Genomic DNA, 141946 nt, shown 5'->3' with positions numbered 1-141946 from the left:
CTGGGGCCTCTGCCCTTACTCTACAAAACAAACAAACAAACAAAAAACCAAAAAAACAGCCACTTTTTCGCCTGTCTCTTCACCTGGCTAACTGCTAGCTCATCCTTCATGTCATAACTTATTTTCATTTTATCTGTCTTTCCTGAGTCCAGCATTCCTTCACAGCAACTGACAAAACTATACCTCTTTTCTTAATTATTTATAATTGTGGTGTTGCAAGCTACTGTGAACCAGGAGGGGTTGAGGCCACAGTGAGTGAGGGAAAGCACTGAAGTTCAGGCTATAAATTCCACATGAATAGAGGCTACTTCGTTCCATTCACTGCCATAGCCCCAGCATAGATATAACACAGCACTGGGCACATGGTAGGCACATATTAAATAGTTTCAGATTGATTTTAATTAGACAGTATAAAAAAGCACTTAGAATACCTGGCACATGAATGATGCTCAATTTATGGAGGTTATTATAATTGCTTATTAAGTATTAATTAAATTAATTAGCGATATCTGCCAAGAGGTAAAGAAGTGATGGTCAGAGCGGTTGCAGGAGAAATCAGAAAAAGACATGGCCCAGATGCAAAGGAGGCAAAGTTTTTTTAAAAAGTTAGAAAATTAAATTAAATTACTAGACATCACGTAGTGTTTTGTTGCATGAGGTGTAAAAGCAGCTGAAAATGTTCTATGCTGTTATAAACTCTGCCTCCACTAGGGGGCAGCTCAGGGTCATAAAAGCACTGACAACATAAATCTATAATCTGAGGGGACGGAAAAAAGTCTGTTAGATAGAATTAGCTCTATGGAAAAACCTACTCCATTTTTTAAAAAATTTCACATACACCAATGAAAATTTGCCACTGATGACTACTACTCACGGGCTAGCACTTGGGAACTGATGGTCTTCTATGCAGAACTTGAAAACAGGTGGCTATAGAGTTAATTTTTCTGCTGAAAAGTAAAATGTCTTCCTGGCTCACTTAGACATCACATACAAATTGTTAATTCTTCTTTTCCTAGCATTTTAATTTACAGTATTTCAAAAGCTGGAGTTTTTCATGTAGTGATCTGGCTTTCCAGATTCTTTTAAAAAATTGTAAGATTTGACAACACTGGGCCCACATTCACACAGGACACCACACAAAGCTCCCTCTACTTGGGTTCCTCAAAATCTTCACTGAGAGTTAACTATAAGGAGGAAAGGAAAAGTGGATAGTTTTCTTGCAAGAGTCGCACAGTGTCTTGGAGTGCTTTCTCAATCCCACTTGAGCAATATTACTTCCAATATTAACCTGACCTTATATTTCCATCTTTCTTAGGCTGCCTATTTCCTAGACACAGTTTCTGTGCTTAGCAATATCTGCTAAAAAAAAGTTTAAAAGTTTCAAGAAGGAAGATAGAGTTAAGAGAATCAAGTGCAAGATAAGATTGCTGGATTTGATCACTAATGACCATTCAGAGATTAATTTCATACAGTGTCAGACAGAAGGCAGAATACAGGGGCCTGAGTTCGCGGTCTATGAAGAATTGGAGTGTGATCAGAGAGGAATTCGTGGTAAGTTTGGTAGTGAAAGCTAAGCGGGAGCTAGTGAGTACCCAGAGGGGTGTAGCAGGGTCCAGCCAAAGTTCTGCACATTTATAGGCAAAGTGGTGGCTTCAAGTGGTTATAAATACAGGCCCTGGAAACAAACTTTCTGGTTCCAATCTCAACTCTGCCATGAAACAGTTATGTTATTTGGACAATTTACTTAAACAATTTGTGCTCAGTTTCTTTCTCCATTTAATAATCACATCTTCTTTATCAGGTTACAGAAAGGATTAAGCGTGACTGTATAGATGAAGCACATAACTCAGGTCTGACTCATAATAAACCCTCAATTAATGTAAGCTACTCTTATAGTTATTTTTAAAAAAACATAGCAGCCAGTGAAGATGGGCAGAGGTGGTTATCAAATAAATAATTACTGAAAGAGAATGAAGAGATGATAAGATAGTGAACAAAAGTCGAAGAATTAACCTTACTAAACAATGACAGTTTGGTTCTAAAGCCAAAGCAAGGGAGGAAAGATAAATATTCAGGATAGAGAGAACTTTACATTAGCTGAATTTTTTGCCGGAAAGTCTGAGGTTTGATCTTCATGCCTTATGCTAACATGTATTTATCATCAATAAAGAGATAGACATAGATATTCAATAAACAGCAATTATGTTTAAATACATGAATGGGTTAATGACGTAGGGGAGCAAAATTTGCCACCCCAAAATGTGCCTCTTTGGCATGAGGATTAATTTACGCTGATTATTTTTAAGAAACTGAAGACTCAGAAAGTCTTTTTACCTCTCCCTCAGCTGCCAAGAATTTAGATAAAAGATTCTCTGACATAAATCATACCAATGTTTTCTTAGGTCAGTCTCCCAAGGCAATAGAAATAAAAACAAAAATAAACAAATGAGACCTAATCAAATTTACAAGCTTTTGCACAGCAGAGGAAACCATTATATAAAAAAAAAAAGAAAGAGCCTACAGAATGGGAGAAAATATTTGCAAATGATGCAACCAACAAGGGCTTAATCTCCAAAATATACAAACAGCTCATATGACTCAACAGCAAAAAAACAAACAACCCAATTGAAAAATGGGCAGAAGACCTTAATATACATTTCTCCAAAGAAGACATACAGATGGCCAGTGGACACATGAAAAGCTGCTCAACATCACTAATTACTGGGGGAGAGATAAACTGGGAGATTGGGATTGACACATACACACTACTATATATAAAATAGATAACTAATAAGAACCTACTGTATAGCACAGGGAACTCTACTCAATACTCTGTGATGACCTATATGGGAATAGAATCTAAAAATGAGTGGATATACGTATATGTATAACTGATTCACTTCGCTGTACAGCAGAAACTAACACGACATTGTAAATCAACTATACTCCAATAAAAATTAATTTTAAAAAATCACTAATAATCAGAGAAATGCAAATCAAAACTACAATGAGGTACCACCTCACACCGGTCAGAATGGCCATCATTAAATAGTCTACAAATAGGGACTTCCCCGATGGTCCAGTGGCTAAGACTCCAAGCTCCCAATGCAGGGGGACTGGGTTCGATCCCTGGTCAGAGAACTAGATCCTGCATGCCGCAACTAAGAGTTCGCATGCCGCAACTAAAGATCTCACATGCCGCAACAAAAAGATCCTGCATGCGGCAACGAAGATCCTGTGTGCTGCAACTAAGGCCCGGCTCAGCCAAATAAATAAATAATTTAAAAAAAAAAAAAGTCTACAAATAGCAAATGCTGGAGAGGGTGTGGAGAAAAGGGAACCCTCCTGCACTGTTGGTGGGAATGTAAGTTGGTGCAGCCACTATGGAGAACAGTATGGAGGTTCCTCAGAAAACTAAAAATAGAATTACCATATGATACAGCAATCCCACTCCTGGGCATATACCTGGACAAAACTATAATTCAAAAAGATACATGCACCCCTATGTTCATAACAGCACTGTTCACAATAGCCAAAACATGGAAACAACCTAAATGTCCATCGACAGATGTATGGATAAAGAAGGCATGATACATATATACAGTAGAATACTACTCAGCCATTAAAAAAGAACAAAATAATGCCATTTGTAGCAACATGGATGCAACTAGAGATTATCATACTAAGTGAAGTAAGTCAGAAAGAGGAAGACAAATACCATATGATATCACTTATATGTGGAATCTAAAATATGGCACAAATGAACCTGTCTACAAAACAGAAACAGACTCACAGACTGTTGGTTGAGATCAGACTGTGGTTGCCAAGGGGCAGGGGGAGGAGAGGGATGGACTGGGAATTTGGGGTTGGCAGATGCAAACTATCACATTTAGAATGAATAAACAACAAGGTCCTACTGTAGAGCACAGGGAACTATATCCAATCTCCTGGAATAAACCATAATGGAAAAGAATATTAGAAATAAGAATGTATGTATACATGTGTAAAACTGATTCACTTTGCTGTACAGCAGAGACTGGCACAACATTGTAAATCAACTCTACTTCAATTTAAAAAAAAAGCGGGGGTGAGGGGGCCCTGTTCTGGAATAGAGCTTTCAGCAGAGATCGCTGCAAAGAGTATGGGGGAAACTCAGCAGAGCCTAAAGATCAGAGTTCACTCTGTGTCCCATTGTCTCTGCAGGCCCAGCAAACATTTATTTACCAAACATTTGCTTTTCCATCTTTTGTGAATTACCTTCCTCCCCTTCAAAGTCCCAAATCACTACCACCAACACCCTCTCTGTCTTTAGCTGAAGATGGTATTTAACGTGAGGGTTTCAGCCATTTTGGTGAGTTATTCAGTTTTCCTGGGTCTCTCCCATGTATACATGTTATTAAACTTTTGTTTGATTTTCTCCTATTAATCTTCTTCATGTCCATTTAATTCATAGACCAGCCAGAAGAAGAGGAAGGGTACGTGCCTGGCTTTCAAAATAGCTGATAACTGTTTTCCAGGCCCTAAAATTTAAGAAGCGCCTCTGGGGAGCACAAGACACGTTCAGTTTGTTGATGATTAACTAAACTATTCTGTATGGGTTATTTAACATAACCGTGTTTTACACTGCTCCAAGTTAAATAGAAATCACAGCCGGAAAAATAGTTGACATTATTTGAGTACCATGGAGGAAACTGAGCTGCTTGCTCTGTAACAGAGGTCTTGAAAAGCAAAGTTTTTTCCCCACCATCCCCGCTTTCAGTGTTGCTTCCCCTGAAGTGTAGTGGATCCTCCCTAGTTGTCAGTCTAAAGAGGGAGACTTTGGAACTCTGCCTTGATAAGTTGCTTATTAACCGTCTCCATGCTGCAGCTCCCCCCATTTAAAACGTTCCCTAACAATTTCTGAGGATAATCTGTGGGTTTTTTGGGTTTTTTTTTAAAAAAAGCTTCCAGTCTTGGTGTCTTCCTAACTGATTTAATAGATTTTTTTTTAAATTTATTTATTTATTTTTAGCTGCATTGGGTCTTCGTTTCTGTGCGAGGGCTTTCTCTAGTTGCGGCGAGCGGGGGCCACTCTTCATCGCGGTGCGCGGGCCTCTCACTATCGCGGCCTCTCTTGTTGCGGAGCACAGGCTCCAGACGCGCAGGCTCAGTAGTTGTGGCTCACGGGCCCAGCTGCTCCGCGGCATGTGGGATCTTCCCAGACCAGGGCTCGAACCCGTGTCCCCTGCATTGGCAGACGGATTCTCAACCACTGCGCCACCAGGGAAGCCCAGATCTGTGGTTTTTGATGCAAAACGGTTCAGATAGTGTACAAGAGAAACGTGTACACTAATGAAATGTCTTCCCAGAAAAGGCAAGAAGACGTTTTCTTCCTCTTCAACTTAGGAAATCTTAGGGAATAATAGCGAAGGTTTTATTTTATTTGTACAATAAAGCTCAAGCCTTTCCTTCTGATGACTCATTTCTTCACATACCGTGATTTAAATTTCTTAGTAAATTCTTTCTTTCAGATAAATAAAAAAGGCACAGGAATTTTTTTTTTTTGTCGTAGGTCCACTTAACCTTTATGTAACATAAAGGACAGCCCCAGCAGTGGTTGGATTATGAGGAGTAGTAACAGTGAAGGGGAAATCAAGGAAGGGCACACATTTATCTGTTTTCTATTCCTTCTCCAACAAGGTCTTTTCAAGAATATGATGTTGTCTTCACAGCCAGGAAGTTAAAGAAGCTTCATTACCACACTTGAGACCTGAGAAGCTCTGAGGCCAGGGCAGGGCAAGAAAGCCTTTGCCTCCAATCATGAGGAGAAAGGACGGAGGAAGGGTGGGTTCCAGCTGCTTGATCTAGCCAATCGGAGGCCCTGATATCTCCCTACTACCTCAGACCACCAAAGAGGTAAATGCAGGGCTTTGAGGAAGCAGTAGTGTCACTCTCACTGCCTCCTGGGCTCCAGGACTTTCTGCCAAACAATGGCTGCCCAAGGGTGGGGATGACCATGTTAAACTGACATTATTTAGAATTACTGGAGCACCGTGATGACAAAAAGCAAATCAACCTTTAGTCAGTATTATTAGTCTCTAAATTCGGAATAGACAATAAAACTTCTTATTGCCTGTACCTAGATGAACTGCTCTCACCCATACCTTTCGTATACCACTCAGTTATTCCAACTGGCCCAACTTCCCATGCTTCAGATTCTCCATACATACACCCCTTGTCCGGAACACTCTCCCCAAGATTCCCAAGACTAGATTCGTATTCCTCAGAGTTCAGCTCGAATGTCACTACCTCATTGGAGCCTTTCAGGTTAAATCTAATTACATATGTACACCCCTCTTATATACTCTCTCTTTATCCTGTTGCTTCCTTGATTTCTCTTTTCACTACTTACAATTATTTTTTTTTTAACTTGTGTATTCATTTTACATTGGTAGCGCCAAGAGGTCAAGATCTACTCTTATTTATTTATCACTATGTACCAGGAGCTAGCATGTGCCTGGAATATAGTATGTGATGAATAAATATTGTTGATTAAATAAATGGATGACTGAATGAATGAATAAATATTTACAAATGTTTAGTGCCGGTTTCTGTTCATACATTGAAGCTATCATTTCCTTTTTAAAATGTGATTTAGTACCACATTATCACTTGTAAAATACTTAAAATATACAAGGAAAGAATCAAGAAATCAGTTGGGATAGAACCTATTTGGTGCTCTTTTTTAAATATACAATGCCAGATCTTCCCTGGTGGTGCAGTGGTTAAGAATCCGCCTGCCAATGCAGGGGACTCGGGTTCGAGCCCTGGTCTGGGAAGATCCCAACTGCTGCAGAGCAACTAAGCCCACGAGCCACAACTACTGAGCCTGCGAGCCACAACTACTGAGCCTGTGAGCCACAACTACTGAAGCCTGCACGCCTAGAGCCCATGCTCCGCAACAGGAGAGGCCACTGCAATGAGAAGCCTGCACACCACAGTAAGGAGTGGCCCCCACTCGCCGCAACTAGAGAAAGCCTGTGCACAGCAACGAAGACCCAACACAGCCAAAAATAAATAAAATAAAATAATTTTTAAAAATAAATAAATATACAATACCAAAATCTTTAAAGGGTTCAATACCCAAACTAAGTAGATAGAGATTGTGAGGGAGGCATTTTTTTCAATTGCCTTTGCCTCTTCTTTTCCCTTATCATGGAAGGACACAATGTTTCATGCTGAACCCGATCTCACCCAGCTATCCTGTTTTATATATCAAAACTGTGACCAGAAGAAGTTAAGTGATTTCCCCCAACTGCCCCGAGTTTCTGGCATAATGGGGACTAAATTCTAGGTTTCCTGGATTTCCGGTCCAATGGCCTTCCCATTCATTACATCTCTATTCCTGTTCCCCCTGAGTTCTCCTCCTCGATGGTACCAGCTCTCCCAAAAAGCCCTGCTCAGCCTAAATTGCTTTCTCTGGACACTGTATAATTCAATATGATCCCCCTCTTCTTTAAACCATATGCTCTTTTTCTGTGGTAACATCTTCCCATCTGAAAAACAGATATATTCCTAAAGCATTAATATTAAGAGTGCGTGTATGTGTGTATGTGTGTGTGTGGGTACCACTATTCATAGGTAACTTTAACATTAGACTTTCCCAAAGTTTAAAGGGATACATCATTATAATATAATTTTCTAGATATTCCTTTTAAGGCCTTGTTTCCACAGCTGACAAGGACAAGAGCCTGGAGAATGTTCTATAGATCTCCTAAGCACAAATTCTTGAGCTCTTTAAGTTCTTATACAACTTCCTTCTTTCTAATTTTTGTAATACTTTGCAGTGTGCAACACTTCTCTACAGGGTGGGAGTAAAATGTACCTCATTGGAACCTGGATTTAGTTTACCCTATTCTTCTAACAAAGGGAAAAGGACAAGAGTGTAACTTCGTGGGGAAGAGCGTTGGCAGAAGAGCAGAGTGGTTAAGACCAGCTTATTTATGGAGGGTGACATGCCTATTGAGAGAGCTTTAGGGAAAGAACTTAGCATGTTCATCAGGACATGAGCACAATTTCCCTGAATGTACACAGGTCTCTAGCCATTAAGTACTTTTTAGCTGCATAACTCTAGGCCAGTTCCTGAAACTATCTTTGCCTCAGTTTTTTCACTTGTAAAATAAGGATAATCATAGTGACTCTCTTATATGGTTGGGTGAGTATTAAATGAGTTAATACACTTAAAATGTTTAGAACACAGCCAGGCACATAATAAAGGCCTAATTAAATACTTGTTATTATTGCAAATAGTATGAACAGATATGTGTGATAAGGGTTTAAAATCAGTGGTCCCCAACCTTTTTGGCACCAGGGACCCATTTCATGGAAGACAATTTTTCCATGGACCAGGGGAGGGGGGGATGGTTTCGGGATGATTCAAGTACATTACGTTTATTGTGCACTTTATTTCTATTATTATTACATTGTAATATATAATGAAATAATCATACAACTCACCATAATGCAGAGTCAGTGGGAGCCCTGAACTTGTTTTCCTACAACTAGATAGTCCCATCTGGGAGTGATGGGAGACAGTGACCCCCGAAGTCTGTTGCTTATGTCCAGTCTGCTCCGTAAGATGCAGCTTAGTTGTCACTTGCCACTCACAGATAGGGTTTTGATATGAGTCTGAAAGCAATTGATTAATTATGGTCTCTGTGCAGTCAAACCTCTCTGCTAATGATAATCTGTATTTGCAGCCACTGCCCAGGGCTAGCATCACCGCCTCAACTCCACCTCAGATCATCAGGCATCAGATTCTCATAAGGAGCGCGCAGCCTAGATCTCTCACATGCGCAGTTCACAGTAGGGTTCGTGCTCCTATGAGAATCTAATGCGGCCGCTGATCTGACAGGAGGCGGAGCTCAGGCAGTAATGCGAGCTATGGGGAGCGGCTGTAAATACAGATGATGCCTGCCCACCGCTCACCTCCTGCTGCGCGGCCTGGTTCCTAACAGGAGTTGGGGATCCCTGGTTTAAATGAATCAGCCCTGTTTAAAAGTCTGGCCTGCATAGCCGGGGGTGATCAATCCGAGCTTAGTTCTCTCACTGAGCTCTAAGCATATCCTCTACTGCAGAGGTTAGGACCCACTCTGGGACACCCCCTCATTCTCCCCTTCTTTCTTACAAATATATTAGAAACAACCTAAATGTCCATCGATGAACACATGGATAAAGAAGATGTGGTACATATACACAATGGAATATTATTCAGCCATAGAAGGAACAAAATTTTACCATTTGCAAAAACAAAGATGGACCTTAAGGGTATTATGTTAAGTGAAGTAAGTCAGACAGAAAACGATAAATACCATATGCTCTCACTTTTATGTGGAATCTAAACAACAACAATGAAAAACAACAAACAAACAAGCACACACACACACACACACACAAAAGCACATGAATATAGAGAATAGATTGGTGGTTGCCTGAGACAGGGCAGGAGGTCGGAGGTGTGAGAAACGGGTGAAGGGGGTCAAAAGGTACAAATTTCTAGTTATAAAATGAATAAGTCATTGGGATGTAATGTACAGCATGGTGACTGTAGTTAATAATACTGCATTGCATGTTTGAAAGCAGCTAGGAATGTGGATCTTGAAAGTTACCATCAAAACAAAAATTTGTAACTATGTGTGATGACAGATGTTAATGAATTTATTGTGGTGATCATTTTGCAATATATACAAATATTGAATCATTCCTTTGTACACCTGAAACTAATATAATGTTATGTCAATTATACCTCAATAAATATATATGTATATGCTATATATATAATAGCATAACTATTAGCAATGCAAGGCTCTAGAGGGTAGCAGAATATGAACCCCAATTTACACCTCTTAGTGTAACAGGTATTTTGAACTAAAAGCAATTGAGAAGAAGCAGATACAAAGAATGTTCTCTGCCCTCCCCCTCTTTAGCTAAAAGCAGGACATAAATATGTGAAGGTGTTGCCCCTTCTTTCTCTACCAGGAAGGACAAAATTACCTTTGTCAGCCCAGAGAAGTCACCAAAGTATTTTGCAGAGTAAAATTTCTAACTAGCCCTTGTCTTCCATTAGCTCCCCTACATATTTGCCTTCCCTCAGTTTGCTGCCTTAGAAACTCAAAGTACTTTTCCTTTGTCTTGCCACTCCTCTAAAAATTTATTTTTCTTTTGTTAAGATGCTATGTGAGCCCAAGTTCTAAGTACCTCTTTGAGTTACTCAAAGTAGTATCACTTGTGGTACTGAGTTGCATGGAAACACCATTTATCCCAACACTACTTAAGACTACTGAGAAATAAAATATTGCCTGCCATATCAGTAAACAAAGGATGTCACAGTCATCAGCAACTGCAGTCACCACCAGCCACCAAAGGTGAGCCGGGGAGCCCGGAGGGAACTCAGGAAGGAAACAAAGAATACCTGCCATCTAGCAGCCATCAGACTGCAGCCACTCCAAAGGTGAGCCCTGCGGAAACTCAGGATATGAAAACACAAGATCCTGGCCCCATATAGCTGAGGTGCATATCAAAGGAGTGATTTTAGTGAGCCCAGACTCTTGCATCTTCCCATACATAGAAAAGTACTAAATTCCTTAACTTGACATATCTAGTTTTCTTTTATTAACAGTAATTTTTTCTTCCTACTACCTGCCCTTTGTTGCAAAACTCCTATCTGTCCTAGCTCACCCTCACATCCTCGGAGCAGTTTTCTCAGGGTTATTTGAGATGCTGCCTCCCGGGCTTGACGCCCTCAGTGTGTCCGCTGAATAAAACATAACTCTCAATTTTTAGGTTATGCATATATTATTTTAGTTGACACTAGCTTTGATTCAATGTTAATTATGAGCTTTGAATAATTACTTATGAGCTTCTAGGTAAGTTAGGGTCTTTTAGGGGTGTGTGTATACGTGTGTGTGTGTGTGTGATTGTCGTATTTGCTTTCAAATATCATAGTAGATTCCACATTGCTTTGTCCTCAATATATCTGAAAAGTGAAAAGTTCATTCCACTTCCGGGGATATTCTCACTGATACTAATAAGTATCAATGTCTTGCCTTGACTCAACCACTTGCCAAATCCACACCCCATCAACAAACAATTACACTGCTCACACAAAGACTTCCTTAAGTAATTATTTCCAGGACCTAGACTGTACGCTACAATCTGGCTTCTCACTGCATGGTCCAGGACCAGCAGCATATTGCGGAGATGAAATGCATTATCTTATGCCCCACCCATACCTACAGAGTAATAATCTGCATTTGAACAAGATCTTTGAGTGATCTGTATGCACATTAAAATTTGAAAAGCACTAGCCGAGAGCAGCATTTCTCTCCCAGGGGTGGTAAACTGATCATCTACATCAGAATCACTTGGGAGGCTCCCCTAAAAAGCAGGTTTCTGAACCGTACCTCAAACTGAGTGAAACAGACTCTCTGGGTTGGGGGCCCTTGAAACTGCATTTTCAACAAGTTCCACTTCCTGGTGCTTAGGCAATCTAGGGCTTAAGAAAGGCCAGAGTAGCATTTTAGAACATTACATGTGTTGACATTTTCATATATGTGAGTTCTTCACCAGCCTAAAGTCACTGGGCAAGACATATCTAGAAATATAAACTAATCAAAGAAAAGTTGACTACAGAAAGACACACACACACACGCACACACACCTGGCATTAGACATAACTGCCAACACTGAGAAACTGCCTTCAGTGTTAGAAGAAGCGCCCAAAGAGGTTCTGTTGAGCATCTGCAATGAAATGCAGACCGACCGGTTATTTGTGTCAGAGAGGAAAGGGAGCAAATCATGAATAATAACCTCATTACACCTCTTGGACTCTTGTTTAAACATGACTCTCTTGTATTCCTTTGAAACATTGTTAAAAATCTATTTGATTCTAGTAGGTTACTCTCAATACAGGAAAAAACATTTCTGTATCCATCAGCTGTGAAAAGAAAAAACTCAAAATATCAAAACTACATTCTGCTTTTATCCTTCTTCTACACAGGGATAGACTTTATTAGTAATTGCTAGAGGTGAATTTCCTTTCAAATATCAAGCGGAAAGGCATTACTCTATACCCACATTTCCATAAAAGAGCCAGGCTATCTTTAGTCTGTTTAGAAAATCCAGCTGAAGACAATTTTCACTTGTCCTCTGGATGTTTGACATCAGAAAACACAACTCCATTAACTCCCTTTTCATAAATTTCATTTTACAGATCCAAATTACCCCCTCAAACATCTGGACATCATGACATGTATACTATATGGCTCTCTACTAGCTACTATCTAGCTAAAGTTTTAGGATTGTAAAATAATTTGCCTTAAAATATTAAAATATCAAAAAGACTAGCACACTGGACTTTGTTTTGACTTAATGCTCTTACAGAAAGTTAGACAGATGAAAAGGAGACATTAATAGGGATAGGAAATTCCATTTGAAAAGCATAAGCAATTTTTAACATCTTGGGAATCCTATTTCCAGAGAAGTTACATACCTCAGAGTATAGGATTCCCATGCTGGTCCTTCACAGACTTATTTCACAGCTTCTTGAATCTTCTGGAGGTATTTCCAATTAACATCAAAATTCTTCCCAGTCGAGAGAAAGGTCCCTAGAAGCCCAGGTCGGTGGCAAGTCCTTTCTTTCCACACCTGTGAGTGTTCTTCCAGCAACCTACACAGCAACACACCTTCCAGAGAGCCCAACCCAATGAAACAAGGGCATTAGTTTACCGTGTAATGAATCACCCAAGTTGTGCATCATCTAATGTTACAACCCCGAGGAACTGGTTTCTGAGTCATACCTACTCTGCCAGTGGTGACATGTGGAAAAAAGGAAACAAAGATGAGGCGAGAAGAAAAGTTCTCACACAGGCAGAAACGACTCAGGGCTCAAAACAGGGTACTGTGTTTAGGACATTTCCTAATTGAAATCTGGTTTTCAGTGGCTATTGAGAAAGGCTAAGTGCAAACAAACTCGCTTGTTAGAACCGTATATGTCTGCATAGGACTTGACCTTCATGAAAAATAATCTTTAAAACTGATGGAGTATTGCTGTCTTTATGCACACATAAGTTTATTTATTATTCCTTGATTTTTTTATTAATATAGACTAATTAAAATAATAAAGTCAATTTATGAGCTATAGTATTTTATATACATAAATGTGCTCATAATCACATTCAAGGGCATCTTTGAGTAAAGTTTGAGCAACTCAAATTAAAAAACCTAAACTTTTTGAAATATCAGTCCCATTTACATTCTAGTGAATTCAATTATACTAAAAGGTTTAAATTACACTTATAGTATTACCATATTTGATTTTCCTTTATAAGCACTTTAATTCTGAGCGTAGTGTAATACTTTCCCAGCTAAACAATCTTGTAAATCTAATAAACTAATAAACTAAACTTACTCTAATATAATAAATATTAAGTCATCCTAAAACTGTTTCCGAATTTAGTCAATTTATAATATTCCATTTTAAAATCATAAGTCTAAAATCAATTACTCTATTATACATCAATTACTCTCTTATACATTTTAAATGGAAACACCAGGCCACTTGGTCAAACGTGCTAACATGCCAAATCTCTTAAACATCGTAGATATTTTATATACCAAATATGATACCAAATATTCACACATTTTCTCTGAACTTAACACAATCACAGCAAAGTGCTAAACTTTCCCAGAATTAATACACACACCCATGAGAGAAAGCGTTCAACCATCCCAAGCAAACTGATTTGATCAGTTAAGGTTCTTTGTGGCCAAGATTTGGCGCCAGGATCCAAGGCCTAAGCCTATATATATATATATATATATATTTTTTTTTTTTTTCAGGGAAATTCTTCCTACTCCAATGATGGACACAATGGGTTATTCTTATCATTGTTATAATGAGACTTAGACACTTTACTATGGACTTAGCTTTGGGGCCTACCTCCCAGGAGTTTTAAGAATTAGCTAATTCTTCTGTTGGAGACGGAAGCCTGCAATACCCACTAAGATTGCAGCTGACTTCCTCTTTGGCTTAGTGTCATTTCGCATTTCTTTATTTCCTAAGACATTTAAGTGTCTTTCCCACTGACTTAAATCCTTCACTCTCTTATGCAAATCTTTCGTAATCCCCTTCAGCTTTCTTTGTAACCTCTTCTAACTAATTTGTAGTTTCTGCAGACTCTTTTCACCCTAACTGAACTCAAAAGTCTTCTTTAGGGAATTCCCTGTCAGTCAGTCCAGTGGTTAGGACTCTGCACTACCACTGCAGGGGACAAGGGTTCAATCCCTGGTCAGGGAACTAAAATCCCGCCTGCCATGTGGTACGGCCAAAAAAAAAAAAAAAGAGTCTTCTCTAATTTCTTATCAGGACCACAACTCCTCTATTTGGATTCTGCATCTCTCCCTTGACTGCATCTTGAAGGTGTAAGGGTTCAGGACAAGCTTCCCCAAAATGTGCCGCTTTGGCATGAGGATTATTTTGAACTAAAGGCAATCAAGATCCCGTGGGTTCAAGGGAAACTATTGCCCCTCCCTTAACTACCTAGAAGAACTTAAGTTGGGGGTTTTTCCCAGAAAAACGTTATTACTGGAGGTAAATTTTATCTAAGTGGCCCAATTAATATGGCAGGGCAAATATTTAAATACTAAACATGTCCTCTTTTTATTATTATCCCGTGAATGAACTTCCTGTCCTTGGAAGCCCCAGGCCCCTGTCCCATTCCCTAGCTCAGGATGGCACACATACCTTATTTTACTTTTCTGTCACTGAACCTCTCATGTATGTTAGGTTCCTATATATACAAAATTAAATCTGAGTTTTTCCTGTTAATCTGTCTTTTGTCAATTTAATTATTAGACCAACCAGAAGAACCTAGATGGGTAGAGGAAAGGTTTTTTTCCTTCCTGACAAAGGGTAGCAGAATGTGTCACCCTAAAATATGTCTTTTTAGCATAAGGATTATTTTGAATTGATTATTCTTGAAAAACTGCAGATCTCTGAAAGCAGTAGAATTTACCCTTTTGTAAGGGAGATTTACATTTATAAGGGAATTCTCCATTTGTAAAAGTGTCTCCCTCACTGTACCAGGAAGAAAAGGATGACTTCTGGAAATTTATCAATGGAGAAGGCAATGACTTAAATCTGCATAACACCCTTACCCTTGTTTTCTGTGCTTTTCTTGGTCACCTCCCATAACTGCCCCTCCCCCAACATCTTCTTTTGTCTTTAGCTGAAGGAGGTATTTAAGGTGGTGGCTTGGCCATTTCCAAGAGTTTTCCTGGGTCTCTCCCATGTGTACATGAGGTATACATGTTATTAAACTTCTGTTTAATTTCCTCTTGTTAATCTGTCTTTATTACAGGTGGGTTCTCAGCCATAGAACCTAGAAGGGTAGAGGGAAAATTCTTTTTCCTGCCCTACAATCTGGTTCTAAAGACACAATACTCATTATAATTGTGAAAGATGAAATGTTTGAATGGACAGATGACACTAAAAACAAAGTAATAATAAAGCAGTTGATTCATTGCAAGTGGCGAAACACTTGCACTTGTCTCTAGGCCAGTGAACATTGACCAGGGATGATTTTTTTCCCCAGGTAAGGTTCCAAGATCTAGCAAATAAAAATACAGGGCACTCTCTGGAGACATTTTTGGTTGTCACAACCAGGTATGGGCATGATACTGGCATCTAGAAGATGGATGCCAGGGATGCTGTTAAACATCCTACAGTGTACAGGGCAGCCTCTCACAGACAAGAATTATCCTGCCCAAAGTAGTGCTAAGGTAGAAAAAACCTCTTCTAGGCCAACAGGAGAACTAAAGGTGAAGAAAGAGGACTTGGATCACTTATACTGTGAGAATGGAATATAGTCATAGAGGAGGAAAGAAAACCTTTCTCTTCCTACCCTTCTAGGTTCTTGCTGGGGCTCAACAAAAGACAGACCAACAAGAGAACAGTAAAGGGAAGTCTGTTAGCATGTATATCTTATATATACATGAGAGGAACTCAGGGGATGTGTAACTCCAAGAGGTGTTTAGAATTTAGGACTAGATACCATCTTAGGCTAAAGGAAAGGTGTTTGGGGCTTCTGGGGAAGGTTGGAAGGGGAGCGGAGGCAAGTTATGGAGAGGTGGCAGGAAATGTGAGGTAAACAAGAGTTGAATAATAAAGTTTGTCAGGCAGATTTAAGTCAGTGCCCCCTTTATTGCTACAAGTTGTTCAGTGTCTTCTACAAATGTCATTTTCCTTTATAGATAAAAATTTCCTTTACGAAAGGAAAACTTGTACCCTGTTTTTAAATCTTGTCTTGCATCTGCTGGTTCTCAATGGCCTTTAGCTCAAAAAAATAATCCATATGCCAAAGAGGCATATTTGGGGTTAGCATGTTCTCATACCCCTCATGGTGAAACACTGTCCTAATGAGGTCTGAGAAACAGATAATTTTTTTAAATTGTTTAGGGTTCACTATCTGGCAAACTGAGCCTTTACAAAAAGGCTTAATTACAAAAACAGAAGAGAAAAAGTTCTAGGAAACAACTTTCACACATGAACATCTATCAAGAAATAATATTTGAGTCAGACACTACAGGCGTAAAATTAAAGATGTCCATTTCCTATGGCTGTGTTTATAGCCAACCCCAGCTGACAAGCACCTAACTCCCTGTGAGGAAAAAGAGGCTCCTTCAAGGTGTAGCCCAAAGACTTGACCCCCAAGAGAGGTTCAGTAGGGCATACCTAGGGATCTTAACTCACCACATTGTCTAATGGCTCCCACTGGAAGCATCTGATTAAAGGAGTGTCATGATCAGAATTTCATTTATATAATAAAGCCAACACTCTGGCCATTGTGTGGAGAGTGGATTTGAGGCAGACAAGAGAGAAAACAGCAAGACCAGTTAGGAGGCTACTGCATTAGGTCAACTGAGAGATTATGGCACCAAACAAAGGCAGAAGAGCAGCAGTGGGGATGGAGAGAAAAGGAGGAACTCTGAAGGACGTAAGATGCCACGTCAGCAAACCAAAACTTACATAACTTTCGTGTCCTTGTAAATGCTCTGCTTGACCAGAAACACATTATTTCCAGCCAGTCAGTCCTCAAACACCAAGAATCTGTTCTGATATCCTTGTTCTAAATAAGGTCAGTTATGCAACCCCAGGGTAATCAATTTAAGCCAAATACATTTTCCTTATGCCCTAATTGACCTGCTAGCCTTGTGAAGAACTCTCCAGTCTCCTAACCAATCATGGCCTATTTTTATGTTGCTGCTTCTAACAAACTATACAACTCACTCCTGCCCAGACATCCTTGGAAAGAGGACTCCACTGCTTCCGAGGCACTGTACTCTTCCAACCCATTGATTGTTTCCCCTTAAATAAAGGACATCAAGCTAAACGGTTTTATTTTCGTCATTTGACAGCTACTACCTCCTGGCACCAAACACACTTGTTTCTATTTTGTTCTGTGATGCTGACACTAGCTCCCTGTGGACTATATTTCTTTTCTCCCCACTGACCTCATGTTAGGTTCTCCCAATAGGGAGCCCTCAAGGGAGACTACAAGGCTAAGGAGGGAGAAAGAGACCCGCTCATTCCATGTTTGCTGATCCTATCAGTTTAAGCCCAGCAATAGTTTTTCATCCTAGAAGCAGCCATTTGTCCAACTTTTTTTTTTTTAATATTTTGGTCCCGTCGCACGCTGCATGTGGAATCTCAGTTCCCAGATCAGGGATTGAACCCGTACCCCCTGCAGTGGAAGCGCGGAGTCTTAAACACTGGACCGCCAGGGAAGTCCCTTGGTCCAGCTTCGTTTCACACTCCCTGAACCGGCCTAATCACCCCCGCAGAGGCCCCAGCACCAGCTGTCTCCCTTCCCACTGCCAACCTGATGCAACTTCTCTGCTGAGCTCCTCCAGCATTAGCAACTGCCAGACAGTGGCCCCTCTTCAAGCCTGGGTCCCAAGAATTTTAGGGTCCTTCCCCCAAGTTCCTAAATTCTGATAACCCCAAGCTCTGCTCTCTGTTCCTCCAGTCCGAGAAGTGGTGGTTGCCCCCTGCAATCCTCTCTCCGTTACCTCAGGGTTCTCTCTTTCCCTTTTCAACCTTCCAATACCCACTTAACTGAGTCCTTATATTAAATCTTTCTGTTGAAATAACTAGTGTGGTTTTCTTTACTGCACCCTGGCTGATATAATATTCTAGAGATGTTTAGACACTAGAAATAGCAGGAATTCTTACTCTGATATGAGACACATGGGAAATAGCATATCAAGGATGACATGCATGTTTGCTCCTTGGGAAATCTGGTAGATTTTGATACCTTTCACTGAAATTCAAAACACTGGAAGAGGAGTCAGACTAGGGAAGGGCTGGGGAGAGATGATTTGTTCCAGTTTGCGTAAGTTGTGAGTAAGGGACACAAGTGTAGCACAGGTAAGGAGAGATATCCAAAAGTAAGTTTGTTATGTGGTTTCAGAACTTTGGAGTAAGAGTTGTTCTAGAGATAAAGGTTTTGAGAATTATTAGCATATCAACCAGTAGTTTTCAATGTAAGAAATGAGAGAGTTTAGATACCTTATTTTAGACTTTTTTTCTCATCTACAGCCTGTATAAATTCCTTGGTTGTATAGGGTTATTTCTTCTTTAAATAACGCAAGGACATTGGCTTTTCATTTGAGCCACCTTTTTAATGCTAAGAATTGCTATTTAATCAAATAAGTACTTTTGCTAATCAGAATGTTTGTGTTTCTGAGTTTTATGCGTTGGAGCCCTGCCATCTCATTCTGTAATTCTCTCTTGTTCTGTCAGTGCTTTTTATATCATTTGTTCACTTGAAATTAAGTCCAGGATTCAGAAGCCAAACAGCAGTAATACTTCTTGTTTTGTACTAATATAGGGTTTTTACTTCAAGACTTAAAAAATCTTGTCAGATTTGAAATCACTTTTGAATTTTCCAGTAAATACAGAAATTTATGGTAATGGAGAAGGAAATGGGGTCAGCCAACCCTTAAAATAAAAAAAATACCGGCATTGCAAGTTTAAATTTAAAATAGGTTATTTAATTGTTTAGCTCTTATGCAATGATTAATTCCACAGTGTGTTCTATTTCTGTGTCATCCTTTACCATGTGCTTACAGAATTAGTTATTATCATGTGCTTTAATGGAAACTCAAAGAGTAAATATCATGCTCGTGGTCCCATAGTCATTGGAATGCTGAGATTTTTGTTTCTTAATTTTGTTATATAATTTAACATATCTGAGACAAGAGAGTTAATTTTTATTTCTTGGTAAAAACAGAAAATAAAACTAGGAAGTAAATATATTACTGACGAATCCTGTTACACTGGATGGCTGTTTCAAGATACAGCCACCTACTTCTGCAAACTTTCCACTATTTCTTCACTGACTCAAGAATCTGCTGGATGACTTAAATTGTAAGTCTCTTTCAATTCCGCAGTAAAGCCAGTTTCACAGTATGAGACAAGGTATACACTTCAGGGTGTGAGTTTACTACTCTGACCCACGATGAAGAATGTAGCCCACTTTACCCTGTGACCTATAATTTTCTTTTATTCCTGACGTCTTTCAGGGCTTAAAAAAGAGATGATTTATGTCTACTCCCTTATGAGGTCCTAATGTTCATTGTATTAGATTCAGCTTCAAGCCTATGAAATGCAGTCTCAAGTTTTTATGGGATTTTGTTTGGTTGGCTCTAGTTTATAATAAAGTGTTTTTTGGTATACATACCCTTCCAATCTTCTTCCTATGGAAATGTACACTTTATTTATTTATTTATTTGAAAAAAATGAGATTTTTGGCATGATTGTTTTGCATCTTATGTTTTCCCTTCAACAGTACATATTGACACCCTTCCATGTTACAAAATAGTCTTTAATATCATTTTTAGTGACTACCTAGCATTGCCTTGATATCAAAGATAACAGCTCTCATTTATTTAGCACTTACCATGGGTTGAGCCCACTGCCAGCTGCTTATCATATATTGCCAAGTTCAATCCTTGTAGTAATCCCTTGAGATAATAATAAAAAATAATGGCTAGCCTTTACTGAGTGCTTACTGGGCAGATCTCAAGAACCTCATCCACCTTACCCCACTCAGTGCTCTTTTACAATAACCCTGTGAGGTTAATACTATTATCACCGTTTTTACTGATGAGGGGACTAAGACTTTGAGAGGTAGGATTACCTGCTCAAAGTCAGCAGCCGGCAAGTGGCTGAGCGTAGCCAAAAGCCTTCCCTTGAACTACTGTGCACTCCTGCTACCTCTAATAGACTGTAGTGCATTTGATCTTAACGTGCTTTAGACCTCAGAGGCAAGTAGACTTCTTGCCATTATGAGTTTTTTGGTTTCCAGATGTTTGTGAGCAAACATCTGTTCAGCTCCCGAGACACCACTAGACCACAGAAACTCCATATTGCTTGTCATGAGCTTGGATTCCCTGAACTTTTAAGAATCCAACTCGGGGACTTCCCTGGTGGCGCAGTGCTTAAGAATCCGCCTGCCAATGCAGGGGACACGGGTTCGAGCCCTGGTCCGGGAAGATCCCACATGCCACGGAGCAACTAAGCCCGTGTGCCACAACTACTGAGCCTGCGCTCTAGAGCCCGTGAGCCACAACTACTGAGCCTGCGCCCTAGAGCCCGTGCTCTGCAACAAGAGAAGCCACCGCAATGAGAAGCTTGCGCACCACAAGGATGGGCAGCCCCCGCTCGCCTCAACTAGAGAAAGCCCACGTGCAGCAATGAAGACCCAACGCAGCCAAAAATAAATAAATTAATTAAAAAAAAAAAAAAGAAGCCAACTCAACCAGCCATTGTCCTGTTGCATTTCAACACAGGCCTTATTAACTCTGACCAAATAAATGCCACAGAAGAGAAATCCACAACTCTTAGAATGTTCCCCTCTCAGAGCAGGCCCTCCTGACATGAGCTCTGAGGCTAACAGCCTCATTTGCAGGTGGTCAAACAGAAGGCTGAATGAGCTAGGAGCTAGGGTCAGGTTTCCTGTACAATTTTCCAGCCCCTCGCCTCACGGCTCCTCTTCTCCCTGTAGCTCCTTGTCACATAGGGCAGGTGAGAAATGTCTGTTGGTTCACTTCTGCCTCCTGGATGACTGAGCACATCCTGGAGCCCAACAGTTGGCAGCCCGTAACATTCAGACGAGAGAATGGGGAAATGCAGCCAACACAGCTGGATAGTCTGGTGAGCTCACACAGCAGGCACTTCTATGGGCTTCCAACCCCTAAGGACAGTGCTGGACCTTGGCTTGGGCTGTGGCATGAAATGTTAGGACACCAGATTTCCAATTCCTGCTCTGATTTTCTATGTGAATTTGAACATGCTTAGACTTCACTTTCCTCATCTGTGAAGTGAAGGGGCTAGACAAGATTATTTCTCAAGTCTTTGAGTTCAGAGTTGTTTAAGTTTATGCTGAAATGGTGTCCTAACTAAATATTTCAAAAATGAGAGACGCTGTGGCATAATTGAAATGAACACGGGCTTTGGGATCTAAGCGACAGAGGTTCTATTCCTGGCTTTGTTACTAAAAGGCTGATGACTTCAGACAACTTTTCTGACTACTGGTTTCTTCATCAGAGAATTGAAAAGGTGATCATCAAAATTAAATGAGCTAATGATTAGAAGTGTCTAAATCATAGCAAACATAGGAAATTGTAAAGACAGTCATCAATTCCTCCCATTCCTGTGCACACATATTGCTCTTCCCATCAATATGGGACAACCTTGTGATTTGTTTGACTAGCAGGATGTGACAGGAGGGATGCTATGCCAATTCTGTACCTAGGCCAGTTTATTTCTCACCTTCTCTTGGGATCCAGCCATGCTTAAAAAATGTAGGCTAGACTACCACATGAGGAGGGGTCACAGAGAGAATCCCACCCAACCTCTGGTGGCTTCAGCTGAGGCACCAGACATTTGAGTGACAGCATCTTGGATGTTCCAGCCCCAGGAGCTCCCAGCTGAATGCAACCACATGAGTGATCCCAGCAAACACAATGTGAGATAAAGGCACCTCCTAGCAGAGCTCAGCCAACTCTCAGGATCATAAGTCTTTTTGATTCACTAAGTAAATTTTGGAGTGGTTTGTTACACTGTAAGAGATAACTGAAACAATGAACACGATAATTCATAACTGATATGAATATTAGTTAATGTATTTTGATCTCTAATTCTTTGCTACTTTGTTTTCACTGGAAATTCATGTTTTTTAAGCTGACTGCTTCCACTGATTAGTTTTCCCTGTCCTCCCACTTCTCCCCTTATAATCAGACTACATAACATAGGAATATGACTACAGTGTATATAGTCAGAGTTTCTCCACAGACAGAATTTCCCCTGGAAACAAAGGGAGAATCCAAGATGACAAAATGCACTTAATATGAGCTCTCTGGACTCCAGAAGAGGATAGGCCTGGCTTGATTTAGAAGAAACCAGTTTTGGGTGGGGTAACTCATTGACCCTAAATGTTCCTTCCAGCTCCTGATTCTCTGATTCCTTACGTCAAGAGCTGGGTTAGTCATACGGTGTAGCCAGAATATTAGATGCTGGGTCAGATATGCTTGTTGGAATGACTGGTGATACATTTGCATCAAAAACATCAGGGATCAAAAGATTGAGGAAAACATTTGGACTCCTCTTTCGATTAATCTTACCTCCCTCCAACCTCCTTTCACCTCTGGGTTCAGTAGCTCTTTTTGCATCTTGCCGTTGGTAGAGCTTACAGTGACATGCAGTTAGTGTGATCACTGAATGGAGTGCATCTCTTTTCAGTAGTGAAAGTTAAGAGCACATGCTCTGGACTCAGAGATGGATCGACTTGCTCAAAAACCCTTCATATTACTTTTATTTATTTAGTCAATAAATATATATTGATTACCTACCATGTGCAAGGCTCTATTTTATTTTATTTTATTTTAATAAACTTATTTATTTTTATTTAGTTTTGGCTTCATTGGGTCTTTGTTGCTGCGCCTGGGCTTTCTCTAGTTGCAATGAGCAGGGGCTATTCTTCGTTGCGGTGCACAGGCTTCTCACTGCGGCATCCTCTCTTGTTGTAGAGCACGGGCTCTAGGCACGCGGGCTTCAGTAGTTGTGGCACGTGGGCTCAGTAGTTGTGGCGCACGGGCTTCATTGCTCCATGGCATGTAGGATCTTCGCGGACCAGGGCTCGAACCCACGGCCCCTGCATCGGCGGGCGGATTCTTAACCACTGTGCCACCAGGGAAGTCCCAAGGCACTATTTTAAATGCTCAAAACCAGTAGCAAAAAAGAGTGATAACGGGGGCTTCCCTGGTGGCGCAGTGGATGAGAATCTGCCTGCTGATGCAGGGGACGCGGGTTCGAGCCCTGGTCTGGGAGGATCCCACATGCTGCAGAGCAACTAAGCCCGTGAGCCACAACTACTGAGCCTGCGCGTCTGGAGCCTGTGCTCCGCAACAGGAGAGGCCGTGATAGTGAAGAGGCCCGCGCACCGCGATGAAGAGTGGCCCCCGCTCGCCGCAACTAGAGAAAGCCCTAGCACAGAAACGAAGACCCAACACAGCCAAAAATAAATATAAAAATAAATAAATTAATTAATTAATTAAAAAAAAAAAGAATGATAACATCTCTGGCCTCATGGAATTTATTCCTCTAGTTCTTCACCTATAAAATGGAGGTTTTAATAGTTTGTACCTCAGAGGGTTGCTCTGGGGTTAATAAAATATTATGTATATAAATAACACAGTAAAAGAACTCAACAAATATTAACTATTATGGATAATATTATTCAGCCTAGTCTACTCAGAAATAGAAGCTAAAGGAACTTGTAACTTTTACATTGCCTTGCTAGTCTTATTTTATTTGGATATATTCCATAAAGAAAAATTTTTAAGTAACCATTTCAACAGAAAAAATATTAAATACATAAAATTTAATGTTTTTCACATATTATGTTTAAAATATTAAATAGAAAAGACAGTAGCAAAAATTTTCGTATTTACCCATGGCTATTTTTTGTCTCCAAGGAGAAGATAATAATAGTGCTGTTTTCCAACTGTTATCACCCATACTTCAGTGCACGTGTCAGAGTTGAGTTCCCCATGAGCTATGAACCTGGTTTGAACCAAATATTGATCCCTAGTTTATAATTCCAACCTTAGGGGACCGTATTCAGGAATTTTGGCAGGGACTCAGAAAGAAGCCAAGAGTGGGGAAAGGAAAGAGCTATCTGACAAAGAAGGCGGTGACTTAGCTTGTGCTAAGAAATATGGGACCTTTACCTACATTCCGTCCAAAATTCTTTTAACGACTCAAAGACATTTGATGATCCAAGATGGAAGATTCTATACAGCTTCAGAGCTTGATGTCCCTCAAAGTTTAGCCCCAGTGCAGGTGGGAGTATAAATTGCTATAGCCACTCTGTAAAATTGTCTGGAAGTATTTACTAAAATTCTGCACATGACTATCCCATGACCAGGTAATGCTACTCTTAGGTATATACTTAAGCAAAATGTAAGTACCAAAGACATACAAAAATGTTCAAGCAGCATTATTTATAATAGACAAAAGTTGGACTCAACCCAAATTCCATCAACTGTAGAATGGATAAATAAAATTTGATATGGTAGTATAATGGAATACCACACAGCAATAAAAATGAACAGACTATTGTTACATGCAAAAACATGGATAAATCACACAAATATAATGTTGAACAAAGAAGTCAGACACAAAAGTGTATATACTTATAATTCCATTTTTATAAAATTCAAAAGAACAAGCTAATATATGATGTCAGGATCAGAGTAGTGTTTACCTTTGGGAAAGAGAAAGAGATAGTAATTTGGAAGGCACTTGAGAGAATTTCTGGGGTATTTGCAATGTTCTATTTCTTGATCTGGGTTATGATTTCACAGATATATTTGCTTTAGGATAATTAATTGAGCTTATGAGCTGCACATGTTTCTGTATGTATGCTACTCTAAAATTAAAAATAAAACACACATACACACACCAAGGTCAAGGCTTCTACATGATAAAGGGACTTAACAAATATGCTCTTCTAGGACCCTCTCCCCCAGTGCTGCTTCCCCACTCCTAGCAAATCGCTGTTCTCTTAGCGAATCTTCCCATCTTCAGTCTTACCTCTTTCCTTGTTATCCCAAGTGTTGGTGACTGGCTTCCACCTATGGTTCTGGCAGGCCTTGGACACCTGTAACTTGCCTCATCCTAGCCCTGAATAATCCATGGCTCCATAGGAAACCATCTTCTTTGAGATATATGAAAGGAAACACTGGAATTTGGCTATATCTCTCTTCTTCTCTTGGAAAGATTCTGGGGTACCCCGGCTTGCCTTTCTATGCACAAGTCATAAAACAAACAAAAACAAAACAAAAAATCCCCCAAATCATCCAAAACAGTTAGAAGAAAGCAGAAGTATCATTACCACTTAGAGTGCCATCTGGTGTATTTTTTGCCTCGTGGCATAAACATCACTGCCAAGAGCCATGGAATTTAAAGCCTTTCCCTGAGGGATATTATAGACCTCTTTCTTTAGATCTAACCATTGCAGAGTCCTAAGAATTCCTGCTATGTATCAATTTGAGAAATATAGAATAACTACTGATGCAGTTAACATTTGTCTGTACTTTTGCCTGTGTTCCTAAAAGCTATGTTTGGAGACTTTCCCACTGTGAAGACTGTAGAAAAACAAATATTGGATTTCCCGGACTCCTGTTCACCTCAGACATGGGCATATGACCTAGGGTCCACTGATTAGAAGCAACTGCCACCTGAGCTTAGTATTGGAAGTTTGGAAGAGAAAAAAGGCTGAGACTGCCATTTCCATTCTAGTGGTGGCCTCCAGTTTCTTAAGACAGCAATGGGAGTAATTCTAGCAGCAAGGTGCAAAAACTGATGGGTATGAGGTTTTGCCCTACTTTAAGCTAATAGGTTCACGTGCCACCGTTGGATGGATGCTAGTAGAAGACACTAAACCCTTGGGTCAAAGACAAAGGACTCTATTAATCATGGCACATCAAGCTGGATGAATATTAGCATATGCACTAGTTAGCTGCCCTTGATCCTAATTTTCATGGGAGCAATGCAAATGGGCCAGATAGATGCCTGAACACGCAGTGGTTGTATTACAGGAGACGAACCTGGATCTTTTATAATGGGCAGTGAGCATGTCTACTCTTTGCTCTGGAGGGAAATACAATATCTTCTGAGGCTTCTGCTGTGCAAACATCCTTGAAAGATAAACTGAAAAGAAGGCAACCAGTGCCTCTGCTTGCAAGACACGCAGAAATGCAAGACGCCAATGAAGAAGTGTCTCCTAACACTTCAAGAACCAGTGTTGATGGAGCTGGGGGCGTTAATTGCAGTGACTCAGCTGAACAATGGTGTCAGTTGTACCTTTACCAGACCAATTCTGCAGCATTATTTTCAGCACTGGCCCAGGCTGTACCATCTCCAAATCTGATTCTTGGACCCATCTGGAGTTAGTGAGCTCTGGCCAATATTTTCTACTTGATTTCTTTCACTCACACCTATCAATGCTGACTGATATATTAAAGAAGTGGTGAGAAAATGCCTATACAAAACCATTTCTTGTCCTTTATTTTGGTTGGTTCGTTTAGTCTCTTAGGTGTTGGGTAAATCATCTGCCTTCTCATCCCCCAAAGCAGGTATAAGCTCTCTCCTCGGTCCAGTCTTAAAGAAAAAAGGAAGTGATATCTGTATCACCTCAAGATCCTGGACCTGAGTTAAAATCCCCAGATAATACAGTTTCTGAAGGTGCTGGATCTCTAGCCTGCAAATTGCTAGAACCCTAGAGATTTTGTCTTAATCAAGAATATAGAGAAACTCAGCTTCATGAGGACCATTGATGAGTTTTTTCAATTGTTGTTCTCTTTCTCCACAGCAATGCTCCCTAGGATAGCGTTTCATGGTTCTTGCAAGATGTAATTTTTGTTTATTGATTGTTGAATAATGGTCTTAGTTTTAATATTTCTTGATTAGCATACACTACCATTGCTGAGAATCATAAAAAAAAAAACTTAGGCTTGAAGGATTACTTCTCAAACAGTTCACAATTTGATATTGACTTTTTATCTAAAAATGTTATTCAAAGTTTCACTATTGTCTTGATAGTGAAAAATACTTTTCTAACAGTTTTCCAAGATGGATTGTGTATATTGCATCATCTTCCCTCTAAGACCAGCTACCTTGATTATATTCCAACTCTACATTTCCAGTTAATTAAATATCACATAATACTCCTTCTTAATTTAAAGAATCATGGACTGATAGAGAAGGAAGGGGCCTTAGAAGTCATCTTCTGGTTTACTGCTTAATTTTAAAAGAAGGAGGGAATCCTACCTGCTATAAATTTTAATTCTATTTCTTTTAAAAACATACCATTTGTTATATTTCATTTGAAGCAATAAAGTAATACTTGCTTATTTTTTTTAGTTGGAAAATAAAGAAACCAGTTTTTTAAAAGTCACCCAGAGAAAATTCATTATCAGTGTCTACATGCATTTTTCCCAAGCTCTTTAGTTCTCCCTGTATGTATATTTTCACACACCTTAAATTACAATGTGTATTTCATTTACATCTTGGTTATTTTTCCACTAGTTGCACATCACTTTTTTCTTTTTTCTTAAAGTGCCAGTGCTTCTTAAAGATGTCCTACCTTTTTGCCCAAATGATGAGGAAAGTTAACAGTTTTACAAAACAGTTTTCAGATAGTAAGTTGCTTTCTAATTTATTTTTCATTTTATATACATAGTCTGTTGTTAAAATAATCTCTTCCCAAAAGTAATTTTGAATTGAAGGGCTTCTTTAGGTTTAAATGGTATGGTAAACAGTAGCGTGTACGTGGCTATGATAAAATGTAAAGTTAGATTTATGTGCCCTGATGTAAGTGAAGACTGTGCTGGTTCTTTCTAAACCAACATGGGCACTTATGTGTCCTGGAACTATATGACCCCAAAGAAGAGAAAAGAATGTGGGAATTCCTGCTGGGAAATGGAACAGCTGTGCAAGATCAGGATAACAGATGTCATTGAAAACTGTGGTCAGGACAAGCTAAATAACATTATTAATAATGGTAATAATGTTATTTAATATTGGCTGAGAATTTGCTATACGCTAGGAACCATACCTTAAAGGCACTGTCTTACTTAATCATCACACAAACATCAAAGTAAATATTATTATCATTACTATTTTAGAGATCTGAAAATTGAGGCATAGAGAGGTTCAGTAACTTATCTAAGGGTGAAGAGTTTGTAAGTGACAGAACCAGGACTCTTGAAGCATCTCTCTTGGTGCTAGGCATTTAGAAGTCATCCAGTAGGGCTTCCCTGGTGGCGCAGTGGTTAAGAATCTGCCTGCCAATGCAGGGGACACGGGTTCGAACCCTGGTCTGGTAAGACCCCACATGCCACGGAGCAACTAAACCTGTGTGCCGCAACTACTGAGCCTGAGCTCTAGATCCCACGAGCCACAACTACTGAGCCTGTGCTCTAGATCCCGCAAGCCACAACTACTGAAGCCCACGCGACTAGAGAGAAGCCCATGCTGCGCAACAAGATAAGCCACCGAAATGAGAAGACTGCACACCGCAATGAAGAGTAGCCCCTGCTCGCCGCAACTAGAGAAAGCCCGCACGCAGCAACGAAGACCCAACGCAGCCAAAAATAAATAAAAATAAAATAAAATAAATAAAACATTAAAAAAAAATTTTAAAAAGTCATCCAGTAATGATCTGTTGAGCTGACATAGCTGGATGTAAACATTATATTTTAGGAATATATTTAAAGATGTAGGGGGAATTCCAGTGGTTAGGACTCTGTGCTTTCACTGCCATGGGCCTGGGTTCGATCCCTGGTCGGGGAACTAAGATCCCTCAAGCCATGTGGCACTGCCAAAAAAAAAAAAATAGATGTGGGAAAATGTTCACAATATGTTAAGAAGAAAAGGTTATTTAAAATACTCTAATGTATATTCTAATACTAATTAGGTAAAATAAGTATATAGAGTGATATGTGGAGTGTATATATGCACGCGCACGTGTGTGTGTGTGTGTGTGTATAGATGAATCTGAGAACAAATACAATGATGTGTTGGTTTTTTCTGGGTAGTTAGATCACAGATGATTTTTATTTTCCTCTTTAAGATCTCTATTTTAGAAATAGTCTAGTTTTATAATAATAAGAAGCAAATAGTGTGCTGCTTGCCTCAAAATGTTGGTTGGGTAATTGGTTAAATGGTATATTAGTCAAAGGTTTCCAGAGAAATGGAATCAATTAGGTAAATATAGAGATATGTATATAGAGAGATTTATTATGGGGAGGGTTGGCTGCCACTGTTATGGAGGCTGAGAAGTCTCATGATCTGCCGTCTGTAAGCTAGAGGCCCAGGAATGCTGATGGTGTAGTTCCAGTCTAAGCCCAAAGGCCTAAGAACTGGGATCACCTACCTATGTTTGAGGGCAGGAGAAGGTGAACGTACCATTTCAAACAGAGGGAGAAATTTTGCCCTTCCACTGCCTTTTTGTTCTCTTCATGCTCTCATTGAATTGGATAATGCCCACTTACATTGGTGAAGGTGATCTTCTTTACTCAAGCTACCAATTCAAATGCCATCTCTTCCAGAAACATCCTCACAGACACATCCAGAAATAATGTTTTCCCAACTATCTGAGAATCCCTAAGCCCCATCAACTTAACACATAACATTAGCCATCACAAATTGTATCCTACCAAGCCTGGGGTAAGAGGGGAGGAACGTGTTATCAACATAAACAGGCCAGTATGCAAGCAGATGTGGCTACCAAGGGTATCTAAGCCAAGCCTCAGAGTCTCATCCTAGATTTACTCTATAAAGCACCCACTGGGGGTTCTTAGTTTAAGGCAGGGCCTCAGGGGCATAGCCTAGATACCCTCAGCAGAAGACTCATTGGAGGCCTTAGCTTTTATAAAACCTTCCGATCAACCAGGTCTGTCTCCTGAAACAAAGGCTTTATCCCAGCCTCACCTTCCACCCTCAACCCCTCTGGCAGCCTCAGATATCTCTGTCCTTCAGTGACAGATTTTCTTTTCCGTGACCAGGAAGACAAAAAAAAAAAAAAGAAAGAAAGAAAGAACACATTGGGGATAAATCCAAAGTTTCCCATCTTACTCCCAGATGCTTACCTCCGAGCCCTCTCCTCTCCAAACCATTTTTTTTTTTTCTTTTTTTTGGCCACTCCGCTTGGCTTGTGGGATCTTATTTCCCCAAGCAGGGATCGAACCCGGCCCCGTCAGTGAAAGCGCTGAGTCCTAACCACTGGACCGCCAGGGAATTCCTTCCAAACCATCTTGAACAGAGTGGGCCGATTCCCCTTTCAAACTGGTTTTTCACACTGATGTGTTTAGTGAGAGAGATGTATTTCCTTAATAACTTAAAAAAAATTTATTATTATACTTGTAATAGGTGTTCTTGGCAGAAATATTGAAAAAATAGAAAAATCATACAATTAGAAAAACTACAAAAAAAGAAGAAACTAAAAATCGCATATAAATCCATCCCCTGTCATCCAAGAGCTTCCAGAATTCAAATCATTCTCTAGGCACTAACACAATGCTAGAGTAGTTATTCCTATTGCAACGGCTTCCTTAGGCTAAGTCAATACAGATTTTAATCAAGTTAAATCAGATCTTAATGAAACATCTGCTGACAGATGCATTTGGTCTCCTTAGTCTAGCCTGCATTGCAGGTATCTCTTTTGGGCTCAGATATCAGGGTTGAAAGAGTATCCAAATGCTTACAAGTAGAGCACACCACTTTCCAGGAAAGTAAGCTTGGATAGTTGCATGCTAAATGGCCTGTAAGTAGATAGGCAGACTCTGTGCCCCCAGCCCTCAGACCCCACTCCATACACACACTATTCTGTGGCTAAAGAACTTGCAGGATGGCTCAGGCATGTCTCTCCATCTGACTCCGCCCATCTGACTGCCCCGCTAACCGGGACTCCTCTTTCACTACCAGCTGTATTGGTGACTATTTATTGAGTGCCCACAGGGTGCTGGTCACTGTGCTAAGTACTTTACTATAACAGCTCAGTGAATAGTTACAAACTCCCTTTGAAGTATATTATTATCCCTGTTTTATGGATGATGAGGAAGCTAACATTCAGAGAAGTTAATTCACCGGCTCAAAGGTCACAAAGCTGCAAAGTGGCAGCATTAAGATTCAAACCCAGGTCTGCTGACTCCAAAGCCCTTTCTCTTAATCATTGCAGTGAATGTCCTCACTTTTTGCAGGCGTGGTCCACGTTCATGGTTCTGATGACCCAAGTACGGAGGAAAATGCTGAACCAAGATTGTGTAGAGGGTCTCCCACTCAAACCTTAACTCCTTAAAGATCCCACCTGGAAATAAAATTGAACACTCAGGGGTCAGTAATTACTGCATGGCTGACGTCTTGAATTTTTATATTTGGTAAGATAGTTCCTATCTCCCTGAAGCGCCTCTACCTGATGGGATGTTAAATCAAAGAACTTTGTTTTGGGATGGATACCACATGCCTTCGACCCTATACTTTTCTTTTCATCCTTTCCTTCTGCCACTAGATGACTTGCATGTGACAAGAATACATGTTCATATATGTTCTCAATTTTCCGCTCTCTTCTTGGACTTGGAGAGGTAGCAGGAGGTGGTGAGAGGCTTCTTGCTTATAAGTTAATTCCTGGTCTCTCTTTCCTTGTAGGGAATCTGAATAACGTGAGAATGAGTCATTGGAAAGAGTCTAGGAAGCTATGTAGATTTCACAATAAAGACAAGGGGCTTGGAGTAGAAAAGGAACACAACAAAAACCTTGGAGTGGGGCTTCCCTGGTGGCGCAGTGGTTGAGAATCTGCCTGCCGATGCAGGGGACGCAGGCTCGAGCCCTGGTCTGGGAAGATCCCACATGCCGCGGAGCAACTGGGCCCATGTGTCATAATTACTGAGCCTGCGTGTCTGGAGCCTGTGCTCCGCAGCGAGAGAGGCCGCGATGGTGAGAGGCCCGCGCACCGCGATGAAGAGTGGCCCCCACTTGCCGCAACTGGAGAAAGCCCTCGCACAGAAACGAAGACCCAACACAGCCAAAAATAAATAAATAAAGTGTAAAATTTAAAAAAAAAAAAACAAAAAACCTTGGAGTAACTGCCATTTACAAGATACTAAATAATGAGGGGGAAAAAAAACCATTTAGCATCATGAAAACAAGTCCTTTGGCATCTTTGTGTCACACAGCAAAGTTTTAACTTGCTATCTAAAGTCTGGATGCTGAATGGATGTTTCTTTGAATGCAAGAGTGTGCTAAGAAAGAGTTCCAAGGCAGTAGGACATGGGAAGTTTGGTTCTCTTGTTTTGAAAACAAGTCCTCACGCCTGCATTACTGATACTATCCTTCAAGATCTTACTGTCTTCATTAACTCTTTCCATATTCCAGTCTTCTATCTTCCTTTTGCCACCAGGTCTTTCCCTCTGCTTCCCTGCCTGGAGGAAGAAGCTACTAGGCTCTGGTTACCCCCTGATTACCAATCTAGTCCTTGCCTCCCTTTGGGGTAACTGGTGCACAGCTGGCTCCCCCATTCCTTTCCCAATACCCCCCTCTTCACTTCCCTGTAACATGGTGGATGTGCCCACCCCTCTTCTGAAAATGTACTCTTCACGACCAGTGACTTATACATGGGAAAATCCAATTGCCTTCTTTCAGACTTTGTTCTCCTTGCCATCTCTGCAGCATGTGGCCCTGTTCGCCACCCCTTACTTCTTCTGTCCCTGTGGTTCAGAGTGCCAGCTCTCATCATGGCTGCATCACTCCATATTCTCACCTGGAAATAAAGAAGGTGATGATATCACCTACCTTGTTGGGTTGTGTGGATAAAGTGAGGTGATGCAAGCAAATCACTCAGCACAGGGCCTGGCTCAGAGAAGGGCCAGGAAAGGGTGGCGGTTTTGTAATTAATATTCTCCACACTCAGTTATGCCTGGCTCTCTTCTAAGATTGACCTTTTCTGGCTCTTCTTCCTTCTGCAGCCCAGTACACGTGGACATTTGTTAAGGTTCAATCCGTGGTGCCCAGGCCTTCCCCATCCATCCTTGAGGCTTTCATCCATTTTCTGGCTTTTACTTATTACCACTCAGCAAATTTCCTCCAAATCTACACCTTAAGGTTAACTTCCCAAGATTACTAGGCATTTCCACCTGACTGCTCTTCATTCATCTCCAACACATCACCGTCTCATATAGCCTATATTATTGCTTGATTTTTTTCTAGCAATAATAATGTGAAAAATAATAAAGGGAAATCTCACAAAAATGGAATTGAGGGGCCAGAAGAGTGAGCTCTCCCACACATACCACTTGCCATCAGTACAGATTCCAACAGGGACTTCCCTGGTAGTGCAGTGGTTAAGTCTCCGTGCTCCCAATGCAGGGGACCCAGGTTCGATCCCTGGTCAGGGAACTAGATCCTACATGCATGCTTCGACTAAGAGTTTGCATGCCACAACTAAGGAGCCCATGTGCTGCAACTAAGGAGCCTGCTGCCACTAAGGGCCAGTGCAAATAAATAAATATTTTTTAAAAAAATACAGATTCCAACAGAAAGAGGCGTACCTTGCACCTCTGGCGGGAAGAGACACTACTTTACTACCACCAGCAGGAGGAAGGAAAATTTTCTCCTTGCCTGGTAATAGCTCAGCTAATGAGAGACTGTCACAACTCGGCCAATGAAAAGCCACTGTATTTTGAACTCCTTCCAGTATCTTCCAATGGACTTCTTTTCTATAACAGCCCCTCCCACCTTCCCAGTCTCCTCTATAAAAGTAGAGTTTCCTCTCTTTTGCTTCATCAGACTTGCATGTGGTTTGCCATAGCTGCACGTCCTGAATTGCAATTCTTTGCTGCTCCCAAATAAACCCGTTTTGCCATAAAAATAACTGGCTATTTTATTGCTTTAGGTTAACAATAGCACCATTCTTTTTGTAGTCCAGGCTCCAAAACCTCCTTCCACCCCTTCCTGCCTTACACATAGTGCTAGATGCTTTATAGATATGATTTTATTTACTCTTCATAAGAATTCCATTGGGACTTCCCTGGCTGTCCAGTGATTAAGACTTTGTGCTTCCACTGCAGGGGGCGCGGGTTCGATCCCTGGTCTGGGAACTAAGATCCCACATGCCTTGTGGTGCAGCCAAAAAAGAAAAAAAAAAAAAATTCTATTGTATTTACTCATCAAGAAACTGAGGCTTAGAGAAATTAACCAACTTGCCTTTGATGTACAATTTGTCCAACTAAAAGTACCCATTTTTTGTGCTCAACTATCCTGCCACTTCATATCCAATTTCACAAATTCATTTATCCTTTATAATAGGTAACAGATACCCATTTGTTCCTATGTGGCATTTGAGTTCCACTTTAATTCTGACCCTTATTGTCATATGTTTTGCAGATTTGCAGTCTTCTGTCCTCCACACCTTTAGATTGTACCCCTTCCTAGAAGCACAACCCTTTACCCTTTGGCCTCACATATGGCCTTCTGGTTTCACAGGGTTAAGAGAACCAATTGACATCATGTCTGGGAAAGGCATGTACCGTCTGTAAAGGTAAAATCTAACAACACTAGCTAGTGGCGAGCTAACCACGTTTCCTGACTGTAATGGAACAGACTCAAGACTCGCCTGTGGTGCTGCAGTCTACAGTGACCTTGACAAGTCAACACCACTTTCATGATCTCAGTTTCCTCCTCTGTGAAGTAAGGAAGTTGGACTAGATGATATCTGTGATAACTTCTGATTCTCAAATTTGAAAACTCTGCTTGTTCAGGAAAATGTACCCTATTTTCCACCTCAAAGAATGGTAAAGATCTTTCTGACTAAAAAAAAAATGATTAAGTCAAAGAAAGGCAATAACAACAACCTCTTAGAATTTCTCCCTTCTCTTTTTGGAGGGCAGAGTGTGTTTTGTGTTTATTCGAGCCTCTGAAAACATAATGGATTATGACAGAGTGACCTGTGATGGCAAAGTTTGACATTTAGTCAGAGAAACTGAATAGATGAGTGCATAACAATGACAGAGTCATGATTATTTTGTGGCTTGGGGTCAAAGAATCCTGCAGTTTCTACGAGACTTGTATGATACTATGTGGCTTCATTCAAGGTCTATTTTGGACTTACTTCAAATGGCAAATAGGTTGCTAGCAACTGAATTGGGTACCCCCAGATGTGACTCAATATGACCGTACTTAAAGACAGGACTTATAGGGAGTGATTAAGGTTAAATAAGGTCATAAGGGTAGGGTCCTAATCCTACAGGACTGGTGGTCTTATAAGAAGAGGAAGAGAGAGAGAGATCTCTTTCTCCCCTCTACCCTCATATGAGGGCACAGTGAGAAGGTGGGTGTCTGCAAGCCAGGAAGAGAGCCCTCACCAGGAACCCAGTCGGCCAGAGCCTTGATATGAACTTCCCAGTTCCCAGAACCATGAGAAAAAGTTCTGTTGTTAAGCCACCCAGTCTGTGGTATTTTGTCACAGCAACCCGAGCAGACAAAGATATTAGTGTTTATCTACATTATGAGCCTAAGCTTTAAGCCCAGCAGCACATGCCTAAATGTATATTTAGAGATCTGCTATTTTTACTATTTGTCCTTGGAAAAGGTCATGTCTTTGCTTACATAGCAATAGATAAGTTTAAGAGTTGTATTTTAGGAAGGTATTATTCAGTCCAGTGAAAACTTCAGTGGGCACATTTTTCTATAAACAGAAGGTATTCTTTTTTCTGTTGACCAAAGACATTTTAAATTTAAATAACAAGTACAATGCTATCTTGTGTGTTTTGCACTGTTTCTGCTCAAACCTACTGAATAGCTGTTAAATAATAGTCAAAGCTTACCACAGAAGGATTTCTATTGCATGAAGCAGCCCCAGGGGAGATGTGACCGTCACAGTATATGTTTTGACAGTGAGGGTGAGGGTCAGATGCTTTTCTACCACCTCCTTCCCGCTCTCTCTCCACCTGTCTGCCCCTCCCCACACATCCTTTGTATCTGTAAGTCAGCCTGCAAAAAAAGTCTTTAGAAAAAATCTATTGCTCCAAACACTACTAATATTTGTTCCACATTTATCAATATCTTATGTACCTAAATCCAAGAGATTAAATAATGTCAGCTGAAGAGAGAATTCACATTTTCATCAAATGTCTGTCTGGATGTTGAAATGTTAAATAGTAGTAAGCCTTATATCTGTAAAGCACATCGTAATTTCCAAAATGCTTTCATATTTATCAGCTTCATAACTACCTTAAGAGCTTCCCAGCTACCTTTGTAACATGGCCATCATTCCCATGTTTTGATGGAAACACTAGGCTCAGAGGAATGAGGTTCCAGGAATTCTGAAACCTCACCTAGTATCCAGTATACTGGATATGAGAACATAATGGACATAGAATTCTCCAAGCCTAAATAATTAACAGGAAGAGGGCAGCAAAATAAATCTCAGGAGTGGAAAAACTCAAACGTGCCTGCAGTTTCCATTTTTGAAGCAGTTGCTTCCTGCATTTACTGACACAGGCTAGTTGCCACAGTTATAATTCCTCAACGAGGTTTGAGGAAAAACTAGGTTATTCAGAGCTTATTAGTTCCTTAATGGCACAGATTAGTGGTTTTTGCAAACTTTTCAGTCTCAGGACTCTATACAGTCTTTTTCTTTTTAATTTATTTTTTATTGAAGTATAGTTGATTTACAATGTTGTGTTAGTTTCAGGTGTGCATCTATACAGTCTTAATCTTAAAAACTATCACGGACTCTAGAGAGCTTTCATTTAAGTGAGTTATATCTATCCATTTTTTACTATACTAGAAAATAATATAGAGAAACTTAAAATATTTATCAATCTATTAAAAATAATAAACTGATTACACGTTAAACTAAACATCTCATTTTCATTACAATATAATGATAGTTTTCCCAAACACAACAAAAACTAGTGAGAAAATTGGCACTGTTTTATATTATTACAAATCTCTTTCACATCTGGCTTCATAAGAGGTGACTGGATTCTCACACTTGCATCTGCATTCTAGCTGTGGCGACATCAGCCATGTAGCTCTGGAAAACTCCACTGCAAACTCATGAGAGAATGAAAAAAAAAGTCAAAGAATGGATTTGTGTTTTCGTGAAAATAGTTTTGACCTTGCTGAGTAGACTGGATAGTTTTGACTGTCTGAAAAGATTTCAAGGGTCACTTCCATACTTTGAGAATTATTGGTATAAACAAAAGCAAACCCCAGAGTTTTAAGAACGCATGTTTTTAAGAATATAGTCATTTCTGAGGTACATGCTTTTAAGTACACAACCTATGAGATGAATTTTTCTTCTAATAGAATGAGTTGGGTATTTTAATTCATTTTTCCCCTTGATTTTAAAGATAATCCAGAGCCAGGAAATTCTATATCTGTGAAACAAAGAACAAGAACTCCAGTCCATCTGGTCTCAGCAAGGACCTCCGGTAAGGGCGGTTATTACCCCAAGGAGCACCATTTTATGTGCAAACACCAAACAATTACAGAAGGGCACAAATTAATTTCAGCTTCTCAATCAATGTAAATTCAACACTGCCCACTTTCTCCTTGTACTGTCAGTTCCAACAAATAAGATTCTCTTAGGATGTCGACTGATGGGGAGAATAAAGGCTACTCCAAACTCGTCTCCAAACTCGTGGGCTTTTGGGTGCCCCAAGGAGAGTGGCAGACCTCCATGTGATGGCCAATCAGAGGCAAGAGGTTGCCTCTTTTTCTTGAATACCAGCACCCTGTGCTCATCCAGCTTCTCTGAACAGATCTATCTCTGATGTTGTGGAACAGGAGAAAAATCTGAGTGCTGACTCCCTGTTACTTATACAGTGAGAAAGGTATTGATGTTTCACCACTTATCACATTTGGGAAATACTCCAATGCAGCATTACTTAATAAAGCAATTTAGAATGTAATGTCCTGTTTCTATATGTACCATCAACTAAACAAAAGACAGGGGAGTCCCTTAATTCATCACTCTTCTTTGTGAAATAGTGTGTCCTTCATTTTTTCCTCTCTCTCTTCTTTGTTCCTACCTTTGTCCTTTTCTCAAACATTTATTATGTACCTAGTTTGAATGAGGCACTGTGATAGATACAACCTTATATTTTTCTGGCTTCCAATATTGTTTATTTTTAGTTATTAAATATTTCTTTTCCTTAAATAAGATGAAATCATGCCCTTTATAGGAAATTTAAATTACAGTAAAGTATAAAGAAGGCAATTATAATTGCCTATAACTAATCTCTAGGGATAATTTTAATAAATTCTCCTAGATGTTTTCCCTGTGTTTTTACCTAGTTGAGATTATACGTTTATGCAGTTTTGTATCGTTCTTATTTATTTAACATTGTATCATAAGCAGCTTCATCATAAACATAACTCTAATGCCCAAAGTTGGTGATAAATATCCCAGTGGAAAAATCTGATTCCTCATTTCAGATTTCCTTAGGATACATTGCTTCCTGGAAGTGGAATTACTTTGGGCAAAGGGATGTGTGTATTTTACAGCTTCTGTTAACATACTGATAAATTCCTTCCCTGGCAGTGTATCCAAATTATACCACCAGATGAGGGGGCTCATTTCATTGCATCCTCACCAGTATTGATGGGCAATGTTTATTTATACACAATCTTTGTTAATATAATTGATAAAGGCAAAAAAATTCTATCTTTTAAAGGGATTTATATTGAAATAGAATCTTTAAAAGTGCAAGCAAACTTATAGAACACTTTAAAATTCTCTAAGATAAAAGATGTATAAATATTTCTGTGCCCACTTTTCATTAATTCAGTTAATGAAAGGGAGACAGAGCTTGGATCAACCCAACCTCACTGTGTCAGAGTTCTCATGGCAAACACTAAAACCAATTCTGGTTAACTTAAGCAGAAGAGAAATGTCTTGCAGGCCATTACATAGGATACCAAAGAGACAGAAAGGTTGGAGAATCCGGCTCATGAAACAGGCAGGGCAGCTTGGTAGCTGGAATCAGAACAGGCCCACCACCCAAGCAGCGCACTTAGGACACCACTGGTACTGCCATTGGACAGTCCCACCTCTCACCGCTGGCACTGCTGTCTATGAGCACGAAAGCTACTCCACAGATAACGGTATTATTTCTAAAATGTCCCTTTGAATCAGACTGCAGATTCAGAGACTTGGGTAGGAGACTCTGATTGGCTGAACTTAGGTCACATGATGCTAGCTGCTAAGGGGAGGAGACAGTGAGTGCTGAGCTATTTTGCCTTTTATGAGAGTTTGGGATTCCAGGCAACAAGACTACGATCAATGACCACTATAAATATTTATGTGCATTCTTTGTTTCATAATAATTTTTAGGAATCTGATTAATCTTTTTTTTCTTTTGGCTGCCTAGAGTCTTAGTTGTGGCACGCGGGATCTTCATTGTTGCACGTGGGACCTTTAGTTGCAGCACACGGGCTTCTCTCTAGTTGTGGCATGCGGGTTTTTCTCTCTCTAGTTGTGGCGCACAGGCTCCAGAGCATGTGGGCTCTGTAGTTTTGCAGCACGCTGTCTCTCTAGTTGAGGCGTGCAGGTTCAGTAGTTGTGGTGTGCAGGCTTAGTTGCCCTAGGGCATGTGGGATCTTAGTTCCCCAACCAGGGATCGAACCCGCCTCCCCTGCATTGGAAGGCGGATTCTTTACCACTGGACCACTGGGGAAGTCCCTGATTAATCTTCTTAATTATCACTGAATTTTATTTATTTATTTATTTATTTTTTAAATTTATTTATTTATTTACTTATGGCTGTGTTGGGTCTTCGTTTCTGTGCGAGGGCTTTCTCTAGTTGTGGCAAGTGGGGGCCACTCTTCATCGCGGTGCGCGGGCCTCTCACTATAGTGGCCTCTCTTGTTGCAGAGCACAGGCTCCAGACGCGCAGGCTCAGTAATTATGGCTCACGGGCCCAGTTGCTCCGCGGCATGTGGGATCTTCCCAGACCAGGGCTCGAACCCGTGTCCCCTGCATTGGCAGGCAGATTCTCAACCACTGCGCCACCAGGGAAGCCCTATCACTGAATTTTAGATTGTCTAGTAGGTCATGAGATTATCTAGTTCCAAACTACACACTCAGATGTCTACCATATCCTCAATGTCAGGGGATGGGGCATATAGGAGTGGTGGGGACTGGGGAAAACTGAAGAGCGTCTTCCCAGTCTAAAGGATACACCTACTACTTAGTTCTAGCTGATGGCTGCTAGAACCCACCATGAAGCAAAAGTTGACAGTCCTTCCAACTTTCCAGCACATGCCCAAAGTCTGAATTTTTGTTAAAATTTAGACTCAAATTCAAAATTAGAAAAAACAATGACACCACTGCTTCTTAAAAATCAAGGCTGCAGGCTGCCTGTAATAGTCAGACCTCTCCATTTCAAAAACCAGTGCAGGGAGATGAGGCCTAAGAGGGTGAAATGCCTTAGGCCAAACAGCTCACTTGGTGGCAGAGCCAGGGCTAGAAGTTTGGTCTCCTGAAGAAAAGCAGGTTAGAAGAAGTTCATGTTCCATTACCTCTCTCTGCAGTCACTTCCCTCTCTTGGAAGTAACCTCCCAACCAAACTCAGGAAAAGTAAAAAAAATGTCTGCGTTTCACCCAGAAGTAGTAGTGTTTGTATAATGTTTACACATTCAGAGCTTTACACATTAAAAGCCAATAGGAATAGCCTTTGGTGTCTGATCAGAATTTAAATCTTAACTTCTACAACTTTCTAGGTGGGTCACCTGAGACAAATTACCTTGCTTCTCTGTGCCTCAGTCATGGGAAAAGTAAGAGTACCTTTTATAAGGGCTGTGGAGAGGATGAAATAAGATTTTATGTAGAGTGCCTGGCTCAGTGCCAGGACCATACTAAAAACACCGCACATGATAATAATATAATATCCAAAAGATATCATAATAGCCTGCATTACCCCTGGACACAGAGCGGGGAGAGGGGAAGAGGACTAAACTGTTTCACGGTGGGGGTGGGTTATGGATAAATCTCAAGGTGGAATTCCTAATACGGTGTAAGTGGGGTTTTCACGAAAACCCTAGCCTTCCTCTGACTGCGATGCGAGTTCACGGTCAAATCCAGCTGTATCACCTCACGTGTACACTTGAAAGGCACCCACTCTGGTCCACCTCAGTGAAACTGATGGTGGAGCGAAATGAGAGTTCAGGTGGTTCTGGGCTGAGAAGGGGACGGGCAGGGTTTCAGAAGAGAAAGTCGCACCCGATTGTTTCACATTCGCTCTAGGCCGAACCGCGGGGACCTGCTTCCACCCGCGAGCGTTTTCTGCGGAACGCGGGAGGCCGCCGCCGAGGAAGGGGCGGAGGCAGAGGCGGAGGCGGCACCCAGGGGCCGGGGCAGAGGAGGCCGGGACCATCGCAGTGACAGTTTATTTTCCTGCGGCGGCGGCGGCATCAGGGACGGCTGCTGCAGGCTCGGGATCGCCAGGCCTGCGCGTGGGTTTTCGAGGGAGCTCTCTGCGCTGGGCGCTGGGGAGCTACGGCAGCGAAGGGGAGGAGGAGGAGAGGAACGCACGGAAGCCAAACGAGTGAAGGTAGCAAAGCTCCATCAGTCCGCAGAGAAGCGGAGGAGGGTCGGCAGAGTGAAGAGAGCGGGCGCCTGCTCGCTGGGTGCCCTATCACCCTACTGCAGTGCCTTCCAGCAAAAGCCACCGCGGCCCGGGCTGCAGCGGCCAGACGGATGCCAAGGCCACACGGCAGGCGCGGGGACAGCCGTTGCAGTCGCCATCCCACGCGGGCTCCGGACATCAGGGGCTGGTGGTGAGTAGGCGCGCTCGCGTGTGTGTGTGTGTGAGTGTGAGCGCGCACCGGCACAGGCGAGTGTGCACGCCGGGCGCGTGTGCCCGGTGGCCTGGCGCGCGCCGGCCCCTCTTCCGCTGGCGACGTTCTGTCCCGGGCTTGCTCCGCGGGAGGAAAATGCGCTTTGCGGCCGCTCACTTCCTTCCTGCCAGTCCTGCGGTCGGCTGCCTCCGCCTGCGTTGCCTCTGTCCGCCCCGCAGCGGGCTCCGAGGGGTTAGTTTCACCTTGATGGGAAAAGCAGGAAGCTGTGGCTCCTGGGGGCAGGGTGGGACGCCGGCAGTGATCTACCTCCACGCGGGTGTTTCTGGTTTAGGCTTGGGGCGCGGCCTCGGAGATGGTGTCGGCGTTCAGAGAGACCCCCGCATTGTCTTTGGGGGTGCGTGGTGTGGGGAGGGAAGGGGCGGCGGTTGGAAAAACAGGCGTCCTTGCAGGACCGTGTGTCATGCCTTTCTAGATGATGCTTACTGTTACGCCGTTTATGAGCCACTCATAAGGCATTTCCCCTCACCTGAATAATTTATAAGCCTTAACGGAGAGCCTTTAATGAAATGCACAAAGAAGTGGAATGTCACTAAAATATAATTTTCCAGAACTCTCTGAAACAACCCACACCGCTGATAGCCAAGAGCCTAAGGTGCTGTAATTACTGAAATTTAAAAATAAATAAATAAACAATAAGTAATTCGGGAAACAGAACCTGATCGAGAGGATTGAAGAAAATCTTAAGTGTCTGGGTGGCTTGGGGGTGGCTTTCTGGAAATCGGTGTTTGAATCTTTGAATCTTTCAAAGTAAGCTCCAGAGAGCCCAGTGCTTTCCAAACATCCTGCTAATCACTGAGAATAAAATGAAGTCCTAGGTTTTAAGGCATTTCTAAGTTTATAATGGATATCTCCAGGATGCTGATTTATGATCTCATGATTCAAGGCCCTGTCAAGGTCAATATGGCAGATTTGTTCCAGCAGTTCAATTACACGTGAATGTTTGATTTTCTGTTTCAAGTTTTGGGGAGTAGTTTTCTATGGTTGTTTTACACAGAGTTTAAGCCACTATCTTCTATGCTTTTCCAGACCTTGTTTCGGTTGGCAGTCTTATGTTTGTGGGATGGATGCTAAATTGAACCTCAAAAAGGTACTCTGTTTTAAAATATATATGTATAAAAAATGTACTCTGTGACTCTATTATTGTAGACATTTTATAGCTACACTGTAAATATCTATGTTTCTTTTTAATACTGAGTCAATGCCTTTGGGAAGGCACTGGGAAGTAGGTTCCTCTTGTTTACCGTTTGCTCCATTACATCTTCATTCAAAGGCGTGAAATGTTATTAGAATCTCCCTGGAAAATGAACAGGCTGCTTGTTTTCTGTTCAAGCATATATGCAGCAATTTGCTTGCCTCTTGGGAATCGGCTCTTGAATATACTACTTCACCTGTAATTTATGTATTAGCTGGTTCTTGGGAATTTTAAGAAGAAACTTGTTTTCTTACACTCTTTTGTAACATAAGCACCATTTAAATCAGCAGGCAGAGAACCCAAGTCCTTTACCCATATTGTGGTCTTCAGGGCCAGTTTCTTGCTTACTTTTGCTCTGTTTTATAAGACTCATTCCCATTGAAAGGCTTGGAGGGAGAAATGGGAGCATCGTGGTCCCAAGGGTGTCCTCAGCAGAGAGATTATTTCCTGGAGGGGAGACTGTTTTGGGGATTGGCTTCTGAGAAGGACTGATAAAAAATAAAGAATTGTTAGTAATAGTTACCTCTGTTTACTTTTGGCACAAAGGTCTTAACACAGTTCGATCACATTCCTCCTTCAAGGACTCTTCCCAAGCCTACTTACAGCTACAATCCAGAGAGCGAGGTTGCCTTTTATAGAGAAGAAAAACCTGGTAGTTCTTGCTCAGGATCTGAGGGGTAGAAGAAATAGCAGATGCTGCCCAGAAAATGCCAGGTGCCTTCAGGGAGGATACATTTACCAATTAGACACACTTATAAACCACTGGATTTGTGATTCTGTCTAATCCTAGCATTTTTTTCTCCCCCCTGTGAAAGATTTAGGAGTAACTTCAATTGAAACTATGAGAAATGACTCATGGTCATCCTTGAAAATATGAGAGTCAGTTCTCTACCCCTGAGGGCTAATGGATGTCAGCTGCCCATTAAATATTTGTTAAATGAATACCAATTCTAGAATCTTCCCAACCTTACTACATCACCTCTTCTAGTATTGATTATTTTTAGCCATAACTTTATATGAATCATCAAACGTTTCATTAAATTGGAGCCAATTGATATAGTCAACTAAGACCAACTTCCTCAACTGAAGGAACAATAACGATCCCGCTAAAACAAAACAAAACCAAACAAAGAAAAAAAACACTGTATTGGTACTTACTGACTTGCTTATTTCAGCTATCTGAACATGTGAATTGTCCAGTTGGATGTGTTGAGTGTACATTCAGAAATCCTGAGTTGACATCGTAATGTTCAACTCAGGAATGATCTAGATGTAGCTACATCTGGATATGCCTTTTGTCAGAAATTAGTTGCATTTCTAAGCAAATTAGATGAACTTCTAGTACAATCCTTCATCTCCTCATGTTGAGTAGAAAAGCCAGTTAAACATTTGGCAAATTGCTAAGTCTTCAAAGTTCATATTTGATTTTCTTTCTAAATTTTAAATTAAATCCATGTTATGTTTGTCCATTGATGTGGTTGGCTTACAGACATTAATTCAGACCACTGGCTACTTAGTAACTCATATTTATTAAAAGCAGCCCCTTGATATAAGCACCAGTAATTCATATGTTTTGATTAGCTCTAACTAGCCTTTCAAAATACTCTTGGAAATGAGTGCATTGTGTGATCTTGAATATGAAGAGTGTTATGCCTTCCTTTTTTTTTTTTTTTTTTTTTAAATAGTTCTGACTTTCCGTCCCCAGTCATTGGAGGTTTACCCTATGATTCATGATCTAATTTCACGATGAACGATTAGAAAGCTGACTGAAATTTGTCTGGATATTAACATTATGGTGCATATAATAATGCAGATTTTTCTCTGATATTCTTCCCTTTTTGTCCTCCAATCAAGCTTGTTTCATCCTGAATAAAAATCAAGTGAGATCCTTAAACATTTAAAAATGTTTTCCTGTTGGGCTGTGTCCAAAATAAATAAATAAAATTTAAAAATTGCTTATTACTGTTGTGAAGTAACACAAACACTACTGCTATTCTCTGCATAATGAAACATGGCCATTCTTATCAAGTATTCATTTGATAAGTAGGCACCTGAGCACTTGAACTAGAGTTAAAGGCATGTTCCTTCCATGTCTTATTAAGGCCCTTGAAATCAAGAGGGTGGAATTTTGATTTAGATAAAGTAGCCAATTCAAGGTAGGTTCCTTGAAAGGAGTACGTATGAAAGCATCTTTTTGGAAGAGCACTTTGGCAGTTGTGTGGGGAGTGAGTGGGTTAACAGAAGGAGAGAGTGGAGGTGAAATCTGATGTCAGATAATGACAGCCTGACATAAGATCCCAGAGACACTGAGATGAAGAAGGGAAAACTTCAGACAGCCAGACATCAGGATTCTTTGTTTTATGTGGAAGAGGAATCGTAAACCTGGGGCGTAGTGTGATCACACACGTATTCCACATCCACGGGACACCTCACCAGTTGACCACAGCATTCTTTCCTGCCGAGCCCTGGTGTAACCTCAGAATCTTGCAAACGTTTGACAAATACTTATTAATAAATATTAGTTATTAAACATGTGCTATATGCCAGGCACTGTACTCAGCCTTTACATTTGTTATCTCAAGGATGATGGAGTGGTTAGGAACGTGAATTCTTTTTGCCATTTACGAATTGTGGGTCCTTGGGTAAGTTACTAACTTCTCTGAGCTTCAGTTTCTTCATCTTTCAATTGGGATATTAGTTTCTGTCTCATAAGGTTTGGGGAAGGATTAAATGAATAAATAGGTATAAATGAAAAGTACTGAGAAGTGTCTGGCACAAGGTTAACTGCTACATGTATTAGTTGTTACTATTGTTATTAATTCATAAGACAACCTTATGGAATAGGTGCCATTTTGCAGATTAAAAAATTGAGGCACAAAAAGGCTAGGTAAATCACTCAGGGTCATAGGCTGGGATAGAGTGATAGAGCTGGGCATCAAACCCAGACAATCTTGACTCCGGTGTTTGCTTTCCTAACTTGTGTGTATCCCTGATCACATGCCAGGTGCTGGGGACGCTGACTGGGGAGAGAAAAGTGGGGGCTTGTTCTAATGAGATCCGGGCCTCCAGTCATTTCCACTGCAGAGTTTGTCATCTCCTATATAGAATTAGTACCCAATTATTGTACAAAATTTTGGCTATTTTTCCTTGATGTTTTGGTATTTTGTAAATGCGTTTCATTAAATACTTTAAGAAGGGGTCCAATTTGTGTTTTCACATATGCTTTAAAAATAGGTTATTTTTTGTTTTTGTCTAACAGTTGACATATGCAATACATATTATAATCATTTGTAATATCTTTCCTTGTACCTAGTGATCCTTCGCTGGAGGCAGCAGGATATGTCTCCCTAATATAATGTATAATATATACATTATATGTTTTATATATATTGTGTGATGTAATATTATTTAACTATATAATATATATTAGATGCATTTTATACAGTGTATGTCGTGTATACATAATATAATGTATACATTATATATAAGGTATGTATTATAAAATATATACATTATACTACATATTATATGTAATATAATACATACTGTATAACGCATTGTGTTAGGGAGACATTTACGTCAGATGTAAAGAATCACTGGAGAAGAGAGATGTTACAAATGAGTATGTGTACATTATATTATTGGAAAGGTATCAGTATTCTGAAAAACTTCTATGCCATCCACCTTTGTCCACACTCTCAGAGTCTTATATATCTCCCATTCAGAAGCCATGGTGAAGTTATGATGACATTTCATAACCATTTTTATTCAGAATATTTTATAGAGTAAAAGCAGAGTAAATTTTAGCTGTTCTTTGACTTGACATAATTACATCTAATTATAAAAGGCCAGACATTTTTATTATTGGACCTGCCATTAACATTATATTATACTTTGACTATACCTCAATTTAAAAAAAAAAAAAAAGAGAGAGGCCAGATTTTAATTATAGGTGGGAAGACTGCTGTAGCAACAAAGAATCAAAAATTCTGAATTCCTCCAGAACTTCTTTAGCAAGGAGTATGTCATCACTGATTTCAATATTTTAACATTACATTAGTCCTCATAATTCTTTATTCTCATAAATAAATTTCAGAGATTTGTAACTAGTATTGTTTTTTTCTAAGGAGGCAAAAACTTTTCTTGGTCTTGTGTAAAGTTCACGGATACTATTTAGTTGAGGAAAATTTTTTAAATCTCACTTTAAAAAATACAGTCTGCATTGTTTGATTTTTACCCTTTTGTTCAAATTACATAATTATTTAAAGTCCAGTTTCTTTTAAAGGAACTATTTAAAAATGTTGTGAGTTTAAACTTGATTAAGTTTGAGTTTTGGTGAATTTGGTGTTTTATTTTGTTTTTAAACTTTTGCTGTACTTAGGTTTCAGTGCTTTCACAGTAACTGAACCAGAGATTCAGCCCAGGCTCATACAAGAGATAGCTAGCTGTTCAGGGACTCATCACAAGTTACTCATTTTGATTGCTTGACTTGATTTGACTCTGGTTTATTGGAAACAGGAGGCCAGTGATGACTCATTTTTAACCCTTCCAGTCCCCAGTTAACACTGCCTGTTTTGCCTTTGCAGGTACTCAGGGGGAAACTCCACTGTGGGTCTTTTTTGGGAGTGTTACATTTCAAACTTGAGTGGCTAGGACAGTAATCAACTGTGCACCTTTTCATTAAAGGCATAAAGAAAACTGCAGTCAGTAATGGTGATCAAGTTTAAATTCATCTCATCTAAGGACCCTGTAATTTTATTTAATCTGTTGCTGGAGCCCTGTCTTTTAACACCGGAAGTATGCATTTCAACCACTGAGAAGAAATATGGAGAGGCCTTTATGCCTGTGGGTTCATGCTTCAGTCTTCTGATAGATTGACTTCAGTTCTTTTTCCAATCTGTTTTGTCCTTGAGAGGTTGGTTTATAAACTGTTCCACAGGATACATTTTCTTTAACAAGAGGAACAATTGGAAGTGGTAGATAGAATGAGATTAGAAAAGAGAAGCCTGGAATAAATCCTTCATACGTTCCTGTTTTTGTAAAAATGGGGCAGAGAAACTGCTTACTGAATCAATATAGTACTTTAAGGAAAAAAAAGATGAAAATCACTTAGAATCATTGGTGGGTGTGGAACTTTTTTTTGTCCAAGTATTGAAAAGTTCAAGAAATTCAAATGTGGCTCTTGAAAGAAATGTAAATGACCATCACATTCTTATGGCATCAAGGTTCTTTGTCTTTTGTCAAATGTAATATTATTGAAAGACTTAGAAAGGTAACTAGGGCAGTGCATTTCAAACTAGTCTCAAAAAACCAGAATGACTTCCATGCCACCCCCATAGGTTATTATTTAGTAAGTTTGGGCGGGGCCTGGGAGCCTTATTTTAACAACCTTTTCAGAGGATTCTGATGCAGGTGGTCAATAAACCACACTTAGAGAAAAACCTATTTAGAAGCTAAATCTAATTTTATATGCAAATTTGTGCTTCTGTTTTTAAGCTTTATGCATTTATTCCTCTGATTTTCATATACATTTTTATGGAATAACATATCCATCAAGGCTGCCTTGGAGTTTTTGTAATGGCACCCAACACTGTGTTTAGTTTTCTTATGAATACCTGTTTTCAGGTGGAAGAAATCAGAAAACCACAGAGCTGGCAGGAAAGAATGTTGCACCTCCTTCTGAATGGCAGATGTTGGGATAGGGCAGAGAGGGTTTGATCAAAAAGAAAAGTAGGGGAAGCCTTATATATTGGGAAGCAGTGGAAAGCAAAGTCTAATAATGCACAGCACTGAGGGCCAGCAAGGGTATTTAGACCTCTTCCGTAGACACTAGGTTATCAGTTGCTTTTTTGATCAGGAGACTAACCTGATGCAAACAAGCCTTACTCTTGTGCTAGGGACACATGGTACGTGGTCCAGAAGAGAGGATTAAGGAAAGGCAGAAGGGAGCAGGGTGAGCCCTTGGGGCCTTGAATTTGGCGGGACTGTCTGAAGGGTTCATGCAACAGGGTTCTCCCGTGCTGTTTTCCTGAAGGTCTATAGCCAATCAACTGCTCTCTCCAGCAGCTGCATGTTATGGTGTGTAGCACCAAGGCTGCCCAGCCATCAGGCCAGATAGCCTCTCTGGGTGTAGAAAGCCCTTGAATAACTGTTTCAACTACCACTACCTTCATAACATTGTGAGGCAAGTGTCTCACCTTAGACAAGGGAAACAGACTCAGGGAGTAATTGATCAAAATCCACACATCTGGAAACTGGCAGGGCTAGGCTTCAAATTTGGAGCTACCTACTGACAATTTCTAGGCTTTAAAAAAAGTATAATTTGTCTGATAATGAAGTGATACATACTTGTAACAAATTGTACCGAAATGAATAAGTTACATATGAAATCCTTCATGATTTCATCCTTGAGAGAACAGCTGAGAAAAATCCAGTGCATGTTGTTCAGATACCTTTCTAGCAAATGCCAATATACATTAAATACATATGTATTAGTACTACAAGGTGGGAGTCCTACGTTATATGCTATTTTACAACTTGCTTTTTTTTTCACTTAATGCTGTAACGCGGACAACTTCCTGGTTCAGCACATATAGATATAAATCTTTTCTAATGGCTTCATTTCCTGTAGAGATTCTTTATTTCAAATAACATCCTTTTGACGGCTATGTATTTTAATTTCCAAAATTGTAATATTTTTAAGCCATGCTACAGTGGGAGCAAGTGTGTGTGTGAGAGTGTGTGTGTGTGTGTGTGTGTGTGTGTATTAGTGTATTATTTGGGCAGGACAGTCTATGGGGGAAACTTAGAATTGCTTGGTCAACAGGAATGCGTATTATTTTTTTTAATTGCCAATTTTTCTTCCAGTCTTCATCAATATTAAGTATGACCAATCACGTAAATTTTATCAATCAAATAAATGGAAATACCATTTCAAATCCATAGTTTCTTAATTACTAGTGAAATTAATATTTTTCACGTGCTGCTTAGCCATTTATATTTCTCTCATGACGTGTTCATTCCATTTGCTGATTTTTATTCAACTTTGTATCTCTTTCTTACTGTTCTGCAAATATGCCCTATAGTTTAGACATAATCAATATTATATATGTTGCATATGATGCAAACTTTTTTCCTTTTGTTGTCATTTTACTTGTTGAAGGGATTGTTAAGGTACTAATTGAACATTTTAAAAATATTTAATTTTAAAATAATTTCAGAATTCCAGAAAATTGCAAAAATAGTACACAGAATTTCTGTATATCCTTTTTACCCATTTCCCCAAATATTAACAGCTAATATAATCACGGTAGTTATCAAAATCAGGATACTAACACTGTTACAATACTATATTGTCTAATCTATAGATCTTATTCACATTTCACCAGTGTCCTTCTTCTGGTCCAGGATCCCATACAGGATCACACATGGCATTTTTTGTAATGTCTCCTGAGTCCCTTTTGATCCGAAACATTCCTTCAGTCTTTCTGTCTTTCATCATCTTGACACTTTTTAAGAACACTGGCCAGTTTTTTTTTGTAGAAAATCCCTCAGTTTGGGTTTGTATGGTATTTCTTTATGAGTATATGACCAAGAGTGTGACTTCGTTTGGAAGTGGTCAAAAATATCTGCCTGAGGAAGAGATGCTTAAACTAACACTGGAAAGATATAGAGGAAGTAGAAGTGTGCAATGAGGGTGAATAGAAGGCTGGTGGGTTGGCAGCTGGATCAGACCCAGCTTTGTGGGACCTATTAAAGATGCATGATATTGACAGTGATGGAAAGCTATTAAAGGGTTTTAAGTGAAGAAATGACAATATCTGACTAGCATACCTGTTGAATGTAGACTTAAACAAAGGGGAGCATGATGGAGACAAATAGACCAATTAGAAGGCTATTCTAGCGATGCAGACAGAGTAAAGGGTGACACAGATTAGGGTACTGTAAGGAAAGTTGGTGAGAAAATGCAGATTTGAGAGATATCTTGGAGGGTGACTCAGCAACTATAAGTGGTAGAATGGATGTGGAGTTGAGGGAGGGAGGAGATTCATGGTGACTGTTTCCAAGTTTTGCCAGGTTGTGTGTAATTGGGTGTTGATGCCATTCACTGAGATACAGGAGAAGTTTTCTCTGTTGAAGTCAGAAGCATCACCATCTCCACTTCCCTTAGATGCCAACATTTACAGTATCTTTGCCTACTTACGCCCCTATATCCCGGTCTGTCCACTTAACTTCCAGGTTCTATGTTTTTTTTTCCCTCAGAATCGCTCCCAATAGCTATTTATCCTTCTACATTCTTTTTACCACTCTCAGTCCAGTCCTGGGGTATCTCAAACACAGTTGCATACTTGCCTCCTCTCTGAATTGCCGATATCTCTTCTCTGTGTAAGTTTATCCATCACTCCCAGACTTTTTTTTTTCAGCTTCATTGAGTTATAATTAACAGAGACTACTTCAGTTTAATAAATATGTACTTAGTTCCTAGTTTGGGCAGATCACCTTATTGAGCAGAGTTGAGAATTAAATAAGAAGTTAAGCAAAACTGAAGAGATTCAGGGTCATTTTGCCTAATGATAAAAAGAATCTGTATCCTTGTCATACTCCTTACATAAAAATAAATTCCATACAGATCAATGGTATTTATTCAAAAATAACTAACCATAAAATTACTAGGAGAAAAGATTGGTAGACCAATCTTTTCTCCTAGTAATTTTTTATCATCAGTCAGTTTGAAGACCTTTTAAAGAATGATGAAAAACCCAGATACCATAAAAGAAAAAAAAGATCCATTTGACAGCCTAAAATTTTAAAATTTTATACAAAACATTAAACAACCTTCACCAAAAACTCCAACTAAACTAATAAATATAGAAAGAAGGATAGAAATAGAAAATTCACCATTTTCAAACATCACAGTAATAATCACTTCAGAAAAGAATAATCTTCGGATTCTAAAATGAATGGGCAAAAGTATACTTGCATATTCGCAAAGTAATTCCCTGTAAGACACTTTGTAATTACAAAAGGAAAAATAGTATCTTTACAGGGGAGAAACATGGCAGACATAACTTAGGTGATCAAAGTAAACATCGCTGATAACAGGGCAAATCAGTGTCTCCTGATGTACTGAGAAGGACACACCACCACTTCTGAGATATTTTTGCCAAAAAATGTATGACCACCTCTGTTGTATTTCGTATTTGTAGCACTTACCGCAGTTTTAATGATATATTTGTGCAGTTAGTTGTTTAGTATCTTAGTACCTCTGTGCTCAACCTCCTGCCTCTAGCAGAATGTAAATTTCATAAGATCAGTATCGTCTGTGTCTTTGCTCACTAGTTCCTAGCAGGAAGTAAGAGCTTCATAAATAATGTTGAATAAATAAATGAAGGAATGAATTTACTTGGAGCTGATACTTGTGGGAAAGATATACAGTAGTTATTAGCCTTGGAACTATTGAGTGAGAAATCACAGTCGGATAACCTGGTGAAAGTGGATGGAGTGAAGACACAGTGCTCAGATTAAGCCTTAAATGAAGCCTTGAAAGAAATGTGTCCCATGGAATAAAAGTATGTTAAAAGACAGAAAATTAATAGGTAAGATGCAAGGTGAGGGAAGTGGGAGGAAAAAGGAAATGCCTCTACTTCATTTAGAGCAAAGCAGGAGTTTGTTCTAAAGTAGGTACTGTTCAGCTGATCAAGGCGGGTATTTACGGGGTTATTTGTAACTGTCTTAGAGCAGTTTTATCTGATGCAGTGAGTCTCAAGTTTCAATGTGCATAAAGATCTCCTAGGCTGCTTGATAAAAATAGAGCTCTGTGGGGCACCCTTGGCAGAAATTCTGACTTGATGGGGCATAGAAATGTTTCTTATTAATAACCACCCTCCTCCTCCACTGAGTAATTATGGTGCAGGTGGCCCAGGAACCACACTCACAGGAAACTTTACATCAGAGTAGAGGGGTATAAGCTGCAGGGAAGGAAGATAAGAAGGAAGTGAGTGGGGTGAGCAAAGAGAAACAGTGGAAGGCCACTTGCTAACAGCTTTGGCAGTATAGGGAGGGGGCTCTTTAAACATTTAAAAGTAACCTGCCAGGGAAAGTGATGAAGGGACACAGCCTGTTTTGATTTTGTCCACCTTGTTGAAGAGATTGTCTAGTTCAAAACCAAAAATGTGACTGCAGCTGTCTATTGAAATGTGTTGAACAGTTAGAATATTTCCTTTGGTTGAGGAACACTGGAGAAGCCGTGTATGAGAGGTATTCTGGGACAGCTTTTGCTTTTGAAAGGAGTGCTGGACTAAATTCATGTCTTTCAAGCACTGCCCTTAGGAAATTTATGAAAATTAAATAAAATTGATTAATAATGCCCAAGGACTGACCTCATCTCTGGGCTTCAGGCATCTGGCAGGCAAGAAGATGATGTTATTTAAAAAATGTATTTCTGACTCATTATGCTTCATTGGATTAGATAACTTGTGGATAGTATTTTCTTTTCTTTTTTAACATCTTTATTGGAGTATAATTGCTTTACAATGGTGTGTTAGTTTCTGCTTTATAACAAAGTGAATCAATTATACATATACATATGTTCCCATATCTCTTCCCTCTTGCATCTCCCTCCCTCCCACCCTCCCTATGCCACCCCTCTAGGTGGTCACAAAGCACCGAGCTGATCTCCCTGTGCTATGCGGCTGCTTCCCACTAGCTATCTATTTTACATTTGGTAGTGTATATATGTCCATGGCACTCTCTCACCCTGTCACATCTCACCCCTCCCCCTCCCCATATCCTCAAGTCCTTTCTCTAGTAGGTCTGTGTCTTTATTCCCGTCTTGCCACTAGGTTCTTCATGACCTTTTTTTTTTTTTTTCCCTTAGATTCCATATATATGTGTTAGCATACTGTATTTGTTTTTATCTTTCTGACTTACTTCACTCTGTATGACAGACTCTAACTCCATCCACCTCATTACAAGTACCTCCATTTCATTTCTTTTTATGGCTGAGTAATATTCCATTGTATATATGTGCCACATCTTCTTTATCAATTCATCCGATGATGGACACTTAGGTTGCTTCCATGTCCTGGCTATTGTAAATAGAGCTGCAATGAACATTGTGGTACATGACTCTTTTTGAATTATGGTTTCCTCTGGGTATATGCCCAGTAGTGGGATTGCTGGGTCATATGGTAGTTCTGTTTTTAGTCTTTTAAGAAACCTCCATACTGTTCTCCATAGTGGCTGTATCAATTTACATTCCCACCAACAGTGCAAGAGTGTTCCCTTGGATAGTATTTTCTTAAAAGCAAATTGCAATAAAAAGGGAAGTATGTTCAAGTGGATATTAGAGTTTAGTGGCTTATGGGTGGCTTATCTTTAGAATGCATAATTTCCAGGAAATTTTAGTATTTCAACAGCAAGATAACACAATTAATCTCATATGAATCTATCTTGGCAAATTAACTGAATTTCTCCCCAACACTTCAAATTCATATTCCAAATGTTTTATGAATTTTTAATTGTTTTATGAAGATATTAATTGAATCACCTCATTTAAAATGTACAACAGAATCATAAATTAGTATATTTATGAGCATATGAAATGCCTTTTGAATACCAGAATTTATTTTATTTTTTTATTGAAGTATAGTTGATTTACAATATTGTGTCAGTTTCAGGTGTACAGCAAACTGATTCAGTTATACATATATATATTTTTTTCCAATTCTTTTCCATTATAGGTTATTACAAGACATTGACTATAGTTCCCTGTGCTATACAGTAAATACATGTTGTTTAGCTATTTTATATATAGTAGCATATATCTGTTAATCCCGTACTCCTAATTTATCCCTCCCCCCCCTTCCCCCTTCAGTAACCATAACTTTGTTTTCTGTCTGTGAGTCTGTTTCTGTTTTATAAATAAGTTCATTTGTATTATTTTTTAGATTCCGCATATAAGCGATACCATATATTATTTGTCTTTGTCTGGCTTACTTCACTCAGTATGATAATCTCTAGGTCCATCCATGTTGCTACAGAGGCAATTATTTCATTTTTTTTATGACCAAGTAATTTGAGTACCACAATTTAGAATTTACATTAAAAAACAGCACATATTTTGAATTAAACTGTGTCTTGGTCGAATAATTATGCATTTGAATTTCTTAACTACATATTCCAGGTGGTCAGTCCACAGACATCGGATCACTCTGCCTAAGAAACAAGTGGAGGGAATGGATGCCCTTTTATTTCTTTGGCAGGAAGAAGACTATGAAACAGATGTAATGCTGGCCTGAAGTCTCATTTCTGCAATAAATCCTATCACTCTTGTCCAAAGCCCAAGAATTTGACCTTCCCCTGATTTCACCATCAGCTATTAAATATTAATTGCCAGTATCACTGTGTGACTACGAGTATGAACTCTGGGATCTTACACACCTAGTCTTGAGTCCTTGCTCCACCACTTACTTAAGTTGCTTGCCTAGTCTAGGCTCAAGTTTCCTCCCCTATAAAATGGAGATAATGGTCATTATCATTTGCTGAGTTCTTCCTGACACCAAGCATCGCGCTCTTGGTTTCACAAGCATTTTCTCACTTCACCTTCTCAACAGGTCTTTCCTTAGTTACTATTATCAACCCCACTTTGCAGTCTGGGTAGCTGTGATTCTGCAGTTATTGCTTGGAGTCAGAATTTGAACCCATGTGGTCTGACCCTGGAAGCTGCATGTCTAATCTCTAGACTCAACTGCTTCCTATTTGATAAGGCTGTTGTGAGGGCTGAGAATGGAGGTCAATGCATTACTTCAGATAACCAGGGAAGGAAAGCTTTTGGTTAGTATATAATTAGTAACCAATTACTATAATATAATTATGATATTATATTATCATAATAATATAATTATTATTACGATAGCTCTTTTGCTGAATTAAAGGTGATATACATAGTCCTACCTCACCTGCCCAGAACTCAACTTGCTCTTATGTAGAAGACAGTAGAGGAAAAAAAAGGTAAGAAAAATGATTTTTCAGCACCCAAATTAGAAATCATGTAGCAGTCACTGTAATCAGCATATAGTTTATTCACAGGAGATCCTTTCAGACCCATGTCCAGTTAAACTTTAATTTTACAAATAAATTTAAATTATTTTATCAGTAATCAAGATAGACTAAAAGGAGAGAAAGACTGAAGTCAGAGAAGTTTAGTAAAGAAGTTGTTTTTTAAGTGATTTTCTAGATGAAAGCAAATTAGAAATGGAGGGAAGCACTGCTGTTGGCAGGTACGTTGAAATAAAACTGTGAATCATGAAGAAAGAGTTAAATAACATATTTTAATCAAAGAAGAATATAATATTATGATAGAAATATTTCCTTCGAAAATTGTTAAATCTCACAAAATTCTTCCCCTTCTTCTTCTTCTTCTTCTTCTTCTCCTTCTTCTCCTTCTTCTTAATATTAGTATTAGTATTAGTATTAGTATTCAGAATTAGCGCTTTCACCATTGGATTCACATAGGTAAACACTTCTTTATGTTGCCAGAGGAATCCTGTATCAATTAGGCGGCAGATTACAGAATCCTAAGAGTGCCTTAAACAATGGTACTTATATCTTACACAATAACCGTTCAGAGGAGAATGGTTTCAAGATAAGCTCAGCAGCTCAACAGTGTCTGCAAGGAGCCAGGCTCCCTCCACCCTCCACCTCTGCCATCCAGCTGGGTCTTAGGCTTGACCCGTCTGGGTTGCAAGATGGCTGCTGCATTTCAAGTCTTACATGAAGACACATGTCCAGCTGATGAAAAGGCACATATTCTCCAGACTATCTCTTTGTATTAGAGATGAAAGTATCTCAGAGTCCTCCCAATAGATTTCTCCCTTCTGGTCCCATTGTCCAAGATTTGGTCACTTGCCAACTAGTCAAGTCCTGAGTGCCAGGGAGTCTGGAAAAGTGAATATCTCTAGTGAGGCTGGGCCCTGCTGGCAGGAAGAAGCGGGGGTGGGGAGAGTGGGCGGCTGTTGGATAGACAACTGACAGCGACTGTCAAAGACTAATTGCAATGAAGCAAGTAGTTAAACATTAGTCATCTCTGCTATTTATAATAGAAGCCTACATCATCTTACTTTTCTAACCATTTGATGTGAAAAGGGACTGATTTTCTTTGAGTTTTCTACTGCATGCCAGGAACTGTAATAGAATTTGTGTGTGTGTGTTTTAATGATCTTTATTTATTTAATTTGGTCACGCTGCATGGCATGCGGGATCTTAGTTCCCCAACTGGGGATGGAAGTGGACGCCCCCTGCAGTGGAAGCGTGGAGTCCTAACCACTGGACCGCCAGGAAATTCTCTTTTTTGTGGTTTTTTTTTTTAACCTCATGTAAGCTTCCACTGAGTTCTTCTGGAAGGGTGTTATTTCCCCCCATTTAATAGATGAAGATAAAGTACACAAAAGGGTTAAATAAGACACCATAGCACTCCCACCTCACAAGTGGTAGAAGCTGGTTTCTCCTACACGTATACTGCCCCAAACCCTGAGCTGCTGGGCTAAGGGTGCCCAAACATCTCATCCTGGTGTCAGAATAAAAATTGTACTGCACTATGAGAAATAATTATTTTATGGCCCAAAGTGCGACTTGATTGCCCTCAGGGTAGCCTAGACTTACCTCAAAGTAATTTGAAACATATATTGGGCATGGTGATTTATTTAATAATCTTTCCTGTAGCAACTGCATTCTTGCTGATTGATCTAATCTTAACCACACTGCTGAGGTATGTTTAACTTGGGATATCCTTCTAGGGATAAGAGACAAATACCTGATACCTAGCAGGTACTCACATGTAGTACTTACAAGTGTATAAAAAAGACAAAAAAAACTATTTCTAATATTCGGATCAAGTTTCATATTTATCTCATCAGTATTTTAGTACAAATAATGTTATCATCTGGGTCACAGCAGATGATAATTTCTGATTTACAAATATTATATAAAAATAACCTCTTGAGTATAAAAAAATAATCTTTGGTTTTAACGTCTGAATCCTTCCAAATGAACAGCAAGGATGGGCTTAGATCATTTTTTTTTTTCCTGAAGCAGGTCCTAATCTGTAAGCCTGCTGTGACTCAGGAGATGCTCCTTTCTGCCTCTGTCATTTAAGGCGTGGGAGTGACCCTTTAACCTCCTTTTATCTAAATCAGATTAGGTCACTGCAGCCCACAGTCTAGGTTATGATCATTTCCTTTATCTCCAACTAAGTAAATTGCACCATGTTCTTCCAGGAAAACCTGAACTCTGACCCAGTGGGGAGAAGAAAGGCTGCTTTTGGCCAATTAGAAATGAGACTACAGCATGTGGCATGAGGTGTCCTGGCCTCTCTCATCTGCCTCCCCTGCTTATCCAGTTCCCTGCAGCACTCAGCCTGAAAGGAGTACCAGTGAGAAAACAACACGTTTGGGCGATGGTCTCACTGGCTGTCCTGTGTGCCCAGTCTCTCAGGAGACTGTTTCCTGCCTGGTTAGTCTTTGTATTCTGGAAAATCTGGCTCTGTGTATACAAGTTAAGTCAGGATTCTGAGCTTAGCCCACCAGGCCCCCAAAAAAAGTATTTAAGAAAAAGAAAAGGAAGAGAAGGAAAATTAAGGGAATTAATAATTAAGGCTAAAAAGGTCACAAAAGAAACACTGTGTTAACGGGTTAGATATTGTCCTCTTTTGTTCTTGGCATTACTTGCTGCTGGTTTTAAAGGGCAGAATCATTGAGCTGCTTCCACATTTCCTTGGGGGCAGTTGAGACATAGAGACATCCAGTTGGGACCCAGAACCCAGAAGGATCCTGCTGTTGGGCTATAGCACCAAGAGGGCGTAGAGAGAGTGAACTGTTAAAACTCAAGAGCTGAGAAGTGCCAGTTTGGAGAGGGTCCTGCCCCATCCCAGGCCACTCTTGAATGAGACTAGATTTTTGCCTCACCCGCTCTGGGCACAGTCAGGAGCTGCTCAGATGGTTCCAGGAGCTACTTGTTAGCTACTCCGCTGGGACGGGGATTGGCTTCCGTGTGCTCGTTGTGAATATGTGGTTCTGATACCTTCCTGCGCCCGGTTTCCCCAGGCCCTTGTGTGCGAGGATGAACAGAAATTGGATACTCTCCCTACTCTTTAAAAGGTCAGTTTAAAGAGGAAAATGGTGTGTCTTTCGAATCTACAGTGAGGAAAAGGGTCTGGAGATAAAGGCAAGACGACAGGAGCTCTACAGCCAAAAGAATTCTCAAGAGGTATATTACAGGTTAAAGGTGTCACAAAGCTGTAGTTCAGATGTTATCAAGCTGCAGGAATATGGGCTCTTCTGGGGGCAGAGAGTAGGGAGTAGATTGAGATTAAATCAGGCATTCCTGTTGAATGTTTTTCTTTAGTTGTCAACCGCTCTGAATTGATGCAGTGGTGATGATCCCAGTTGTGAATGGGACGTGAGCCTGGAAGGTTCCAGTGGGGATGACCAGCAAGTAGATAATGAAGCCGGGACTCGCACCCAAGCTGAAGCCAAAGGCTGTCTTTGCACTATGTGCTCCTGGAGCCTCCACTTTGAAAAGGGATTTTATGTTTTATTCCTGCGTGATGTTGAGTCCTTCCCCTGCGCCTTTGGCCTCCTCTGGGTGTCTTGTTTCAGTATATTTCTGATCCTCCAAATTGCAATGTTTATCTTTATCTTTAGCGCTTGAAGTCGTCTTCAGCCTGTCTTCCCATGACAGTTGCTGAAGGGTGAGGATTTGGAGAAGATGGCCCTGCCAGTGTCATGCCAGCTCTCCTGTCATTAATGTTACATGGATTACATCCTTCTTTTAAGTACCATTTGCTTATAATTATGGCACTTAAGTCATTTGCCTTTCCTCCGGTTGGAAATGGAGAAAATAATGAACATCACATTTGCTGATCCACTGCAGTCTCCAGCTCTCTGTACCCCCCAAGCCGTCATCACCTCTCCCCACTGATCTCCCACTCCTCCCGTGCTTCCCAAAGTGCATTTTCAACAGCACCCCAAGGTCACTTTTTAAATTGTAGTGCCATTGATGTCGCTCATTTGCTCATTGCCCTAAATAGCTCCCCATTTCACTCCAAATAAAAGTGAAAGTCCGTATGGTGATCTTGTGTCCTTATGGAGGACTTATGTCCTCCTTACCTTCCTTGCCTCTCTGATTTCATGTCCCACCCCTGTCCTCTCCTCTCACCCTGCTCAGACACACTAATAGATGCGTTGCCACCTTAGGGCAGGGAAAGCCTGGAAATGTAGGTTTTACGTGGGTGGCTGTGTATCAACTAAAAAATTATATTTTTATATTAGAAAAAGAGAATGGGTATTGCAGATTATATAGCAGTCTGCCACATTTGCTCTTGTGGGTCTTGGGTTCTGTGAGGTAAGGTATCTCTTATTGTGCCCTCAGTTTTCTAATTATTTTAGCGAGACCTTAGTAGTACAAATGGAAGGTGATACTTGACCATTATTTTTTCATCTTTTAGATTTTTATGGCCCACTATATTTCTGGTTAGATTGAAGTAGCATGGCAAGGTTTTGTTTTGTTTGTTTGCGTAGTTGATCTAGAGCAGCGGGTTTTCCAATTTTTTGGTCATGAGACCACTTTACACTCTTAAAAATTACTAAGGGCACTAAAAAACGTTGTTTCTGTGGGTTATATCTGTTTATATTTACCATATTAAAAATTGTAGCAGACATTTACAAGAAGATGCAAGTGAGCATAGCCATTAACTTGTACCCTATGGAACTCTCCACTATACAGATGGATGGTAAAAAAAGCAAATAATGTTTCAGTAATATTACGAAAATAATATTGACCTTGCAGACCCCTTGGGGACGCTGTATCACACTTTGACAGCTACTGGTCTTGAGAACATAACCTGTTTATGCTGACACTGGTAATTGTTTATATTGCAAGGGATAAGTGGTAGGACTGCAGATTGAAAAATAAAGGAATTAAGGCAGGACCACTGCCACTGAGTAGTTAATGGTCCAAAAAAAAGCAGTTGACTGACCAATGTATAAACTTCTTTCCCATTAGATTTGAGGGGAGTTGTTGGTTTCTGTTTCTGAATTATAAATAAATTTGTGTGTGGGAGTTAATAGAGTTAAAGAAAGATTTAACTATTGGTTTCCATCTATAGGAATTTAATAAATTCTGGTGTTCAAGATATATTGAATTAAGCATTTTATACATCTAGAAGCTCATTGCGGAAAAGTTTGATTTTTGTGCACACTTACCATAGTTTTTGGCCGCCCAGCCCTGAATCTACCTTTTCTCACCTGGCACATCCCACTTTGCCTCCTATGGATGTGTGAAGTGCTAGATATTTGCATTTTTAACCACCTTTGCAGCCTGGCTGCAGGCATGTGACCTAGGTTCTGCCAGTCAGGCACCTCCATCTCATATTTGGAAACAGAAACTAGTGACATGAAAAAATATGTGGCACCTCCACAGGTGGTTTCCCGGACAGCAGCTGGTGTTGGTGATGGAAGCCGCTGGCTCCCCCGCCCATCAGTGACAGGCAGCAGACCAGTGCTGCTGTGTGATTTGGGGTCATGTTGCTGGGTATGTAGCCTCCAAGCCCAATTTCTCTGGCCTTCTTGGAAATTTGTGACCTTTCCATTATCATTCTGTGGATTCAAGAGTCGGTACCTTTGCTTGCAACTAAGAATCCTGCTTGATACATTCTCAGATGCAGTGTCTTTCAAAGCATTGTTTGGAAGTCTCATGTATCAAAATCACCTGCACCACATCCTAACAATGCCTATCGGTGGGCTTAAAACTAGTGGATCCAGAATCCTTTTGAGTTCCAGGAATCTGCATTTTAAACAAGTCTCAGGGTTATATGTTTAGAACTGCTGTGCTAATGTTTCCAACTTTTTAAATTATTTGTGCTCTGTTTAAGGATCTGAGTAACCCCTAAAAGAATTCATTCTTGGCTTTCAGGAGACCCTAATCAATGAGTAACTAGCATTTCCTTGTCCTCTTCTCTCCCCACCCAGCCTCAAATTCTCCATAAGCCTCTTTGTTCTGTCTCCTTAACTCTTTTAATGTCTTTTTTTCCTGTTTTATTCTCACCAAGAAGTGGTAATTCCCCCAAAGGGATTGCCTACATTCAGTGGTCCCAGGATTAATTTGGATTTTAAAACTGCACTGTGACTGGGGCTCTCTGTAGGTCCTTTCTTTCTTGGGCACTTCTGCAACCTGCAGGCCTACAGCTTGATGTGTACTCCAGGGATCACTGGAGAGGATGAAGGGGAAAGATCAGAACACACTAAGTGACTTTCCTTGGAAGGATTTTCCAGCCATGGGTTCAGGTCAGAAAATAGCACGGAAGGATTGAATAAGCTACTTCTGAAGTTTTCGAGAATCACAGAACGTTGTAACTTGAAAGAGTGTAGCTTAACCCCCTCATTTCATGAATGAGGAACTGAGGAGAAAATATGTGTTCAGCGTCGCATAAGTGATTAGTGGAATATAAAAGCCGACGTAAATTTAGAAGTGGGAAATGATCATGCAGAGCTCGACCTAAACTAGCATACAAAGGAAGGAGACTAACATTTATTGAGTGATTATTTGAACTTGGATACGTTCACTTAACATCCCTGAGCCTCAGTTTCCTCAACTGCAAAATCAAGATTCTAATAATAGCGGACATTGATATGATATTGACTACGTGCTGGGAACTGTTCTAAGCACTTTATGTGCTAAGTCATTTAATCCTTACCACAACGACATGACATAGGTACTATTATTTTCCCCCTTTATTCAGGTGCACAGAAAGGCTAGATATTTACCTGCAGTCACCCAGCTAGAGCATTCATTTTCTACTGCTGCATTGTAAATCACCCCAAGCTTCATGTGTTAAGACAACATACATGTATTATCTCACAGTTTTGTGGGTCAGGAGTCTAGGCACAGCATAACTAGGTCCGCTGCTTGGGGTCTCACAAGGCAGCAATGGAGGCGTCGACCAGGGTAAGGATCTGATCTGAGGCTTGGAGTCCTCTTCCAAGAGCACGTCATTCTTGGCAGAATTCATCTCCCTACTGCTGTGGAACTCAGGATGGCTGAGTCTTCCAGGTCGGCAGGAGAGGTCTCCCACTCAGGATAATCTCCCTTCTGATTAATTGAACCTCAGATGATTAGGGGCCTTAATATATCTGCAGAATCTCTTCATCTTTGCCATATGACAGAATATAATAAACATGGGAGTAATTTCCCATCACCTTTGCTATGTTCTGCTGAGATGAGAAGCCAGTTATAGGTCTTGGCCACACTCAAGGGGAGGGGCTTACATCAACCTGTGGATTCCAAGGGGCGGGAATCACAGCACCGTCTTAGAATTCTACCTACCACAGCCAGTAAGACTTAGTTTAAGCCCAGATGGGCTCCAGGGCTGACTCCATGCTCTCAATCACAATGACCTTCTTTCTCCTTTCGAAGCAAGTAAATCCATTTTATAACCTTGCATAGTGTTCTAAGTAAGATAACACCCAGCAGATTCATACTGGGTACTAGGCAATAACTAATTCTCTTCACACTTCCTTTTTTAAAAGTCTGCTTCAAGAAACCTTATAACCACCTGCAGTTTTGTATTTTCAGGAAGAGATTTCCAATAGTCTCAGATTATATAAGTTATTTCAATTTGTTCATATTTTTTCTGAGGCAGAAATAAGCCTGGCATTTGGAATTTGAGACTTGAGTTCTCAAGAAATAACCATAGCTCTGTTTTTTGTCTTTGAAACAGATGAAGTGATTGAGAAGAAACAATAAACACCATCATTTTGTAGACAGGACAACATGGATCCGCCGTTAACGGTGAATTCCCTGGTAGGTGACACCAACCGATATTTTACATGTGGTCCGAAAACCCAAAAAGAAGAACAGAAACACACTGAATGGGAAATGAGTCACAATTACTTCAAGAAGTTGAGCACTTGCCGTTTTCATCCATCTGCGTGGTCCTGTCCTTTGAGGAAGTGATTAATAAAACCACCTTTGCTAGAATTAAAAATAATGCTTTTTTTTCCATGAAAGTGTGAAATTTTAATCTATCTGGTTCGATTCCAGGAGTGTAGTCCTTTAGCATAACACCGGGGAGAAGAATTTCACAGATGACATTGTAGCAGGTACTTCAACTTCTTTGTGCCTCAGCTTCTTCCCAGATAAAAATTAGAGGCCTACCTTGTGTGGTAATGACCAAGGAAATAATTTTATATTTAACACCTAGATGCTGCTTTGGGATCTTTGTGCAAATGTGTGACTACTTGAAACTCTCATCCTTTTCATCTTTTCCCCTTACAGCCAACATAGTACACACCTTCTTGAGCTACATCTTAGAAGAAATAACGTGCTGGAGAGGAAATAACAGGGGCCTTGGGATCCCATGAGCTTATTGTGTGTCCCAGATCAGTCTCTGAATGTGAATATAGGAACGTTATATAATCTCCATGGCCCTGTTTTTGTACTTTGTGCCTTACAGCTTTTGGAAACCGTAGTTTTAATGTTGCCAGCCTGTCCTTGGGGCTTGATAAACGAAAGCTGTCATTACCCTCCCCCTCCTCCTGATGACCCTCCCAAACCCACTCACTACCCCTGTAGCCCTGGGAGCAGCGGTATACTGAATACCCTATACACACAAAGTTTAGCACCAGAACATAAAGAAATAGAGGGCCTGGGGCTTCCCTGGTGGTGCAGTGGTTAAGAATCCGCTTGCCAATGCAGGGGACACGGGTTCGAGCCCTGCTCCGGGAAGATCCCACATGCCGCGGAGCAACTAAGCCCGTGCGCCACAACTACTGAGCCTGCGCTCTAGGGCCCGCGAGCCACAACTACTGAAGCCCGGGCGCCTAGAGCCCGTGCTCTGCAACAAGAGAAGCCACCCAATGAGAAGCCCACACACCTCAACGAAAAGTAGACCCCGCTCGCGGCAACTAGAGAAGGTCCGCGCACAGCAACAAAGACCTAACGCAGCCAAAAATAAAAATAAATAAATAAATTTATTTAAAAAAAAAAAGAAGAAATAGAGGGCCTGGTTCTTGCTCTGAAATAGGTTAGTGTTCTCTCTCTGAGGAAAAAGTCCTTCACAGATGCTCAGTTGCTTTTGAGAGTATGTTTGAGGAGCAGAAAATTGGAGGAACTTTTCACTTTCTGACCCCATGTTGTCAAGGCACTGTGGGATAATAAAGGCTGACCCATTTCCACCTCTGCAGAGGAAGAAGTCATCCTTATGGAGTGCCTTGTGTGTTTTTCTAGAACATTATGTAGGAATAATTAAAATATTAGTGGACATGTCAATGTAAAAATGAACACTAAGCCTTTCTCATCTGGAAAATTTATTTACATCTAAGAAGTTCATATGCAAATGAAACACTACAGATTGATGAAGAGTTTAGTCTATTTCCCAGTTTATTTCCGAAATCAATTTTAAACTTAGGAAGGGTAGCATCATTCCCGTAAAGGGAAAATAAATCTTATTTTTTTCCTTCAGATAAAAAGATAACCTAATTATAATCATGTTGCTCCCTGTCTCTCTTCCTCCTTTATTTGATACATTTATTGGTTATCATCTGTGTTGCAGGGAATATACTACATTCCAGAGGACAGAGATGAGTGTAAAATGATTCCTTTCCCTCATGGAGTTCATAAGGAGTCAAAAATACTTGTATACAAATAATTATAATTTAGGGTAGACTGTATAGTAATAAAAAACGGACGAGTTACTTTTGTGCACACAGGAGGCTAGAAGTCTGCTTTAGAAAATGCCCTAATTTCCATAGATTTTTTTTTTCCCAATAACTTTCTGATGTCATTGAAACATTTACCTGCGGTCAAATAATATTTTTGGAACACAGTCAGGATTATTTGTTTACGTGGGGTTTATGGCTGCTTTCACACCAGCGGAGCTGAGTAGCTGCCATGGAGACTATATATCCCACTGAGCCTAAGAAACTTGCTATATGGCCTTTAACAGAAAAAGTTTGGCTCTTTCACCTTTCAGAAGCACTGACTTTTTATTGAAGAACTGAATAATTATCCTGAATGTATATGTTCCATGTTTTTTCAGATGTGTATAGATGTTGTTTTTATTAATAAAATACAAATGTATTAATATCACAGACTTTTTTTTAGTAATTATTATTATTTTCTCAGTCAGGGACTAATTAATGGTGTAGCTACTATTATGTCGAGCTCTGAGAGTGTCTTTATGTTAAAAAAGGGGTGGAGGGAATGGCCATATGCTTGAAAAGGTTTTTCCTGGAATTATTGGTGGGGTTTTATTCAGTTGGTAAAGATACAGGGAGGCCCTGAAAGCTACTTATAAAACCAGATGTGTTTTGGAATAGAATTGAATCCTGATAGTAACTTCGAATCCAAGCCATCTCTTTGGAGGCCCTTCAAGTATAATGACATGATCCCTACCCTGGTAGGAATTCATCTCTTGGCTTGCTTCTGTGAGGATATAAGGGTCAATGATATTTTACCTAAAATGACCTAAAACATTTGCATACCCAGGAACTGCCACATATTTGTAGCTGAAACCTATAAGAGGTCTTAGTCCAAAAGAGTGTATGTTTACCCTGGAGATGTGTGTCTTTTTGGTGTGTAGACCACACGTTTAAGCAAAAAGACTTATTTTTATCATATCACTAACTCTTATGAAAAACTTTCCTTAGGTATTGATGGCAGGTATTTAGTACAGAAAATACATGTATAATTTCAGTCATGTTCATTTCTTCTTATAACCAGAGATTCAAATTCGACTTTGCAGAAAAAGTTAGCTGCGATGCCGGACCACAGGGATGTTTCCCTCAGCCCGGAAGAGCGAGTCCGCGCCCTAAGCAAGCTGGGCTGTAATATCACCATCAATGAAGATATCACTCCGCGCCGCTACTTTAGATCCGGAATAGAAATGGAGAGGATGGCGTCCGTGTATTTGGAAGAAGGAAACTTGGAAAATGCCTTTGTGCTTTACAATAAATTTATAACGTAAGTGTTTTATTTTGGAGGTCTTTGAAATGAGAAAATTGGGGAAAATATTTACATGGAATTTTGGTGAGACAGCTTAGATGCCGGCATGTTTTCGTATTCAGACTGAATTTACAATCTCCCAAAGCATGAGATGTCCAGGTTTTTAAGTTACCAAGTAATGTACTCAAAGGCGGCCTTACACCATCTCTGAGGCTTAGGGATGAATGATCAGGGATGGGGCGAAGCTCAGGGATGTCAGACACCTTTCAACAGGCCAGCGCAGTAACCAGCATACCCCTTCCCCCTCTTCACAAATAAAATTTCTTGTTTTGTGTCAGTCTTCCTTCACAGGAATGCAAGCTTTATGAAAGCAGACATCATATTGTAGCTCCATCTACAACACCTGGGACGTGCCATGAACATTTTAAATATTTAATTTGATGGGTTGAGACTACGGGATAAATTGACGATCCTAGGAAGGAACTGATTCCGGGACAGAGTGTAGTAGTTGGTTTCACATTGTGGTTAGTATTTTTTTAGGGCAATTATTTAGCTGTGTAAGAATTGCATGTATAAAAGAGCTTCCAAAATATTGAGTGAAAGTGGCTCCATCAAAAAAGCCATGTAAAAATATCACACTTCACATTAGATAGATATTTGTTAGTAAGATATCCTAGTTTGAACTAAAAGAAATGGGATTTGGGTTTTCCATACCAATTTGCCAGCTTACTGATTGGGAGGATCTCCTGTTACCAAAAATTATTTCATCTGAGCTGAACCCCTTATTTTTGTTTTAATTGGAAATCACACATTGATTAATTGTATTAGTTTAGTTGGGGACTTAACCTGAGAACATTCGAGAAGCTGAAAGATCAACTGTTTTAAATACTGCATCCATGATTCTACCATGGACGAAATTAAAGGCAGTTAATATGGTGTGCAAAGTGGGCTCTGCACTTTATTCAAGTTAATTAACTTCTTGGAAATTTAGAGAATGGTTGGCAACATTCATCCTACCTGGGAAAAATCGAGTTTCTGTAAAGTTAAGCAATAACTATGAAATTGGACGTTATAAACTGTCATTGATAGCACACATTTTCCATTTTAGTTTCTGAACTATAAGTTACTAATGGATAATATTTTTTTTCACCTTCTTCTGGGTTTTATACACACACACACGTAAGTGTGGTAAAGGGCCACTACACTCTCTGAGTTACTGAGTAATCAGAATATTTGAATTCTCTCCTGTCATTAACGATATGACCATAGGTAATTTAGTTATCCTCTGTGAGTTCAGTTCCTCACCTGCATAAATGAAAGACTTATGGGTGAAAATCTCTGAGGTCTCTTCAACTCTAAATGTCTATGACTTTATGCTACTTACAAAAGCCTTAGGCAACTGACATACCTTATGTAGTTTCTTTAGGCTTTAATTTTCTTATTTGAGAGATAAGAGTTATAATACCATTCCTCTGTATTCTATAGATGAGATGATCAGTGTATGTGTGATTTGTAAACAACAGAACATCAGTAGCTATAAGGTATAACATATTCATTGATCAAAAATAGTATTTGCTTTAAGAGCTTTTCATTCATTTAACAAATATTTATTGAACATTCATTATGAGAGGGACACCATTCTACAGGCTAAGAATACATCAATAAGGAAAAAACAAAAACAAAAACAGAATTTCCTGCCCTTGTGGAAGCAATATCTTCACTTTACCTGGAAGCAATGTACCTGGTTTGCTGTACTGATTTCCCTTCATTTTTATTGTCCCTTGTTCCTCAAAAGGTGATGAAAAATAATTAACTCTTAATTAGCACCTCCTAATCCAGTAAGGATTCTGTCTGACATGTCTCTGAGTTATGAATTTTCATTTAAGAGTTTTTAATGTAGACACCATGGCACTACTGATTCATCAGTGGCCCTCTGAGTCTTTCAATGGTGAGAAGGGGTTACATCCATCTTTCCAAACTCTTACATTTTCACGTGATCCTCAGTGTTGCCAGCACTACGCATAAGTAAAATGATGCTCAAGTGGGATTTAGTGCTGAAGACCCGAGAAAAACCAAAGTGATGTGGTCTCTTCAGGGAGCATCCCGACTTTAACCCTCTTAACCTCAGTGCTTAGTTTGCTGAGCTTAACTACCCTGTAATGCCAAAATCATACTTGGGCCAACCTTTGATGGAAAGGCAAATGGAAAGAATATAGGTTAAATAATGTTATTAACAATGTCCTTTTTGGAAAGGAGGCTCATTCTCAAATCAGAAGCCATCATTGAGCTTTTTCTGTCATATAATGCTAAGGATGTGTTTTCTTTTTCTGCAGTTTGTTTGTAGAAAAGCTTCCTAACCATCGAGATTACCAGCAATGTGCAGTACCCGAAAAGCAGGATATTATGAAGGTATTGTGGGATAGACTCTCCCCCCAGGGGGTTCAAATGTTCCACAAGCATCCATTATTGATTCATCCCCTTTCTCTCCTCCTCTGTCTCATCCTCTCAAGAGTTTAAGCACAAAAGATTCATTCCATTAGCTATGATGTTTCGATCTCTTCCTAGACCTTTAATCATCATTACTGTGGGATGTCTACTTGAAATGAGAAAAAAAAAAAAGAAGAAAAAGATCAAGAATGTACTTAATCATCTTAAGACGTGAAGAAGGAATTATTTTATGATTCCTCCCAGAGATTGAAAGAATGGTTGTCTATTTCCCCATACTTATTTGAGACAGTCATTTTGACTGGTTTTGATTATTCCATACAATTCTGAACCCAAAACCTATTTGAATATCAGTGTTGATTATTAAGGCAGCCACAAAGTTGTAGTCATTTTCTTCTTATAGTACTAGCCTATGAGACAATAAAGTGTTTAGTGAGTGGCCTGAAATATTCCAAAGGAAAAGGAAGGTTGTTGAAATGTATTTATTTACCATCAACATTTGCTGCATATATAGTTTCAAATATCTTTAGCTAAGAATATATCCTTTTAGATAACATTTTTAAAATGTTTTCCATTTATTTGTCTTTAGTAGTTTGGATTGATTTTATATGACGGAAGATAAAACAATGTATACAAAGTCAATCACAGTATGAAATTTTAAATTACTCTCAAAAAATATTTCTCCACATAACAGAATAAAAACTTTCTTACCAGCTATGTCAGGCCTGGGGGTGCCTGTAAGCAGAACACAAATTTTTGTCAAATGGTCATCTACATTTTAAAATTTCTGTACACTATCTGAAGGGTCATTCATTATCAGGCCTTTGAGTAGCATTTCCCCTCAATTCTCTTGTTCATGTAAACTCAGAAAATTCTGTATGGAAACCAAGGTCTTAGGCTGCCAAGGTGACTCTTTTACTCTAATTTAGGGTTGTTCTTATTTTTACTTGTAGGGAGAGAATTCTCCAAAAGCATATACATTTTCTGTTTGTGATTGAATAAATGGATGGATGGATGGATGGATGACAAAAGATTGGCTAGAGTTAGGAGTTTTAGTCCTAATGAGGCCATTAGCTAGTTGTATGACATTGGACAAGCCTTTCAATCTCTCTAGGCCTTTGTTTCCTCATCTCTACAAAGGCGGGGCTGCTGGGTGCTTGGACTGTATCAGATTTTCCTGCATTATGAATCACTGGGAAATTGTTTGAGATCCAGATCCCAATCCCTTCTCTGAACATGTTGTCTCAGTAGGTCTTGGGTTAGGCCTGGGAATCTATATTTTTATAAAAAGTACCTCAGCTGCTTTTTACAGTCTGTTAAGCCTAGGGATCCCTACTCATGGTGTTCTCTGAGGTCCCTTCTAACTATGATGCCATAAAATTTACCTACCATGGAATGTGCAGTTACAAACCCACTACCTAAAACTGAGGTACCTACTAAACAAAATGCTTATCTAACCAGTGAAGTCAATAAAGGTCTTACAAAGGGGATAATTTTTTCTCTTCTCTACTGATAAGTTATATTTTGGAGCCCTAGAAAAGATTGATTTTTCCACGATCATCTTTGGTTACTTGTGTCTTGATTTCTAATGCACATACCAGCTGTTTTTCTTTCTCAGCTGATGATCTGAAAGCTGACTATACTGAAAATCCCACTAATCAATATGTATATATATATTTTTAAAAGAAACTGAAGGAGATTGCATTCCCAAGGACAGATGAATTGAAAAAGGACCTTTTAAAGAAATATAACGTAGAATACCAAGAATATTTGCAAAGCGAAGTAAGTTCAATGGGTACATTTATTGCATGACTGTTTTCTGTGCAAATATTTTTTGAATTTCGTTTTAATGAGTTTTTCAAATGTCATATGCATTCAAATTAAAAATTAAAAATACAGTGATATAAAACCCATAAAAAATTCATGTTGATATCCTGCTTAAGCACTTGCACCAAGGATGTGGTATTTTTATTTCCTGACAACATCTAATAAAGTGAAGCATTAGAAAATAGACTTCTTACAGTGATTTAAACAGAGCTTTTTGACCAACTCTTGCCAATGTAATCTTGAGCCAGATGGCTGCTCTTTAGCAATGAAAGGAGACAGTAAGAGAGGTAGGGAGAACAGTATATGGTTTCTGATGTGTCTAATTATGTATGCCTTGGAAATGTGAATTTGATTCTTAAATATTATAATCAGTATAACATCTAGATGGAATAATGGCTAACCATATGAGTGAAATGTAATCATATCACCAAGGGGTGATGGCTCCTGGATTCTTATTAAATAGAGAGTGAAAATGAAAATGATGTCTGAGACTGAAGGCCATTGAAGGAAGAAGCTGACCCATCAGTCTATAAGATACTCCAGTTCAACACTTGATCTCTTAATGTTTACAGCATAATGATAAAGGTTGTTTTGCTTCTTTGTTTGGCTATGTGTTTATGTGCTTTGGAAGTTGTCACTTTTACTGACTCTCAGTTCAGTCCGATCTTGTTACCTCGGAGTGTGGTCACAGGCCTTCTCTACTTCCTTCGGTATAGCTAGAAGGCAGGTTTGAGTGAGTTGTTTGCACTGAGTGACAGAAGGAATGTTGAAATGAGAAGATTTCCTCCAGTGTGGAAACTGATGATTTGATTTGAACTATAAAAGATAAAAGTGATTTTGGTGGCTTGGACAGAACTGCAGGAAGGGATTTAACTTAACAACAGCCCAGTTAAGTTCCCTTCCCTACTCAGCCATGTGCACGCTGGTCCCCTCAGGAGCTCTCTGGGAGGAGAAGCCTCAGCAGTTGTTACCTGGTCTGCCTTTGGTGACACCAATTACTTCATAGTTCACAGTAGGATCCCAAGCATATGACATGTAGAAACCTTTGGGGGATAGAAGGGCAGGCTTTACGCCTTGGAGAGATGAACAGACACTCTGATAAGCCTTTGCTACAGGCAACACTCACATCACCTGGGAGCCTGTTGGAATGCAGATTCTCAGGCCCCACCCCAGACCCACTGAAGGCCAATCTGCCCTATAACAAGACCCAGAGTGCATATCAAAGTGTAAGCTGATATGCTGTAAACTTACACCGCTGTGAGCTCTGCCCCTCACCCCACCCCTGCCTTATAGTAGCTCCCAAAGTCTAGTTTTCATCAGAATTATTTGGGAAGCTTGTTAAAGATTTATTCTCTGACCTAATAATGCCTGGATATTTTTGTTAAGACTGGGGAGCTTGGGAATCTTCATTTTTAACAAAACTCCTAGTAGTTTCTTCTGATAGAGTTGATTGGACCACATTCTGAGAACCATTTGTTAGTGATTCCCCCTTCTCCATAAAGTTCCAGCAGTATGAGTTAATAGAGTCAAATGCAAAAGGTTCTAGGGTGGCACTGTCCCATAGAACTTTGTATGATGATGGAAATGCTCTATTTGGCACTCTCTGATATGGGAGGCACTAGCCTGTGGTACTTCAAATGTGGCTAGTGAGAACTGAGGAGTTGAATTTCTAATTTCATTTCATTTTAATTAAACTTAGATAGTCACACGTAGCTAGTGGCTACTATATTGGACAATGCAGTCCAGGGTGATATAACTATTTCTGAGATATGGTCTGATCAGTCAGGCTGTGCAGACAAGCCTGACTTTGATTTACTAATATTTAAAAGCACAGGAGGGTGGAGGGAACTTGATTGTCCTGGCCTGTCTCTGGTAAAATATGAGTGGATTTAGAACTGCTCCCGTAATCAGATTAAGGGGCTTTTGCCACGATGTTATATATTTTCCTGGCAGTCTCAGGAGTGTCCCTGTGGGCATATCGCAGTATCTAGCTGTGTCTCTCCGTCTGCTAGAAGATTGAAACTGTCTAATCCCAGTTTGATGCTTTTGCCTTGGAAACTAACCTTTTCTTCTGGCAACCACATTTTTTTAGAACAAATATAAAGCTGAAATTCTCAAAAAACTGGAGCATCAGAGATTGATAGAGGCAGAAAGGAAGCGGATCGCTCAGATGCGCCAGCAGCAGCTAGAATCGGAGCAGTTCTTGTTTTTCGAAGATCAGCTCAAGAAGCAAGAATTAGCCCGGAGTCAGATGCGAAGCCAGGAACCTCCAGCACAGTCAGAGCAGATTGATGGGAGTGCTTTGTCCTGCTTTTCCACACACCAGAACAATTCCTTGCTGAATGTATTTGCAGATCAGCCTAATAAAAGCGATGCAACCAATTACGCTGGCCACTCACCTCCCGTAAACAGGGCCTTAAAGCCAGCTGCAACTCTAAGTGCTGTTCAGAGTAAGTGAGGAAATGCACCCCACAAGACATGGAATCTCCTCTAATGGAACCATATTTCTGTGACATCTGGGAGGGGTCTCCTCATTTTATTGTTAGTTGTGGTAGTTCCCCTACATGATGTGGTGTGAATAACAATATCACCTGACTTTTGCTATATGTAACCTCAGAATTCAGGAAACGTGATTGACCCCCTGGTAGAACAGAGACTCCATAATAAACAGCACTGTATATGATCGTGGTACAGAGATTTTAAAAGAGAGAAATTCCGAGCATTTTTTTTTTCCTTTCACGTATTTTGACCAAGAAGCACTGAATCCTAAAGGTAAACACACTGGAGAGGAAAGAAGATGCTGGAAAACTTGTTGGTTCAGAACCTTGTTCAGTCATTAAATTTAAATATTTAGCATTTCCCTGGCCCAGGAGGATCTGTACACATGGGTGTTAACCTCCAAAGGGGTTATGTGTTTCTGCCAAAAGTTAATGCTGCCTGGACTGCTACATCAGTGCTGGCAGCTTTCCAAAACCAAACAGGAAAATTTCCCAGCAGACACTGTTAAGTGGAGTTTATATTTCCATTTATTTTGAAAGAGTTATGGTAAGCAACCATTTTATAAATTACTCTACTGCCAATTATTTCCAAAAACATGGTGCTTTTACCTAATGATCACCAACTTTCATAAGATATAAGTAACACATGGCAAACACAAAAAAAGATTTATCCTACCACTGATAGAATATGAGACGTATTCTATGCAGCCTATGCACTTTGTGCCAAAAGAAAACACACACATACATGTAAATAGTTGATGTAAGGCACAAAGATGTAAAAGTGCTTCCACCTTCCCACTTGTATATAAATAATTTATACGCAAGGGGTAATTTTACCTTCCTTCTAGTCAATGTTCACTTTTACAAGTTTTAAAATGAAATACAGAAAGTGGAGCACCTGATTATTTCATTTTTGAAATTTATATTTACCTGCAGTCACTTGCTAAAAACAGTTTTGAAGGATGGGATGTAAGGTTTGTTCTTTTTGTTTTTTCTCCCTTTTCTGTTTCTTAGATTTAGTGGTTGAAGGACTGAGATACGTCGTTTTCTCAAGAGATCTTTGCCACAGATTTCTGCTCCTGGCAGAATCTAATACAGTGAGAGGAATCGAAACCTGTGGAATACTCTGTGGGAAACTGGTATGGTCTTTGCTTCATATCTTCCCTGCACAGGATACTTTCAGTAGAGCTGGCTTTCTTGTGATAAGCTGAGCAGAACAAAAGCATCCTAAGTTTTGTAAACATTATGAAATTAACTAAATATTGATTAATTTCATAAAACTACTGTCATTATTAATGGAATTATCCTTCTAGAAAATGGATTGTAAAATTTCAGAGATACTATAAAAGTTCATTGTAAAGAACTAATCAAACCATAAGTTAAATCTTTGTTTAGAAAAAGGGTGGCTTTCAGATTTTCAGATTTCCAGAACCATCTAGTTTTCTGAATCACATTTCCGTTGCAATTGTTAGTTTCACATATATTCCTATAATTAACTCAACCTGCTTTTGTCTGTTGTAGGTATAATCTTGCCACCCTTTTTCAGATACATGCAGAATAAAGCTAGGGTTTTGTTGTTTTTAAGGCAGTAGTTTCAACAAACTGAAATCTTACAGCACAGGTCACATTTAAGTATGGAAGATTTTATCAGAAATAAGTGATGAAAGACAATATCAAACTAGAAGGAGACAAAAGAGAGAAGATACATTTAATTTCCTACTTCAAGAAAGAGGAACAACGTTTCTTTGGAAGTGCCTTTGTACCCTCTGTGGGGTATCAGTTTATGTTTCTAAGTCCAGGCACATTTTCATCCCTAAACATTTACTTGGGAACTGTTATTTAACTGAATAAGATGTTTCATTCGACACACATTCTCCTACTGTGTTCCAGTGTTGCATCATCACGTTTCCCCCAGGGCAGAAGAAACACAGGAGACAAGCAAAGGAGAGTGACCTGCCGTCTCCTCCCCACAGCCACCTTCTTTGCCCGGCAGGGGGCAGTATGCTATGGTTGCTTCTTCCCCAAGACCACATGTTGTACTTAGTTTGAGTCACTCATTCATTGATTCCTTCTTCATTCATTCCTTCATCAGACAGGCATTCAGTCGCCTACAACAGCCTCAGTCTTTGCCACATGATGCTTATAAAGAACCAGAGAGATGATTAATTATAAATGGAGCTGGGTGCTCTCAGTGGAAGTGCAGGGTATCATGGGAAGCTGTAACTGGGAAACCCTGTCTGGGAGGGTCAAGAAGGGGTTCCTTGAAAGCCGACGTTTATACTACATACGTTTAGAATACATAACGTTCGCCATGAAAGGAGGGGCTGGGATGGAGAGAAGTATTGTAATCAAGGCCAAAGGAATAGGGCCCAGTTTGCAGAAGTGCCCTAAGACTAGAGACAAGATGGTGCTGTGCAAGGATGGACAGCTTCCCACCACACAAACTTCTTTTTTCTGAGGATCCTATCACTACTTTACAACCCTCTTCCTTTCAACTCCTATCTTTTACCTAAGGGAGGGCAATTTGTTTTTCCTTTCTCTTTATCTAATTGCCAATCCAAAACATTACCTTAGTTATGGAAAATCCCATTGAATTCCACCACCCCCCCCCAATAGTAGAAGAAAGTCGTAAATCTTCACGCGAAATTAAATAACAATTAATAAACTAAAAACAAGACCATCAAGCTTCACAAACCTTAGAAATGTCCTTCAATAAAACCACAACGTGATTTAATTAGCATCTCCCTGCCAAATAAACCTGCTGCTGTTTTGTTCTGATTTCTTCCTTTGCAGATGTAATACAAAACACCATTATTTATTAGCTAAACTTCCAGGGACCAGCCCAGGATGCTAATTCCTATTTATGATACATTTTATATTGTGAAAATGGGTTTCCGGCTCCAAACAACTGACTCTCAAATTTTTGGCAGATGATCTGTGTTCAAGTATGGGGCTTTGTTTTTGAATTGTGATGGGGTCGGGGTGGGAGGAGGATGATATAAGTGGTGGGCACTTTCTAGTCTTATTACAACATTATACTTCCTACTCAGGCTTTTTTTTTTCTGTCAGATGCTTATTATTGTCTTTGCTATTTGTTTTTCAGACGCATAATGAATTTACTATTACCCACTTAATCGTGCCAAAACAGTCTGCGGGACCAGACTATTGCGACGTGGAGAATGTAGAAGAATTATTCAGTGTTCAGGATCAACACAATCTCCTCACTCTGGGATGGATCCATGTACGTTTCACCTTTTGAGTTTCAGTTTACTTATTTATTTTTTTTGGCGGGCTGTTTTCCTTCTGGAGGAAGTTTAGCTTAAGAAATAGTTTCTTATTTTTTAAATTTTCAAGTGTAATAAATGTCATCGTTTTAAAGCATTTTCTTCAATGTTAGGCCGTGTCTACATCTGTCAAACCCAGATTTGGAGAGGGCTATAGTATGCTTTTTCCTACCGTCTCAAGTTGAAAGAGAGATAAACATTTGGAAATCAGCTGACTTGTTCTGATGATTTTATGGAGTCTAATGGAGACCTAGGCAGATTTTTAACTAATATGATTAGACAATTATTAACATTCTCTTTCCCATGGCTGTGGGTCTAAAGTAAATTATTTTAAGAAAATTTCTGAAAAGGTCTCTTTTAAAAAGGTATTTGTACATATCAAATAGGGACCTTACCCTCCACTTCACCTCCCCTACAGGCCAAGGATGTACGCGTCGCTGTATAAACAGCCACGGAGTAGGGCCAAAAACACTGGGTTCCAACATCCACCAGGCCACCATAGGAGCAGGAAAGGGCTTACAAATCAAAAGACATGAGTTTAAATATCAGCTCTGCTAAGAATTCACTATAGGAATGTTGGCAAGTTATTTAAGCAATCTGAGCATCAGCTTTATCATCTATAAAATGGGGACCATAATAATGGACTTCATGTGATAGTGAGATAATGTCAGTGAATTTCTTAGCACATTTTTTCTAGGAACTCAGAATATTGTAGCTGATGATATTTGGTGATGATACTGTACTTTTCCTATCCATGGTTTCATCTATCTGGGGACATTTTTCCGTTCAGTCTCACACATCTGGGCCTGGGGTAGGAACAAGTCATCTCACGGCATGAGATCCTAGTCAGGATTTCCAGGGCACATCCTAGGGACCTCCAAGGGCCTCTGAAGAGTGAGAAGAGGCCATTTTTTATTTTACTTGCTTTATAGAGAAGTATTGAGGAGGGGCAGGACACACATCCTCACCCACACCTCAACACACACACACACACACACACATACACACACACACACACACTCACAATCACCAAGCTTTTGGTGTTTTGTAATTCAGGAGGGCAGAGGAGACTAGCTCCTAGTCCTAGCTCCACCTGCAAATTACTGTGTGCCTGTACAGTCCTTCAATCAGGACTCCTAGCGTCCTGTTTCCAGGTTCCCTCATTGATCCAGTAGGGCTAATGAATGCCTTCTCTCCCTCACCGGATTTGTGTGAGCTGTAAGCAACATACTCGATGTGAAAGCCCTTTGAAAACTATAAACCACCTCTCAAATACAAGAAATTATTTATAATGAAGACTTTGCAAAAATTTTCTGTATGTCTGTTTTCCTTACCAGTATGCGCCTTACTGTTTGCTTAGAAATTGGGTAATTTTAAAGGCATTATTTAGTTTAATGTAATTTTCTGTAACAAGAATGCATTTTAAAGGAAAACAAATTGTAGCAAAGCAATTGTAACATAAACTGAGAAAGAATGACAGTTAAATTACACTTAGGTTGAAAAGTCAGTGTTAGTTTATCTCATAAAACATTTCCCAGATCAGAAACAAAAGATTTTCCCTTATGACATGTACATATAATGTATGCAATAATGAAGTCATTTAAATAATGAATTTAGCATAATTTTAGAATCCTAAGACTTTTTGTTTTTTTAAATTTTACCATGTCAGATTGTTGTGGTTCAGTGAAATCAGTAACATGTTGTATTTCTAAACTTCAGTGGTTGTAATGACTTTTTGTTATGGTTTTTATTGGCACAAAAATAGCAACAAATTCCAGAGCTAATATTTTTCAGATATAAATTGGTCATAGCAAAGAAAGGTTGAATCAGAATCAGACGGATCCGGATTTCAATTTAGACGTCTCATCTTAACTAGCTCTATGCCCTTCAGCATGTTATTTACTCTTCTGCTTAGCCCAGTTTCCTCATCTGGTAAAATGGGGATAATAACAGCACTCATCTCATCTTGTAAAATTAATTCATGGAAAAGTGATTAGTTCAGTGCCTGGCATGTTATTCAATTGTGATAAATGGCATCAGCTGCTGATGTTGTCATCATCGTCATTACCATCATCATCATCATTTTTATCTCCATAGAATGGGGGCATGGGATTGGAGCACCATTCTCCCATGGGAGAGCTGTCCTTATTGGAGCTGGAGTGATTCCTCTTGGCAGAAATGAAGGACTCAGAATATCTTAAGGTGCAACACAAAGACATAAAACAGAAACAATGAAAACAAAACAAAAACAAACAACAGAATGTCTTAACAGTGTGCATTCAGTCTGGAAATAAGTTGAAGGGAGAGTGATTTGTCTGTTTGACAATCTGCTTGCTGCCTCTACGGCACTAGAGCTTCTTTGAACGCTTCTTACTTTTTCATCAAGGCATAGAAAGCTCTATGTATGAACAGAAGGTTTTCACTGAATCAGGTAACAGGCAGTCAGACCCTCCCACTCATGCCCTCACTAAAGATTGGGGCTTTAAAAGTTAATTTCTATTCTTCAGTTGATCTAGGTCTTTGCAGACCCATAGTTATTTTTTCCCTGCCGAACATTTATCTTTCTGTAAAGAGGTATCAATGGATTTTACCTTCATTTTCTTAAATAAAGTAGAAAGGGGTTTTGAAATCTTGCATTTCTTCAACAGATCATAGTTATGTGTATAGGCATGAAGCGGTTTCTATGGGCCTATGCCCTCTAGTTAATAATGACAACATTAGACGGTCTCTTCAATAAGATGTGCTGGCAAAAGTGTAAAACAGCTACATGTAGAAGAATGAAATTAGAACACTCTCTAACGCCATACACAAAAATAAACTCAATATGGATTAAAGACCTAAATGTAAGATGGGATACTATAAAACTCTTAGAGGAAAACATAGGCAGAACCCTCTCTGACATAAATCACAGCAAGATCTTTTTCGATCCACCACTTAGAGTAATGGAAAAATAAAAAGATAATAAATAAATAAATAATAAACAAATGGGACCTAATTAAACTTAAAAGCTTTTGCACAACAAAGGAAACCATAAACAAAAGGAAAGACAACCCACAGAATGGGAGAAAATATTTGCAAATGAAGCAACTGACAAGGGATTAATCTCTAAAATATACAAACAGCTCATGTAGCTCAATATCAAGAAAACAAGCAACCTAATCAAAAAATGGGCAGAAGATCTAAATAGACGTTTCTCCAAAGAAGACATACAGATGGCCAAAAGCACATGAAAAGATGTGTAACATCGCTAATTATTAGAGAAATGCAAATCAAAACTACAATGCAGTATCACCTCACACCAGTCAGAATGGGCATCATCAGAAAGTCTACAAACAGTAAATACTAGAGAGGGTGTGGAGAAAGGGAACCCTCCTGCACTATTGGTGGTAATGTAAATTGGTACAACCGCTATGGAGAACAGTATGGAGGCTCCTTAAAAAACTAAAAATAGAACTACCATATGATCTAGCAGTCCCAATCCTGGGCATATATCTGGAGAAAACCATAATTCAAAAAGATACATGCACCCCAGTGTTCATTGCAGCACTATTTACAATAGCTAAGACATGGAAGCAACCTAAATGTCCATCGACAGATGAATAGATAAAGAAGATGTGGTACATATATACAATGGAATATTACTCAGCCATAAAAAAGAATGAAATAATGCCATTTGCAGCAACATGGATGGACCTAGACATTATCATACTGAGTGAAGTAAGCCAGACAGAGAAAGACAAATATCATATGATATCACATACATGGAATCTAAAAGAAAATGATACAAATGAACTTATATACAAAATAGAAATAGACCCACAGACATAGAAAACAAACTTATGGTTACCAAAGAGGAAAGGGGGAGAGGGATAAATTTGGAGTTTGGGATTAACATATACATACTACTATATAAAAAATAATCAACAAGGACCTATTGTATGGCACAGGGAACTCTCCTCAATATTCTGTAATGACCTATATAGGAAAAGAATTTGAAAAAAGAATGGATATCTGTATATGTATAACTGAATCACTTCGTTGTACATCTGAAACTAACACAACATTGTAAGTCAACTATATTCCGATATAAAATAAAAATTAAATTTAAAAAATGACATTACAATAAAAACAGCAATAACAACAGCAATCGTAAAAGCTAATGATTTTGATTCCTAGCTCTGTGCTAGGCACGGTTTTAAGAATTTTACATGGATTGTCTCATTTAAGTTTCATAACAATCCCATGAAGAAAATGATTATTATCCTTATTTTACAATTGCTGAAATAGGCATGAGGAGGTTATGGAATCTTCGCAGTGTCTTACAACTAGGGAGCGATGGAGCCAGGACCCAGCATGATGGGGATGTTGGATACATGCTTTAAGTGGTCGCATCCCTTTTTCAAGGGTGGTTGGGGTTTGCTGTGAATTGCAAATCATGGGGGTGCACGTGTTTGTCTCTCCTAAACACAGGTCTGCATATAGCCCCAAACCTGGAAGACAGCTCTTTTAATTTATAGTCTCCCCTTCCCTCCCATCGTGCGAGATGAGTCCCAAACATCTTCAACACCTCGGAGAGCTCTGTTCCCTCATCTGTAGGGAATGGGGATCCATGAAGGGATAGCAGCATAGTGTGGAATATTCAGCGAAACTCCTCCTTTTATGTCCACGGTGTTGTATATGAGTATCTCTGGGTTTCCAATCACGGTTCTGCTCCTTACGAGCAAGTCCCTTAAAGGAGTCTCAGGATCCTTGTACGTAAAACTGAGTCACTAAGTATCTCCCAGATGAGTTGTGATGATTAAAGGAAGATCTATGTAAAGGCTTTGGCAAATTTTCAGTTTTACGTTTCCCAATAAGCAGAGAGTACATAAACATTCCCAAGAGCCTCTTCTCAAAGTCGTAATTATTCCATAGATGCATAAAGGGAAGGATTATGTCAGCAAGACATTTTCAGAATCCTCATTTGATTAATGATGGTAAAAAAGAAAAAGCAAATAAACTAGAGTTTTTTCTTGGCATGGGCTCTGACTTTGGCCAGCACTCAGCTATTGATTGTCCAATAGGATTGTCCAGTAAGAGTGTCCTCTTTTCTTTTTATAGACACATCCAACCCAAACTGCGTTCTTATCCAGTGTTGATCTCCACACTCACTGTTCTTATCAGCTCATGTTGCCAGAGGCCATTGCCATTGTCTGTTCACCGAAGCATAAAGAGTAAGTATGACTATTGAGAGGGTTCAAGTAAGGCTTTGTCTGGGTCTGCTAGGTTCAAGTGTGTCCACACACCAGGTTGTAGCACTTGGATAAGTAGGCACACCATGCCCTTGGGAAAAAGAGATTGGTGCCTGCTGGCTTCCGTAACTTGTAGGTCTGCCATCTTTTGCTTTTTAAGGTCCTTTTCGTGGTAGAATTACTGGTTTTCCTTCTTCTTTTTTTTTTTTTTTTAAATTTTTATTTATTTATTTATTTATGGCTGTGTTGGGTCTTCGTTTCTGTGCGAGGGCTTTCTCCAGTTGCGGCAAGTGCGGGCCACTCTTCATCGCGGTGCGCGGGCCTCTCACTATCGCGGCCTCTCTTGTTGCAGAACACAGGCTCCAGACGCGCAGGCTCAGTAATTGTGGCTCACGGGCCCAGCCGCTCCGCGGCATGTGGGATCTTCCCAGACCAGGGCTCGAACCCGTGTCCCCTGCATTGGCAGGCAGATTCTCAACCACTGCGCCACCAGGGAAGCCCTGGTTTTCCTTCTTTACATGACCTTGAAGTGGATAAAGCAGATGTTATTCCAGTTTGCTGTCTGAGATCTTAGTTCTAGTGTATGATTACTGCTGTGAGAAAATTTCCAGCCTTGGGAGTTCCCTGGCAGTCCAGTGGTTAGGACTCTGCACTTCCACTGCAGGGGGCACGGGTTCGATCCCTGGTCCGGGAACTGAGATCCCACATGCTGAATGGTGCGGCCAAAAAAAAAAAGAGAAGAAAATTCCTAGCCTTAGCTTAATTATCTCCAAAACCTTCCTAAATTTGGAGGACAATGATTATATTAGCACAATTATGAGCAGAGGAGTCAGACAAACTGATATTGGAATCCCGGTTTGGTACCTGACCACTGTGAGCCTCAGTCTCTTCATCCCTGACACTTACCCATCACAGATTGATGTGAAGGTGAAACTAGATGACAGTCTACATAAAGGGCTTAGCATAGTGCCTGGTACCACAGCCAGCACTCAGTAAATATTTCCTGCAGCTATTAATACTATTTATTTCTCAGAAGTATTGCAGGTTCAGTTCCAGATCACCACAGTAAAGCAACTGACACAATAAAGTGAGTCACATGAATGTTTTGGTTCCCCAGTGCATATAAAAGTTATGTTTACATTGCAGACTATTAAGTGTGCAGTAGCATTATGTCTAAAAAAACAATGTACATACCTTAATTTAAAAATACTTTATTGCTCAGAAATGTGAATTATCATCTGAGTCTTCAGCGAGTCATAGATCACTGATCACACTTTACCCTAACAAATATAATAATGGAAAAGTTTGAAATATTGTGAGAATTACCAAAATGTGACAAAGAGATGGAAGTGAGCAAATGCTGGAAAATGGCTCCAGTAGACTTGCTCAACGCAGAGTTGCCACAAACCTTCAATCTGTAAACATGCAGTATCTTGAAAGTGCAATAAAGTGAAGTACAATAAAATGAGATATGCATGTATTAGAGAAATTAGAAATATCCATCACTTGTAATTTCCTCCTATGGGGTCTCAGCTTTTCTCCCAAGGTCTCACACAGCAGTTCAGGCACTTGGCGGTAGCATTGGTCTCTTCAGTCTTCCTCTAGGCCGCCAGCACAACACTGGTTTAAAAAAATCACTGTAAAATTTTTAGTTTGTCGTTTCTTTCTCCATTCCGTTTGAAGAGTATGTATGCTTGTGCCATTCAAATTAAAGCATCTGGAAAGCCCAAATGATCCTTAATTTTTGTACCTTTTTTTCACTCTGAAATTTAGCACCGGCATCTTCAGGCTCACCAATGCTGGCATGCTTGAGGTTTCCGCTTGTAAAAAGAAGGGCTTTCATCCACACACCAAGGACCCCAGGCTGTTCAGTGTGAGTAGACAACGTTGGTTATTTTTTGCACATAGTGTTTATTTTTCACCCTCTCCTTTTTTGTTTTTTGATTGAAATATAGTTGATGTAATATGTTACTTTCAGGTATAAAATATAGTGACATTTTCATACCATATGAAATGATCACCATGATAAGTCTAGTAACCATCTGTCCCCATACTAAGTTATTAAAATATTATTGACCATATTCCTTACGCTATATATTACACCCCTGTGGCTTAAAAAGATGTGAGATAGATATATATATATATAGATATATATAGATATATATCTATATATATATATATATATACATACATACACACAAACAATGAAATATTACTCAACCATAAAAAAATGAAATCTTGCCATTTGCAGCAACGTAGATGAATCTAGAGGGTATTATGTTAAGTGAAATAAGTCAGACAGAGAAAGACAAATACCATATGATTTCACTTATATGTGGAATCTAAAAAACAAAATAAACAAAACAGAGTCATAAATAGAACAAATGTGTGGTTGCCAGAGGGAAGGGGGTTTGCAGGTGAAATAGGTGAAGGAGATTAAGAGGTAGAGACTTCAGTTATAAAACACATAAGCCTCTTTTTTTATTTTTAAGGAGAGAAATAGTAGCAATATAATATAGGATAAAACACTTTATTGCTTAGTTTGGAATTTTCTTATCTCATAAAATTAATCAATCTTTGTACTTTCTTCTGATTTCTTGTCATTACTATTTTACTTATGAAAGAATGGCAGTATTTCTGTAGCAGAGTTGATTATACATAAAGTTTCCTTTCCATTTACGTATCTGTGTGATACTTAAACAATTAACAGTTTTCTCCAGGGTTCCAGCAAGCAAACGATTATTAAAGAAAATGATATTAAATGTGTCCTGAATTATTTCTGCTTGATATGGCCAAATTAGTTTTTCATAACAGTTCAATGAAAACTGTAATCTATTTTTTTGATTAGCTTTGTATGGCCCCAAAGTAACATTATTTGAGTACATCTTTTTCTGTTTGCTTGGCTGTTCCCTGGCTGTGACATCAGAGAAACAGTATTATGAACTTAGAATTTATTTAAAATGAAAATTACTTGCACCTTTTGTAAACATTTTCTTGTTGTCGAAAATGAATACATATGATTGTATTTGTTCTGAGTGGAAATATTTTTAAAATTAGAAACATTTTAAAATTAGGAAATTCATACTCCCTCCCTAAAGAGAATCATGTTAAACATCATGAGGTAAAGCCATTTTTTTCTTTCCTAGATATGCAAACATGTGTTGGTAAAAGACATAAAAATAATCGTACTGGATCTGAGGTGATATGTTCCGAAGATTAGCACCGTCCACTCCAGACACTTACCCATGGACCTGTGGTTGCTGGATTTTCTTAAGATGTTTCCAGAAATGACTGACATTTTATATTTATACATTTTAGATCAGAAAGTTTGATATTTATTACTTTTGCATATTTTGAAGCTTTCTTTTTGGGTTGCTTTGTCTCAAGAGAGGTTACAATGGAGTTAAATCAATACCTATTAATGTGCCCAAATACTATGACCAGATAATAAATTGTGCCGCAAACAACAATATGTCTGGAATTCTTAAACTTTTTTTTTGACGTATAGTGGGTGTACAATATTATATAAGTTCTAAGTGTACAACGTAGTGATTCACAATTTTTAAAAGTTATACTGTCTGGTATTTTTAGAGGTCTCTGCATGTGTTTTCAGAGCTTTAGATGTTTTGCTGTATTATTTTCATTCCTGTAAAATGTAGTTCCACATAAGAAATTCTGAGTACCAGGGGGTTTCCAAGACAGGCCATATGTTTCTGAGACTTTTCCCTGCGGTGGTCAAAGAAGGATGTGAGAAGAAACAAGGCTGCAGACACTTGAGCCCATCGTGTGTTTTCAGTGTCAGCGAATCCTGGCTCAGAGTCTGTAGTCATTCTTAGTGTAGGAGACCAGAGCCCTGAGCTTCTACTCAGGGATCAGGTGTCAGAGGGCCTGAGATAGCCGATGATTCATTAACTTGATTTAGAAGACTAAAAGCAGAGACACTTGAGAGAGGAATAAAAAAAGGCTCAGATGGAAATGTAAAGCCTATTTCTGTGAAAGTCAATAGGGATGACAGGGAGAAGAAATGAGGTATAGGAACTACTGATAATTCTCAGCCAAAAAGAATAAATCAAATCATTTGGAAAGAACATTCATAATTAAAAGTATCTATATAAACCAAGGCACAGGGAATAGGAAGAAAAATATGTTTAAACTGAATAGGGTATCATGAATAAAGAGTTATAGTATGACCAAGGCTTGGAATGGAATTTGTGACTGGTACCCAGATGATAAAGGCATTTACCTGGATCAAAAGATAATAGATTAATAGAAGGAATGGGGGACTGATGGAGTATGTTGGCAAGTTGAATTGGTAGGAAAACATTATGAAGAAAATGTAGCCCAAATAAAAGGAGAGAAGAATGGAAGTCAAGCTAATCTGATCTAACCTTCTCTCTTCCCAATGTTTTGTGTGCCAACCTCAGCTTTCCCAGGCTTTGCTTTCCTCCTGGCATTATATCTGAGTTGCCTTAATGATCTTGTTTGCATGTACTAGCATCCACTTTTTAGTTCAAGGATTTCTGTATTCCTAGGAGGAATATTCCCTGCACTCTGTGCTTGGACGAGATAACATTCCTCCCCCACTTGTCTCTTCCCTAATACAGGTATCATGTCACCTAGCTTCTACTCTAGCTCTCATTCATAAAGAGCCTACTGTGGGCAGCTCAGTGACTTGTTTCTGCCTATGACAACTTGTGGGCTTGGAGAATTCAGGTCCCAGACTCCAGAAGCAAGAGCTTTGCTTGCCCAATGCACGGGGACTTGAGTCTATAGTCTCCGACAACTAAGGGCATATTAACTCTGCGAGCCTGGCTCCACGGACAGCCCACTATCCCCCGAGTGATGCTGTCCTCAACGTCTTAGCATTTAAGGACAGCATGATATTCTGACATACTTGATCACAGGAAAAGATTATGTAATTTATTCAAGTAACAATGACTGTTGGGACTAGGGAGAGTTGAGAAATGAATGATAACCAAAGATACAGTAGTAGACCAAGAGGATGTCCAATGAGAGGTATCTGATGAAAAAACTATGACCATTGAATGGTACCTAGAGATAGAAAGGACTCAATTGAAAGCCAAGAACATTTGGCTTCTTAGATTTCTGGAGAGAATAGAAAGAGCTACTCTGAGCATTCAGAGCCAATTATATCACTTCTGAATAGCAAATTAGAAGGGAACTCTTTTTTTTTTAATTTATATTTTATTTTTGGCTGTGTTGGGTCTTCATTGCTGTGCGCAGACTTTCTCCGGTTGCGGCGAGCGGGGGCTACTCTTCGTTGCGATGCATGGGCTTCTCATTGCGGTGGCTTCTCTTGTTGTGGAGCACGGGCTCTAGGGCACACGGGCTTCAGTAGTTGTGGCACGAGGGCTCAGTAGTTGTGGCTCACAGGCTCTAGAGCTCAGGCTCAGTAGTTGTGATGCACAGGCTCAGTTGCTCCGCGGCATGTGGGATCTTCCCAGACCAGGGCTTGAACCTGTGTCCCCTGCATTGGCAGGCGGATTCTTAACCACTATACCACCAGGGAATTCTGGGAACTCATTTTTCATTAAAAAGATATACCATATTCCCTAAAGGAGTGGGGCATTCTTGGCATTTTTATTCCCTTGCAAGGGGACGCAAAATCTCAGACCTGAGACGAAGTTTGAAAAGCTGCTCTTGAAGGGCGTATGGTTTTCTTATTGCCAGGTGCAAACCCAACTAACCAGACTTCCCAGGAGGACCTTGCCACAGAGCTGAAGGACCCCTGGAGGCTGCAAACCTATGACTCGCCCTGCGTGGAAGAATGAGTTCCTGATGCCCTGTCTGAAAGAGGAGCCATCAGAGGTGTGGCCACGCCCCCGAGGGCTGGGCTGGCCAGGAGCAGAGCCCACGTGAGCCACCGTGGAGGCCCGTATGAGTGTGAGTGTGTGTGTGTGTGCGTGAGTGGGTGGGTGTGCGACCATAGACGTTCCCTGGAAGAGCTTCCTCTGGAAGATCTCATTCCCAGCAGGCAGTGCAGCTCCCTCTTTTGAATATGAATCCATTCCAGAGCCCCATTTGCCACTTCCTTACCTTCGAAGGCAAAGATAGTTCATTTCTTTTCAGATTTGTGCTTCTGCAGAAAATGAACCAATTACGCCTGAGCTTCCTTTGTATTTTTTTTTTAAATTTTTATTGGACTATAGCTGATTTACGATGCTGTGTTAGTTTCTGCTGTACAGCAAAGTGTATCAGTTATATATATATATATATATATCTCCACTCTTTTTTAGATTCTTTTCCCATATAGGTCATTACAGAGTATTGAGAATTTCCTTTGGTTTTGAATGCCAGTCTGTTTGTACTCAGTGCCTGGCACCTGGTATGTACTTGTTATGGGCTGAGCTGTGTCCCCCCAGAATTCACATGTTTAAGTCCCAGCCCCTAGTACCTCAGAATGTGAATGTATTTGCAGGAAGAACCTTTAGAGAAGTAATTGAGTTAAAATTTGGCCACTAGAGGGGGCCCTAATCCAATGTGACTGGTGTCCCTACAAGAGGAAGAGATCAGGACACAGACACAGAGGGAAGACCCTGTGATGACACAGGGAGAAGATGGTCGTCTACGGGGAGAGAGGCCTCAGAAGAAACCAAATCTGCCAACACCTTGATCTCTTACTTCCAGCCTCCAGAACTGTGAGAAAATAAATTTCTGTTGTTTAAGCCAACCAGTCTGTGGTATTTAGTTATGGCCACCCTAGCAAACTAATATAATACTCAAAAAATATTTACTGAATTTGTTTTCTTTTTTTCTCAGAGATGGAATGGAAATGACTTTCTTTGTTGTCATGCAGAAATCATTCTCTTCTCCATAGACCTTGGAACAAAGCAGGATGTCTGTGGATTATTCTCAGCTACTGAAGTTATTCTTGGTTTCTTTTTAGTAGAATTTTACTTGTGGAAAAAATGGCATTATATTTGAGATACAGTATCAGTTAAGGCCACATCCTAGAATTGGTTCAGTATTTTCCCCCCAATTCATCCCCTGCTGCACCCACTTCGGTCGTGCTGGAAATTGCCTTATTACAATGGTTTGGACTTATATTGAAATTTCTGTTGCAAAACCAGCTACAGTTGTCCTAGATGTGGAAAGCAGATGTTTCTCTTCCAGCATGTCTTGCAGAATTTTCTAGCAAGCGAATGTCTTCTGTGAAAAGGATGCTTGAGAAATGTCATGTATTTTGCAAAGATAAAGGAAGAAAGGTAAACTTTTAGCTCCTTATTCTTAGAAGACTTTAGCTTGTTATTTATTGTGAAGACACAAATATGCAAAGAACACTTCTCTGTTTTTTTAAGAAACTTGTTTCCTTTTCTAGCATCTTGGCTCTTCACAAGGCAAGAATATATTTTTCTTGGGGGCAGCTGACAAAAACATAAGTTAGTCTGGGGAGATGCAGAGGATGAGGGAGAGAAAACAGGAAAATGGAGAAGGACCCTGGGGGAGAGAGGGTAGAATTAGAATACTGTAGACCGCAGACAGGCTTTACTTAATTTGTTTGAAGTCAATGTCTTGGGCATTATCTAGACCAAAAGACATTCTAAAACCAAATGGAGACAAATAGTTTAGTTTAGTTTTGTCTTGTTTTACCTCTGTCAAAGAGGATTAACTATTCATCTGCATGGAGTTAACCAGAGTTGACTGTGAAAAACTAAAATTGTTTACTCAAATTAGTCATTGTCTGGGTGGGTCCCAGATGTATCAGTGTAATGAGTGGGGAATCTGTATTCTTGAGTCCCAAGAGGACGTTTAAAATTCCTCTCTTCAATTTGTCAAGAAAAAGCATTTATAGGTTGTTCAAAAAATAAGCTCCATTATGTGTCCTCCTAATACAAAGGCTGATGAACAAGAAAAACAAACAACCCAAAGAAATTTACTCTATTCTTGACTTCGGGCAAGGTTTCATTACCTACAGAAATGAGGTGTGTGAATTAACTGATGTTGCAGGGTTTTTTCAGCAATAAAGCTTTGTACTTACTGACATTTTTTCCAGGATAATACATAATTTTAATTTTTTAATTAAAAAGTAATTTATTGGGGTGAAACTCACATAACATAAAATTAACCATTTTAAAGTGAACAATTCAGTGACATTTAGTACATTCACAGTGTTGTAAAACCATCACCTCTATCTTCTTCCAAAAAATTTCCATCTCTCCAAAGTGAAACCCCTTACCCATTAAGCCATTTATCCCCATTCCCCTCTCCCAACCCCTGACAATCATCAATCTGCATTCTGTTTCTATGGGTTTTTCTATTCTAGAGATTTCATATAATTGAAATCGTAAAATATGTGAACTTTTGAGTCTGGCTTCTTTCACTTAACGTAACCTTTTACAGGTCTATCCACGTTTTAACATATATATCAGTGCATTCCTTTTCATCCATTGTATGTGTATACCACAATTTGTTTATCCATTCATCCATCAGTGGACATTTGGGTTGTTTCCACCTTTTGGCTATTGTGAATAGCACTGCTATAAGCATGCATGTACTTATTTGTTTGTACAAGTTTGTACAAGTGCAAACGTGTACTTGTTTCAGTATATGTTTTCAGTTCTGCTGGGTATATATTTAGCGGTAGAATTGCAGGGTCACATGGTAGTTCTACGCTTACCTTTTCCACAGCAGCTAAACCATTTTATATTCCCACCAACAATGTACAAAGTTCCAATTTCTTCACATCCTTGCCAACACATTATTTTTTTATTATTATAGCCATCCTAGTAGGTGTGATGTGATATCTCATTGTAGTTTTGACAGAGCAATACATTATTAAGTTAATTCTTTTAAAGCCAACTTTTAATAATAAAATCAGAGGTAATATGATGAAGGCACCTGAGGTTTCTAGAACCCACTCTCATCACATTCTTATTGTTGTGGGTGACCAGTCCCAGGCCTTTATCAAGTTCACTAGAACCAAGTTCAGAAGTAGAATTTTATTTTATCAAGGATGGTCAACTATTGGGCTGCAACCAACTAGAGCCACAGTAATAGCACGCTAAAATACTACTTTTGCTTTTCATTAAATGCAGTGGTGTATGAATTCACAAGAAGATTACATCAGAACATCCATCTGAAATCACAACATTTTCTGTTTTTAAGAATGAGGGCTAGTTCTAAATTTGGAGGATACGATTCGCCTGCTTAATATATTTTTGTCTGAGTAGGTGATGCCATTTCGTAAAGGAAGGTTGAAGTTAAATGATTTTAGGCCATTTCTTAAGGAGTTTTAGATTGTAGCAGATGCAGAGAGATCTAAAGCAGGGGAGGAAAGAAGTGATCCAAGGAAAGGACTGAGGAATAAGTTTCAAAAACTGAATGTGGAGGGGAAGAAATAGAAGACATGATCTAGGAGGAATAGGAGAATGTGAAAAGGACATCTTTTGATTTGGTGTGACTACAGTGCTTTTTCTCCAACAAGAGGAAACCTGCTTAAGGACCTCTGAGCTTTAAGCCACTGAAAACTTTCATGAACTACGCTACAGAGAAGCCTGTGTCATCATCTGTTTTCCTTGAAGTTAACATGTTACAAAACCAATCAGGCAAATGGTAATCATTTGTATTCCCTTCCATCTTTAAGGGGCATGAAGTTGCCACATAAAGAACAGTCTGGGGCTTCCCTGGTGGCGCAGTGGTTGAGAATCTGCCTGCCAATGCAGGGGACATGGGTTCGAGCCCTGGTCCGGGAAGATCCCACATGCCGCGGAGCAACTAAGCCCGTGCGCCACAACTACTGAGCCTGCGCGTCTGGAGCCTGTGCTCCGCAACAAGAGAGGCCGCGATAGTGAGAGGCCCGCGCACTGCGATGAAGAGTGGCCCCCGCTTGCCGCAACTAGACAAAGCCCTCGCACAGAAACGAAGACCCAACACAGCCAAAACTAACTAAATAAATTTTTTAAAAAAATACAAAAAACAAAAAACAGTCTGGAATAGCTGGAGCCATCAGGAACAAATTAGAGTGAGAGATGGTGGTTTTAGGGTGTTCATTTCCCAGATACATTTCTGAAATTGAGATGAAGAATTGAATTAACGTGTAAGAGAAAATGCTCGGGAATGGCAAGTGAATCAGAGATAACAAAGTTCTCACTCAGCGTTGCCTTAATAGCTTGTAATCGGTGTCTGATTTCAAGACAGACATTTCACAGAGAAAATGTTATGAACTCTACTTTGGAAAATTATAGTCAAGTATAGTCGCACTTCTGAAGTCTATGTGTGTGTTCAGTTCTTTGTGTTCTCTTTTCTGCACATGCAACATCCTCTCCCGTCTCGGGGCCTCTGCCTGGAGCACATTCCCTATACGCCCCACTTCCTCTTGTCCAGCCTCAAGCCTCTCACTCCCCCCGCTCTTTTTCCTAGTTATCTCTTACTCTGTAAACCTCTGCTTAAGCGCTACTTCCTCAGGGAGGCCTCCCCTGGGGTCATAAGAGCTCATACCCCGTATATTTCCACTTTTGTAATCCTCACGATGCACCCTAGCTACTTGTTTAATGTCCATTTTCCCCATAGATTATAAGTCCCGTACAGACAGAACCTTGTTCTTTGTATCTCTAGTATGTGCCCTTCAAACATTACCTGAATTGACTTGGTTCTCCCAGGAGTAAACATTACTTAAACATCTGGTTTTCATACTCGGATGCAGAAGAACCACGTCCCCAGCTGTCCCATCTCCTTCTCTCTTTTCTTTGTCCGATCTTTCTGAATAAGCTTAGTTGCAGTCAGCGAGTGTGTTGGCCCAGACAGCCCCCTCCCTTGCGGGAACTGCAAATTCTTTTCCAGGCTGTTCTTTGTTTGAAATCCTGCTCAAAATACTCAAGCTCGGCCTGACTACACAAATGATGCCACACAGGCGACGGAGAATTATTCGTTTTTAAAAAATAGTGCTTCCTTCTGCTGATGTGCTCACAGCAAAGGTTGCATGATGTGGATCAATGTTATTAAAAACTCATGTCATCTTCAGGGGCTGCATGGGCCCGTTGTGGGAAAATTGGTGGTCATAGGAGAAGTGTTAGATAGAGTTTGGTTTGCTATTGTTAGGGGACAGAAGAGGACTCACGAAGAAGCCAAACCTGTCTGTTGCTGGGTTTACCTCCTCTGGAGATTCATGTGAGGCTCATCAAGAGACGCTGCCACCTGCCCAGCCCTCCAAGTCATGGGCATCTGTGGCACGAAGGGGAGGAGTTACTGATCTATGACTGGGAGAAGGGGCTTAGGCACTGCGGCTGGGTGCTCACAAGGAAAGAACGTTTCACTAATGCACATTCGGTGGGTGGTTCAGGTTTTCCTGATTTTTGCCTAGGGCCACGCCAGTTTCCAGATTCTGTGAGAGACTGTTCTAAACGCCCTTTTCTTTACCGGAGAGCTCGCGCCCTCTGGTGGTGAATGTGAAGTACAACACTACAGTCAACTTGGTTCACTTTACCTAAACCCTGCAGTGACTACAACGGGAATGCTTGGTGATCTTTGCCTCAATTATGAAAGTCATCTGTTTCCAAGTATTTGTACACTAATCCTTAAGTTTCAATTTAGTGGGTATGGAGTGCCTTGCATGGTAAGCATAAATTTGCAACTGGAAAATTTCAATCATAGCACGTTAACAGTTGTTCTCAGATTTTGATGTGCAGAAGAATCACCAGAGAAATCTGATTAAAGCTCAAGTTCCCAGCCACAGCTCCAGACCTCCTAGTTTGGCAGGCTTTGGGTTTCCCAGAAATCTGTCCATTTAAAATGAGCTCCCGTTGAGGTTGACCTGTGTGACCTGCTCTTTGAGAAATGCTGGCTTAAAGGCTAAGAGTATGGATTTGGAACCAAGCCCAAGTCCCATCTCTGCCAGTAGTATAACATTGGGTATGTTCCTTAACCACTCGTAGCCTCGGTTGCTCCATCTGTAAAAAGGCCATGAGAATATCCAATCCATAGGGCTGTTGTAAGATAAAATGAGATCCTAATATAAAAGGCTTGGCAGGATCTGGTCATGACAGTTACTCAGCACATGCCAGCTCTTATTATTTGTAGTATTAATCTTAATTGGCTGAAGCTACAGGGCAGAGGAGACCAGGGGAAGCTTGGGTTTTCTGGACCAAACAGGCATTAAATCTTTGACTCTGAGGTCTCTGCAGTGAGATGGACGGAGATCCACCTCCTGACTCCCAAGGACAGCCAGTGGCTGCTGACCGCACTCAGATGTTTATACCCAGGAGGACAAGTGGCACTCAGCCGGGGAGCTGCGAGGATGCTAAACGGCCTGGGCAGAAAAGTGCTTTGAGACAAAGACGCTTAAGGGCAGGGAAAGTATTTTTATACATCTTTGTACCTCCAGGGCCAGTTGGGTAAAAGAGAAGTTGGCAGCTCTCCTATATAATGATATTAAGGGAAAACTTCTGTTTCTTCCTCTATAAAATGTTTGGGATTAACATATACACACTGTTATATAAAAAATAGATAACCGGGACTTCCCTGGTGGTCCAGTGGTTAAGACTCCACACTTCCACTGCAGGGGCCACAGGTTCCATCCCTGGTCGGGGAACTAAGATACTGCATGCCGCATGGTGCAGCCGGACCAAAAAAAAAAAAAAGATAACCCACAAGGACCTACTGTATAGCACAGGGAACTCTACTCAGTATTTTGTAATAACCTATAAGGGAAAAGAATCTGAAAAAGAGTAACTATATATGTGTGTATAACTGAATCACTTTGCTGTACACATGGCACTAACACAGCATTGTAAATCAACTATACTTCAATAAAAAATTAACATCAAAATAAAGTAAAATAAAATGGGTATGATAATAATATTTTCCCCAAAGAGTTCTGAAGAACAAATGAGTGAAGATATATGTGAATCCCTTAGTGGTGATGATTGACACCAGTGGTCCTTGGAAAGTATTGTTATTTTTCCCATGCCTTCTGGTGTGAATGTAACTGTAGTATTATTTTCAGAGACAGATATTGATTAGAAGAAGGCAAACAGATGATTTATATGTGTAGTGAGATTTTAGAGCACCATTTCTGTTTTTTAAAAATCTATGTTTCCCCTGGTAAATTTAAGTCATACTTTCTTTTAATATATATTTAAGTTTAATTTGTTACATATAAAAAGTCATATATATGTGCATGTATAATATATGTATGTATGTGTGTGTACAAGCACACACACACACACACACACACACACACAGTTGTTGTTGTTTTATTTTCACCCACCAGGCTACCAGTCAGGAAGTTATAGAGAGCAAAGTTATATAATGACTCAGCAAGTTGTGAGTCAGTGTGGATTATCCTGTTGATACATTTTAACCCATGTTTATGTTTATCTCCTGTGGGTTTTCAAATTCTTCCCACTTACGGCATTGGTTGGCACTTCCCGTGTTAATGTGATTTCTACCCTTTCCTGGGAAACTTACACATCCTGGTTGTCATGTCCTCGGCCGTACCACTAGAGGGAGCCACTCGGTAATGGGTGAGGTCAGCCTAACAGAAATAACATGATCAGCCTGGTGCTGATCAGAGGCCAAGGCGACAGGTTACAGGTAACATATTTCAGATTTATTAAAAAACACATAGGTAACAAGTCAGAGCTTTGGCTAGGAATGATTTGGAAAAGAATTGAAGGCATTATTCCACAAAACATTCACAGTGTGTGCTAGAGACAGAGAGCAGGGAAGTGTTCTAGAAGCATTTGCGGTGGACGATGGATGGCCCGGCCTCGTCGTACTCCTGTTTGCTGATCCACATCTGCTGGAAGGTGGACAGAGAGGCCAGGATGGAGCCGCCAATCCAGACGGAGTATTTGCGCTCGGGAGGGGCAATGATCTGTCGGTCAGCATGAGAAAGAAGGGCCATTAATGCACTAGGACGGGGCCTGGGCATTCCAGCATGGTCCGAATTTGGTGGCCCCAGCTGAAGTTTCATGGACAACAGGGATAGTCTTGGCTGTTAGATGCTGAATCCGAACCTGAACCCTAACCCATGGGGTGTGAATAAGTTGTGGATTTAGAGATTCTTCAGTGAGCACATTTGGTTTCCCAGCTTCCTTTTACACAATCTGTTCCAAAGCATCTATGACACCCCTGCTGCATTCAGTCTACTATTGGGCAAACTGAAAGTTGGCCCCAAATCCTGCACGGCCTCCACTTAAGCCCTGACAATGTCCCTGACTTCCATAAGCTGTTCTTCAGAACTCAGCACGACACATACGCTCTGTGGACACAAACACCAGCAGCTTCAAGGAGAAGTTTTGATTGTGCCAGAACTTACCACACAGGAACTTACTATAGACCTGATTAAGTACACTGAGATGCACTGTTTAACACAGAGGGGCCCAAGCGTCCCCCACTGGGATGAACATTCCCCTGGGATAGGTCCGGGTTAGGCTGCATTGGCTGGTCCTACCCACTGCCCAGGCCTGGCATATAAGGACATGTTGACATTTCTTAAATCAATGAATGGTTTAGGCTCAGAGAGCAGTGAATCAGGCCAAGGGTATGTCTCCCTACAGCAACTCTAAAAATAGCTATAGTTGAGTAATTCCAAATTCCACATCAGACTTGGATACTTGGGTAGAAATGAATATGGACACTTGGGCCAACAGATAAGGTATTTCTGAAACGGTGGTGAAAGGGTTTAATTTCTGTTTATCCCTTGAGCTCTGGCTGAACATTTATTTTTAATACAAGTAGCTGATATTTACTGAGCACTTACCATGTGCCGAGCACTTAGCTAAGCATTTTACATGTATTATCTCATTTAATGCTCATAACCACTTTGAAGAGTAAGTACTGAATTACTCTCGTATTCCAAATGAGGAAACAGAGACTGAGAGAGGTTTAAGTAATTGACCTTGATCACACCGGTTGGTACATATCAGACCCAGTATGCAAACCTGGACCTCTTCCAGGTATTTTTTTGTTTTGTTTTAGAAATAACTTTTCATTTTCGTATAATTTTAGTTTTACAGAAAAGTGGTAAAGACAGTGCAGAGAGTTCCTATAGACCACCCCCCACCCCCATTCAGTGTCAGTTTCCCCTAATGTCACCATCTTACTGTGCCAGGTTTTTAATGGTTTGCTCTCATCACACAGGAGCTCAAAGTTCTACATTCATTTCTATTCAAGACTCCAAGTTTGAAGAACTAGAAACTACCCAACTCTAGCTGGATGTCTGTCGTATACCCCCAACCTAGGTTGGCTTTCTCAGCAACCCTAGAAGCTGGTTTCATGTCCCTGCCTCCAGGGTGGGAAGATGAGGAGGTAAGTGCCAGTCGGAGGGGCATCTGAGAATCACAAATCCTCAGAAAACAGTCTCTCTCCTCTTAACCCGCAGAATTCCGAGCCTCTAATGTGGAGAGAGAGCATGCTTCAGTCTAGGCCTCCCTGTTATGTTAGCTGCAGACCCTTTCAAAAAAAGAGTGCAAATAACAGAGAACTTGTCTGAATACCTCTCGTGTGTGTGAACTGCCCCCAGGGTGCCCCTTCTCCTGCTCCCTGGGACGTGGATCAGAAGGTCCCAGCCTGGCCTCCTGATTTCAGAGTGATAACAGCCTTTGAGAAGTCACCAGTTTGCCTCCAAAGAATGATGGCTTTTTAATCTGAGTTTCTTTGACTGTGACTCAAAACTCACACAGTGTAGGGGTTCTGATGGCTCAAGGACTGAGCTTGGTCATCCTGGGGTCATGCTGCACTTTTGAGCACTTGTATCAAAGGGTATGTCAGACAGAGAGATGAAGATAAAATTCTAATTCCTGGCCACTGAGATGGAGTCACATTTAGTACTGGAAGAAGAGTATACGCTACTGAATCTACAGGGTTTACACCTCTTCAGAAATAAGTCTGGTTCATCTGTAATATTTGTAATGCTCTATACATGACATGCACTATTTTTGTGATGAGGAAAAACAACAAAATGTGTATTTTAGTGAGATATGGACACATGGGGGGCTCTATTGACCTTCACTGCAGCTGCTGAAAGTAGCTGATTGACAAGGATAAGTATAGATGAAATTTTGTACAAGATAATTCAACTCCTTTATGAACTGAACTGACCTATATCCTTTAAAGTATGGGACTTGTGGACTTTTAACCACTGCCTAGCTCTAAAACCCGTGAGTGCATGCATGTGACCAAGATGTAGCCTCTGAAGAGTCCTTCACCTCTGGTTGTAGGGCTGGCATTGCCAGCAGGATACATGGGTCCGTCACTGAACTGTACCTTGATCTTCATGGTGCTGGGCGCCAGGGCCGTGATCTCCTTCTGCATGCGGTCGGCAATGCCGGGGTACATGGTGGTGCCCCCGGAGAGGACGTTGTTAGCATAGAGGTCCTTCCTGATGTCAATATCGCATTTCATGATGCTGTTGTAGGTGGTTTCATGGATGCCAGCGGACTCCATCCCTGGAAAAGAGACACGGGCCGTGGTCCTTGGGTGGCGAATAAAGCCCAGGTTGACGTGGAAGACGGTGCGAGCACCTGGATGATCTTACACTGGACCAAAGCTAGGCAGGCACGATGCTCTGGGAACCAGCCATCTCAGGACCGAAAGGTCCTCGAAGGCCCCATGTCCTCCTACCTCTTGTCTAGGGAGGAAGCCCTGCCTCAGCATCTCTGGGAGGGTGGGCGGCTACAACATCATAGCCCTAATTTTTAATAGACTCACTACTATAAATGATTCAAATAAGAAGCAAAGTCTTCAGATTGCCAGCAGAAGTTTCCACGCTGAGCCAATGTTGCAGCCGTTGCTCAGAACTCTCCCAAGTCCCTCTTTGGCTGCTGCCTTGTTCTTACTCCTTAAAACTATATGATGCTGAATCATCCAAAAAAAAAAAAAAAAAGCTTCATTTTATTTGGACGAAGACTCGCTTTTCTTCAATCTTTGCAGTTTTATGATGTAATACTAATAATGCTTAGTGATTAATTACAGCCAATATCTAATAAGCATTGAATGCTCGTTTCGGCCAAGTCCTGGGCTAAGTGCCCCCCACACAGCTCGTGTAATCCTCACAGCCACGCTATGAAATAGGTACTATGACAATCCTCATTTTATAGATGAGGACACTGAGACTTCAGGGTCCAAGGTCATGAATAGAGAATTAAGACTCAAACCCAGTCTCACCCCTCCCAGAGCCTGCCCTCTGTAAACAACTATGCTAACCTGTCCCCCAAGGTCAGTGCTAACGTAGGATTGGGCATTTCCATTTTTCTCTCCCCCTATTATTCCCAAACTCAGCATTCAACCTATCTTTCCCATCCATCCGGTGGCTCCACTGTGTCCTAAGCACAGAGAGTATCTGATTCTTTCACTGTAAACCACACGCCAAGAATGCTTTGGGCTTGACTACAACATAGACAATGCTTTCTTAAAAAGAAAACTCCTTTTCTGGCCTCCTTAACTCTTAAAAATGTGACATTCTTTCCTTTGCCCTGGTTTAGAAATGCACTCGGTTTTGTGGCCCCTGTCACATGTCCCCACACGCAGAAGGGTGCTGGGGGCTGAGGGTCAGCTGGGTGCAGGAGGAGAGGGTGGTCTCCCCAGAAGCAAGGGCAGGGAGTGCTGCCTACCGATGAACGAGGGCTGGAACAGGGTCTCTGGGCAGCGGAACCGCTCGTTCCCAATAGTGATCACCTGCCCGTCAGGCAGCTCGTAGCTCTTCTCGAGGGAGGAGGAGGACGCAGCAGTGGCCATCTCGTTTTCAAAGTCCAGGGCTACATAGCACAGTTTCTCCTTGATGTCCCGGACAATCTCACGCTCAGCTGTCAGCGAGATACAAACATGGTGGCAAACATGGTTTGCACAGGCAGTAAAAATCCACCTGCCCTACTGCAGACTCTCCTACAATACAGGCCCCATCCACAAAGTGTATAAGTTCGATATTACATTCTGCAACCCCAAATCCATCAGGGCAATTAAATTATAAGTCCACTACAGAACCGCTTCTGTTCCCAGCGGAGTGCCTCACACAGAAGATTCTTAGCAAATATTGTCTGGAAAGTTCAGGACAGGATGCAAATGAGCTGGCTAGAAACAGGCAAAGAGCAGGAAATCCTTTGCACATTAACTTTTTTGCACGATTAACTAATGAATCTCCATTATAAGTGCTTTATAACCGTTTGTTATATTGGATTTTCAGTTGACCAGGAAGACGCGTGCCGAAGCCGCCCCTTAGAGGCCCCTAGAGTTTCAAAAAGCTCCAGAGACCTGTGTCATCTGGGCCAGGTAGATTCTAGCTCAAACCCTTGGAAAATTCATCAGCTTCCAGAAAGAGGCAGGCCCTGGCTCAGAACAAGTCCCAGTTGAGAAGGCCCCAGTGGTGCATGGAAGAAGTGGGCAGGCAGACCGCTTTCAGACTCCTGCCCTCTGAAGTTCTAAGCTATTTGTTCCATCTGGGCCCCTGGGAACCTTTTGGAAGCATCTTGGAATTCTTCATAGGGAGTAGAGGAGGAACAGAATTCACTCAACTGCCTACTCCAAAAGGAGATTTTAACATCTTCAGGGCTCAAACTTGGAGTCTAGAATAAGCTTCAGGGATGTCCAGAAACCTAAACATTTGGACAAGACCAAACTGACCAAGGGAGGGCGGGCAGCCAGGGTCAAGGGCACTGAGGACATCCCGACATCTCTAGTATAGTCTGCCTCTGCCTCTCGTAGATAGAGACCAGGTGACGCCAGTTTATAGTCTGAAGACAAATGTGTCGCTGCCTGCGGGTTGATATTAATAGTCACTAACAAGCGCTGCGTGCTTCCTCAGGGCCAGGAATTGCACGTGCATGATCTCATTTACTACTCACAACATCCTTGTGAGAAAGGGTCTATGATTACTCCCATTTTACAGATGAAGAGGCTATGGCTTAGTGAACTTGGGCATCTAGTCCAAGGTCACACAGCTAGTGAGTGGCAGAATTGGGACCCAAGTCCTACTGAGATGTCTCCAAAGACTGCCCATCACCACGCCATACCATCTTCAGTCTCTATGTGTGAATGGAAGGGATTAAAAAATGTTCAAATAATGCAATTCTGACCAGCTCATAATACCAGATGGTTATAACCGTTCTTCTTGAAGAAATAGTGTAATCGGTTAGCGATTTCACATAGCAAAATATTCACTGCTTTGCCCTGGGCATTAGAATCAGGCCTTGATATCTGCAAGGCTGCCTCCCATTGTTTCCTTGGATAATCACCAAGTCTGGGAAGAACACCCCGCCCTTACACCCCCTCCCTTTATCTCCCGCAAGCCTCACCTGTGGTCACGAAGGAATAGCCTCGCTCAGTCAGGATCTTCATGAGGTAGTCGGTGAGATCTCGGCCAGCCAGGTCCAGACGCATGATGGCGTGGGGCAGGGCATAGCCCTCATAGATGGGTACATTGTGGGTAACACCATCTCCAGAGTCCAGCACAATGCCTGGGGGACAGTTGTACACAATAAAAGTCACTAGGGCAGCTGGTATGGGATCACTTACTGGTCTAGTAGAAGGGGAATTTCTAAGCCTCTTATTTGAAAGGAAGGAAGGCATTTGATAGGAGAAGTGGGGCAGGGCTGGATAAAGAACAAAAAAGAACAGGAAGAGGGAAACAATAGGAGAAGTCCTCCTGGAAATACAAGTTAAAGGGCTTAATTTTAAAGGTAAGAAGAAGACCTCTGAGGGCTGGAATTAACCCTGTCAATTCGAACTAAACCCCAATCCATCACAACCCGCGTGTTTATGAACCGTTAAATCCTGTAACTGATGGTGTATTCAACTGAGGCTCTCACCCCTCCCCACCACCTACCAGTTGTACGTCCAGAGGCGTAGAGGGACAGCACTGCCTGAATAGCCACATACATGGCTGGGACATTGAAAGTCTCAAACATAATCTGCAAAGCAATTCAAAGAGCTGAGTTAGTGATGTTGCCAGTCTTACCAAGAATGCACAAGACAGCATCTTGTTGAGGAATGCAGAGGGCCCACGTGGTTCTGGGTAGAGGAAACTAAGGTAGAGGAGGGCCAGGGCAGCCTTGGTTACTAGTCAAGGAGAAATGAAGGTGTAAATGAAGAAACCATTATACCAGAGGCCTGATGGCATGGGGAGGGGGATACATGACCAGCCAGGTATAAGGAGGGTCTAGCTTCTGGCCCTGGCCCTGGCCCTGACTTGAACATGACCTGGGAGAATTCACCAAACTAACAGCTGAATAATGTGGGCTTCATTCCAGGTCTCTTGATTACAAATGGAGGAGGAGTTTGGATGAGAAGGGTTCTGAGGGTCCTCCAGTGTGGACAGTCCAGGACTTGATACTGTTATCAAAGCCAAAAGAAACAAAACACAGCATCTATACTTCTCTGGTGTATGAAAGAGCCTTTTTTTTTTTTTTGGCCACACGGCTTGCAGATCTTAGTTCCCTGACCGGGGATTGAACCCAGGCCCTCTGCAGTGAAAGCTCAGAGTCCTAACCACTGGACCGCCAGGGAATTCCCGAAAGAGGCCTTTTAAACCTGAAGCTCAGACTGGTTGAGATGAGCCCTGTTCTGCGGTCTGAGGTTCGTTCAATCTGTTCCACTTTTTTATGTAGTTGCTGGGTCACTGCCAGCCCTAGAATCTGAGGCCACTCTGGCGGCAGTGAAGGAGCCCTGATTCCTGGAAGAAAAGAACTGCCTGCTGGTAACAGAGAACCAGGTATGAATGTCAGTGTGGCAGCCCATGCAGTCTAGGGACAGGATTAGAACCAGAGTCCCTCCGGGTCAAGCATTAGAAATCTGTGCCCACGGAGATGCCCACAGACCACCATTTCTCCATCTGCAAAACCCTCCCTGGTCCATTCACCAGAGTGAATATCTAGCATCATTTGCTAGACTGCCATAATCCCCAACTATATTTTTTACCATTCACAGGAAAAATAATCCCCATAAGAAACAACATCTCTTGCTACATGAGCACTTCCCAGGCACACAGATGTTCCCCTGTAGAGAACAGCTGCTAGTGTGTTGGTGTAGGGCCTAGAACTCTTCCTAGAAAAAGACCCTGCAGTATATACATTTATTATTCTCCGAGGTCAAAAGATCATGGGCCAAATCCAAGCTCTGCCACTTCTAGCTGTGTGACCTTGGGACAATCACCTAATGTACTTGAGCCTCAGCATACGAATAGCTCCTGCTTTACGTTGTTAAGATTTAAAGAGACAATGCGTATAAAATGCTTAGTCCAGTGCTTAACCATAGCAAGCATGAAATTGACACTAGGTGTATATACTTAACAGCTCATCCAAACTGGAAATCTTGTCTGGCTGGTGGAACGATGGTCTCCTGATCCAAAACCTTTGAGCTTCAGACAAGTCACAATAATGACAATAAAAACTATTTGTTGAAGGTTATCATACCAGGTACCATGAAACACATTTAGCCTTTACCTCATTAATCTTCACATCAATCCTTTGAAAAATAATAGTACTAATATTATTCCCAACATATGCACAAGGAAACTGAGGCTCTGAGAAATTAAGTGGATTCTTTAAAGTCACATAGCTGATTAAGTGACAGATCGAGTTTTCAAACCGGGATCTGTCGGACTCCAGAACCAAAATTCCCCATTTTTATGTTATCCTGCACTTTGAAATGACTTCTCCTTACAAGGTTTTAACCTAAACATGTCACCTTTTCAGTTAAATCTTGGAAATTTCCTGTTGCTCTTGGAACCAAGGGGCCATTCCTGCAGTAAGGATGCGCCGGGGCTTTGGAATCCTGGAAAGTTATCAGCCTGTGAGTGGACTGTTGGGTGGGCCTCCTCGCTGCTGCCCTGCACAGCCCCTTCAACACAGGACTTTCCCCAGACCCCAAAGTGCTGGGCCCTGGAGTGCATATTTACCTGGGTCATTTTCTCCCGGTTGGCTTTGGGGTTCAGGGGTGCCTCGGTGAGCAGGGTTGGATGCTCTTCAGGGGCAACACGAAGCTCATTGTAGAAAGAGTGGTGCCAGATCTAGCAGGGGGACCGGGAAAAACACAATGATGTGACGCTGTAAGGGCACTGCAGTGCTCGAAAAGGGATCAGAATGGGCTAATGAAACCAGGTCCAAATAAAATGCTAGAAGTACTCATTATGTGTCCTCATTTTTACAGATGCAGAGACTGAAACTCAAGGACTGTAAGTAACTCACTGAGGATACACAGCTAGCAGGTGAATGAGCAAAAATGCAAACCCAGGGCTATGAGGCAGGATGGAGTAGTGGTTAAGGGTACAGGCTCTGGCATCAAACCTGGGTTCAAATCCTGGCTTAACCACTTCTTGGTTACGTGAGCTTAGGTAAATTTTAACCCTTCTCAGCCACAATCTCTCCATGGGTAACATAAAAATAATTTGTCCCTGTCTTAAGTCAGGGAACCCTAGAGTTGCTATCTAGCCCAGTACCTAGCCCAGAGTAAATGTTACCATTATTCAACTATATCTTCTTTACCCCCTATTTCCACTTTAGTTAATACTCATGGGCAAATGACTTAGAGTAGCAAGTAAAAGGACAAATGAATGAATATATGAAAGGATGAATGAAGCTGACCTGAAAACCTAATTGCCATTTTTAATATTTAAGGGAAATTTTCCTCCCCTCCATTCCCCTCTTTGCTCCCCAGGGCTGAGAGAAGCCTGCCTCGGTCAGCACACTCTGGACCTTTCGTTCATGGGCAGACATTTGGCCTTCAGGTGTTTCCAAAAAAAGCCAGTGCCTATTTCTAGCATGTCCGTGTGATGTACTTTGGACATATTTGTGTTTGCTTCATGGTTGAGCAGCCTCTTTATTTTTTTTATTTTTATTTTTGAGTTGTTTCTTTTTTAAATTTAATTTTTATTTTATATTTGAGTATAGTTGATGTACAATGTTGTGTTAGTTTCAGGTGTACAGCAAAGTGATTCAGTTATATATATACATATATCCACACTTTTTCAGATTCTTTTCCCATATAGATTATTACGGAATATTGTGAGCATCTTCTTTAATCCCTGGATGCCATAAAGAACAAAGCATCGTGAAAAAGGTTCAGTTAATTAGTTATTTTTAAAAGCCTGAAAATTCTCCACTAGCACCAGAAATATTAAATTCATTCAGAATTAAAACAAAATAAAACAAGAATTGCTAGTGAAAGCTCATACATTAATAAAAGCTAGATCGACCTTAAAGAGTCTTTATCTTATTGCAGTTACTTTGGTTTTGAATTTGTTGTTTCTAGAAAGGAAATGAGACTCCTGAAAGTTCTATTCCTTTGATGGAGTAAAAGCAGCACAGTGTTCAAGAAATCAAAAAAAAAAAAAAAAAAAGTGAAGAAAAGAAATTCTACCAATCGTATTATATACTATGGGTACTCTGAAGCGTCGTTTAAAAACCAACCAATCTCTCTCTCTCTCTCTCTCGAAGACCCTTTGAATTTAAATTTTAGAAATTATGGAATGCTTTATTTGTTCCAAGGATCTTTCTCCAGGTGCATCCCTTCTGAGACGCTGCCAGCTCCATGGAGAAACTCTTAAAAGAGTATTTTCCCACTATTAATATCTTCTTCACAGTGAAAACTGCAGTCTTAACCAAATCCAGAATCTTAGACGCAGTAAACCTCATGAAACACAATTTTTGTAGAGAAGCAGAAGTTTCAGCATTATTACTGATAAATCCTAGCAACACTATTTTCTTTTACACTAGTGGGAGAGAGAGAGAGAGAGAGAGTGTGTGTGTGTGTGTGTGTATGGAGCTGACAGATATATGAAAGTCCAGATGTTCTGGTTCTAATATATTTGCTGCATTTGAAAAATTTAAGTCACTTTCTCATTATTTCTTCTGCTTTTTCTCTGATCACTTGTGTTTCCATAATGTTTCTAATAACAAACATCAAAATCCTAGGATTTAACTCTTCTCATTAGCTCTGCTATATGGATCTGGGAGATAAAGACTTCTCTTAATGCAACACAGGGAGATACTTTTAAAAATATTTATTTAAAATTTTTTGTCATGTGCTTGGGCTTCAATATGTTGAGGGACATTCAGGAACGTATGAATGTATAGTTTTCTATAGTGAAAACTAAAAATATATGTATATTTTTTAAATGTTCAGGGTGAGTTAATGAAAAGCTTTCAAGAATGGGTGGGTGAAGGCAACCCTTTGTTCTCCTGGCTGCTACTCATATAATGCTTGTCCTCGGAGGGCAAGCCAGTGGACTGAGCAATAGACTATTAATACCCACCATTGTCTAAGGACTACTGTTCTCATCTGAAGAGCTAGCTCACTCTAATTGGTTTATAAACCCTGTTAGGCAAAGGATTTGCTTTTTTTTTTTTTTTTAATTTAAAGAAACAGTTCAGGATTTTTTTTTTTTCCCAGTTAGTAATAATCTAGAAGGAACATCAACAAGTAAAAGTACAATTGGGCAAAGTGAGCCAGTTCTTTTCCCCAGCAGTAGCAAGATGTTTGGAATCTGGAGCCACAGGAATTATGCATGAATCTCCCGGTACCTTTTCCATGTCGTCCCAGTTGGTGATGATGCCGTGTTCTATCGGGTACTTCAGGGTCAGGATGCCTCTTTTGCTTTGTGCTTCATCACCCACGTAGCTGTCTTTTTGTCCCATTCCCACCATCACCCCCTAAAAAAGGTTCAACATGTCACAGAGCCAGCCTCTCTCAGAACTTGTGAACTGATTACAGTCCGAACACAAAGGGTTAAATCATTGCGATAGAAAGTTCCTTCCGGTACCAACAATGATATGCTGAATCCTACCGTCACTAAGTTCTTAAGAAACAGCCTTAGTTGATTGGAAACAGGCCTGACTAGTTCTCTCAAATAGCAGAGAACCCTGGGGGCAAGGCAACTTTGTGTCATGTATCTTCTACATCCCTTGATGAGCTCTCTTAGGGCAAAGATTGTATCTGTCTTGTTCGCCACTATGACAAATTGCCTGGCACATATTCGGCACTCAATCATTATTTGTTGAATGGATATGTAAAATTTTACATATTAGTTAAATGGCATTTTGCCTCTTATAAATCCTTTAAACTGTACTTTTGAAGTTGTCAACTACCCGAGAGTATATCTAACCGTTATAAGCAAAAACATTATTTCTACAAATGATCACTCTGTGCTTGATTTCTCATAGATAAATTCATACCAATCAACATTGACATCTGCCTAAAGTAGTGGGATGTATTTTTTAATCCATTAAGTGGGACGTATTTTTTAATCATTGAAGCTTTCCAAAAAAAAAAATTCTCATTACTAAAATTTAAAATTGCACTGGAGTGACTTAAAATTGCAAAACAGTCGTGGCTACTATAGTTCCGTAAGTAGTGATTTATGCAAAATATCTCCATCCCAAAAGTTCAACAAAGGGACAGAGTTCATTCATGGGGAAAGGCTTCTGTTATTTGTTCTTGTGAATCTATGCCAAATTGAAAGCTTAAATATCAATCAGATCGGCTCAATGTGCAAAATACATTTCTGCTGTGAAGGAGAATTTCTGAGATGAAACTCTCAGTTTTTACCCTGTGGCTGCCATCAGCATTTTGTTTCTACATAATGCTACGTAAAATTACCACGTGGCTGTCCAGATGTATTTTGTTGACAGCTAACAGCTGTAAAATTACATTTGGTAACAATGCTTATTTTCATCTAACATTAGGTTCTGTGAGAGTGAGTGACCTGGGCTTTTATTTTAGTTTCTTTCCAAACAGTAGCTATGGAATACATCAGATAACCCATAAACTCATAAATATTTCTGATGCTGATGACAATGATTACATTTAGACAAAAAGGATTTATGAAAAAGAGTCAGTCTTTGTATCTGATAGACACCCAATAGATAATCTATCAACACTGTGTATTAAATTGGCACTTATTTCTAGACGTCAATCATCAGAGGTACATTTTTAACATGGTTACATCATTTCCGGGCAGAGAGCAACAGACAATCTATGAATTCCCATAGCGGGTACCAGAGACAGAGAGGGACCAAATCTATAGCCTTGTTTCTCTCTGTTCCAGAGAAAATTTTCCTCACCTGATGTCTGGGACGTCCCACAATGGACGGGAAAACAGCCCTGGGAGCATCGTCCCCAGCAAAGCCAGCCTTACAGAGCCCAGAGCCGTTGTCACACACCAGGGCGGTGCTGTCCTCTTCTTCACACATCTTGCCTGGAGCTACGACACGGGGTCCTGCAGGGAACAGGGAGGAAGCCACCCCGCTGTTATCCAGCAGTCATGGCACTTAACCTGACCACTCCCACCTTCCAGGCTGGGTTGAGACCCCTCCTGTGTACTCCTAGAGCGCCCTCTGCTGATTCTTATCTAACACAGCACTTATCTCAAAGTACTTTCATTAGACTGAAAACTTTTTATAACTAAAACTCTGATTTCCACGTTCATACAACAGGTCTCTAGCACCGTGGCTGGCACGTCACATGTGCTCACAAGCACTTTAAAGACTGACTAAGTAAGTGAATGAATGAACTACTGCAGAACACATATGGAATATCAGACCATGAGATCAGATATTCACAGGGACAAATCATTTGTTAAAGAAGTATCTGGAATTTGCTGTCTGTATCCAACCATCTTCACATTTTTCTAGATATGTTATAACTTCAAATTTTTTTTCAAAAATGTAGATTTTGAGGAATGGGCAGCATGTGAAAATTTGGAAATATTGAGACATTTAATGTAAAATGTTTAAAAGAAAATTCTCTTTTGGATCCTGAGGACTTTAAATTTTACCCTTGGAAAAACGTTAGAACCAATCAAAACTTTCTAAGAAGGTGCTTTATATTTTAGGGGCCACAGTTATTCCATTAATAAAAAACCACTGCTACCCTGTAAGCCAACAAGCCAGGGTGAATCCAAAACTTTACACATCATGCAGCAGAATGCTTTGTTGCCATTAAAAAAGATAAATAAAAGGATAAGTTACAGGTATATTCTTATGTAATACTAGGTTAGAGAAAGTAACATTGTACGATCCCATTAAAAGTGTATTTTTATGCACTAGAAAAAGATTAATCATATTTACCATGATGTTGATGGGGGTTATTTTTGAAGTGGTGGGTTTTCTAGGTGTTTTAAATGATCATCCCTGGGTTCTGTAATATTTTCTAAATAAATTGAGCATGTATTCTTTTAGTAAGAAAACAATATTTTAAATATCCCATTGTTAAGGTTGGATCCTACGGCAAAATTTGGAAGGCTGGAGCAAAAGTAACAACTTAAAGATCTGGGAAATTGAAGGCTTATTAGAGAACGTTTTCATTTAATGCCCTCATTTCTCAAATGAGAAAACTCAGGGGAAGTGATTTGCTCAAGGGCACACAGGGCCTTACAGGCAAAGTTGAACCAGAGATCAGGTCCCCTTGGCTACGCTTCAGCTTTCAATCTAGACCCCTTCCATTGTCTAAGCAGAATTAGGTGAAAGTAGTCTTTAAAGGGAAGGACACCCAGAGTTGTCTGCCTGACTTTGAGATGATAGGATTTCAGGTTCAGGAAGATTCTTCTAAGTTGGTGAACTCATTGCACCCCCAGGCCTAGATATAAAAGGCAACTCTTTTAAGGAAATTTCTGAGACATAAGAGAAGAAAAAAAAGCTATTACAGTTTGAGTTGTGCCAGACCATTCCCATGAAACCAATGCTCCGTCTTTCCAAATGCCTAGAACTTCCATGTCAGTGTCTCATGCCACATAACCCTTTGCAAAGAGCATGAACCTCAACTGAGAGGACATATCTTAAAATCCAGGACATGTACTATTATCGCCAACTGACAAACCAGGAAATCAAGACTCAAGTTGGAATGATTTGTCCAAGATCCCAAAACTGGTAGAGTTAGAACAATAAAGATGACAGCACATGATGACTATGGGCTTGGATTCTGGAGTCTCACTCTGGATTTGAGTGTGGCCTTCACCGCTTAGAAGCTGTGTGACTTAGTAAGTTATGTAACATCTCTAAATCAGTTTCTTTATCTATGAAACAACAGTAAAATCTGTAGGTAGCACATAGAGTTCTTATGGGGATTAGATTTTCTAAAAGACATTTAAAATAATTTATGGTGGGAATCTATTCTCAATAAATATTATTTAAAAATTATTAGCATCATTATGTGATTATTATCATTATCCAGATCTTTTTACTTCTAGTCTTTGCTTTCTCTCCACACTCCCTCCAGGCCTCCCACAGAAACCTTCAACTTGTGGATTCTACTCGTAAGAATGGAAAATGAGGGTTATCAATGGCCGACTCTTTCTTTTCCCACCCTTCCCTTCCCTTTCCAGACACTGAATTATGTTTGGCAGTCATGTGATTTGGCTTCCTTCCTGGGAAATTAAGAAGCAAAAAGAGAGATGAGAAATGTAAGGGAGAGAAGGCAGAAGAAGCGGTCGGAGTCCGAGGCATGAGTCAGAGGCGGTCAGCACCGAACCAGCAGCCTCTCTGGATGTGCTAAGCAGACTTGCCAAAACAAAAGTAAGGGCCGAAAACAGGATAAACTATTTGGAATTAGGAGGCTCTAAAAACGTGATGGTGTGGTCACTATGAATACACATGTCCTTAATAACCCTTTCCTTGGGCAGGAAGTGTTTGGGGGAGTGTTAGAACGCACTGCAGACCAAGTAGGCTTAACGCTCAGCATCAGCAAGCATGCAGAAAATTTTAAAATCTCAAAATTTGGTAAATGTGTTTTTATTTGGCAAAAAAAGAAAGAAAGAAAATGTCCAGGAAGAATTTAAAAATCTCTAAAACGAGCACTGTCGTTAGAGAAATCTGTGTCCCCAGAAAGGACCCGGCTCAGTGGTTTGCAACTCTTACCTAACCTGATGAGCAGCTGGGTTTGGAGCAAAGCATTTCCTAATTAGGTAAAACACACTCGAATGTCTGCTTTTGGAACAGCACCCGGGTCAGGGGGTTTGCTCCAACCGACTCGAGCGCATCTCGTGCCAAAAATGAGGAGTTAGTGGGAGGGGAACGCTCCAGGTCCCAGCTCGACAGTCTTGAAACACAAACCATATTTAGTCATGAATCACAAAATAGAAGGAAAATCTCAGTGTGAAAACTCCAGTCCGGACTGAAGCTGCCAACCCCTGATTTACAGCAAAGAGCAGCCTGGGGTGGCAGGGCTGGCTCCTGGGTCCCGCCCGGCTGAGAAATGCAAACCAGACATCCCATAGGCTGAAACGCAAACAGCTGTCAGACGCACACCCGGCTCCCTCTCTCTTTATTCACAAAGATTCAGCTGGGCTCCTGCTGCGCTCTGCTGCATACGACCCACCAACCGAGACGCATATATCTTGAAGTGTAAGCTCACAGTTACATGCAAGAGACTTTCCCACAGAAGACACTACCAATGAGAGCCAGAGGAACCCAGATGCAAATACACAAGGAGCCAACATCAAAGGCTAGGCAACGGACCTCGGTTCAATTCTAAAATCCACTTCCAGACACCGTAGCTGCACCAAAAGTACAGTCCAGTGAAAAATCCCCACACCAAATCTGAACCACAAGCAGATACTGGAGTTTCCAGTGCCTAAATATAAATCATCACGTAACTTACTGCAGACAGCTTGACTGCGTCTCTGAAATGCGCTGCAAGACCCAGGCTGTTGGTTTAGTATAAACAGATGTTGCAGGTGACACACATAGATTTCATTCCATCTTGCTCTCCCCACCCTTTCCCACACCAGGCTGCGTCTTAGCTTGGATTTTAAGATTAGATCATTAGAGCTAAAAGCTACAATCGTGTTAGTAGTACAATCTTCATTCAAAAATTTCAGAGTGTGTGAGCCTGGCCAAAATCCCCAGAGATGACATCTGATTATACTGGGTAATGTCAGAGCCGCTGGAATCTAAGTCACATCCCTGGGCCGGAGCCACTTACCCTGAAAGTGCTCGGCTGGGCTTCTCTCCTCTGGCTGGTGTTCGGGGAAGCTGAACGCTGAAGGATTATATAGCCCCTTGGTCTGCTCCCCTCCCACTTGCTTCCCAAACAAGGAACAAAGACAGACTTCAGCCCTCCGTTCAGTCTAACACAACCATATAGGGACCTCAGCACAAAACTCTCTAATCTGGGTGGCCGGAGGTCTGGGTCTCTTCCACCGCATTCCACTGCTCTGCTCATGAAAAGGCAGGCAGCTCAGCTGCCTGTGGGAGATAAACACCCCAAGCCTTCAGAACAACTGCTGAAATGTCCAGAGATACTGAGTGAGCCTCATGGGGCAGATGCAGGCACAGTTCGCACATTCCTCAGGAGATGCCAGCCGGCTGTCTTGCTAGCGTTTCGGGTCATTTCCTCATGAACCGAGCACAGAAAGAAGCAGTCTCTGAGGAGCAGGGACTTTTAAAAATTCCCCTAAAAATGGCGTCTGCAATGAAGAAAGAGATGCTGCAGTGGTCCATAAGTTTAGAGAGGGAGTGAGAACTTTGGGGTCATCAGTGCTGGGTTTATGAATCAAGTCTGGGGGGGGGTTGTTGATGGAAGTAGGAATTGAAGTGGAGACAGGGTTGAGGGCCCGTGTTTTCACAGAGGCGCTTGGAAGTCAGCACGACCTTAACCATTTTGGTCCCCTGGTTCATTAGCTGCGTCTGCTAATTTGTCCTGAGCAATATAGCAGCATGAGAGGGGCTGCCCTTCAAGCAGAGTTCATGCAGGCACCTGTCACAGAGGCAGGCTGAGAGCAAAGGGCGTGTTTAAGGGAAGGCTCTCTGGGCCTCCTCTTGCCCCGCTGACACATCTGACAGGTGACAGAGGTAACAGGTGACCCAGGCATTCCTCAAAGGAAGGTAGTGAGTAAACACCAGTCTGACCTTAAGCTCTCATTCCCAGGTGACAACAAATAACTTCAACGGTTTTACATTTGCCTGTTCCTCTTCGCCAAGCCAAGGTTCTAACTAAATTCATGATAGAAATATTTTTGATGGCTACCATGAGCATTTCTGCTGACGTATGAGAAAAATCCCAGGATGAATATCTCTGTTTTACAGCTGTGGCCAGCCCTTCACTCATGTTACTGTGTCTGACCTGTTTGATTTATGGTACACACACACACACACACACACATTTATCTTTGAGAAATTGCACGATTGATGATTATATAATTTTATATGGCTTAAGACTAAATGATAACAGATTGCTCTGTATTTTTCAAGGATGTGTCAACTGTTTCTAGTTCGTGTCAACCAGAAAACACAATTGTGTGAATGTTCAAACTTGAAGACTATGCAATATAACGTAAAGTTGGGCATTTGGGATTAATCTAGTGGTTTTTACCACAGGGAACACGTGAAGCAGAAATTCCATATTTTCCTCATTGGGAGGGCAATTTGAGCAGAGGTAGGATCCTTCCTCCTCCCACTTCTGTCTCAAGCAGTGTCTGTGGAGTCCCTGACAGTTTATGTAGTGAATGTTTCTTTAAATACCGAAAATAAGAGTTGTGATGTTCACCTTTGTGATTCTTATGTCATTTTCTCCCCTTGATTCTACCAGTGTGCATTCACAGCCCTGATAGCAGTCAGACTATGATGACACGAACAGACATACAAGACGGTGATTCAAGGTTTAGTTTTTCTTACAAGTTTTTTTTCCTTTTCCCTTCCTTCCTTCCTTCCTTCCTTCCTTCCTTCCTTCCTTCCTTCCTTCCTTCCTTTTTTTAAATTTATGACACTAACCAGGGAGGACCTCTAACTGAAAATAAATTTCTGAACCAGTGATTAAATGGTCTCATTGTCTGGGTTTGAGATTTATACTTTCATACCCCATCCAAGTCTCCTCAGTGAGAGAAAGCAGTGCTGGATGAGTTTGTGTGTGTGTACAGAGACATCTCCAGTCAAGTGGCCAGATATCTTCTGGGGCTCTCAGCCATGTATCCAAGAAGTTATGGAGCAATTAGAAAAACAGTAGTGTCTGATGACTTGGTTGCCATTCAGGAAAACTATAAAATAAATTCCAGGCTATAAGCACATTCAAGAATCATGCCCAGATGTGTGGTTCTACAAACAGCACATACCCTCTTGGTAGCATTATCCAATGATGATTTATTGTAAATTCCTTGAGATCTGGGACAGTTTTAATCCTCTATAATCCTCAGTCCAGAGCTGAGTAACCAGTGAGTGCTCAATAATTGCCTAATGATTTCTTGATTAATCTTTATCCCCACTACCATGTGGATTTCACTTGGCTGTGTTAGTATGGGCAAACAGCCACATAATATGGATGTCTGGCAAAGAAAATGATTTTCTGCTGCAGTTGAAAATTTGGGCTGTAGAAATTGTTTTCTCTAGACTGATCACACTCATTAACTATTTTGTTCAGCTCATAGAATTCATTTTGCCTGAGGAGACTCAATGAGAGCAAGGCATCCTTTCTGTTTCTATTTCTCAGAATTCTCCAGGTTCTGGAATTCTCAGAATCAAAGGCTGAGTTCTCCTAAGACAGCCCAAGCAGACAAACTCACCCAGCCCATGCTGGCACAATGGCCATTCCAACCACATCTGCAGGGATTTGCTGGACTCCATTCTGTTCTTTGCTTGAGCAAATCAGAATTTTTTTATGGCGAATTTGATTTGACACCTCCTACGGGAAGGTAAATGCAGGTATTTTGGGGATATGCTAACACTCAGTAGATGGTGTTTATTTTCCCAGTGCTCTTATTTATTTCAAAATCTGAGAAGTTTGAAGGAATGTCCCATAAGAGAAGACACTTGGCACACTAAATGTGAGAGAAACAACCTGCAGCATAAGGAGGAAATGCAGTGAAAATCAGCCTTCAGACCTTGTCTTTGTACAAAGGCAAAAAATTTTAGAGCAATACACAAGGGATTTTGATTCAGAGTTCAAGCTCTAGAGCTACCACTAGCTCTGTGTCCTCTCTCTCTCTCTCTCTTTTTTTAAAACTTTCTATTATATATTGGAGTACAGTTGATTAACAATGTTGTGTCAGTTTCAGGTGTACAACAAAGTGATTCAGTTATACATACACATGTATCTATTCTTCTTCAAATTCTTTTCCCAATTAGGTTGTGACAGAATATTAGGCAGAGTTCCCTGTGCTATACAGTAGGTCCTTGTTGGCTATCTATTTTAAATATAGCAGTGTGTACATGTCAATCTCAAACTCCCTAACTATCCCTCCCCCCGCCACCAGCTTTCCCCCTGGTAACCATAATGTGTCCTCGCTCTGACTCTTAGATTTCTTATATGAAAATAGGGTTAATAATCATATCTTATCACAAGGTGGTAGTGAGATGTGAAGAGTTAATAAATGAGAAGTGCCTGGAATACTGCCTCGCCCGTGGAGAGCACTATGGAATTATTAGCTATTATTATCCAGTGTTCTATGAGGGAAAGTTAGATCTAGAGGTGAGAGAGTTTCTCAGACAAAAAAAAGCGCAGACTTAAACTTTTAACCAAAAGAATGTGACACTCTGTGTTAGTTTCCTTTTGCTGCTTTACCAAATTACAACAAACCTACTACAAACAACAAAATGTATTATATTACAATCCTTGAGGTCAGAAGTCCAAAATAGGTTTCACTGGTTTAAAAGCAAGATAGTTATCTTTCTTCTGGAAGCTCTGGGGGAGAATGTGTTTTCTTGTCGTTTCTATTCTAGGGGCCACTGCATTCCTTGGCTCATGGCCCCTTCCCCTATCTTCAAAGCCAGCTTTGTAGCATCTTCAAATCTCTCTTTCTGACTCTGGCCATCTTGCCTCCCTCTTAGAAGGACCTTTGTGATTACATTGGGCCCTGCTGGATAATCCAGGATAATCTTCATATTTTAAGATGATTAACTTAATCACATCTGCAAATTCACAGGTTTGGGGGATTAGGATATGGACGTGTTGGGGAGGCCATCATTCTGCATATCATATATGTTTATTCAATCACACACAAATGTATTTCCTGTTGCACATCAAGGCATTTGTAACAGTTTCTCAGATAAAGAGAAAATTTCCACCAATGGCATTGACATTAGATATACTTACTAACATCCAATAGACGTTTAGAGATAATGCACAAGTCCTGTGTTAGGAAAGGGATCAGAAAATCCTAAAGCTGTCTGTCCACAATGCCATAAAGGCCAACTAAGAAAGTGGAATAAACTTGTTCACTCCTTTAAGCTTTTCAGCGTGTCTAGACTATGTAATGTATTACAAGATGTATTCCAGTGCTTTACTATATTTTATTTTATTTGTAAAAGAAGAAAATGCATTCAGGCTTGCAGAATAACACCCTGTTAGATTTTGGAGGCAGAACAGCTTTTAATATTCTCGTTGTCACCAAAAGATAACTTGGGAAATTAGGGTTAATCATGAAGAATCGAGAGCTCCACAAGCTGAGTTGAATTCCTGGAGGAGAAGGACACTATGATTCCCTTGGTTAACAGCACTTATGTTTCGCCTGTATCTTCCACCTTACCTACCCCCACTCAGAAGTAGTATGCTCCAACATTGCCCCAATAGTCCTGAACAATGGACTTTTCCACTAACAAATCAGACTAGCTCACAGCTTAGGATCTCTGCTCTTGCTGTTCCTCTGCCTGGAACAGTTTTTCCCCATTTACCGCTCTAACTCCTCCCCGCAATCCAGTTCTTCTGTCATGCTCTACGCAACCTCCTCAACTCAGCTAGGTGTCACTAAGCCCCAGTAAGCCTTCCCCACCCCCCTCCACCTTCCATTTTGGTTAAGTGCCCCTCCTCTGTTTGCCCATACCATACCATGTTCACCTTTCCTCTGGGACCCACAGCATTGCTCATCTATAATGCACCTAACTTCCAGGCTAGAGGGCAAAAACTAAATGCTTTTGAGGGCAAAGACTAAATTGATTTCATCTTTGTATTCCTAGAGTCTAAAACATGCAGTAAATGTTTCTTGAACTGAACTAAATCAAGCACGGAAAATGCTTAACAAATAGTTTTTAAACAATGAAGGTCAAAGTTATTCGGAGGAGAGGGTAAATAATATCAATTAATATTTATCAGACCCATATTCTCTACTTGCATGAACTCATTTAATCTTCACAGCAGCCATAAGGGACACGGTTATTCCCTTTTATAGGTGAACAAATGGAGGCTCAGATAAATGAAACATCTTGCAAAAGCCTTCATAGCTAGTCAGTGGTTGAATAGGAATTCACACCCAGACACATCTGTGTTTGACCAGAGATTGAGTTCAAGTACATACACAGAAGTGTGGGTAGTCGCCTGGATTAGCATCCACCAAGGTAGAGGGCAGCAAGAGGTCAAACCATCGTGCCAAGGCAGGTGACTTCACTACTCAACAGTCATGCCTCATGAAATTCTGGGCACATAGGACAACACTTCACTAGCTGTCTCAAAGGAGAGAAAATGTCCCACCATCAGCTCCTCCCTTCTGCCCCGACTAGACTCAAACCCCCTAGCTTCCTACTGGGTGAAGCTCTCCTTCAAAGCCCTGGATCTCAAGGATGACTGTCATGATTTGCCTGGGACATGGGACTTTCAGTGCTGGGGAAAGTTCCGGGTGAACCAGGACAAGTTGGTTATTCTATTCTTCACCAGTAAGAGTGGCCTGTCCTATGTGTTACTTATAGGGCATCTTTAGGGACAGTTCCTCTCAGAGGCTCTTGGAGAAGACCGCAACTATCCCCTTCACAGCAGTGATACAGACCAGCACTGTCCAACAGAACTTTGTGCAATGATGGAAATGTTCAATATCTGCACAATCTGCTAGAGTAGCCACTAGCCACCTGGACTATTGCTCACTGAAATGTGGGTAGGAATTGAATTTTTAATTTTATTTAATTTTAAATTAATGTAAAATCCACACGTGGCTAGTGGCTACCACATTGGACAGCAGGGTATAGAAAGTGATTTTTAAACTTGACTAAATCACTAAGGGGCTTTAAAAAATCCCAGTGCTCAGGCCACACTCCCGATCAATTAAATCAGAGCATCCAGGGTGGGATACAGGCATCCAAATTGTAGCCAAGGATGAGAACCTTCAGAACAGACCAGGGTTCTCAAAGCATGGTCTGTGAATAGATTGCATCAGAATCAATAAGAGAGTGTGTTAATAATACACATACCTGAACCCCCTCCCACCCAAACACACCTCCTAAATCTTAATCCCTGGGGAAGATCACAGAATATATTTTAAGTTTTAGGATAGATTTAAGTTTACAGAAAAGTTGTGAGGATAGTACAGAGAGTTCCCATATACCCCACACCCATTTCCCTTATTATTAACTTCTTACATTAATATGGTACATTAGTAACTTGTCACAATTTATGAACCAATAGTGATACCTTGTTGTTAACTAAAGTCCATACTTTATTCAGATTTCCTTAGTTTTTACCTAATACCCCATTTTGTTCCAGGATCCCACCCAGGACACCACATTACATTTAGTTGTCATGTTTCTTCAGGTTCCTCTTGGCTGTGACAGTTTCTTAGACTTTCCTTATGTTTAAAGACCTTGACAGTTTTGTGGAGTACTGGTCAGGCATTTTGTACAATGACCCTCAACTGGGAATCATCTGATGTTTTTCTCATGATTAGACTGAAGTGGTATGTCTTGGGGAGGAAGAGCCCAGAGGTAAAGCAATGCCATTCTCATCGCTTCATGTCAAAGCACATGCTGTCAAGATGACTTATCATGGTTGATGTTCATCTTAATCCCCGGGCTGAGGTTTGTCAGTTTTCTCCACTGTGAACTTACTCTCCTCCTAACCCCTTCCACACTGCACACTGCGGAAGTCACGGTGCACAGCCCCCACTCAAAATGGGGAGCTCCCCTCCATCTCCTTGAGAGCAGAGAATCTACATAACTTATCCAGCATGAAATCTATTTTTGATAGGACCCCCAATGATGCTTATCCAAACCGAAATTTGGGAATCACTGGGCCGAAGGGCAGAATCACCTGATGTCCTGGGGTTCCTTCCAGCTTGATGACTCTCTGATTGTCTGAGTGTGGATGACATGGTGGACGGTTGGATTTGCTGGACTTCTGTGGAGACTGACTGATAGTTACTTATTTAGTCTAGAAACCAAGTCTTGGATCCTCTAGACACAAAACAGTGGATAAATATAGAATTGTTGATATTACCAGCGTGGAGTGTTTTGGAATTGGAACCCAGCATGCTGGAGGAGACAAAAGCCATACCAAGGAGAAGATATACAGCGCTTTGGATGGGAGTGCTAGACACTGCTGAGGAGTCAGCCAAAGAAGAGAAAGTATCAGCTATGTCAACCAGAGGAATGGTGTCTGGGGGCCCAGGATCCTGGGGTATTTAAGGCTGTGGGAAGAGGGTCACGTGGCACATGAGCAGTACAGGGCACCTCAGAGCTACAACAGCATTAACAACAATAATGACGAACATTTATTAAGCTACTGGCATGTATCAGGCTTCAGTTGTACTACTAATATGTCCATTCTTTAAATTAGGAAACTGTAGCTGAGTTCAACCCAAGGTCACACCATTACTGAGTGATGGATTTAGGATTCAAACACAAGTGTGTATGACTTTGGACCTGAGGTTAAAGCCAAGGGTATGGTCAGTTGTATTCTTAGAGGAAGGAATCATTCCCAAAGTTATCTGAAGGACGTAGTACACATACAACAGGTGACAAGCAACCATGCTCCTACGTGGGAAGTACCTTTATGAAAGTCGCTGACTTCAGAAAAACGATACAGGGAAGGCAAGCTGAAGATGAAACCAATAGCAAGAGTTTGGGCACATGAACTGTTGAGAGAGTTTATGGTGTAAAAGGTAATTCAGAGACTCATTTGTCCTTAACAGAAGACTTGGACTAGTAACAAACTGCTACACCAAGGGGAAAGTCTTTTATTATTGCTGTTTATAAACCACAGAAATTCTAGGCAACCTGGATCCCAGTTTGGCTTTAGCAAACTGCAGTTAAGAGACTCAACCTGTTGGTTTCTCAAGGCATCGATCGGCAAAGTGTTACATGTTAATAATCAAGGAAATGGCCGGTGAGAATCCTTATGATGGTGAGGATTGTGAGTGGCCCAGAAGCCTGGCCATACACAGGAATGGCTCTGAGTACCCAAGAAGGCTTAGTCAAAAGAAAGGATCTTGGGGAGACGTGAGGTTTGCCTAACGGCCTGAAGTGATATCAAGGAGGAGAGTGGGTGTCTTCATGTTTCTTGAGAAAATATAACTAGCAACTATGGGTCACATCTACAAGAAAACAGATTTCATTCCCCCTTACCTAGAAACTTAGGTTAAAATTTCTAACAACTCAATAACACGGAGGACAAATTGCCTTATGGGGTAGAGAACGCCTTGTCCATTGAATTTATTAATTGGAAGCAAGATGGTTTCAGGGCTATTGTAGAATGGATTCCTGTACTATGTGGGAAATTTGAAGAGACTTTTAAGTACCCATTTACTGTTTGGCTCTCCAGTCTTTCGCTGCAGTATGAGTGATACCATACTAAGTTTCTTGGATGAATGTTACTGCCCACCTCTGTTCCTTAAAAAATGAGAAAGATCAATAATAATAATATCTCCTGTTACAAATATGCAACATGCAGCTATTATAGTGTGATCCTTTCCCAATTTGGCTGATTTACACACTTCAGAAGAAAACTTAGTGCAGGCAAGCCGGGAGTAGGCACAGTGCAAAAGAAAGACCTCTGATATGGGAATTCCACCGTTCTGAATCTGCCACCAAGAAGCTACTGTGACTGGGGACAAGATCTCTGCATCGCCGAATCGCAAGAACTTATTTCTGAAATGAAAGTTTGAGCTCTTTTACCTCTCAGTTTCCTTCTAGTTCTGACATTCTCTTCCATATCCTCTTTGCCTTTATCTTTAGACAGTGTTTGCTAAATCTCAGTGAGAAAGTACTAGGCATTACCATTCAATAAAAATCACAAGCTTTGACACTAGGCTTTGCTGGTGATGCTCCAGAAGATATTAACAACAGAATTAACAACAGAACAACTTCTGCATTGATTGACCTTTCTACTTCCTAATTTTTTTAGGTGTGCACAATCTTATATATGACATTTTTGCCATGTGTCGGTCATCTATGTCCCAAAATCTACAGCAAGTTTTGCAAATCTAAATGCCTAGAGAGGCAAAAATGACTGAAAAGGTCAAGTGATAACTTTGATGAACAGGGAACCCAGGTATCCTGTAAAGGGATCCTCCCTCATTCAACCCTCGTCTGTTGTTGATATGCTAGTTCAGAGTTGCTTGGTTTTCCACTTTTTAAGAGAAGGCAAATTGCAATTTTATGGACAATCCCCTGATTTTTAAATGATGGCAATTAATTCACATTAAGAAAAAATTTAAGGAGGCTAAGGCCATCCTTTCTGGGGGACTTCAGTTCGTAAACTGAGGTACAAAATAATAACAACCAGTCCAATCACAATTCCAGTGCTCCCTAGGACTCCATCCTACAGTATTTCAATAGATTACTAATTTTAAAAGGGGAGGAGCAGAAGTGTGAATTGCTCTCAAGGGTTTGTTTAAAACAATACTTTACATGATACACAGAATAGCAGGCAAAAGGGCAACAAATCCAGCGAAGGAGGTGGTCTCAATTAAGAATATTTCATATATACTTATAGTATCTACATATCTTGTACCAATAGGCCTCTTTCCTTCTATGTTGCTGTAAGAATTCAACTATCAGGAGAGCAAGAACTTTCAAAGGAAGCTTCCTTCCACGCCTCCCATTTGCTGCCCCCTTGCAATTTCCACTTCAAGCTTTACAGACATTTTTAATGTCCTGACTTTCCTCTTTCCTTCAAATTTAGACCATTCTGCCTCGGAGCCCTCATGCATCCAATCTGCAGAGCCTGAGATACCTTCCTACTTCTTATTCTGCTAAATGAGGTTCCTGCCTTATTTCAAAAGCCTGCTCAAATAAAGCTTCTTAGATTAATTTTTCCCCGTGGAGAATGTTCTATCACTCCAGTGATTCCCTCATTACATTTCCTTGTTATAAGCCTCTACATTTTCTCATGTGTGCCCTGCGCTCACCATTAGGTTGCCAACTTTTGCAGGCAGCCTGTGTGTTGGTTATTCCCCGAGGGCACAGAGCCCTTCCACACAGACTGGGAACTCAGGAATGCAGTTAAGCAACTTCCTATTTCCCCCAAACCTTAAAAGAGCTGCAATGACCATCTCAGACATTGAAAATAACATTGTTATTTTCAGAAAGTTTTCCTAACGTATTTTAAGAAAAGAACAGATAAGATGCATATGATAAGGAAGTGCTCTGGCTCTAGGCCTTCTTTAGCACATTTCAGGGTTATTACAACATTCTAGCGTTGCCCTCTTGTCCTTAAACAGTGTGGCTGTCTAGTATCGCAGCCTTAGGAGGTCAGGCACACTAGCTGCATCAGTGTACACCCACTGCTGAAAACCAATGCCCGGAACAGAACCCTCGGCCAAGCAGGCTGGACCACGGTTTGGGAGGTCAGGTTACTCGGTAAAGCAGCCAAGGGTGGCCATTGGGCTTCTCTTTGCACTTCTGCTGCAAGGGGCAGATTTTCCCAGGATTGCTGAGCAGAGGAGCTTTTTACTAAAGGAACAGCGAACTCATTGGAGGAGTCTCTATTTTATGATACACCACTGGTTTGGGTTGACTTGCTGCCAACCGATTATTGATCACCATTATAACTGGTCTCTGGGACAGCCTTTCAAAAAGTAAGGCTTAAATGTAGTTAACCAATGCATTTCCCATCCCAGTCCTTGAAAATAGTGAGTTAGAGCAGAATTTCTTAAAGCGTGGCCTAAGTTTGTAGAACCTTAGCCATTGGAATTACTCGTTAGTTTCTCAAAATGAACATTCCTGGGGTTCACCTGAAACAGATTCTTTGGGATGGGGCTTGAAGATGTGCATTTAAACAAGAGCAACCCGGAAGCACTGGAGCAGAGTGTAGGGAGATAATGTGACATAGAACTATCAAAAGTATAGGAAAATTGTGTAGGTGGGGTCATTATTATCATTATCATCTCTAGATTACAGGTCCCAGGCACATGTCTTCAGAGAGCAGACACAGAGACAGGGGAAAGCAACTAGGCGAGATTAGAAGGCTTTGTTCTATTTTAGGCTCTGTCACTAATTGTCCGTGTGGCTTTGAACAGTTCACTAACCCCTGTGGCCTTGGTTTTGTCATCCATAACTATAAGTGTGTGGGCCTATATATTTTAATGTCCTTTTTACTTCCACTTATCTCTGATTGAAATATTAAATCTGAAAATATACAGTATAAACTGGCCTGATGGCATCTATGAGGTAATAGGCCAAAGAGGTTGATAGTTTTCACAGAAGGAAAGTGTGACCCAGATACAGTGGCTGAAATTCTGCCCCAAGAGCTGGTACCTTATTATCCACTGGCTGTGTGTGACTTGCACCCCAGTCTCCTCATTTGCAAAATGACAACGACACTGGCTCAACCACTGCACCGGGTTCCTGAGCTGGTAGAATTTACAGAAAGACATAAAACTACTCGAGTGTCTTGAAAACTATAAAGTGCCAATCCAGGGCAAGCTGTCACCTAAAGGAGGATTAATTCAGCTGAATATCAGGTGTTGGGAGATGCTTAAATGTTTGTTGTCCAGAGTGCCATGGGAAGCCTTGGAAACTTAGGGTTCTCTTAGATGATCCTGAGGTTTGAGTGAGACGATTCCATAGAGAGCAAACGTGGCCTGATCGGCGCTGAGGGAGGGCAGGCTGTGTGCTGAGATCGGCCGGGAGCTTACACAACACTCTCTCTCTAGCATCAGACACACTTTTAGCCCCTAGAAAAGAAAGAGAACACGAAGGGCCCCATGAGATATCTTCGGATGCTTCAAGAAGTCTAAATGCTACAATTTGGAATTCAAGGCATTCACTTCCTTTTCCAACAAAATTGAGACCCTATAGGGTAATTTCAGGCTGAGGAACTCCCACTTCTTTAAAACCTGATTGGAATTTGAGATAGTTGGAACAGGCCGAGACTCTCACTGTATGTGATGAAAAGCTTCATAAAGTAGGAGAAAGCATATGGGCTTCGGAATTAAGTTGGATTCAAACACCAGTCAGTTGTGACTCAAACACAACCTAATTTGAGTCATTGGGCAAATTATCCAGCATCCCAGCTCCTCAGTTTTCTCATCTGTAAAACAGGAATATTGTAACTTCTACTCCATCAAATTGTTGTGAGTACTGACAGGAGAACGCAGTGGAATACTGAATTCTGGTGACTTTCAGTAGAATGTTCCTCAGCACTGTTCCATGCTTACATGTATTTGATCACAATCCACATTCCCTGAACCCAAACTGCAAATGCAGCACATCTTAGCAACCTTCAAACACAAACAAAAATAAGCCTAAGAACCCTTGTTTCTTAAACTTTCAAAGATTAAAGATAAATGTATAAAGTAGAACAAATTGTTTCATAATTTTCTTATCATAGGCCATGTCTTGTAAAGGCCAATAAAAAAAAAACCCGGCTGAATCTCTGTGAATAATTCAGCCAGTCCAGAAGCCATGAAGCTTCACATCCCTGAATCCAGTTTATTTTACTTTTCTGGTGATATATCTGATTACCTTATGCATTTATTCTTTTTCTTTTATTGAAGTATAGTTGATGTACAATGTGATGTAAGTTACAGGTGTGCAACATAGTGATTCACAATTTTTAAAGGTTATACTCTGAACCCATTTTAATCATCACTAAATCAAAAAATAGGAAGATGGTTGACAAGTCTTCCCCCATCCCCTAACTTGGGACCTTACTAGAAATAAATATAAATTTGAGTTTTTAAAATGAATCTCAAGATTTTGTTGGTATTATCATCATACTGCAATCTTATATTTTATCCAGAGTTCAAACTATAGTGTCCAAATAACAACTGTTTTTATTTTTTTGGTGTAACATATAACAATAACTGAGATTTTTCAATTGTGACCTGAAGGGGTGGCATGGCCCTGACAGTTCTTCAGAAATAAAGTATTCAGTTCAGTAGGGTTGTATATATAATTATTTGTGGACAGCTTGCATGTTGTATAGTAAATCTATATGTAAGTCTTTGAAAACTTGTAACTCAGATATGTTAGATTTAGCAACTCTCATTTATCCAGACTATCTGACTAATCACAATATTTAATTATGTTTCCATAATGGTCACATCTATGCATTAATGAAATTCTTTATTTTGCAGTAATTTTCTTATATGTAATATAGGTGATTCCTCACAGGCACAGGAACCCAGGAAGACTTCAGGCAGGGTCTTTGGTCACCTTGGGTTTAAAATTCATAATAGAGCAATACAACATGTTTGTTTTCCTGAACCCATGACAACGAAGACTTTACCCAAAAACCAGCTGTGGATGGTGGTAAGAGAGCCACTCCGCTGATCTGAAAGAATGCAGGCAGGGTCTATATCTTGCGCACATATTTGTTGATGGAGTACTTTTTTGGTAGAGAGGAACAAAAAATTCTGGCTTCTTCAGAGAACTGGATGCAGGCAACCCCTCCTCCAAAAGTAGTCAAAATACCACTCGGGAGAACCTTGACTTTATAAGGGAAGGCAGCTTCTGAGTCACAGAAAGTCTTTTCCTGCTTAATTCTCACTGGCTGGCCTGGAATGAGCCTCTGCTAAAAATGTTTCAGGCAACTGCTGATTTAGGAATTTCTGTCCTCTTTTCTAGTAATGAAATGTGTATGTGTTGTGGAAATTCTACAGATCCCCATACCTCATTCACCCCTTTTAAAGTCTTTTTCTTGGAAAGTGGATGTGGATGGAAGATTTCCCAGACATACAGAAGGAAAAGTTTCTGTCCATCAGAACTTTATATGGGTTTGGCATTTGGTGGTAAAACACTACATTATTTTATTTTTTTTCCCAGACTACATACAGATGGAAAATGTGTCTGGGTAGAAGATCCTTCTGAATAAGAAGAAACATCCCAGAAAACATAAAGGTTTAGGGGTTTGGAAAATTATTATCTACATTGCTTTAGGATCTTTTCCCTCACATTGAATGGTACTCAAGACAATTTAAAAGTAGGATCCTGATGGTTGAACCAACAAGTATAATCCTAAGTGATGGGAGTGGGGGAAATTGGGACACATTATTTCCATAAAATTAAAATAGCTTTTTCCAATGCCCTGTTTGCCCTGTCACTTCTCTCATCTCCCGAAAAACTTTCTTGACTTTAGTGTCAATATTCCATCTTTTTTTTTTAAAAAAAAAAAACTGCTTTGTAAGAAACAAATATTTCCACATTCTGCTATGTTTGGGGCATCAACTATGCCTAAACCCATGTTGTAACCTGAGCTGTCACTCTGCCTCTATATGACTTTGATGTCTCTATTCGAAAGGAAACAACCCACCCAGAATGGCGTATTGTCTTATTGTGCAAAGGAAACTTTCGGATATTTCGGTTTCATCTCTCATTATCCTTTTCTGGCTGGTTTACTCCCACTCAGATTTTTCATATCTCTGAGATGACCAACTTTTTGTAAGCCTTTCCTGAACACCACACTCCCTCCCAACTAGATCTCAGTATGTACTTTAAGAGCACTCAACCTTCCCCTCATAATACTTATCAGTATTTGTGATAGTGTGTGATTCTTTCATTATACCCACCTTTCTCACTAGGCTAGGGCAGGGACCCTGACTGTTTACCACGGTATCTCCAGTGTCTATTAAGTGCCAAGGGCATAGCAGGTGCTCAGTAAACGTCTCTCACGTGAATGTTGGTAAATGATCAACTCTGCCTGGACTTTGATGATGAATGAATGCCTCTAATCCTTCAGGAAACAGGCACTTTTTGCAAAATATGCTGATAGCAGACCACACTAATAACTAAAGAAAGATGAATTTAAATGCATTTCTAGTGATAGAACAGTGTTTTCAATATTCAAGGAATCCACAAATTCCTTACGTTTAATGTTAAAATGCAGGATATGATGTTTAAGAAAAATTTTTACTTTTATGTAAAAAAGTAAAGCTTGCAGCTTACCAGCTCTTTCTCCACTCACAGGCAAAGTCACCACTCCATTCAAGTAGATCTATTTCTCCAAGAAGCATCACTCCAATCTCCACATCCTATTCCACTCTCCAGAAACACTCTGAAATCCCAGCAAAGTCTTGTAGACCTGACTGTCCTCTCCTTTGAGTTCCCTTTTGAATGCAGCAAATTGCATGACTTCCATCCCCACTTTTATCCCAAGGTTTCCTTGGAGCTCAGGCCCCTGCTCCTAAGAGAGGGCATTCAGTTAGGAATGCGGGGACCATCCGAATAGAGCTAGTTCTAGCTAAAAACAACTCAGCCCTAGCAGTGAGCACTAGGGGGTGGGAAGAAGGACATCATACCAGAATATTAATATTGCATTTGGAGAGTCCCGAAATTAGACACTTTGCGCAGCTTTAGAATTTTCCACTTGGTATTTATGAATCCAAAAATCTGACAAAGAGATATGTCTGAATTTGTGTCTGACACTGGGATTTTACCACCAAAACACAACAAAATGTAATGACAAACTTTGTCTTCGCTTACTCTTATCCATAAAAGGGACAAATAGTAGACATATTCCTGAGTGATGGAGTCTGATTTTTAAGCTCTTCTCAGACAACTGTGGATTGGGACAGGAAAGGGTTTTCCAGAACACCTAAGCTGGAGAAGGCAGGCTCCAACCAAATGACATAGACTTGCTGAATGGTTACAGAAACAAGACCCATATATATGCTGTCTACAAGAGACCCACTTCAGACCTAGGGACACATACAGACTGAAAGTGAGGGGATGGAAAAAGGCATTCCATGCAAATGGAAATCAAAAGAAAGCTGGAGTAGCAATTCTCATATCAGACAAAATATACTTTAACATAAAGACTATTACAAGAGACAAAGAGGACACTACATAATGATCAAGGGATCAATCCAAGAAGAAGATATAACAATTGTAAATATTTATGCACCCAACATAGGAGCACCTCAATACATAAGGCAAACGGTAACAGCCATAAAAGGGGAAATTGACAGTAACACAATCATAGGAGGGGACTTTAACACCCCACTTTCACCAATGGAAAGATCACCCAAAATGAAAATAAATAAGGAAACACAAGCTTTAAGTGACACATTAGAAAAGATAGACTTAATTGATATTTATAGGACATTCCATCCAAAAACAACAGAATACACTTTCTTCTCAAGTGCTCATGGAACATTCTCCAGGATAGATCATATCTTGGGTCAGAAATCAAGCCTTGGTAAATTTAAGAAAATTGAAATTGTATCAAGTATCTTTGATACTTTGATACTTTGAGACTGATTGTAATTTTAAATGAATACAATTGTGTTCTCTTGGCATTTTAAAATGTATATCCATAATTAAGAAATTGTGATAGAAAGAAAATGTTGAACAGAATTCCTTGAAAATGTTTCATTAAATAAAGCAAAATGTAAATGTCCAGGCGCTTGGGTAGAATTGAGGTTTGAAAATTAAATAATTATTTCTTTTGTCAAACGTTATTAGACCCTCTTAGAGGCTTAAATCAATACCATGTTTGTAGAAGAGGTTTACACTGAGATGCTTGACTCTGGTTTAGGGAGTTTTGCCTATGCCCCCTAGATTCCTTTGAATAAGCAGCAAAATGTTCTCCTCCGGATCCCAAAGGAAAAACTTATTCCCGACATCTTTGGCATTGAATGAATTAACACTTTTGTGGACTGAATTACTAAAAAGCTAAAAAGAGTCTTGACTCACACTTTCACATAAATAGGTGAAGCTGAGAAAACATAACTGTCAATACACTTGGAACTCTACACATCTGCACGAGCCTGTTTTCTGTGGACACTGGGAGAGCTTGTGCACACCTCATCTGACCTGTCAGCTAGTGCAAGGAGAGAGAAAAGACTCTGTTCTATTGGTACCAACCACAAAGGAAGGAAGAAATGAAAGCTGTCAGGCTTGTGCTGAGAGCTAGTCATCAGTCAGGCCCGGTCCATTTGCACTAAAGCTCCAGCTCACCCTACTGCCAGGGAACCTAGAAGTCCCAGGGTATCTGGGGACCACCCTGGGAAGGGGATTTTATTAAAGTAGATCTTCTCTCCCATGAACACACAGTAAATTGTGGCACTCCTGGCAGCAGCTTCTCCATAAATCCTTCTATGGTACCTGAAGCTATTATAGAAGCAACCCTTTGTCCTCTTGAATCTCTTAGCAATTTTGCCTTTCTTATACTAATAATAACACTAATAGGAACTAATATTCATCAAGAAATGACTATGTGTCAGATTCTGTGCAACATCCTTTCCATGAATTACCTCTACCTTCATAACAAGCATATAAAGTACTTTCTGTTGTTAACATCTTCTTTTTACAGACCAAACTAAAAGCTCAGAAAAACTAAGTAACTGTTCCATGACCACCTACTTAATGTTTGTGGAGTCAGAATTTGACTTCCAGAATCCATGTTATGAGCCCATAGATTATACTGGCTGCCTCTGTTCTTCTAGGAGACAGGACCCATGTCCTGTCCATCTCTACATCCTAAGTCTTCCCTTTCTCCTGCCGCTGCAAAGGTAGAGACTTGCCCAAAATGCAATACATAGTTTTAGAATTAAAGCCCAGAAGTGAATTGGTCTTCAGTTTCACTTCTGGGTGGGAACAGGCTGGCTTCTTATTACTTCCTCATTGAGGGACATGAAAAGGTCATGTAGCAATGTGAACTATTTGGCTATAGAATTGAAAGAAAATAAGTTTTCTCCATATACCTTCAGAATTATAAACCAAGTGAAAGCCAAACTGTGGTTGATAGTCAGGGTAACCTAGAAAGTTCCCCTTCTCCCTCACCCTGTTTAATAAAGCAAATCTGTTTTCACTTGGCCACCCCACTGTATACACCCAGAATTCTACCATCTTCCATAAGACAACAGTAGAGAAAGGCCCTTTGATACAAGTGAGCCTTTGAAAGCAGTCAGTATGGGAAAATGTGGTCTGTACAGACAAAAGTTTCAGTCCTAAGAGGATGCCGGCACCCGACACTCTCCCAGAGCAGACCTGAGGACACAGCATTTTCCTTGTCCTGATGTACATCATACTAAGCCAGTTGTCCTTCTGTCTCTTCTGTTTATTGCAGGAAAAATAGGATGACCAGAAGCAGAGAAAGGAGAAGAATAAAATGTGCGTCAAAAAAATGGGCACTGGTGGGAAAAAAATACATGCTATTTTATGTTTAGGAACACGGTCCAATGTCTGAAACACTGGAAAACAGAGAAAAACGAGCACAATTCAAATTATAGATTCTTTAGCTGCTATTAAGCCAGTTCTAATGGGCTGCACTGGTGTGTGTGTGTTGGGGTGGGCGACAGAGAGGGGGGAGGTGAAAGCTGAGATAAAGGAAGAAAAAAATGGGGTCAGTGAGTTTCCAGGCTCTGCAGCAGAGAGGTTTGGCAGCCTTGGCTCCTAAGGAAGCCAGGCCTTGTGATTTATCACAGACCAGATTCCTGCTGACTTCAAAGAGAGATGTTCATGAGGAGAAGATGCCAGCTTTCAGGAGGGAGGAAAGTCTGGCCAAGTAATTGTCATGAACCCTTAAAATGTAGGCTCCTCATCTTGAGATGATATTAAACTCTGGTTAGTGTAGTAGTCATAAGCCTAGCAAAGAATGGGAAAGAGAACATAATGGTCTCAAGCTGAGGCATCCCTCTCTTTCCCTCTCTGTCTCTCTGCTTTTCTATTGTTGTTGATGACATTGTTGTTTATCTTAACATGTCTGCAAACCCTGAGTTTTGGGAAAGGACAGCATGGATGTAATTATTTTGATCTTTCTGTCAAAAATCAGGACAAAGGCTTCCCTGGTGGCGCAGTGGTTGAGAATCTGCCTGCCAATGCAGGGGACACGGGTTCGAGCCCTGGTCTGGGAAGATCCCACATGCCGCGGAGCAACTGGGCCCATGAGCCACAACTACTGAGCCTGCGCGTCTGGAGCCTGTGCTCCGCAACCAGAGAGGCCGCGATAGTGAGAGGCCCGCGCACCGCGATGAAGAGTGGCCCCCGCTCGCCGCAACTAGAGAAAGCCCTCGCACAGAAACGAAGACCCAACACAGCCAAAAATAAATAAATAAATAAATAAACTTAAAAACATAAATAAATAAAATAAAATACATTTACTTACAAATTTAAAAAAAAGTCAGGACAAAATTGAAACCTCATTCAATCAGAAGAGGTTAAAGGGGCTTGCCCTTATAATTTGCTAGCCATCTGGTCCTGCGTCTACAATCAAATGCCAGGTGACGCCATGCAGAAACAGCAAAAGCCATTTCCAGTGTCTGTGTCCTCATCACACACCTCCTCATACAGTAGGAAGTGCTTGGGAGACTTTGGGGGTAGACCCTGACAATACGGAATAGTAAAAGTTACACTTGCTACTTTTAAGGAGCTTCGAATCTAATTATGGAGATTGACAGACAGAAGCAGCAAAGCAGAGTTGCAAAGTCTGTGGGTTCTGAAGACATCCAGATGGGCCCGCAGACTAAAGAGGGCTTATTCCTACTTGAAATTTTTTCTCATGTTTCATTTTGTTCACTGCCTCCAATTTCCTCACCTTTATGGTTTAGATGAAAATTGAAGAGCTCAGTTTTAGGCACATGAAGAGTTTGAGGTGACGACTGGAAAATGAGAAGGAACGTAAACCTAAATCAGAGCATGAGGTAGAGATTTGAAAGTCGTCTGGAAAGAGGTGATGGTCAAAGCTTTAGGGCATCTTTGAGAAAGTGAGGGGAACAGAGGGCTGAGGAGAGCATTCATATAAGCAACAGGAGGCCAAGCATAACCAGTGTGAAGACGGCAGGGTAGGGGGAGGACCAGCACAGTGGTGTCTGGTGAACCAAAGGGGATGAGTGTTTCTCAGGCCAGGGGAGGCCAGGGCTGACTATTATAAGCACTCTGTAAAATCCATGAAGGCAGGGACCACACTGGTCTGGCTCATTGCTATTCCCAGGGCCTAGTACAGTCCATGCCACAAACTAGATACTCATTGATATTCACTTAATTAAGAAGATTGTTGGGATCCAGACTTCAGCTCAAAGCCTCTGTTCAAAGACAGTACCATACGACCCAGCAAGCCCACTACTGGGCATAGACCCTGAGAAAACCATAATTCAAAAAGAGTCATGTACCACAATGTTCATTGCAGCTCTATTTACAATAGCCAGGACATGGAAGCAACCTAAGTCTCCATCATCAGATGAATGGATAAAGAGGATGTGGCACATATATACAATGGACTATTACTCAGCCATAAAAAGAAACGAAATTGAGATATTTGTAGTGAGGTGGATGGACCTAGAGTCTGTCATACAGAGTGAAGTAAGTCAGAAAGAGAAAAACAAATACCATATGCTAACATATATATATGGAATCTAAGAAAAAAAAAAAAAAAAGGTCATGAAGAACCTAGGGGTAAGATGGGAATAAAGACACAGACCTACTAGAGAATGGACTTGAGGATATGGAGAGGGGGAAGGGTAAGCTGTGACAAAGTGAGAGAGTGGCATGGACATATATACACTACCAAACGTAAAATAGATAGCTAGTGGGAAGCAGCCGCACAGCACAGGGAGATCAGCTCGGTGGTTTGTGACCAACTAGAGGGGTGGGATAGGGAGGGTGGGAGGGAGGGAGATGCAAGAGGGAAGATATATGGGAACATATGTATATGTATAACTGATTCACTTTGTTATAAAGCAGAAACTAACACACCATTGTAAAGCAATTATACTCCAATAAAGATGTTAAAAAAAAAAAAAACAAAGACAGTAGAAAAGGATGCCCTTCTCTCAAGCAACTTGTTTTGTGATTAGCAATGTGTCTGGTGCCAAATAAAATCAAGTCCATTTATAAGGCAAAGATAAGTAAGAGTGGGGTAGTTCAGTTTCAAGTTGATATGGATTTATCTGAAGTGTAAAGTTTTAAAAAGAGATAATTTTCACAGACTCCAGATATGAAACTCAGTCTCACTCAGTCTTCAAAAGTACTGAGAAGAACCCTCTTGCACTGTTGGTGGGAATATAAATTGGCATAGCCACTATGGAGAACAGTATGGAGGTTCCTTAAAAAACTAAAAATAGAACTACCATATGACCCAGCAATCCCACTACTGGGCATATACCCTGAGAAAACCATAATTCAAAAAGAGTCATGTACTACAATGTTCATTGCAGCTCTATTTACAATAGCCAGGACAAGGAAGCAACCTAAGTGTCCATCGACAGATGAATGGATAAAGATGTGGCACATATATACAATGGAATATTACTCAGCCATAAAAAGAAATGAAATTGAATTACTTGTAGTGAGGTGGATGGACCTAGAGTCTGTCATACAGAGTGAAGTAAGTCAGAAAGAGAAAAACAAATATTGTATGCTAACACATAAATATGGAATCTAAAAAAAAAATGGTTCTGATGAACCTAGGGGCAGGACAGGAATAAAGACGCAGACGTAGAGAACGGACTTGAGGACACGGGGAGGGGGAAGGGTAAGCTGGGACGAAGTGAGAGAGTAGCACTGACATATATACACTACCAAATGTAAAATAGATAGCTAGTGGGAAGCAGCTGCATAGCACAGGGAGATCAGCTCAGTGCTTTGCGACCACCTGGAGGGGTGGGATAAGGAGGGTGGGAGGGAGACGCAAGAGGGAGGGGATATGGGGATATACGTATGCATATAGCTGATTCATTTTGTTATACAGCAGAAATTAACACAACACTGTGAAGCAATTATACTCCAATAAATATGTTAAAAATAAATAAATAAATAAAACGATGAAAAAGAAAAGAAAATGCTGAGAAAGTTCTACATTTGGAAAGGTCACAATGGGATGAAGCAAAGAGGGAGTGGGGTCAGTTGACAGAGGGGTAAGACTGGTGTTCCAACCCAGCTCTAACATATACTGGCGTGCGATACTCGGGCAAGTTACTTAAATTCACCACGCCTAAGGTTCTTAACCTGTAAAATGAGGATAATCTTAAATAGTAAGATATTAGGATCAAATGAGATTGTGCATAAAGCACTTTCTAGTGCAGTTAAACTGTTGATAAATGTTAGTAATGTGTCAATCATTGGGCTGAGAGAGGAAATGCTTTTTTTGAAGAAATTGGCCAATGCTTTATCCTTCATCATTGTGGTTTATGAACTTTCACTATATTGACAACATGAAAAGAAGATAGGAAATTCTATTTTGCATGAGGGCTAGACTAGTATCTAAGGAAAAGAAAGCAAAATGAAGAGATGCAATCCCACGGTGTGGGGAAGCCCCAAGGGAAAGCAAGGGAGGGGCATTTTCCAATTCCATTCAATGTCTACTTTGTTAATAAGGCCACAAAGAGGTAGATGGGCAGAGATGGGAGACATGAGGTCATAGGAAGAGGGAACTGTGAGAGAGGTAGGAAAGGTGAGGTGGGGAATAGGGTAGGAAAAACTTAGGCAAGGTATTTTAGACCCTTTCAGAAAGAGTCCCAGAACCAGATAATATATGTTCTAGTCTGTGCTCTGGTGTATGCAAAGGTTTCCGATTGGCCCTATGTTAAAAAAAAAAAAAAAAAGCAAGAGGCAAACTCTCATTCACTAAAAAGGTGGTAGATATCAAGATATTGTGCAAAGAGCATAGGCTTTAGAGTCAGACAGACCTGGGTCCCTTACTTGCCTTGAGAATTTGATCAAGGTACCTGCTTATGTGAATAAGAAAAGAATAAATATATGTATATGTATAACTGAATCACTTTGCTGTACACCTGAAACTAACACAACATTGTAAATCAACTATACTCCAATACAATAAAAGTAAATAAATCAAAATTTTTAAAAAAGTCTTTCCTCGTAGATGTGGGTAGAATTAAATGAGATAATATATGGAAAAGGGTCTGATGCATAGCAAATGCTCAGTTAGCTAGTATGTGCTGGCTCAGGAAGAGGGCAGCACCCTGTTAAATGTAAGAAGCAATTATTTGGTTCATATCCCAGCTCTACAATTTACTCACTATGTGACAAGTGCAAGATCCTTAACCACTTGGGGCCTCACTTTATTGCACCTGTATGATGGGTATAAGAAAGACCTATCTCTCGGGATTTTTATTAGCATTAAATGACATGATATTTATAAAACCCTTAGAATAGTACCTGGCTCATATTAAATGCTCTAAATGTGTTAGATATTATCATTAAAAGGTAATCAAAAGCTGCACGTGTACTAAGTTTAACATAAATTTTTTACATGGGAGATCCAATGTGGGTGTTTTGGTTTTTTTTTTTTTTTTTTTTTTGAGAAGGGGAAAGTAAGACATAAAAGGCAGAGTATGTGGCACCGAACTGTAAGATACATGTCCCCATGACAGAAATAAAGAAGGCAGAGATTCGCTGAGGGGGGAATTTATGGACATTTATGGTCATATTATTCTGATTGGCTGAGGGGATCAGCAGGCTTCTTGCCAGTTTTCTTTCTGTTCACGGAAGTAAAAGCTCAGTGTGTTTGAAAAGGAACTAAGTTTCTTTTTTCCCTTCTTTCTCTTGATAGGAAGGATTTATTTACGTAGTCAGGGCAGACTTGTTTCTGCTAAGTGAAAATTTGGCCTAGGGAGTATAAGAATAAGCTAAATGGAAACTGGATAAAAATATGTTTATTATGACATTATTTGGTTTGTTGACTTCCCTACATTCCCTACCTAATACCATAAAAGAAACCCTCAAATAATAATACAGCTGGTCAAAATGTTACAGGTGGAGTCAGCTTGTTTGTATCTGTATGAGATCAGACAACTGGACTGATGGCTGGTTTCCCTGAGCTGATTACCTTGCCAACCCAAGGGTCCTCTCCAGCTGTGCCATCTACATCTTGTGGGAGCTTGTGAGAAATGCAGACTCTCATGCTTCTCTTCAGACCTACTGCATCAGAATCTGAATTTTAATAAAATCACCAGGAGATTTATCTCCATATGAAGGTTTGGAAAGCATTGAGTTAGAGTGTGGAGTTATGGCCACACAATCTTAATCATTACAGTCTTCATTTCAATCCAGTTGACATGGACAAGAGCGGGGCGAATTCTTAGAAGGGGCGAATGGATATAAAGACAGCAAAATTTCTTACTTGATAGAATTGCTCAGTGCAATAAAGAGTACCCTTAGCTCATGAAGTCTTAGGAAATGAAGCCTGAAATTGAAGAAAATAAAATGATAAAAGTATGACATTAATCAACGGGAAACCATGCGTTCAACAGAACCACAAAACAATCAGGTTCTGTATTTGCTTAGAGAGTTGATGTCTTGATCATAAGGCCACTGATGTAACTTGTTTGAAGAGGGAGTAGAATCAGCATGGACTTCAGAACTTCACCTCGGCTACCTCATAACCATGCGACTTTGGGTAAGTTGCTACAACAAGTTTCTTATCTATGAAATGGGATGGTAACAGGACCTACTTCATGGGGTAGTTATGAGGCTTAGATGAGTTAATAGGAAGGCGAAGAACGCACAAATGTCTGTGTTAAGATTAGTTATTATTAAGCGTTAGACATTACTATTAACATCTGTTTATGTATAGCTGATTCACTTTGTTATACAGCAGAAACTAACACACCATTGTAAAGCAATTATACTCCAATAAAGATGTTAAAAAAATCTAATTAATATTATTGGATATTATTATGAATAATACCTTAGTTTTGTTGGATTTCACATTCCTTTCTCCTTAAACAATTATCCCCAACATATTTTCATGGTTTAAATAAAAATAAGTTTGAAGAAAAATTTTAAAGCCCCTTGGATGACTTGGAAATTCCAAGATTTCAAAGCCAGGTGAGTGGGCGATGCCTGCTTTGTATCTTTGCTCAGTCTCAGCCTCTCCAAACCCAGCAGACTCATCATACCCACTACAACACTTGGGAGAGTCTTCTAGAGAACCATCCTTCCTAGAAGGTGGTGTGTATATGGGAGGAGAGGATGCTTAGAAATTTAAAACAATTTTAAATCATATATCCATGACACCCTCCCTTTTTGGGCATTTCTCATGATGGGTTTGAACAACTTTATAATAATCACTGAGGCACATCACAAAGCAAGTTATTAAGATCTTTGTTCTTTGTCAACACCCATTTGGTGGACTTGAACCAGCAAATGAACCACAGACATAGCACAAACTGGGCATGCAATTTGCATTTAGTTCTTCATGAAACCTTTGGGCCTGTCTAAATGGTCAAGTCACATATGAAGAGAGAGACCTGATCAGAGCCAACAATAGATGATCATGAGAACGAGGAGCCTGAGCCAATGATTTCTTTTTATTTCTTTTCCAAAAAGTTTAAAATATACTGTTTCCTCTGTGGAGAAGCCAGGATGAGGGGCTGCAGGCAATGTTTACGCTCTCTAACCTGGTGAAGAAGGAAAAGCAGTACACATAAATAAAAGGGCACCAATGTTGGTAAATTTGGGCCAAGGCCACATAAGTTGTTAGCTATGAAAAGGCGCTGGTGATCCGTGTAGTCCTGAGAGGACATTTGCACACTGCAAAAATTAAAATAATATTACAAAATACAAGACCAACTCCCAGACAAATCATTATCACTGAAAGCGCTTAGGTTTGCCAGGTGAGAAAATTGAGGCTGAACGAGGTTAAATATTATGCAAAGCTTCTCACAGCTAGTGAAGTAACTGAACTAGGATTTAAATCCACGGGTCTATCCTCCTCACTCTTCTGTATTAGTTGACTAAGGCCATCTTCTGCAGAAAACCATCTACTTCTTCCTTCTCTCCAGGTGCTCTGTACTCTAAATTAGCCTCCTGTTCCCCTGTCATCTCTTCTCTAATACCTTACTCTGCATTTTCTCTCTAGCTTTACAGGACTTACTATAACCCTCCCCTCTTCCCCATCCATCATCTCCCTTGACCTGTCACTCAGCCTGTTCTAACAGGGAAAGGTTTGTGCCCTGGTGGAGGGTTGCCCCCAATCACACTCCTCCAGCACTAGATGGGGCTTAACAGGCAATGACTGTCCCTAACCCCATGCTGCTCTGACATCTCTTGCTGTTGACATTACCTAGAGATGGGCCTGAGGCCCAGGTTTGCTGGTCTTTTCTCTGGTGATCATTTTGGAAGCAGAGAGGAAGGCTAAAGCAGAGACTTTCACGTCTTAGGTCAACCTTTCCAGAAGTGTAGTGGTACCCTTACCACGGGTGGTTTGGGAAACATTTTTAGTGGTATGCAGGCAAATATTTTGCTTCAATGGTTGTGTATTCATTTTTATAGATACCTTCTATCTTTGGTAAGGAATGCTGATTTTCCATTTATAGTTACAAAGTAATGCTTTGTTTTTAAAAATAAATTACTTAGGAAACAAAGCAAGTTGACTTAAAAATATATATTAGTTAAATGAAAGTACAAATGGACCACAGATATGGCAAAATGTAGACTGAGGTTTAAGAAATATAGCCTTAAAATAAGCCTTGGGGCTTCCCTGGTGGCACAGTGGTTGAGAATCTGCCTGCCAATGCAGGGGACACGGGTTCGAGCCCTGGTCTGGGAAGATCTCACATGCCTCGGAGCAACTGGGCCCGTGAGCCACAACTACTGAGCCTGCACGTCTGGAGCCTGTGCTCTGCAACAAGAGAGGCCGCAATAGTGAGAGGCCCGCGCACCGCGATGAAGAGTGGCCCCCGCTTGCCACAACTAGAGAAAGCCCTCGCACAGAAACGAAGACCCAACACAGCCAAAAATAAATAAATAAATTTATATATATAAAAAAATAATAAGCCTTAAATCTCATCTGCCCCAGATTAGCACTTCTTGAAAAGTGGTCCCTACCTTTTCGTGTGTCGGTTCTGAACACCTTGGGTGGGCCCACTTTTCGTGCGTGGATTCATAGAAAATCTGTGCTTTCAGGGCACTCAGGGGAAGAGTGCCCAACTGGATTACAAAATCAGGCCCTACAGAAAGCTGTTTCTCCACCTACTTGCTGCTCACGGTGCTCTCTGCGTCCTAGCCACTACAGTCTAAATGCTCTCTAATCCATTGTCTTTTTCAAGTTCTTGCTCAAGAGGTAGGTTAATATACCAGTGCTCACGGTGGAAGACGTTGGGAGATTGAGTAACTTGCTCCACATCCCAGGGGCCAAGCTTTCCAGCTTCTGTCAGCCAGGCTCCAAGCACTTTTCCTTGGAGAAAAAGGAAAGGTACCTTTCCTGTACTTTTGGGCCCATGAACACACTCATATAGGAAATAATACAGGAAAGTGGTTGTAAGCTACTAAACTTGTCTTTCTTTCTACCTGAACTGTGACCCCAATTCGCAACCTGTCCTGTGACGGCACCTCATTTAGGAAGAGCAGTGCCAAAGTAGTAAGTAGTATTTATTGAGTGTGCTAGGTGCTTTGTATACATCATTTCTTTAACCCTGAGAGAAATAAGATGTTCTTTGGGAGATGAAAATGTCTCTATGATCAGGTTCACAGATTACATATCCAAATCAAAACCTTCCCTCTTCTTTCTTCCATTTCCCAAGAACTCAAATATATTTCTATGCATGGATGGAAACAGTATTCAATTTTCTTCATCACTTGGCTAATGTGGTATCTGGTGCCCTCTAGCTATAGAAAAATTCTTTGGTAGAAGTGATGTCCCTAGATCTTCGGCCATCTCTACAGGCTTGTTTAGGCCTTTATCCTTACTTGAGCCTGAAACTGCAACAGTCCATTTGTAACAACTAATTTTGATAACAGAGAATTTCTTACACTGATTATAAGCTCTGATGACATAGTAGTTAAGATTCTTTTAGCTGTAAGAATCTGGCTTAAGCAAACACTGAGAATGTACTGAGCCAGGTAACTGTGGGTAGTCTAGGTTTTGATTTCAGGACTAAATCAATCCAGGACTCAGGCGACACTGCTAGGCTCAGCCTCTCAGTGTGGTTTTCTCTCAGCATGGGTTGACTCTGTCTTCAGCTCTGGCAGGAATGACCTCACCAGTTCCGCACTTCAAATATCCCCACTTCAAATGCAGTGGAGAAAAAAAAAAGAGTTTGTGTCCCACTGTTTCCAGGAAAGCTCACAACAGAATGTGATATGCTGGTTGCCTTAACCAAGTGGGATTCCCTGTCCTCCTCTCCCCTCACTACACACACACACAGGCCCTGGGATTGGTGTCAATGCCACTGTGATGGTTAATCCTATGTTGACACATAGGATTATGTGTCACTTTGACTAGGCCACAGTACCCAAACAGTTGGTACTATCTGAGGTGTTTCTAGGTGTATTTCTTGAATGGGATTAATATTTAAATCAATAGACTTTGAGTAAAGCAGTTGCCCTCCATAGTGTGGGTAGGCCTCATCCAATCAATTGAAGGCCTTAAGAAAAGGACTGACCTCTCTTGAGAGAAAGGGAATTCTGCCAGCAGATGGTCTTTGGATGAGAACTGCAATTCTTGCCTGGGTTTCCAGCCTGCTTAGCCTGCCCTGCACATTTTGGACTTGCCAGCCTACATAATCACATAAAACAATGCCTTACATCTTTCTCTCTATATATACATAGGTCTATCTATCTATCTATAGATAGATAGATAGATGATAGATAGATAGATAGATAGATCTAGCTATATAGATCTTGATATCTGTCTATATATATCCTATTGGGTTTTTCTAGAGAATCCTGACTAATACAACCACCCACATCAGATAGCTAAGAAGAGGGAAGAGGAACAAAGGCAACTTAGAGATGCTATTACCAGGAAGAAGGGGGAAAGATGTAGGGTAAACAATAATGAATGTGCACTGCAAGTGGGGATTATTAAAATCAATTTGTTGCTATTTAGTAAGAGCAATTTTTTTGACAACAATTTTTAAAACATTCGTGGAGAAGAAATAAAAGTAGTCTTGGTGGTGAAAAGGTATTGGGGGTTTTCTTCCTCCCAGCTTTTTAAAATAGACAGATGTGTGTTTAAATGTTATTCAGAATGAAATGTTCAATGGCAAGGATATCTTTAGAGTAGAAGAACAGGCTTTAACTCATATGGTGTGGTTTCAGTAAAATCAGGACGGTTGTCCAAAGTATCTCCCACGTCTGGTAGAGTGCTGGAAATTCTGTTATTAAAATTGTATTTCTTTGCCCTTGAAGGCTTGGAGGCCCGTAGGAATGCATTGTTAAATAAAAATAACCGTTAGAGATGTCTGAACTGTTTCTCCCAGAACACCAGCGTTCCTAAGGTGGTCATTCAGAAGGTGTTCTTCAAAGGACTCCATAAAGAAGACAAAGAAGGCTGGGGAACAGTATATACCATAGCCCCCTCCTAGACAGTCACAGTGTATATTAGCATATTGAAGGCTCTGAGAAGTCTTGGATTAAGAGACCTGTTTAAATTAACCTAGAATTTTCTAAAATCATTTGATCATGAAACACATTTCTCCCCACAAAGCATCTGTAACTATTTCATTGAACTTGAGGGTAATTGGGTGG

The 141946-nt window shown here is 40.5% G+C and overlaps 3 protein-coding genes across 18 annotated transcripts in view; 1 reads left to right on the top strand and 2 right to left on the bottom strand.

Annotated features, from left to right (window-relative positions):
• Positions 1–12907, bottom strand: part of ANKRD22 (ankyrin repeat domain 22) — a 21897-nt gene extending 8990 nt beyond the window's left edge. The window contains exon 1 of one of the 2 annotated variants that reach the window (XM_082423963.1): positions 12530–12907. In XM_082423963.1, the coding sequence (XP_082280089.1) occupies positions 12530–12550 (21 nt within the window). In that variant the 5' untranslated portion in view covers positions 12551–12907. The remainder of the gene's footprint in view (positions 1–12529) is intronic. The other variant, XM_082423962.1, reaches the window with a different exon arrangement.
• A 27295-nt stretch (positions 12908–40202) lies between these two features.
• Positions 40203–92404, top strand: STAMBPL1 (STAM binding protein like 1). Of its 15 annotated transcripts, XM_082423822.1 has the most exons (15): positions 40209–41947; positions 43055–43115; positions 58496–58730; positions 59321–59374; positions 59921–62560; positions 63994–64076; positions 67018–67235; positions 69551–69626; positions 71349–71444; positions 73582–73939; positions 75002–75126; positions 77091–77228; positions 82372–82484; positions 84276–84375; positions 85649–92404. In XM_082423822.1, the coding sequence occupies exons 6-15, from the start codon at positions 64047–64049 to the stop codon at positions 85703–85705; spliced, it is 1311 nt and encodes a 436-aa protein (XP_082279948.1). In that variant the 5' UTR covers positions 40209–41947; positions 43055–43115; positions 58496–58730; positions 59321–59374; positions 59921–62560; positions 63994–64046; the 3' UTR covers positions 85706–92404. The 15 variants fall into 15 exon arrangements, with proteins under 15 accessions (XP_082279944.1, XP_082279948.1, XP_082279945.1 ...); XM_082423819.1 differs by lacking the exon at positions 43055–43115; XM_082423826.1 differs by lacking the exons at positions 40209–41947; positions 43055–43115 and adding an exon at positions 42007–42199.
• Positions 92405–96047: 3643 nt separating this feature from the next.
• ACTA2 (actin alpha 2, smooth muscle) lies at positions 96048–112527 on the bottom strand. The gene is made up of 9 exons (XM_082423889.1): positions 112371–112527; positions 108515–108669; positions 106976–107104; positions 104353–104463; positions 102283–102367; positions 101753–101914; positions 100076–100267; positions 98730–98911; positions 96048–96336 (listed from the first exon to the last, which is right to left on the bottom strand). Exons 2-9 carry the CDS (start codon positions 108641–108643, stop codon positions 96193–96195), a joined length of 1134 nt encoding a protein of 377 aa, XP_082280015.1. The 5' UTR covers positions 108644–108669; positions 112371–112527; the 3' UTR covers positions 96048–96192.
• Positions 112528–141946: the final 29419 nt, after the last annotated feature.

Source organism: Balaenoptera physalus (assembly GCF_965194825.1).
Source record: "Balaenoptera physalus genome assembly, chromosome: 14".
Taxonomy (NCBI): Eukaryota; Metazoa; Chordata; class Mammalia; order Artiodactyla; family Balaenopteridae; genus Balaenoptera; species Balaenoptera physalus.
Note: the sequence above shows the minus strand (reverse complement) of the source record. Positions and strands in the feature narration are given on the sequence as shown.

What these genes read in the sequence shown, in the direction of transcription:
- STAMBPL1 (XM_082423812.1), top strand. Translation starts at nt 64,047, where the DNA reads ATGGATCCGCCGTTAACGGTGAATTCCCTG. An exon ending in AAAAGCAGGATATTATGAAG is followed by an intron (nt 69,627 to 71,348) that starts GTATTGTGGGAT and finishes TATTTTTAAAAG; the next exon opens with AAACTGAAGGAGATTGCATT. An exon ending in AAGAATATTTGCAAAGCGAA is followed by an intron (nt 71,445 to 73,581) that starts GTAAGTTCAATG and finishes ACATTTTTTTAG; the next exon opens with AACAAATATAAAGCTGAAAT.
- ACTA2 (XM_082423889.1), bottom strand. Translation starts at nt 108,643, where the DNA reads ATGTGTGAAGAAGAGGACAGCACCGCCCTGGTGTGTGACAACGGCTCT. An exon ending in GTTCCAGCCCTCGTTCATCG is followed by an intron (nt 98,912 to 100,075) that starts GTAGGCAGCACT and finishes TCTCTTTTCCAG; the next exon opens with GGATGGAGTCCGCTGGCATC. An exon ending in CCAGCACCATGAAGATCAAG is followed by an intron (nt 96,337 to 98,729) that starts GTACAGTTCAGT and finishes GCTGACCGACAG; the next exon opens with ATCATTGCCCCTCCCGAGCG.